Source organism: Rhopilema esculentum, chromosome 16 (genome assembly GCF_057945365.1).
Source record: "Rhopilema esculentum isolate cy_ngs chromosome 16, ASM5794536v1, whole genome shotgun sequence".
Classification (NCBI taxonomy): domain Eukaryota; kingdom Metazoa; phylum Cnidaria; class Scyphozoa; order Rhizostomeae; family Rhizostomatidae; genus Rhopilema; species Rhopilema esculentum.
Window position 1 is genome coordinate 10650442 of NC_142830.1, and position 137728 is coordinate 10788169.

Here is a 137728-nt window from a genome sequence, read left to right on the forward strand (position 1 = left end):
CTTTTCGCTAGATCCATGAGAAAAAAGCGGTGATCTGTTTTCTCCAGGTTGGCTAGGCCAGTCGAGAAAAATGAGCAAATAGTTGGCGAGGCGTGTTTGAAAAGCTTTCTTGAAAAATCATAGCACTCTTCCATACGATTATCAAATTTTATTGATCTTCAGGTGCTGGTCCCTTCCTGTTTGAGAGCTTAAAACAAGCTCTCGTCATCGTGCGGTCACTCGCAGCTTCACGTCGCCATTATGACAACAGGAAGCATGTATGGTCAGCGGTTTAAACAAGTTCCAATGAGTTCGTGAGATGGGTTCCAAAAGGGTTCTTTTGTTTGTAGCAAAAACAATACAAGACAATTGATTGCCATGGCTACGACAGGGTTCCTTTCTTAAAAAATACAATATGGTACAAAGAGTTGCCTTGGCTACGACAGGGTTCCTTTCTTTAGAGGAATATAATATGTTACAAAAGATAACCATGGCTACGACAGGGTTCCTTTCTTTCACAATACCATATTTAGAGAGCAGCAAAGGTTTTGGTACAAGAGGCCATTTGACGTTGGGACTGGTTGCGATTAATTCGAAAGTAAAGGGAAAACTGATGTTATGTGTCTTTGGAAAATTTGACAGGGTTCCAGAACCCTTGGAACCCGGTCTGAATCCGCCACTGGTGCCAGCACAAATTGACGGAGTTTCGTTTCTTCAATGTCCTTAACTTGGCAAACAAGGTTTGTTGTTAACGAAAACTTTCTCAGAAAATTACAAAAGAGAGAAATCAGCTGTTGAAGGAAAAGAAAGAGCTGCAAAAATATTTTTGAGGATATAGGAAACAAAGAACGGGCAGATCTGTTCTTAAAAAGTATCATTGAGAAAACTTCAAAGCTTGATCGCTTGGATAATCCATTCGTACTGAGAAAAAGAAAATATAGATGCAATTGTAAATTCTATCAAAACTCGTTTTGATCAGCCCGGGTTCAAAGTTTTTTCAAACCTAGAGTCTTTTTGTTAAAAACCTTTGTTTCCAAAAATTTCAAGATCAGATTTCACAAAATAATATCCCAACTGTACAAAATTGCTTACTTTATATTTTTAGCTGATAGTTCTTCTGTTGATATTTCATTGTTAATGTTTTTTATTAAACCGTGTTTTATTTATGTTCTCCCCCACCCTATTTGGGTACTTTCGAAATTTAAAAAAAGTTTCATTACGAGCTATATTATAAAGGTTATTCTAAAAACTTTGCAAGACCTTTCCTATTTCAAGTCAACATTACAACATGGGACATGTTGCTAAAACAAAGCTTAGATATATTGCTTTGGATTTTCCATCAGTCAAAACCCATTTTAGATAGAGCTTCTGACCATCTTTAAGACACCATAATTCTAAAACTTTTCTTTCCGCCAACCCTGGTGGCGGCCTTCCCTGATCCCTTTCAAGACTTTGATATTTTCGCCCCTCCATTGTCAAATACGTTTTGCCGGCCCTGCTCTAACAACTGAGCCATCCTAGCACCTAAATAATCCCTCGCAGACTCGATAGTTGATTCTACTTCTTTTTAGAGACCAGACCAAAATCTACTTTTGTTCGTTATTCTGAAACTTCATTTGAACTAGGCTACTTGCTGAATTTCTCATATAGTTGACACCTCTAGTCTTTGCACAGGATTATTAGTTTCAATTTCAACATTTTTAAATAAACCACCGAAACTCTTCATTTTCTTTAAACATCGAAGATTTCAGGGAGCCTATCAAGTCCCTTCGCCAAGACTTATCACGGGTGGCTAGGATACAGAGCTGGGCAATACCCTCATGATACAAGTACTTCCTCAGAAAAACAATGGGAACTAGGCGGGGTCGGGTGTGGGAATTAACCTGCTTTTGTCTCCAGAGGCCTTCCCAGGGGCGGACTGGCTAATTTTTTTGGCCCAGCAAATTTTGATCAAACCGGCCCACAAAAATAGCAAATAAAAAACTCTTCGGAAAATGCAAGTAAATGTTAGTCTGTAAGGAAAACAAGTTTTTAAATTCAGTAATTTTGTGCATGGATGAATGCTGGTTAACAGAACATGTCCAATAAGTCATTTGCTAACTCATTGGTTTGACTTTCTTTCTAAATACAGTAACCTATTTGTTGATAATGTGATCGTTCTAGATGTCATCTAACAGGTGTTTTTCTAAGAACATTAACATGAAGGACTCTAGGTTTGGCTGCGAAAAATTACCACGTAATCTGTTCTTTATATATTTAAAGTAGAAAAGCTTCACACTCAACTTGTGACAAATAATTTTCTATTCCTCCGGAAAACCACAATGATTTTCAGCAGCCCAAAAATATCGATTTGTCAATTTCTGACCCCAAAAAGAAAACATGGGCACCCCTGTTGAAATTGTATCGTGTAGCACCATACCCCTGTTTTGCTTGATAAAAAAAGCTTTGTATCGTAGCTGAATCCTTTTTTAAGTCTCGTAGCTTTTCCTCACGAAATTTCTGTGCACCACCTTTGATTGAAGTCTTCTTGCTCTTCCCTTGTTCTACGTATGTCCTCTTCATTGCTTCACATCACAGAGCAAATCGCTTAGTGAACTCTAATTTTTGGACTTTTAAATTTATTACATTTAGCAATAGCTTGTGCTTAGGGAAAAACATGACCAGCTTCAAGCAAAAGCTAAGTAAAAAGACATCGGAGCAGGTTAAAATCTTAAGCCCCGGCAAAACGACTGGACATTATCACTGAACATGGACTGGACAAATGTCCAGCGTAAATGTTGCGTCGTTTTGCCACCTTGTCCAGTCTTGTTCAGCGATGTTGAATGTTGTTCAGTCGATTTTGAAGGCAACCAAAAATGTTCAGTGGACAGGATTAAATTTCTTTTGTTCACTGATGTTATACAGAAATTGTTCAGTCGTTTTGCCACTCTACTGAACATTGTCCAGTTCGCGCACGCGCAATCGATTAATGGTTTGGATTTGGCGTCAATTTATTTCCCATATTCAAATCTTCAACAAACTTTCCTAGTCAACACCGCGAACGAAATGGAAACAACGTAAAAATTCAATTCGGCCAATAGTAGAAAAAGGCATTTCATTAAATAACGATGAGTCTTCTGATCAGATTAGCTTTAGTTACGATAAGGAAAGCGATGCCAGAGAGCACGAGGACGGTGATTTTGATGAACCTAGCAGTCCTAACCACTTTTCAATAATACACTTTAATTCATAACATAACACGGTTAGGGCTATGAAAAGTGTATTTTCAAAGGTAAAGAGATGCCTTGTCCATACCCTGAACAAGTGAGCAATGTCCAATGTGTGACCAGTGCAAATGTCCAGTCGTTTTGCCGGCGCTTTATGTATCGCATTGAAACAGGGATGTTACAGTATAATATGTCGCCAAAAAGGAAATACCGTCAAGAGAAAAATATAACAAAATGTCAATAACATGTTCCCTGAAGAAATGTGTTTGGGCTGCGGTGCAAAAATGAATTCATAATTTTGATGGTTTTGGAGTACTCGCGTGTATATTTACTCTTTCCCACAAAGTCTCTGAAAATTCAAGGCAAACAGATTAACGCGTGGGTATACTTTTTCACCCCGCATTCACTTTTTAAGCTAAAATATTTTTTTGCACTTTTATCAACCGGCCCTTTAACCGACCGGCCCTTCGGGCGATCGCCCGAATAGCCCGACCAGCCAGTCCGCCCCTGGGCCTTCCTCACGGTCGCTGACCGTGTGATCGCCATGTATAGATTTTTCCCACCTATCATGTGACTAGCTTATTGCCGCCATGGTGGATCACAACCTAGCCTTGGATACACATAGCAATGCGTTATTTATACCATACGGATTTGGAAACGGACATTTATCTTCGCCGATTTCGAAACAGCATATATCGAGAAACGTTTGCATATGTATCTAGCCAACTTGTTTGCTGTGCCTGTTTATTTTCGGATTTCTTTCTTAAAAAACTTTAGAAGTACAGCCTTCTAACTGAACGCAAACAGAATCACTTTTTGTGAATTATGTTTAGGCCACAGTGAAATGGCAAGCTTGAAAGATTTTGTGACTTCCCTAGAGCTTCAGGAGAAATTCAGATATGAGGAGAAAAAACGTTAGTTGATGGTATAGACCCATACTCAGTGCTTAAGAAGAACTAGAATGCCTATATAGGACTGACCATCCTTCAGTGACAGACATTGATATTGTCAACTACCTACTTTGTTTTAATAAGAACGCCTATATTTCCTTCAACCAAAAGTGCAAAAGGTTTGCAAGACTAAAGATGACTTAAACAAACGCAAACGTTTGTCTGCTTCTCTACAGGTAGATCGGCTCTACTGATACACGTAAGCCATACGTTCCTTTCTTTTGTCGGGACTGTAAGAAACAAAATATTAGTGAATCTTTCAAATTGTGATAGAAGTATGAAAGTTGCTATGAACCTATCGAAAATGCCCCTCAGTGCTATTTTTAGGCTTTGGTAAAAGATCCAAATATTCAATGGCTATTAGAACAACGGTACTGTGAGATGCATGTAATTTCGTACACTAAAGACAAGCACAGTTTATCAAAGATAGGCATCAGTTTAATTCCATTGGGCGTTTTCATACAATCTAATGTCGTAGAAGATCTTTGATGAGCATGTATACCTGGGTGCGCCCTGTTTTATACTATTTTGCTTCAAATTTGATTGATCTATGAATGTTGTTGCTCTATTATATAAATTTCTGTACGTTCTTAAGCGGATATGGCCAAATGCAAATATCTTCATCGTTAAATATGTTACCCACAATCGGGTCACTATTCCAATCGAAAAAGAAATTTAGTAGCATTTTTCGAGAAGATCTGCAACCTTTCTTTTTAGCGTATCAAGCTGTGCATCTCTACCAAATTTCGTGCTTCTATCACAATTTGCATAATTTTTTTACTAACAGCCCGGACTATTTGTTGCGAATCGACTTTGGATCTTTATCAAGATGCATGATAACCTGAAACAAATCTACAGGTACATTTAGTTATTGCACAGAACCTAACAATTGAGATTGATCTAACTGCGGCCTAGCTTCTCCTCCCTGACCAGAAAGGCTATTAGAAAGCGGTACTTCTAAAGTTTTTCAAAAAAATTTTCCGAAGATAAGAAGACACAGCAAACAAGTTGGCTAAATACATATGCTAACGTTTCTCGATATATACTGTTTCGAAATCAGCGAAGATAACTGTCCGTTTCCAAATCCGTATGACATAAATTACGCGTTGCTATGTGTATCTAAGACTAGGTTGTGATCCATCATGGCGGCAATCAGTTAGTCACGTGACAGGTGGAATAATCTTTTCTAGACTCTGCTAGGTTAGCCAATCGATTCATTGGATACTCTGCTAGGATAACCTATGTTGCATCAAAACAGTATATCGAATCACAGTAAACCATGCTCCTCTTTCGCTCATTTTGGCAGCTTATACAGAGGTTCACTTTTGCCTAATCAGTTTCAACCAGAGGCCTTCGCAACCCTAAAAGTAAAAAAACGAAGTACGTAATTTTAGGACTTGTTACCAGGTGGGCATCTAGCAATGAATAAATGAAATAGCAATCCAGCTGCTTGAGAAACTCAAAAATTAGATTTAATTTCATGTAACAAGTTCAAAAGTTAGATTGACACGCGAAGTCGAAGATTGGAAGCAGTGATAAAGCCAGGGCGGTCTTTTATCCTAATTGCAAGATAGCTATCAGCCCGAATGAGGGTGTGCCCACACCTACTCAAGTAACTGCCTTAAGTATACTTTCAGTTGATAGCGAGTTATCAGTTAATAATGAATATTTCTGGCAGAATTTCAGATGCACCTTTGGCATATTTTGTGCTTTTTGGGAATCAGCCTGTTGCATATTCACAGCAAATTAGAATGTATTGTTTTAATCATTATTTTTAACAGCATTTTTAGTTCGGTTTGATTACCCGAACTGTAAGGTAAACGAAATACTACAATTAAAATGCGATTGAACTACATAAAAACATCGTTTTTGCCAATTATCTGCAAAGTGCTCGAATGCATTATGAATGACCAACTGATATTATAAAGTGACAATATACATCTGCACTTTAGGAACACAATTCATGAGAACACCGAGGCAGGCCTTTCCGAAAAAACATTAACAGTGTAAGAACATATCCAGCCTCAGATGTAAAATCAGAAGAAAAATTTTAGTCTTTTTTAAAGCTTTGTCTTGTGTAAAGAAACACAACAGCTTCTATCAACTAATAAACCGTTCTACTAGAAATGTAATTCAAAGCTTCTATTTAATGGTCATAGAAACAATTTACAACAGGTAGCTGGAGATAAGTCAATTTAGCAAATAGAAAACCTTTAGAATATCCGAGCTTCAAATAATCCGAAAAATAGTAACAAGAGACGCAGCAAAACTGTCTGGCTCTTATAAACGCAGTGGCGGATTTAAGGGGGGGGGGCAACTAGGATCCATCCCACACCGAGTTGAAATAAGTCTGGCGCCCCTATTTTGTAAATTTTGCGCCCCTTTTTTTAAGACTTATAGGTAATTTGCTTCAAGGATTACTTCAAAGTGTACAATAATTACTGTGAAAATTTCCTTGCAATTTGAATAAAGAGCCTTCTGTCAGTAGTTAGGGTCTGAAATTGTTGTATACAGCGTACACTTGTCAACATTTCTCAGCGCCCGCACTACCAACTGCCCCTCTTTCAAACTTGCTCTGGACCCGCCCCTGTCTAAATGGAAACGTGATCAGGAACACTTGTAACTATAGCTGCTGAAACAATTGCAGACAAGCAATTCTCTTTTGTGAGCGTGTATTAATGCTTTAATGAGAGGGTTGAGTACGGTATACCATGTAAATTTTCAGAATTGTTGCTGTTAGTACTTAAGGGCTATTGGCCTTAAAGTCTTAAGGTCTATGTTTCACTGTAGGCCGCCTCAAGACATTTAGATGCAAAACAGTGGTAAGACAGGGATGTATGTTTGGCCCACTATTATTTGTATTGTCTAAACATGACTAATCTGCTTCAAAAATGGTGCACATCCGTACGACTGTAATGATAATCATAACATTTTTATTAATGCTATAATTTTTGCTGGGAAAATACGTATGATAGGTTAGGTTTGTTTCTTTCATCGCGAGATTTTTGGTGCAAAGCTTCCCAAAATCCATGCATCTGAAAGAGATGACGATAAAAACTAGAGTTCTACGAAAAAAACAAACGATTGCCGTCTTCTTACTCATGTTAAATGCCTGTAATTATTTTTGCTTTTTTAAGCAAAGGACCTTGTTGGTGATCGTCACTTCATGGTACTTGCAAAAATTCTATTCTGAATCACGTGCATTAAAACACAGGTATTATTAATAAAGTCTTGTACATGTCATATGTACAGGTATAAGAGAGCTATCGGGATATATTAAGACATACAATCTGTAGTTTGTTAGGAATTTTCTCTCTGCGCTCCAGACAATGTGACATTAAGAATATTAAAAAAATTTTTATAAATAAGATAGGTCCTGAAACGGAAACTTGCAGTATGCCCAAATAGACATGATTCTTTGAAGTAGTTCAATTTTTTTAACTGCTGATGTTGACGCGAGAAGCACATTCTATCTAAAATCAGCTTAAACTTTTATATTCTTAGATTGCAGAAACCTAGTTGCATATCACATGATACATGAAATGCAAGTATTTCAAGACAAAAACAAAATAGGCCTTTAAAAAACTCATGTTTACAAACTTTTCAGTATTCTATCCAAGTAACCAAGCAAATTGTACAAAAAATAACCCTAATTCTAAGGTATTGAAATATTCAGGGGCAACTAAGGAATAGAAATTCCAGAATCATTGGTTTTCTGTTTTGCTTTCTAGAAAGATCCCTCGTTGCTTTTTCTTTTTGCCAAAGAGAAAGTGGCTGAGTTAAAGGAAGGAGACACATAACAAACGGGAACATTTACTTGAATAGTACCATGAAATTAATCAGTTTCACAAACAATTTTCATTTATTGATGAACTTTAATCATAATTATATACATTTGTTCCATGTTAATACAGAAAGTTTTGCCCCCATCAGGTGATAAATTTTCCATATATATTAGCAAAAAGCCTTATTTATTTTCAAAATGCAATTTTCTCACATTCTCAATTTATACGCACTACTCATACTTGTGAAATTAATATAGAAATTTGCTGAAAGAAAATAAACATGCGGTATGTCATTTGTAAGCTTTTGTAATGGTGAATGCAGGGAAATGTCAAGCCCCTTTGTTCCTGCTACTATGTAGCCTCCGTAGTCAACATAAAACTCCAATATGCGTGGAAATTTAAATATTCTGAGAAAAACATCTATTTGAACGATGATAATTATACTCTTGCAGATTTTAACTGTTTCTCTGCACAGAAGAGGCTCTAAGCTTGGTCGTGGCACCCTAGATGCTTAAGTAACACCTCTCTCTTCAGAGATTAACTTTCCACAGAGAATCATAAATGTTTCTTTTGTTTCCTAGTTTCCATGACAACTAAGCTCTATTTTTAGATTTTCATTTTTGAAAGAGCATAAAAACATTACTTTGGATGCCAAATTTCATTTTTCTAGAATGAAAAGTGACGAAAATAGATTTTGGATTGGTCCCCTACCTTAAAAGCACATAAGGAAAACTAAAAATAACAGTTGATCCCTTGAAACCCAAAACATTGGTAGATGAAAAATGTGCAGCTACTTTGATAAAAAGTGGTTTATTTCATTAATTTCATTGATTGAATTTTTTCAAACAGATTAGAATAATAGCCTAATCAAAAGATGAGATGCAGAATATTTTGCAGAGCTATTTATAAATGCGAAGTTCTAGGATTTAGAGAAGGGGGTCTGGAAAACGGGTGCGTCTCATCTCTGCGTGGCTTTTCTAAAGAGTGCAAATAAAGGCAGTTTTTATCTAAGTAAAGCTTTAAATGCTTATTCATTGGATAAAATGAGGAGAACAGTTACTCACTGATCTCTTTTTGGCAGAAATTGGCATATTGGGATGTTTCACATTGTTCTTTCTTGTCCTATTGCAGATTTTGGACAAAAGTACATCTTTTTGACAGATGAAATAAACTGGCTTGGGTATTCTCCTTTGGACTATAAATGTCGTTTTGCGCTTCATGTTTGATACCGTAAGTTTTGCATACATTCTATTTTCTACATACATACATTGCATAAATAGATAAATTCTTGTCAAAATTTCAAAACCAATAAGGAACAATGTTTTAGTTTTCTTTTAAGTCTTTGAAATGATTCATGAAAAAAATTTTCCTTTTTGCAATTCCTTTTGAAATTTTCAGGTCTCGCTAAAAATAATTAGGACAGCAGTCTCTTTGCATAAGATGCATCCAGTGGTATCTCTTGCAGGCGTTGCCAAAATCATCGTTCTGTAAATGGAATGATTTATATGCTTTAATTGGGTTTATATAGAGTTTCCCTTAGAAATGCACAAACTACTTTTTAATATTTTTTCTGTCTAGCAAAGTGAATATCATTTTTTAAGCAAACTTTAAAGATATGATTTATTGATCAAAGGACTCTTCTTAATCAGAATTACTCTTTTATCAGGGCGCATAATTTGATTTTTTAACAGAACCAAAAGTATGTACTCTAAGGTCCTTAATAGAAGGGGGGACGCTTAATAATTTTTTATTTTTTTCTGACCCTACCGGAGCTTATTTGGACCCCCCCCCCCCCCCGCTTATTAGTTTTTATATGCAATCATTCATATCCCTTATTGCATTTGTCCTTTGTTCTTTCTGGTGTAAAATTTCTTTAAAGTTTCTCTTAAATGAAGAAATTGCATTGTACAAACGTTTTAATATAGAAAAGTAGTATAACATCTGTAAAAATTACATAGGCTGATGTACACAATGATAATTAGCCTGCTCATTTTAGTAATATAACCATGCATTATTACATGGTGATAATTGTGATTTTGCTATCGATTGTATTCAGAAGAAAATCTCATTTGACCCCAAAAAAGAATCATCACGTGATTTTTCAGATTTTTCAGATTTCACCCCCTCTACTTACTAGAAACCCCCCCGCTTATTCATCTTTCAAAAAATTTCTGACCCCCTCCCCCCCCCTCCCCGACTATCAAGACCCCCTCTTCTATTAAGGACCTTAGAGTGTGCACATCTTTCCTAGCCTATGTCCCAGACCCCTTACTTGAAAGTAGAGAGTCTGTGTTTTTCCCAGGATCTCTGGGAAAATTATTTATGCATAAAATATGCGGCTTCACATGGCAAAAGTGAGAGATGGAGTAAACAGAGCGTAGTTTGCTGCGACAGTTTACGTATTCAAATAGTAAAAAGAAATGTCAATGACGCCTAGCAAATTGTTTCTCAAAGCGAGGATGGGAACACTTCAAAACCGGAAGATGCGATGGTATCAAAACATACACTTTGATGTTGATAAGTTAATTGACCTCTATCTTCAAGTTAGGAGTCTAGAGCACATCTTTCCCTGTCCCAAAAGTGAGATTAAATTTGCCAGTGAACGTGCTACTTTAAATGTTAAGTGTTTTTCTCATGAGTTTCATGGATGAATTTTTCATAGTATCAGCTTCTTTTCTAGAAAGCTCCTACTCTTCCGCGATGGTTTAAGCGCTAGAACCAAAACTAGGCAAACATTTATTCTATTTTCCAAATTTACATTGAGAATCATGATCTTTATTTTCTTTTTGATTGGACAAAAGAAAATGCAAAAAAAACCACTAAAGATTTATTATATCTTAGAAGAACACGACAAGGAAAGGAGAAAAACCCAAGTTTTTCAAAGGAAACTTTTCGGCAAATAAAGGATTGAATACTCGATTTGCTGGCAAAAAGGGCCTGGACAACCCCGTAAAATGGCAAAAAACTTCTTATTTTTGCAACAAACACGTTTTACACCCTTCACGTCACCCATAGTGAAAGCCCTGATCTTCCTGTTTAAGTTTCATCAGGTTTTGTTACTGAAAAAGTAGCCACCCTTTTTGCTTTTTTTTCTTCCGAACACATTTTACTTACATATCTACAATCTCGAGATCTGGAGGAATTGAAAATTCTTTTGAGATTGCAAATGTTGGAAATAACGAACGTTTTATAAAGAACTGTCAAAATAATACTTAACGAGTGAAGAAAACAGAAAACTTCAAGCACAATAATTAAAACATAAATAGAACAAAGTTGTTTATGCCTTGTTTTTTATTACATAGAGGCAAAATATAAAACATTGGTGGCTTTAGATAGTGAGCCATCAAGTTTGCAGGCATTTGAGAAAGCAGGTATCCACTTTGTTTTTAGTGCCCCTAGAACAATTTCTCATATCGTCTTCTGAAATGTGCTCTACGTATCAATATTTGTTTGAGTTATGCTGCCACAACTATAACTTGTCTCGCGACGAATTGTAAGATCTTTTGTCGTTTCTAGCCTGAACGAAATTTTCCCTCCAATTTCTCACAAAATGGCAGCCTGCTTGACAGTCGCGCTTTATGTCGCAACCTTGAATCGGAAGATGAAATCAATGAATGATTTAATTGCAGAATACACAAATGGATGAACAATAATTGTAGATGGCCAGTATTTCGCACTGAACGCATAAACACCTGTTATCCAAGTGCCCGTTACCCAGGCTTCGTGTACAGCGGAATTAGAGTGGCCGTCCTGCTGCCTTTATCCCAGTGTTATTTCACTGAAATATCATCACAGAAATGCTCAATCTACGCTGTTGAAAGAAATTTTCAGGGAATTAATTATTTTGCTAGAGCCAATTCACGTAATTGGTTATCTGAATAAAGTCTGTAGCAAATTATGAATTTAGGCCTAATCGTCTCATATTGTAAGCATAGATGTATCACACAAACAACTAGTAGAATCCGTGATTATAAAATATCTGGATTATAAATTTTCTGTGAAATGAACAAAGGGTTTTGATCGTTATATTTTGATCGTTTAAAATATCATAGAATCTTTACAATAGAAATTTGTCAAGCCGTCTAACAGTTGAATGTAATACTGAACGAGGCTACAAGGCAAGGACCTTGTGAACACAGATTCGAACAGAGGGGTGGAAATGAAGGTAACATGAAAAACTTGAAAGTAAAATGTAAATTGTGAAGAATTTAAAGAATAGTCGGGAAAAAGTTGAAAAATTTTCGTTTTTGTTACAGTTTTAGTTAAAATGATTAATAAAGCACTTTTTCTTGTTTTATTCATCGCTTTCTAATTACAATGCGCCAAAGAAAAATTAAAGGCAAGAAAATTAACTCACGAGGCTGACAAAATTATTTCGAAGATCACCGTTGATAATATCTGTATATGTAAATATATATATAAATACTTTTAAAGCATAGCTTATGATACGGGGCTGCAACCAAAAAGAACCTAATTTGGCCTATTCAGCTTCAGGAGAATTCTCACCTGTTTTCATCTTGGCCTAATTCAGGAATGGGTCGAGAGGGGGGTTAGGAGGGGCAAAAGGTCCAGGGCCCGTACTCCGATGGGGCCCGTAATAATGTAGTAAGATCTATTTATAATGCAAAAAGCTAGTATTTCAGTTACTAATGCGGAATCAACGCCTGTAAGTTTATCGCAGAGAGAAACTATGCTCACATGTCCTTGATTCATGTAAAATATTTTTGCACATTCTTGTAAAAATCCTTAAAAAACTTGTTCAACAATTTTAACTAAAAAGGGTGTTTCCCTAGCTCTCCGGGAGGCTGAAGGGCATGGCCACAGGAAACTTTCTCAAGTGGGGCCAATTTTGTGAATCACCCCTGGGCCCGAATTGGCTCTCGACGGCCCTGACTACTAGCACAAACCTTAATCTGGCCTGATTTTATCACATTTACTCTAATGAAGTCCTGAATACCAGGGGGGGGGGCAATTTATTTAACATCTTTACTTTGTAAATTATTTTCCAATTATGTCATAAGTTTTCGTGATTTTGCGTTGTTACCGTTACCGCTCAGGATGCAGAAAAGGTGTTTAAATACAAGCCCCTTTATCATACTTAAAGTCCTTGCAAGAAAATTTTAGTGTTTTTTAACTTTAAATAAAAGCAAGTTTGTATACAAAGAATTGAGTCGAAATATAATTATTGTCAGTCATTATATATGATTCTATGGCAAAGGAAACTGTGATAAAAATGAATACGTTTGTCAAAATGAATCATCACTTCAAAACGAAGAGTTAACTGTTCTGTAACCAACAACTGCACTTTTGTAATTGCTAAGAACAGCTGTTTTAGATAAAACCGGCTTGCTTCATAATGTTTCATTATAAAAATGAACAAATCGCAAAGCTGTTTGTTCCAAGCACATGCTATTCACGAGTTCAGAAAACACAGACATTCGTGGATATTTCCATTTAGATACTTTTTCTACGAAGATCATTCATAAAATAACTCGATTTGCATCAATGTTTTTCTTACCGGATCAAGAAAAGTGACTACGAAGGAGAATGACCTCAAAAGGCAATGGACTGCTTTTCTCCACGATTTATCCAATATATTCTATCTGATCTAAGAATAATAAGGTTTCCAGATGGATCTCGCAAACAGATCACACACAGCTGTAGCTGTTACTGCCATGTCTCAAAATTCATCAATTTCCAATTACCAATACTGGCGAAAATTTTGCTTTTAAAAATTTTGATTGTCAGGCAAAACATGTTCATGCTACTCAATTCCTCGTAAAGTATTGTATGATAGAAGGAAAACAGTTATCTTAGCTTAACTACAGTTTTGCAAAAAGTTGTCTTTCCTCCAAACCTGAAATTTTTGACATCACCCTTCTTCATTTCTCATTTCACAATTTAAATTTACTCAAAATAACAGCTAGGCAGATTTTGAACCAGATAATAATATGCAATTATTTATCTTCTCGATAAATTTTTTTTGTCCTTGCACAGCTTTAAAGCTTGTATCAGGTTTTCAGTACAAATTTTCCTGACACATATCAATAATTCCTCATAGATTTTTTTCTTAAATATCGACCTTTCAATTCAAGACTAATTTTTCATATTTGATTAATTTTGAAACATAACCTCGCCAATATCAAGATTTTACCTTGCAACTATTATACCTTCGAACTGAAATGAACTTTAATGGCTCTTTGCATAATTTATGTTTGTGTTACAATTAAAAGTACAAGAGCAAAAACATTGTTTTGATAATAAAGCCCTCCTCAACTATTAGTCTCAACCTTCCTCCAAACCAGGCTTGTAGACCAGGCCAGAATCTCTGCTTCTATCTATGACCGTGTCTAGTGACAGCGTATACTGTATAGAAGCAAACAAAATATTGCTGGAGTTTCGGATAATTGCCTGGCATTTCTAGTGATCAATTTGCATGGAAAAATAGAGCATTGAAATGTGTCTATCATAGAAAGAAATAAGTCAGCAATCTGTCAGCAGTTTTCACTAGGCGTATTTGTTTTTCCATTTACATTAACTTTTACCCTAAGAAGGGTCTAGTCAATCTTCATTTTCTCGTTTATATCATCGTTGGGGAAAACAATCGTTTACGAGACTCACAGAATTCCACCCTCTGTCTTTCAGCTACTGTTATTTAAAAGGTTGACACAGCAAAAAGTCAGTAGCTTTTTTTCTTTCGATCTAATTCACATTTGTTATCAATTGATTGGGCCAGCCTCTTCGAAAACGCAAAAAGCATATCGTTAAAAATCATACTCGCTTTGTTATGCAAATACCGCGTGGGCTCCCGCGAACAAAAGAGGGCCCTGAATAGAATGCCGCAAGGGAGAAGAGAATTTATGTCAATGCAAGATCGAGGACAGTCCTGTTGATAAAAGGTCGCAAAGCGAGGCTTGTATTTGAATTGATTGAGGCGGAGTTAAACAGCTGCTTTGCAGTGGGCTGCGTCTCAGATGCGAATTTGCTGACATGATTTAAGGATGAAGCGCGGTACTATTCAACTTATATGCAACTTAAGGAGGTTAGCAGCAGAACCAAAGAACATTTTTATCAATTTGAACTAAACTACGATAATCAAGACGCATTCAAAGCTTGTCTTCAGTAACCTGGCATGGCTCTTTCCGAACACGCAGAACCTCGTCGCCATTCAGAGTGTGAACTGGAACAAGACACGATTTCACTAGCTTCACTATCAGATGCGACAGTGCAACAATCGCTAAGTGGAACTTTTCCTCCATTGCTTGCAATCAGAAATAGCACAGATACGTCAATAGCAACTAAAGGCAAAGTTGGTAAGTAGAAGATTAGCCCGCTAATTAAATTTGTAATTGATTTTATTATCAATTATAATGAGTTTAATTATTGTCAATTACGATCGACATGAAACAAGTGTTTGCGTTTAAATTCAAAGAAAGATGGTGTGATTGAAGCCTAAACAGCACAGTTTTAGGAAAGGAATAAAGATCTAGATTTGCGAGATTTTAAAAAGGGGTTAAAGTAATTACAAACAGTTACTCCACCATTTTCACGAGATGGAAAAAATTCTTTAAGATATAATATAACTCTGGATGTATCTTAATCGACAACCTAGCGATACACACTCAAAACATTTTTAACATTTGTTTACGAATCAAGAACAGAAAGTTGAGTTTTGATTGTGAAATTATTGTGAATATCGATTAAATGTTCCAATCCTTTCGAGACTCGATCAGCCCCCTGGTATGTTATTCGTTAATTGTGTACAATTCACTACCAAGGTTGTTATTCCCAAAGTACTGATTATCTGCACTCTTTTCAAATCGGAAAGTTTTGTAATAATTTTGCATTGTGATCGAAAAGTTATCAAGAGGACTCACTTCTCAATGATTCCTGGCAACATCATGAAAACTTTATACAAACAAAGCAATCTTTTGAAACGGTGTTTCTTTGTTCTGAATTTGCTAATTACTTGAGAGTCAAGAATCAAGTCTTTAAAATGGTATTGTACATTCAAAGATCGGTATTTCGCGCTATTTTCTTGATAAAAGAAGAAATTTAGGTCACGACAGTATCAAATTGAAACTTATGCTGTTCATATTATTGATTTTTCATAGCGAATGACGTTGTTTTTCGACTGTAGAAGTAACCATCAACTTGATATAGAAATCGTCTGAAATTTTCTAATAAATATGTCATTTTTCAATTTGTCTTACTATGGCGAGAATGTGTTGGATCCAGATCTCAGGCCCAGCACTGATTTAAGAAAAAAAGACTAAGCAGAATATTTTCCAATCTTCTTGGTCAGCGACCGTTCAGCACGCATAGTGTTATACAACACCATTTAACTCATTCCAACTCTGATGTGACAGAATCTAGTGTAGAATCCATCCTTATTTACGAGGGGTGTTTCACTTCATAAGTGACGTACAATTTTTTCGGGTTAAAAAATCCTTCAATTTTGGGCCCGGATTTGCGGATTTTTTCTAGATTTTTGATAACTTTTTCGAACTTTTGTATATTCCTGTCTGGACTTTTCTACCTCCTTGAAAATGTAAGCTTTTACACCTCCTTGCTTGACCATTTTGATTATATACTGTCTTGCCCTTTTATTGTCCTTTAAGTAAGACAATTAAACTATTTTTTCTAACAACGATTGAAGGGCTCGTCCAACTTTCTGAAGAGGCACTGGTCTCCAGACTTTCCAATGTTATGTTAAGCATTTGTGGTGCCGAGATAGGTTGTTGCAAAAATATGGATTTGTTGCCGTTTTATCGCTTGATGTCAGGCAAGGAATGATTGGTGCACCAAAAAGGACTGGAATGAGAACTCATGTTACCAAAGAAGGCTATCAGCTAGAGCAGTGTGACCAGATCTAGCATAATATCATGCAGATCGCCCATCGTATCTTTCGATCATGTTTTTTATAGTTCCCATAGATTCTCGTATAAAATTTCATTTCTTTAGGTAATTAAACGCTGATGTTGTCACAGATTGGCCTTATTTCTTTGATATGGCACCGGGTTTATTGGACATTTCTACATCCTTCTAAATCTACTGTTCAGGAAAGATAGCTTTTTGATGTATATTTAAATTCTTATGCCGAACGTAGATGGCCCAAACAACAGAAAACATGCATTTGCCTTAGTGTCTTGAACAAGGTGTTCCACATCTTGTCACTGTTTTTCACTTCAGACTGTTGTCACTCCTGCATCCATGATATAGAAAACCCATAATATTGATTGAATATTTTGCTTTTGCTGCTGTTCAAAAAAGATAACTCTGTTTTTGTTGTCTATGATATCTTACTAATTGCACAGTACCCATTTGTACAGTACCCATTTGCTAACTTTGCAGCAACATCAGTAACATCAGACCAGCTCTTGCCAATCTTTTTAGAACTGTGTTTTTTACTTGGAGAAGGTATGTGATCTGTGGGTGTTAGCTTTTGTAAGTGATGATGCATCGTCAAACAGAAAATTTTACAAGTTGCACCGAAAAATTGGAGACAAAACAGAGAATGGGGTGATACATTGTTTTGTGAACCTTTATGCGAAATTCCGTTATAACTACTTCTGAAAACTTACCCTGAATTATGTAAACAAGAAATTGTTTACATAATTCAGGGTTTGACTTGCAATCTAGACTTAAGTGGAACAATGGGAAAACGCTAATGTGGAGTCATATAATGCAGGTTTACACTGATGATCTCAGCCATGGACTCCATCTTGTTCCAAGATTGATCCATGAGCATCTGCACTTGAGTCCTTATTCTAAGATGAAGGTTTGTTTTGCTGCCCAAGTGTTAAGATCTACAGTTGCAAAAGTCCTACACAGGTATTATCCTTCAGATTATCATGCTACAGCAGAGATTTGTGAAATACTTGACCTTTTCTTTGACAGCTGTAATGTGAGAAATCAAGTCGAGCATTCAAGAAAAAGGAAAGAATTCCTCAAGCCATATTGTTCACAAGATGACAAGCGCTATTTTTGGTTAAAAGATAGGTTTATCTCCTACTTAGAAAAGTGGAAGTCCAGTTAAGAAAAAAACAAAAACATTTCTTTCAAAGCAAACTTCTGAAGGAAAAAAGATAACAGTCCTTTTTAGCGCAACATAGTTTCTTTTTGCCGAAGGCTATGACTTTGTTTTGTCTGAGCGCTTTTCTTAAGACTGCCTAGAAGAATACTTTGGTAGGCAAGAACAGCTAGACTGGCGCAAGAATAGTCAAGGTGTCCAGCAATTTGGATACAATGATAACATGATTTGTGTTGCCAGACCAACAGCACCAATGACTGGAAACACATCAGGGATTTACAAGGGAAGACACAAATCATGGTTTCATACAGATGACACCAAACTTGCAAAAAAAAGAAGTACCAAATGTCTAAAAGCTTTACTTTGCATGAATTACCTAAAAAAATTAAAATTATTTGCATAACAAGTTTATGCAGAATAGTAATTTTGTAATTCAGTACAGTTTGTTGGCGGTGCAGAGTTTGAAAATGTCTTTGAAAAAAGCAAACATTTTATATCATATTGGCTAAAAGCTTTTTCGTCTGACACTCCTCAGAGCATAAAATGTCAGAATAAGGGTCCAAAAGAGCACGATGAAAAATATATACCCATTTGTGGATCGAAATAGGCCAATCAGAAAAACGCAAGCACAAAACCGCTATTGTTGACCAATCACTGCCACGTGCCTAAAGAAAAATTACCACTGGAGTGCAAGAGAGAAAACGAACTCCTTTTGTCTACACAATGGCGGCATTTTCGTTTGTATGTAGATCAATTCCAAAACTGCACTAGAATTTGATTTGTACTAGAATAAATTGCAGGCGCGAGGCAGGTGGAAGAAGGCATCTGTGAACTGAACATTAGTGTGGACTTGCGAAGCCCACGAAAATTTTGCGATTTCAACAAAGAATATAAATAAATTTATTATTGTCTTACACAAGGAAGACATTGACTAACTATTTATATCAAGTAAAGTCGCAAATTCACAAATCAACGAAAAAAACTACGTAAAGATCAGCTAGGCCCTCAAACAATCAAGCCCGCAATTTTTCTGAGGCGAGTGTGGAGGCGTTCGGTCGAGCGCGATCATGGCCCGAATCCACACGTTGCTCTTTTTGTAAAGGTTTTATTCCTGTTATCAGTAGAGCTTAGTTCAATACATTTTATCTATGCTATAATTTGTCGTGAAAAGTTGATCATTTGACTTCGTCGTTTTGTATTGAAAACACGCCGCGTTGCATTTTAACGAGAAAAAACCGCGCTGCAATTTGCGCCTACTGATGACTCATTCAAATGTGTCATTCTTTGTCAAAGAATTTAATAGCAAACAAATTGTCAAGAAATTAGAAATTTTACAACTCAAATTGCTAAATTGTATACAATTTGACAATTTGCACCAAAAATAAACTGCTATGTTTTGTTCATTATTCAATTTCTTCATTTTATTTGCACTTCATTTTCACGCTTGGTTATTTAGATAGGTTTAACAACGTACATTGCCGGCTGGGTTCAGGGGACAGCTTAGTTGTTGCAGCATTTTTAGATCCGACAATATTTAATTGTAATTTTCCGATCCGACAATGTAATAATAACAAAATATGTTTACAATATACTATGTTCTCCTTTATTCTACAAAATACACTAAAATCCCTAATATAAGTATTTAGATTATCGTTTAATTGTAAATATCGACGACAACTCTCGTAGGACTCCTACATCAATAAAGTTAGAAGTGAAATAATAAGGTTCTTTTTCATATTGGCCAAAATAGCTCATTACCTAAGTAATGGTTGATAAAATCTCATTCTGCTTTGCTACCTCTAGAAAAGTTTATGAAATTTAAATCTGTAGCACTCCCAGGGGCAAATTTAATATCAAAGTTTCAATCATACAAAACAAACATGAATGGTAGTTAATCTCAAAGACTATCTATAGTTTATTAGACACAACACATACTGCTAGGCTGAAGAAACTAAATTGAAATGACTTCCTTTCTCCTTAAATGCTTTTCATTTTTAAGCATCATTAATTAAGATTTCATTAATTAAGATAATTTTGTGGTAAATGTGTACATATATTTAGAAAAATAAAAGATACTAGTTCTTTGAAGAATTCTTGAAAACCATCTACGCCTATTCTGAAAAGATAATGTTGAGGTTTTCTGTCCACCCTCCCTTAGTTCAGTGTTGCTATCTGTGCTATTAGAATACATACGTCGCAAATTTGTTTGAGGTGGGATAACTTTTCACTTGTTTAAAAACGTTTTTGGTCTCAAATAATTTGTGCGGTTTCATACCGCCAAGATTCAAGCGCTTGATAGATGCCAATCTTTGTTTTGTCATTACAATCTGCTCTCGATAAGTGGAACCCCGGATAAATGGAACTTTCGTTTAGTGGAACCAATTTCTCCGGTTCCTTGGATTTGCAAATGAAACGCTCGATAAGTGGAACATTCGATAAGTGGAACCATCTTTTCGGTCCCGTAGAGGTTCCACTTATCAAGAGTAGACTGCATATCCTATTATTTTTTATCATTTTGCATAATCACTTTATATATTTTTCGTTTTAAATATATAATTCGTTTTAAGTTAACGACCTAACCCATATAAGCAGTTATTCCTTTTAGTCACACAAGACGATTTTCTAGTCAAATTTCTTTTTACCCAACGGTTTTCTTGAACGTTTTATAATTTTATTTTGCAAAACAATATGAATGAAACGAAATTAAGTTTTTCTCCTTATTATAAATTGTTTATTCTTCTCCGAAACAGATATTGAATATGAAAACATCTATGATAGCAAGCTCAAGGATCACAAAGTCACTAAAATGAGGAGAAAATCCAGAACTATCTATAACAGTTTTCAGCTGCAGGAACTCAACACAAGATTTGCCAAAACTCAGTACTTGGCGCTTCCTGACAGAGCAGAACTTGCTGCTAAGCTGGGGCTGTCTCAAACGCAAATAAAAATTTGGTTTCAGAATAAAAGATCGAAGCTAAAGAAGACCTTAAAACTATATGGAGGTCAACGGTTTGACGTATCACAAGATTCTTGCCCCGAATCGCCATATAACGGAGGACATTCTAGTCTCTCTCACGTGTCAAGGCTTGGAGATCCTTACGAATCAAGGATGGCCTGCTCTTATGGTCCCGTAGGTCCGTACGTTGATTACTCTGAAGAAATTCCATTCTTTTGCTATCCTCAACGACCATCTTACTTCCAAACCGCAAAGCCAAGCATCAGTTCCAAGATGAGCCACAACCCAGCTTCAAAACTAGCATTTAATCACACTATAAAGCCAGAGCAAAAGATCACACAAAGTTGCTCACCTAAAAGCGAAGCAAAGTCCTATCCGCTTCGCCACCCAGATCCGTTACCAGCAAGCTATCTTAGTCCCAATTATAGCCACCTAGAGCATGGGTTTTATCGAGACTACAATGCCACTAGCCATGCATATGGAGCACCAGCATCCCATTTACAAGTTAACCTTGGACAATGGTCTATGTACCCTACTGCTGAAAGCTAGAAACAAATATGTCAATTAACCTTCAACTAGTGGGACATGGGTGTTTTATTCTAATCTATTTGTTAACATGTACAGGCAATATTAAACAGGATGATACTTATCTTGTAACAATTTCCACTTGGGAACGAGGTCCTCAAGATTTTTGAGCAGAAGATATCATGATGTATAGACATTTTAATAGGTTCATTGAAGAAAAACGATGTTTAAACTATGGTTATTCAAAGTAATTCTTTTAATTAAATAAAAAGCAAGATAACAAATTGTAGTAACATTTTAGCAGTAAATAGTAACAAATTTAACAATCAAACCATTCAAATTTTATGATCGAATGCTCTTTCAAAGAATCATATCATTCTCTCAGACGTTAGGATAATAGGCGCCTTGATTTTGCTGCGTACAGCAAATTTTGAGCAAAATACTTCCAACATGTTTTTCAAAGATACTATCTTTATTCATTTACTGTGCTCTTATTCTCTCTTGCTAGAACTTTGATCTAAAACTTAAACGTTAAAGATTTGGGCAAAGAAAAGTATTTTTAGTTTCAATGCAATAATTTCGGTTCAAGTCCTTGGCAGATTTTCTATATTCAAGCTGCCTTTATCCATAAAATGTTTAAATGTTTGCTTTTATCGTGCAGAGGCTTTCTGGAATTCTTTCTCTGATTCATTATACGTACTTGTAAATAACATAATGAATAGAACACAGAATACAAAATATGAAGGTTTTATGGAGAAAAAGTTAAGTATATCAATATAAAAAATTATCAAATGATATAATGCAGCACTTTTTTTGCGAAAATTTAATCAAAGTTTTAAAAGGTAAAGTCTCAAGGAATAAAATGTGAACCTTGCTCTTTTGTGTAACGACTTACCATTTTATTCGAAACTTTGGAATTTCCTTTCCACATTTTTGCAATGTTTTATTTTGCGATCGACGTATAAGTAGCAGTTATTTAACCAAATCATAAAAAATTAGGTTTCAGAATAATGCTGATTGTAATAGAATCGTCCTATTAAAATGCAAAAGAAAATTATAGTTTCTGGTTCTCATTATCAACTATAAAACTATTTTACACTTTATTACTGTGTTCAAGGATTTCCCGAGCCATTAGGCAGGCAAACACTGTCATCATCATTCTTGGTCGCACCTCAACGATGTCTTCTGGTAATGCATAAACCTTAGCGCCAATCTTTCGTGCAAGCGAGACTGCATAATTAGCATTCATTAATTTCTCTTCAGTATCATTGCCTGCCCTGACCAGTGAGTAATTGACGGACTTTGGCCTCAAGACGTCAATCAAATCCAACAAAACAATGCTTGTTGAAATAGACTGATCCTTAAAACCTGTAATGCGAGTTTGCTTACCTCCCCGTTCTAAGCTACTATTTGCCCATTGAATTATCTGCAACTCTGTGATTGGCTTGGAAGACTTACTGCACTGTTGAAGCAATAGGAGCGTATAGAGCTTCATCATTTGCCAAACTATTGCCAAGGTAAGTTTTATGTTTCCATTTGCAATATCAGATCCAGCAATGCCAATTGTTGACATTCTCATTCCAGTGCAAATCTTAACGACCTCGTTGCAGTTTTCAAGCCTTTTCATTTGGGCTCCATTTTTCTTGAATGGCGGTTTGTTGAACCGCTTCAGATTGAAAGCCCTTGAATTTCGTTCTGAAATCTTCAAGAAAAAAACAACACATAAGAATCATAAAATTATTACCCGAAATACTTCTTGGAATGAATTACCAACTAGTTTCAACATTTTGTGATTCATTCAGCTCGGTTTTCTAACGACTGAGAAAATTGAGCTATCAGGTAATGCGAATTTATTTCGCATCAATTGCAGAAGTGCAATTTTTTCCACAAACAACTTTTTCAGTGCCCATTCAATAAAATCAACTATTCGATTTATTAAAGTAAATAAAAAAACTGCATTAAATTAATGCAAAAAGGCATCGAAAACTTAAAACAAAGATTAAAGTAAAAACATCCACCTAACATATTGGAGGGATGTGAAACGTAAGTGAGTTTTTTGGGGGGTTAGGACATAATCAAATAAATGAAAATTTCATCAATCGCAAAATAAGTAATTAAGAGAATCTAAGCATTTTTAGCAAATTTTTAGCAAACATCCTGAAGGCAGAACTAATTTAAAAATGTACTGTGGCTTCTATTATGATGAATTCTTAACTAAGAAAGAATAGCTAAAAAATTGTTTCCAAATTTTCAGGCCTATTTGCGTTGTTGCAATATTGTTGAATAACATATCTTTCGTCAATGATTTTTTTTAAAATGAACTGTATCATGTTTTAAAATACCAACAGACGAATTTGAAAAATAATAACGATAGAGTATGTAAACGTTGCAATTAACAATTTTTACCTTGCATATTATCAAAGGAAAGTTGCAGGATCGATCAAGTTTGATAATTTTTTAGAAAAAATCACCTTTTTATAGATAAACGTTTATTTCCAAAGAGAGAAAAATAAATTTTCAAAAACCAGTGTCGCCATTTGAGCAATACAGAAAATGCTTATTTCTCTCGTTTGAACGAGCTTCTTTGCCTTTTGCAAGACAACGGTCATGTGATTCTGATACAAAAGTTGTTCAAGTGTCTCAATCCTCGAGAGAAATTCTTTCTTTAATTTACGGGTCATTTTAGAGGAAAACGCCACTTCACCTCGACTTTCATCAATTTTGAACATCAATTTTTTACACGTATAAATGATCATTTATTGATAGGATCTACTCAAGGATTGGCGTTAGATGGCGACTGAAATGTCCAACGAACATCTTGACTTTATACACATGGCACAACCTTTTAGGTATAGCACAGCATTAGACAGAAAAGCTATATTATTTCATAGGTGCTACTCACAATGCCTAAAACTTGCAAAAGTGCCCAACCATCTTGCAATTCATGGTGCAAATCAGAAACGAACGGCTCCGCTCCGAGACTGTTGATCCAATTCCTAAAGGTCTTTTCCTCCCGTGTCTCGTACAATGTCTCCTCTTCTTCTTCGCTTTTTTCTTGTATTTCAAGACCAGGGTAGAGTTTAAAACAGTTGCAAAGGAAGGCGAGGTTCAACTTGGAATTTTCATTTACTATGTCTCTTGCTCGTATGAACCTTCTACATTTCATTTGCACAGCAGCGTCAATAATTATTTGGGCCCTTATCAGCAAGTCTTCACTTGTTTTGATTTCTGGTAATTCCAGGATCAATTTGTCTTTCTCTGGAAAGATCTGTAGTTCAAAAATATCGGATTTCTTAACAAGTAGAAAATATAGAAACAACATATAGAAACAAGTGTCTATGCAGCGAAATTTTCCCAGTTATATTTTCCCATCTTTTCGATGCGTTTGACACCAAAATTGTCATAATTTGACCAGCAGAGGTGTGTTTAACCAGAGTTTGAAATTAGGCGTAGTTTAGATAGCGTTTTATGGGCGCAGCGAATTAAATTATTGACCATAAAATATTGTACGTGTCAATTTAATGCGCTCTTAATTCGCTAACTAAAACCGAGAGCGAAGCAAATAATTGAATTCGCTTATAATGCGCTCACTTGGGCGCATTATCAGCGCGTTATGAATCAAAATATGAATCAATTCAATCAAAGATACTGGAACAGTATCTTTGATTCAATTCGCTTCGCTGTCTAAAAGCAAACAATAAATTGAAGCGCTCTACGGGTGCATTTTGAGCGCATCTAATTGAATTTAATTCGCTGCGCCCATAACGCGCTGTCTAAACTACGTAGTACTTGCCAAAACCAAGGCCAGTTTGTGACGTCACAGTGATGTATCGGGTCGACAACAATCCGAAAACTGCGGTTGAACAGAATAGGTTTTAGTGAGGGAGATAAACAGAAAAATTGTGCACATTGTGATACAAGCACCAAAATTTCAGAAAACCCCAAGTTTGATACGCTGAAAAGGATGTGATATAGACCTAAATCGTATCTTGCCCATAAGATCTATTTTTAGACTGTGGTACTCCGGTCAAGACCTCTAATGTACCTTTGGTCATAAACGGAGAACTCCAGGACATGGAAAGTTGAAATTCAAAATAAAAAGACAGTTTGACAAGTCAAAAAAGATGTGAGATAGACCCGATTCATAATTTGCCCCTAAATTATATTTTTACTCTGGTCCAGACCCCTGGCCATAAACGGAGAACGCCAGGTAATAGAAACTTGGAACTCTCTATATAAAGGCAGTTTGACATGTAGAAAAAGATTGGATATAGAACCAAATCATTTCTTGCCCCTAAGTTCTATTTTTTAGACTGGGGTGCTCTGATACAGACTCCTAACTCTACCATTGGCCATAAACGGAGAATGGAAATTCTCAATATAAAGGCAGTTTGATACGCTGACAAAGATGTGATGTAGTTCATATTCATATCTTGCACTCTAAAAATAGAACAAGGGGGCAATACTCAGTTAGGGTCCATATCCTATCTTTTTGAGCGTATGAAACTGCCCCTTCTTGCAAAGTTGAATGCTATCCTTCCAAAATGAGACTGAGATACGATAATACCGTCAATAAAGGTCTAGGGCAAAGTACCCCAGTCTAAAAATATAACAAGGGGCAATTTTCAGTTGGGGTCAATATCCTATCTTTTTCAGCGTATCAAACTGTCTATTGTTGCAAAGTTTCATGCTAGTATCACAATTTGCACAATTCGACGTAATAAGTGATTTAACAGGTCTGAATAAGTTGTTTCGCCTCGACTCATCAATGTGACGTCACAGCTGGAAATAAAATTTCGAAATGCAACTGCAAAATATGCATACTTTAACACTCAATAAAAAAAGAACCATTTAACTTATCGGAATTCTGTTTTTTGTATAAGAACAAGGGCGAAGGACTCCATAGATTTTTTTCAAAATGTTGGAATGGTAAAATTCGCTGCATAGGCACTTTAAGAAGTTTCCGAGTAAGATAGCAGCCGGAAAATTTATTCAAAATTCTTGCACTAATGACCAAAGGAGATATACTATAGCCTTATACAGCTATTGAATAATATTTTTGTAGGACCTAAGAAGAGTCTAAGGAGTTTCCTCTTTAAAGACGTTTAACACTTAACAACGGGCTATGCTGGTAGTTTCCACGATCACAGTCATGAATTGATAATACCATGAACATAATACTTGACTTGATATTAGAAGACATATTGTGTAAGGAGAGACCTATATGTTGTTCAAAGCATCAAATGATTACACAAAACGAATTAGCATTATAAAAAAGGCATGAAGCTCCAAGCTTTAGTGTTTTGAAATTCTTGTTTGAATTCTAAACATGTCTTATAATTTTTTCAAACCATCCCTAACTATGATCGTTCACAACTCAACAATCCTATGCTCGAGAAATAAGTGTTTTGAAGTAAAATGACTTGAGCGTTAGGGTCTACATAAACATCCAACGATGCAACATCTTCCAAAAAACTATGATGATAATTTGGAAAGGCTTTTCATTCCTTTTTTATAATCTTTATTCATTCTGCTGTGATATGAGATGTCAATTTCTTCATTACAGGGTTCTATCACAACTTTTGTTTTCTATCTTTCTATTTGGCTTTCAAGTATCAAAATATCAATACAAGAAAAACCGAAATAATTGACAAAAGTGATGTTATCGTGAATAAATGTTGATTTACCTGACTGAAAAGAATTGAATAAACTTCAGAGTCCTTTAGGTCACTTGCAAAATTTTTTATCGTCCTAGTGGATCCAGCTTGTTTCAGATGATAGTTAACCCATCTTATCAAAATGTCCTCTGACGTCATTCTCAGCAGATCGTCTTCCGTTTCCCAAGCTTCGAGCAGAACTTGGAAGCCTCCAACATTTTTCACGCCAGAATTTGTGAGCAAACCAACCTTATTTACAAGAGATCTATATCTTATCAGATATTTCTTTAAAACTCGACATCCTATTTCAATAAGGTTAGACTGGCAGGGATCTATTTGCTTGGCAGTAGAATGGGGCAAGACTTGTGATTTTCTTTTGCTAACTTTGCCACAAGATATAAATAAATTGATCAAATTTTGATAGAGAGTTAGATTGCGTAGGTGCAAGTGAAAAAATTTTGGATCTAATCCGACCCACACTTTAATATGTTTAAAGTGACTCGGAAAATCCACTCTGCTCGATTTCCTTCATGCTGAATCAAATGCTCCAAATTGTTTCTTTTTTAATAGTGGGTGGTGCTGGTCTAGAATTTGTGGTGAAATAGCATACAATATACTAGTTATTGGGGTGTGTAGCTCATCAATTTACCTTTAGATTTCTTCAGATTTCTACCAATGAAATTTGACACATTTGTGAGCATGCTATAGATGTGTGCAGAGGAACCTAGTACTTGACTATCATGGATGATATGTAAGGATTTCCCAACACGTGGAGATAGGAATACAATGATGAATTAATTTTGTGGATACCGAATACTCAAGTTTATGGGACACTATTTTTAAGAAATAAGCGGTGTTTTCCCAACAGCTGAGGGGGCACATGCCTTTGGTGCCCCCGATCCCTACGTATCTTGTTATTATTTACGGTGCATTGCACATTTCCTTTGAATGGATTTTAGTTTTTTTATAAAGCAAAATTGGTTTCAGCTATGTCAAAGAACCAACAAGACTTGTAGTTTCAATGCAGCTTACCCGAAGAATTTGCCAAAGCAAACCAAGGACTAAGTGAGGTGCTCCACGTAAAACATCCTCTGGTCCAATGTTAACCAGATTGCAACCGATTGAGGTAGCCGAGTTTAGGGCCAAAGTCAAATTTTCATGAATAGTGTACACGTTCAGTTTACTTTTATTTATTGCTCTTTCGTCAATCGTACCAGGCGAGGCCCAGTTTATTAATTTGCATAAAATGATCCCATCTTTTATTGCCTCGAAAAGTGCCGTTGGTGAATTCATATCAATGGGAAGATATTCTACAAAGAAAAAACAAAGTTTATTAGCAAACTATACCTTTTGAATGTGCTGGTAGGCCGATGGGCCTTCAAATTAACCCACAAAATTATTAGAAATACTGCCAAATCTAGGCCATTTCCCCTTCGTTTCAAATTACAACGTTCCAAAAAAAAATTCATGCATGCCAGAACATAAAGATAACTTTATGAATCTGAAAGGCCAAACTAGCAAAAAGAGGCAAAGATGAATATCACTACTTTGTTGCAATCAGAAAAGGACTAAACTTGTTATTAAAAATAAATGGGGTGCTTTGCTCCCGGCCTAGCTTTCTCGCCATCTTTATCATGCTCAATAAGCCAACGTATTGTGATTTCCTCAGAAGTGGTTGGAAATTTTACATGGATATGTTTTTATGGAAAGGAGTTTTTAATTCCAAAATATTGATGATACAGCTCGATCTCAACAAATGACAAGAAAAACCACAAAAAGGTCCTTCTTATAAAAATCCCGACTACTAAAGGCAGCTTTTTGATTGACTGCATCTTAAATTTAGAAAATGTACTGCTTTTCCTTATCAAATGGCGAACAGGGGTGGCTGAGTCCTCTCAATGATACAGCCACGTAGCTGCAGAGGGCACGGGGGGCTGTGCCCCCCAAATGAAAATTTTGACAACAGCTTGTCCCCTCTGGCTACAGTTTTTCCAAATTATATTTTTGAAAATTTGGCATATTTATATTTCCATGACCTTGATTTTGTCCAAATATATCTGTCTGTTATATATCTGTTTTCCTGTTTTAAAGCCTGCCCCCCTGAGGTATGGTTCTTGCTCAAGTTTGCCCCCCTAGCCGACACCTACAGCTACGTAGTTGCAATGATATAGAACTATATCATTGAGCCCCCTATAAAAAATTTCAAGAGAGGCTCGAGCCTCCAAGTTCCCAGCCACTAAGCCACAACGTAGCTGGTGTCTATATGATCATACGTTGGGAACTCTCGTGTTTCATTTTTTTTTGAAGGAAAGATGTAACCAAAGATACTTACTTGCAACGTCAGAACATTTTTCCAATGCAAGATTAACCCATTCTGTGAATGCAACTTTGTCGTCATCATCATAAGAATGCTGGGTTCCTAGCGATGAAACACAAGATGCCCCACCTGTCAGCTGCATACTCGCCTTCTTTGTTAATGGAACAAGTTCTGTGCATAGCTTTTTCGATGCTAGCGCTTCAAATATCCCTTGAAAGTCGTGAAAGTATATTTTGTCGCTTGATGACAACTGAAGCTCAGGCAACTTCTGTCTTATTTTGAATGCCGGTATTTTTTCTCCACACGCTGCCAAAAGGTTTTGAATACTTTCCACTTTTATGAAATCTTGTTCATTTGCGCAAAATAAGTTGAACTGTTCTTTTATTTCCTGCAAGACATCTGGTCCGATTTTCGTGGCAGATTTATTTGATATCGATTCAGTAGCTGGTGAGAGCATCTTCCAACCCACTTCTTTCGTCTTCTTTGCTTAAAGAATGTTTAACGTTAAATTTTTTAATCAATTATTACCTTTTGTTGATTAAATCTGATGTCAAATTAACTAATTCAACGCTTGCTTTCCTTTACAAGAATGATTCAGGACTTCAGCTTTGGTTTCCCACTTTTTTCAACTTCCTTAATCATTTTTCTTTCCTCGATCCCAGGGCAAAATGATGATTTTCTTGCAATTTGATTCAGAAATAGTAAGAAGATACGAAACGGACAAACGGCGCCGGCTATATAAGATATAAGGTTTGACAGCCATGTGCATGACTGGCTAAAATTAGGAATTCGGTCAAATGAAACCCTCTTTTTTTGGCTTCGGACTTTGTAAATAAAATAAAAAATGTCCTAATCAGTAGCTCGTCGAGAAACATTTAAAGCATTTTTGATACTCAAACATTTAAAGCTCATTAGTCAATGGTGATGTGACATCTTTCATAAAGATTTAAATTTTGCAAAGAGAAAACATGAAAAAACATACAACTTTTAACATGTTTTTATTGAAAATAATTTGTTTTGAATTCTATGCCAATTCATTGCCAAGTCAGTGGAGAGAAGGACAAAGGGCGCAAAGGGGAAACAGAGAAGAATATAGGGGATACAGAAAGTAGACAGAAGAGCCCAATACTCTTTTTAAGGTGGGCCCCTAAAAAGGTAGAACTATCTTTTATTCATGTTTTTAGTGTGGCATTCACAAAAGGACATTAATTTTGGTTCGTCTCAATTTCGAAAAACTGTTATTTCTAGATTTCGTTCTAGTTTGAGGAGAGATAACCGAGTTTCTTAAGGGAGGCAAAGTAGACTTCATTAATGATATAGATAAAGATCATCAGAAGCGATGTATATCGGATAGCACAGAGAGAAAGTATTCAAAGTTTTTGTAAAATGATATGCACATTGAAAATAGTCAATCACTGTGAACATTCTGACATTTTCTTATCATAAAGCACTTAACTCTGCCATCTATCTTTGGGCTTATCTTAAAAAACGATCTAAACACAGATATTTTCAAAAAACGTCCAAATCTGCCCTCACCAGCAAAGTATTTTAACAAAAATACCTTGAAAAATGCAAACGTTTAAATCATATTGGCTATAAGCTTTTTCGTCTGACAGTCCTCAGCAGTAATGGCGCCACGGGAAGAACTGGGGGGACATATCACCCCCCCCCCCCCCCACAGTTCTCGGCAGGATGAATTTTGTATTTCGCCTAAATTCGATGAGAAAATTTTGGGGGAGGGGTAATATTTTGGCAACGTACTTTTGTGATGTAATCCTATCATTTTAAATGTGCGTTTGCGTAACCAATCATTAGTCATGGGCGTTCTTTTTAAGTGCCTAGGCAAGCGGCACTGATTGGTCAACCTTGACAGTCATGTGCTCGTGTTTCTGATTGGCCTATTTCGATCCACAACTGGGTATATATATTTCTTAGCGTAGAGTTTTCGATCTATGTTCTGACGTTTTAAACTCTGAAGAGTGTCAGACGAAAAGCTTTAGTTTACTAAATGTTTGCTTTTTCAAAGCCATTTACAAGTTTTGTACCACCAAAAGATTGTTTGAATATATACTCAGTTGATGATCGAAATAGGCCAATCAGAAAAACGCAAGTACAAGACCGGTATGGTTGTCCAATCGGTGCTGCGTACCTAAAGAAAAACTACCAACGGAGTCCAAAAAAGAAAACGAACTCTTTATGTCTACACAATGGTGGTTTTTTCGTTTGTATGTAGATCGATTCCAAAACTGCTAGATGGAAAGACAACCGGGCTCTGCCAATTTTCCGAAACATGTCGTCATACCTTAAAACCTCAAATACCTAAACCAAACAAAAATCAAATACCATACCCAATCGTGTATTGTCAAAATTGGAAGATTAGGATTGTAAAGACGGGGGGGGGGCCTTTTGCTTTTGTCTTCTTTTCAATATAAAATCACTCATAATACAACTATCTAGAAATTACTCCTAATACTTTTGTCTATCTAGAAATGACTCATAATACGATACTACATGTACATATAGTTGATTATAATGCTACATTATAATACTACCTATATAGTATAACAATTTTTTTGCGGTACAGAATTTGAAAATGGCTTTGAAAAAAGCAAACATTTTACAACATACTTAAAGCTTTTTCGTCTGACACTCCTCAGAGCATAAAACGGCGTTTTCTGTTGGTAAAAAGGGCGGGGCCTAAAAATGTTTGCTTACCCCCCCCCCCCCCACCACAAGATCCTAGTGGCTAGCGTCGCCATTGCTCCTCAGAGCATAAAACGTCAGAATAAGGGTCGGAGAGAACACGATAAAAAATATATACTCATATATATACTAAATATATACTAAAATATATATAGTATAATACTACATATACAGATGTAATATTAACTTAAGCCGGTTTCACATTTGACGCCATTGGAAGATACGTAATAATGTTCAAGATATATAAATATCCAATTTTTGCAGATCAAACCAGTCAAACATAATGAAAGCCGTATGCAGATTTAATCGATGGCCCTTTTTATTCCATAACTGGCTATTTTCATCACAGTTTCTCTTACCTTTCCGTTCTTTATCGTGTCAGGGAAGAAAACTCACTGTGTAAAAACTGATTCTTCAAAGTCGTAAGCAAATAGATACTTGATTCTACAGAAGTAATCAGAAGGCTTTGGAATTTATCTTGTCCCAAAGTTTATCTAATTCAATATGCTAGATCAAAACGACCTATAAGTTTGAGTTGAGCCCTCATTTTTTCTGTGCATAGAATAACTCTTAATTAATTATTAAGAAAACACAACATGTAAATTCATTAAAAACTGAGAAAGAAAGTTCAAACCGCACTTCCATGTTTCTTTATAATGATAATTTTCTCGGAAATGAAGATGCTAACAAGATACAAGCTTGTGGTGTGAACTTTTTGCCTGGAAATCAGATAAATTGTTCTTGCACAGATAATAAAAAGTCAAACTCAATGAAGTTCAAGCCTGGCAATTATTCTTAATTTTTCACAAATTGTTAAGAAGCTATGTATTTTATCAGTGATGTCTCAAGATAACGAACGGCTTGTTCGAGATAGCGAATGCTCGAAATAGCTGGTAGTCGAGATAGCGAATATAAACTGTTTGTTCAAGAATATATTTTGATTCTTTTTTCTCCTGTTGCTGGGTCCCATCTCGATTTTAATTTTCGTCTTAAACATCACAAAAAGACACCCTGAGTTACAAATTTCACTGCAACTCTGAGGCGACGATAAGAGGGCATTGAATATGGGTAGTTGCCACAGGGATACAAGCGTCGAGGACACGTGTCAATAAGACTGGGAGAGTTGTTTAGAGGATCGAAAAAGATGGATAAGTTCATTCTGCTATTTTTTATTTTGCAGGTAATAGCTCTTTGCAATGTTATATTTGTTAGGTATTATCAATTATTGCTATTATATTTAAAGGTGATTGCAATTTCGATTCTTGGAACTCTGAAATTGATCAAGATTTTGATTCCACAATTTGGATCTGAGGACAAAGATGAGTTTTAATGAAACCCTGTAGAGGAACTGTTTGCTGTATGGTGTTGTTTCGTATAAAATAGAGAGATTAAAGAAAAGGAGCAAAATTTACGGGGGGAGGGGGGAGGGGGGTTTAGGAGGGAAAATAAATAACCGATTACTCTTCGCCTGAAACATTCTGTATAATTTAACGCTAACGTCAGTTTTCGATGCCATTTGTAGCCACCCCCTTTTCTCCCCCCTTGGGAAAAATGCTGGTTATCTCCTAAAATGACTTAGGAGATTAGAAAAAAGTAGGTCATTTGCCTGGAATAGCACATCAAAATTGTTCTTGGAGATAGGAGCGAAACACGGAGGAGAAGGTGGGGGTTTGGCTGGTTGTTTGGTGTTTTTAATCTTTGATAAAAGTGATAGGGAGGTGCCTGTCTATTAAAACACCATACCTGAATACATGATATTTCCAACTAGCATACCTGTGCGAGAAAAATAGGGAGGAAAGGTATATCCTGTCCCAAAATTTTCAGCTGAAGATTGTATTGTATTGTATTGTATTGTAGATTATTTAATGTTAGTTTTTACAATTGTGAATATACACTAATTAAGACTAACATGAAGCAATTTCAAGGATTGCACAATACAGTTCATTTACTGCAAAACGAGCATGCACACTTGTTTTCAAGGAACCAAGTTTTGATCAAATTTGACACCCTGTTGGCAGTGCACCATCCCTGGATAGTCACTGTATTGAGTAAACCCCTTTCTGTATAACTTGGGAAGGGGGTGAATAATCTCAATACTGGCTATCCAAGAAGTTAGTTTGAATTTGGTTCTATTTGATTACTGGCTTCCTGGCAAACAATTAATCTACAACTATCAATGAAACTTTCTTATAAAATATTCTTAACCAATTTGTCTATCTAAAAATGCAACAAAGTCAAGGTAGACAAAAACAAAAGAAATAGGATTACGGTTGGAGATATTTTCATTTTTACAAAAAATGTATAACTCAAACTTATTGATGATCATCTTTGAAGAATTTCTTTAATCATTAGTTAACTGAAAGAAGGCTGGGAATTCATATGTCTTAAAAACTAAACATTTGTTCTTATTTTCAATCTTGAATCTTTGATTATTTTTTTGCTAAACACATCCTGCATGATTACTGTTTCATAAAATCCATGCACAGTTATTTTTTGCATAGCAATCAAACCATGTTTTTCACAATATACAACAAACTTTTCTGATTTTCAACCCTAAAGGCTTTTGATAATTAGCATTGATTTATTTGCACAGCTGCCACCTGCTTCTTTGAATATACCTAACACAATCACAATTCCATTTGTAAAGCTGTTCTTTGTTATCAGCCAATCACAAATTTTTATCATCCAGTCTTATTTTCTGAAATTTTGAAGAATAGTTTCCTAAAAAGTGCTGTGAAGACAACAGTCTATAGCTATTCAGTTGCAAAAAATGACCTCCTTGCTTGGAAGTGGAAGGGTTGTGAAAAGTACAATTAATTGACTAAGGCACATGTAAAGATGGTAAAATTCTTATTTTGCCTGCCTTTACAAAATTGTACTGATAAATGAACAGTTAGCTGTCAAATTTCCCGAACAAAGGGGGGGGGGAGGGATTTATCACACCTCACCCCAAACATCATTAGATATGCATCTGTATTCAATAGGGAAAATTAACATAAGATTATTTCATTCCTCTATAGGAAGCCTGGGTGATGTTAATTGGTTCCTATATTTTGATTATGTTGAGAGTGTCATCGTATTTATGTCTGTTTTAACATGTAGAAAACATGAGCAAGATACAATGTTACTTGACATTTGCATAGTGATGCATTTACTGACTAACAAATTAACAAATACAGGCTGTATGCATATAAAATAAGGGGACACTAATTATCTTATTGTTGTGATAATGTCATTGTGGATACAATGACAATGTAAGGTTTTAAAATCAGAAATGCAGTGGAGGACATGATTACGGCTCAACATGGTCATTACATCTCAATCTTTGAAATTTTGCTTTTTTAATTTATGCACACATGTTTTTATAATTTTGATGCAGTGAATTGGCTTAATGATTAGATACTCTAGTTCACCTATTTTAATCCTGTCAAATCATAGAATTTTCTTTTTGTTAGGTTTATAGTTCATTTGCGAAATTGAACCTGAAAAGTATAACAGGGATCTATGAAGTGAAGACTTTTAAAAAGTTCGTGAAGACCCATAAGAATGTTTTAGTTATTTTCTCAAAAGATGGTAAGTTCTAGTTTTAGTAAAGGTGCTTAACATTTAAATAAAATTGTATTCTATAGTTCTAAATCAAAGTCTTTTATAGTCAAGAGTATATGTCTCTAAATGCAGAAAAGTTTATTAGACTTTTCAAAGCTAACAATCACTGTATGATTTGGTCCTCTCTGGGATGATCTTTATCAGCATGCTAAAAGGATGACAAGATACCATTTTCATACTTCAGCATCTTTGTGAATTTTCCAAATCAAAAATAATATTAAGGTAGATTTAAAGTTTGTTCAACTTATGTTAAGTGAATGTTGAAAATTGAAGACATTATTATAGGCCAGAATGATTGCATTTTTGAATATTTATTTTCTATTTGTATTTTGTAAACCATTAAAAAATTTCTCTCATTTCAAATTCTTCTCTATCAACCCTGTCAATTGATTGTATTTTTATTGTAATTACTACAGGAAATTGAGATTAACCTTTTAATATTTAGCCTGTTTTATGTTTAGATAAATCTGCAATTGATGCAGTTAGATGGTGTGATGCTGTAGCGAAACAAATAAAGGGTCAAGGTGACATTGTTTATATAAATTGCGGGTTAGTAGCACTAGCTTTAACATTTTCTTCAATCTTCTTTACATTCTACACCACATGACTTCAGAACTAAAATAATGTTATTTATTATGCCCCTCTATTTCAGTATTTCTAAGTATAGAACCTGTATATTTACTGTTTTGACACCCTTGCTTTGAAAAGTTGAAGCGAGTTGAGGAAGGTATTTCAGATGAAGAAAGAATGAGTTTATTTCTCTGTTGGACACTTTAACTAGGTGAAAAGTTAGTGTTTGCTGATTGGTAATAAACAAAAGAACCAGCGAAGGGTGTTTTTCCTCCTCTCACAATACATTCAAGCAACACCTGGATATAAATTTTCTACTTTCTTTTGGTCACTGTCCAACATATAAGAGTGTTCGACAAAAGGTACTTCAGTATGCTGTGTTTGGGCTATTTCATGCCATCTTGAAATTTTAATTCAGATTGTTGGATATCCCTCTCTGTATTATGTGTAGCAATTTGTTTTATGTTGACTCTGTTTTTATGTTTTGTTGTTTATACTCAAGAATTTCATATACTCAAGGAAGGCCTCTAGCCTGTGGCATCATTTTATGAATTTTTGGAAAAAAGGATTTTTAAGAATGGTGAAGCAATTGCCAAGGATTAATCCTGTTACAGATAATACATGTCTTTGACAAAAGGGTGAAATGTTTTATTCATATGTGTAATGAAATCAAATGGATTGTTTATTTTCTTTTAAACATTGTATATCGTGCTTGCAATTGCTTCTTTTAGGGAGGACAAAGAAAGTAAAAAGTTATGTAAGAAATACAAGACCAGTCCAAGCCCTTTAGTGTTGAAGCATTTCAAGTGAGTATTCACTCCATATGACATAAATATTTATAATATGATTTTTGTATATACCAGCCAAAAAAAGATGTCAAATAACACATATACATCAGCAAAATTTGCTTATCCTAGGAAATTTTTAGGTCTACTATGCATGAGTCAACAGAATTAATTGGCTGTCTTAACATATATGACAACCCTTTTTATCTGGCATCAACTTGTTTATGCCAACTAAAGCTAGCTGTAGATTAAAAACATTTCACCTACATATGAAATTTTTTATGTGTCGTGGTAACAGAGTGGTTAAGGAGCTTGACTGCCATGCCAGAGCTCCGGGTTTGATCCCAGCTCATGGATGGCTGTCAGTTCACTCAGCTGAAAATGAGTACCTTGTTGAAACGTACCAGGGAGGTAAAAAGTGGCAAAGAAAGGGGACTGGCCACCCTACCACACAATGCCTTGGCGCAAGACAATGCGCCCCTAACAGCACATTCCCAAACGTTCAATATCAACAACAGGACTAACCTTTACCCGTGAAAGTGTTTAGGTTGGTGATGCCCATTTGAGCTATGCTTTGGGCTAGCAAAGTTATTTTTATTACCTATAGATCAAACTCTTCCCTCTGTGTAATTGGCTTGCCTATAAGACATGATATAGTGCAAAGCTTTCAAAAAGTATGCTACTTCTATAAAACCTACATCACATCATTTGAAATTACATCACATTACATATTGAGGGCATGAAATTAGGGCTCATGGTGTTTTGATATAAATTTCATAGATGCAAATTTGTTAGTCATGCATAAAGTTATGATTGACCAGGGCAAGATATGAAACTGAAAAATTATTGTTTTCTATTATGTAGCTTGAATGTATTATTTGTTCAATCTGTGCAACATATTTATTCTTTTAGGGATGGCAATTTTCATAAATTATATGATAGAAAGCATACTGCAAAGGTATCACTGCTATTTACAGGCTCAACAATGATTATTTAAGCATTTTAGATAAGCTATAATTTTTTCATTGTTTTGATACCATAAGATTCCAAATATAATCCCAAGGGGCTTACAACAGTCCAAATGCCGGGCCTATATTATGGGGGACTATATTCAGGGGGCTGTGATCAATATTCAGTTAATGTCAGAAAAAAATTAATTTTTCAAGCCTAAATGAAAAGATTCGTAATGTTCCTGAGACACTTGCTATTGAGCTGTAACTGTTGTGGAAAAATGAGAATATGTAAAGAATTACAGGAAAGATAGTTGATGAAGCTAGAAAGCCTCAAGGAAGCCTGTAGACTCAAGGGAAAAAGCATTGAGATAACATGTGTATATAACGGTTAGGTAACAAGCATTACAAACTATATGTAAGAAATGCATTTAAAAAATTTAAGAATTGAATATCTGTCTACGTTATTTAAGGAGAAAAGATTGGAAAGGGTCTTGTCAAATGTTTTCCATTTAATGTTATTAAAAGTGTCCTATTACTTTTTTATTATAAAGTGTAAATTTTTAATGTCTTTTTTTAAAGTTGATAATTGAATGATCCAATTTTATTTATTTTTCATTCTGGTTTCAGTCTTTGCTAAATTTTATGAGAAACCCAACTGGTGATGTTCCATGGGATGAAGATGCAACTGCAAAAGATGTAGTCCACATAAATACTATTCCGGTAATGTATACCTTGTTTCTGTTGCCTAGGTAACATGGCAGCTCTTTCAGAAAATGAAAATTTTGCTCAGTATTTATGTCAAAGTTTGAGCTGTTTTAGCATTTCTCTGAAAGGAAATTCTCATAAAACTCCTTATTGCTTGAAAAACTAATTCTTCTTTTTGTTTTTCATAGGAATTTATCAAGCTTAGAAGGAAAGAAAAAGGATCTTTGCTAGTTATGTTCTATGCCCCATGTAAGCCAATTTTTGAATTTCCTTTATCTTGTATAATATGGAACTTAAGGACTTGTTGTTGAGTAAAGAAGGCACCATGGATTGTCGACAGAGTATTAATTTCACTTCAGTGCAAGTAGTATGATATTCTACAGCCTTTTTAACATTCATTAACTTGGTAAAGTCACAAGTTTTCTAGACTGCTTTATCGATAAAAAGTTTTGTACTTATTTCTTGGGATATTTTGAGACGTCTGTTGCCAATAGAAGTATGTTCTAGTTAATTACATATGCGTTGTAATAGTGAATTTTTGGACTTCTCAGTCCTTTGATTTTTTAAGCAACAGACTTTCAATATTTTCCATGTTTGTTAGTTATTAGAACATTGCTGTTTCCTGTTATGCAGAACTTTTTCTTCTTTCAAGGGTGTGGACACTGTAAACGACTAAAACCAGAATTTTCTGCAGCTGCAACAGAAGTCAAAGGGAGAGCGGTAATACAATTTATCATGGATCTATCTGAATTATATTGTTAATGGCTGTCTATAATTTGGGAATTTGAAAATCTATAGTTCTCTATAACTATGAGAGAGATAAGCCGTTGCTGATTGGTCAAAAGCAATGGAAACAATTAAACGGGGCCATTCCTTCTCTCTTTTTTTATCCTTTCTGGATGGAAATTTTTACTCACCTTTCAGGAATTATCCAGCGCTTTATACTCAGGGTAGTGTTCATATCAAAACATGTTGTAATATGTTTTGATATGGTAAGTTTTTTGTGGTATTATCAAATCGTGTGAATATTTTATGTGTGTATAGACTGACTTTTAAAAAATATTAACTAAAGACTTTTTATGTTTGCTTGTTAATGCCCTTCTGTTTTTCACGAAATACTACAAATCAAATAGTTACCAGCTTGGTTGTTAGATACCGAGTCAATTTTTTGATGTATTATTTTGAAATTATTGATCAGTGCTCGTTACAACAAAAATAGTTCATTTCATAGAATAATAAGGATTATTTTGTTTTTTATCCGCAGACTCTAGCTAGTCTTGACTGTGACAAACCTGAACTATCTGATATTAAATATGAATTCAACATTACTGGCTACCCAACTTTAATATTTTTTGAGTAAGTGTTACTATCTTTTTTCTGATAGAATGAATTCATTTTCTTTTGTTTAGCTATAAAATTTTTTAGCTATTTTGCCGAAGTAGCAATCATACTTTAAGTACCATAACGTCTACCAAAAGAGTGGTTAGTTCAAGGACTAACCCTCTAATTCTCCAAGATATCTCTGTCCTGCTTGGTAAAAAGTTCTTGTATGATTGTTCGAGCTCATCGTTCATGTTTCCAATTTGAATTTTTTGCAATAGCAGTAAGGTGAGACAATATGTTGTAGTTTTTAGCATGCAGTATGTACACACTCATACAATATACCATACCCAAAAATCATTTTTGCATAACTTAGGCCCAATTAATTTGTCGAGAAGAACTTATTGTATCACTGTTACTTATCTTAGAAATGGCCAACAAAAGTTTGATTATGGTGGAAAATATTCTAAAGATGGAATTGTCGAATGGCTTGAAGAGTATGTTGTTCTAATTATTGTATATAGTTTTCTGCTGTTTTTTTACAAAACACTCAACTTTGCATCCAGGCACAGCTTGCTAATCCTTATTCCGTCTCCGTTCCGCTCTCACATACGTTTTACCCAAGTGTAGCCTTCGTGCATAAGGCCTGTTGACGTTATATCATGTTCAAATTTATTTCAGACCGGTTTAGATTTCTTTTTTAATAATTAAACAAGAGGGCTATTAAAGCAAAGAACGATTTTTGAATCGAACACAAGAGTCGTGCAGTGCTTTGTTTAAGAACGCACTTTGTCACTTGCTCTCTGGCAACTGTTTGTCGCCTGGTTTCTACGCTCGTGATCGTCAGAGGCAAATGGCCTTTAAGGATCTCGTGTGCCGGGGGTTCTATAAGTGTGTTCAATTTGCATCTTTTTTAGCAAGCACCAACCCCCATCTCCGTTTTATGAATCTCTTTTTGAATCGATTTCTTCCTTCATTTTGGTACTTCCTCGTTGCATGATTGCTTGGCTATTCTTTCTTTGTCCATTTTGTGTAAATTAAATTCTTTCACATCCTCGCCACTTGATGTCCCTTTACTGCGCTTTCGCCCAACTTCTTAAAATAGATCTGTCATTTTCCAAGTACTTTTCAGGTATATAGTCCTATTTTTGTATAGCTCCTGATTTGATGTATCCTCTCCTATGCTACTAGCCAACGCTTAGATTTCACTTGATACTTTTCTGTGCTATGTTTCTGTGCTAAGTTTTTTCTTATCACGTCATCAAGCTAAAATTTTACTTAGTTCCACTTATGTAAACTGTATGTTCAATAAATGACAACAGTGTTTAAATGTATTATATTCACGAAGCTTTAATTCCCGGTCAGTTCTATCCTTGTCAATCCAATGCTTTTAAACGTCCTAATGGTTTGTTTAAGAATCGATGTTGTTCGCAGTTTACTTCTGTCGAAGGCCTAATCAATCTTCCATCTTGATTTTAGTCCCCAACCTGCCAAAACTGAACCAGAAAGCGCCGAAGAAGAGTGGAAAGATGTCCCGAGTGACGTGGTTCACTTAAAAAGCGACACATTTGACACTGTTGTTTCAAATTCATCTTCTGTTTTGGTAATGTTTTACGCTCCATGTAAGTGAACCTGCTTTTGTCTTCATTTTCACTTCTGAATTTGACTTTTGTGAGTGTCTCAGCAAAACATGAAAGGCCATGATGTTTTGCGTTACTGTCGAGACCTATACGTTGAATTTATTATATTTGTCCATACAAATCAGCTTCTAGTATATTTTTGTCTTAGTGTTCTATTAGAATTACAATACGCGTAGCTCAATTGCGCAAAATATGTCTAGATCAAGGTGGACTGGGTGAATGTAGAATATTTTAGATATACCACTTGGTGAGAAGGTATTGTCAGGCAGTGTAAATGAGAGTAAAAATTCTACTGTCTCCTTTTAACCGTAAAAGACTCAGGCTCCTTTCACACTTTTCCGTATTCGTTTCGCTCAGTTTTCGTTGATTAAAACGCCGTCCGTTCACACTTATCCGTTTTCAACTGAATACTCTTGAACTATGGTAGGTGTTCACACTGCTCCAACAAAGATGCTGTTGGTGGCCTCACTTTTGAACAGAGGCTTTCACGAATCTTCATCAAATTGGCATCATTATAAATGTAATTAAATAAAAGCAAATCATGAAAATCTTTGCTGTAACAGCTGCCAGTCAATTGTGAATTCTCAATTTCAAACTTTTTAAGATTAGGCGTGCTAGAATGCACCTATTTTGTTGCCGTTGTTAGCGTATTAAAATGTCTCCGTTTTCGGTGTTCACATTGGAAACGGAGCATATTCAATACGCACTGTATTCAAAAGTATCCGTTTTCATAGCAGGGCAGTGTGAACGCAAGGCAAAAACGGATATGTTTGACTCCGTTTTCATTTGAATACGGAGTAGTGTGAACGGGCCCTCAGAAAGTTATAATTCTATAATTAAATACCAACAAAGTAATTTACATTCATTTACGGCATGCTCTTTAAGTCTTCTTTCTATAGATAATTATAATGTTTACTTTTAGGGTGTGGTCATTGCAAAAAGATGAAACCGGAGTACATTGAAGCAGCTAAACGAATGAAGGACGAAAATGTAAGTAAAGTTGTTCCTTCTTGCTATTAAGAATCGGCATGCCAAATAACCAATGTTTTTAATGCATTATCCCCTGATTTTTCTTTGAATTCCTACTTTTAATTTACATAATCGTGGATCAGTTTTAACAGAAATCTATATTTTGGTGTTGGACCCTGTTTATACTATAGGGGTAGATATCTGATTGAATTTAACTGCGCATGGCTATCTACACAAAATTATTGTAGTCTACAAGGCAAAGAAACATTTTTGCTGCCAACGTCAGTTTTATTCCTTTTTTTACGACCAATGACCGCGATAAAGATAATTTCATGAATGTCTCAATATGAACTTTTTGATGTTTTTTGTTTATCAAACATGGTGTCTGTTCATTGCATTTAGGTTGATGGAATCCTTGCAGCTGTTGACTGCACCAAAGAACAATCTCTAGGGAAAAAATACGATATTTCTGGCTTTCCGACAGGTAATTGTCAAATACCACTGTGCTTTCGAATCGATACCGGCTGATTACAACTTAGGTTTATGAGGACCTTAACATTTCCATTTTCACTTGTTTAGCCTCAAGAATGATTTACCTATGTATGCTTAAAATGCGTATTGAATTTGTTTGTTTTGAATAATTTGCACAAAATTTCTTACTCTTATCTTTTATCGCTCAAAGTTAACTTTCTTACATATTTTTTATTCTCCTTTTAGTGAAATATTTTAGGTGAGTGGATTTTGTTTTTACGGTTTTTCATAAGTGATAGGAACTTTGCACAAATTATGGATTACTGAAGAAGTAAAAACTGGTACATTTATTCCAGTTAAAAATTACCTAAAGTCATTTTGTGGAAACTCAGATGTGGAAACACTTTAGGATTTTGATTGATTTCCAATTTTGAAAATTCGTTTTTACGTGAGGTTGTTGTGATATTAAAGATTTTTAAACAAACAGGTGTGTATTCTGAGAATATACATTATACATTTGCCAATTAAGGCTTCTAACTTTAGAGATTGAAGTTACGTTTGTGTATCGGTTGAGCCTGGTGACTAACTTTACATGCCGCATCTTTCTCAACTTCAAGGGATATACCAAAGAATCACCGGCAGCTACAAGCCCTCCATTTATAAATTTCACCAAGCGAGAACCAAATGAATTTGTCTCGTAATTTCTTTGCTGCTGTACAGCTGCCTTCCCTTAGTGGACAGTGGCTCTGAAAATCCTTGGGGTAATGGCGGGAATTGCAGGGGTGAAATCAAGTTGTTGATAAATTCTCAGTTTAAACACAGCCTTAGAGCTTTTGTCGGTATATTTTATCATATTTCAGCAATTTTTCTTGTATTTGCCGGTTTTGCCCCCTTCTCATATCTGAAAAATGAATTCCTGCCTCTGAATTCAGGTGTCCGATGAATGGATGTTTCGCTGTAAATTCAAAATTTTGTATTGGCTATTACTTTTTCTACAGTTGTGTCACAATTACTGCGCAGATTGATTTTTTTCTTATTTCCTTTTCATTTTAAATTCCACATGTGACACTGCACTGATTTTTCCCAACTGTTCAATGTTTTTTTTACAGCGAAGGCGAATTCAAATATACAGTAAGGGAGAGAACAGCTGACAAAATCGTGGATTTCATGAAAGAGTAAGCCAAAAAGTTTTGCGTTTATATTGCTTTCTAGGTTTTTCTTCCTATTGGAAATTTCCATCTATTAAAACTTTTTCCTTTGTTTAAAGCGTTAAGTGTCTACCTTGTTTCTTTGTTTCTCTTCCCTTCAAAGCTAGACTCTTGTCAATATTTTCTTAGCACCTTTGTAAAGAAAATCCAGACTTATTCTGAATTCTTTTAATTCTAATTTAGTATTCAGTTTATTCTTTTATTTTATTCAGTTCAGTTTACCTAGCCAACAATTTTCTTTTAGCAAATTATTCCCGTCTACATTTTCATTTTTTTTTGTTATACAATTTTCTTCAGAATAAACCTTTGAAAACAATTACGTTTTTCTTTACAACAGCCCAAAGGAGCCTCCACCACCACCCCCACCAGACCAACCCTGGAGCGAAACATCTGGCAAAGAGATCCTTCACCTCGATGACCTCACCTTTAAAGATTCTCTAAAGAAACGAAAGCATGTTCTTGTCATGTTCTATGCACCATGTATGTCATATTACTGGCTTAGTAAAAATGTCACTGCTACCAAAACTTAAACAGATAAGATTTGTTTTAAAACTTCATAGTAGACATAACAAATTCGACCAACAAAATTAAAACCATTTACTGAACGCATCTCATTTTGGTTTCGTATTCTTCAGGGTGTGGGCACTGCAAAAAGGCAAAACCAGAATACGAGAAGGCAGCCTTAGAGTTTGTTGATGACAGAAAGGTATCCAGTCTTTCTCTTTGCAAAATGACGTCATATTAAATTCTTTTTAGGAGCGATTCCATTTAGGAGCAAACAAATTTCTCATTTTCAATTATTTTTCAGGTGACATTTGCTGCGGTAGATTGTACGATCAGTCAAGCAACATGCGAATCATTTGATGTCTCTGGGTATGATTTCAACTTAGTTTCATGCGATATTCATTTGCATTTAGCAAAAGTTATTTGCCAGGGTATAGAAATAGAGTTTCGGGGGAGGGCTGCTGGGCAGCTCTGATTGCCGTATGTATTCGATTTTGAGCTAACCTAGATTATAATCTGTACACACAAAACCATGCAAAAATACTCGGTGTGAAATTGTAGACGCAAAAAATGCCATATGTTTGAAAAATACTAAGTGTAAAAATAGACAGAAGAACTTCAACCAAAAACTATGTGGTCCAGCATGGGATTCAAGGTAGCAGGAAAGCTTGGCAGGATCTGGATAAAAAATGTAGGCTGTCCACGTTTTTAAGCCGCTCTTGCTTTTAAAACCTAGCAAAACTGGCCTAAAATAATGATAATAATAATGCAAAGCCGCACCTTGAGATCGAACAAATAAGGTAATACAGAAAAGTAGTAGTTTTCTATTTCTTCCTTATGGTAATTGAATACTTTTTTGGTCCCGAGAATCGCACTCCCTGTTATTTCCATTCTACATTTCTGTGATTCTACATTTAGCTTAAACGTTTCTTGTAATTTCCAGCATTAATGTCATTTGTGAAAAAATAATCAAGCTTCCTGGACTTTTATCTCATGCTCCTATATTCCTTATAGCTATCCAACATTTAAGTACATAAACTATGGAAAGAAAACATTGGATTACCAAAGTGGAAGGGAGGTTTGTATTATGTTATATTTGATAATGTTGGCTGTTTTCTGACTTACATCTTGTTTTCTTTCTCATTTACCACAGGTTATCCAAGTAGCTTTGTCACGTTTGTTTTGCCGAACTTTGTATTTTTAAACCCACCGTTTTGTTTTTAATCACCACTACGATTGTTAGTTGGTGACATCTAAGAATCGAGTATTTAAGTTAAAAGTTGTCACTTCTTCTCGCGTAACAGCCAAAATACCCTTCTTTGCAGACGAATGATTTCATCAATTTTATGAAAGATCCAAAAGAAGGTCCACCGCCGCCACCTCCAGAGAAAGAATGGTCTGAGCATCCAAGCAAGATTCATCACCTTTCTGATAACGATTTCGATTCATTCATGAAAGATCACAATTCAGTTTTGGTCATGTTTTATGCCCCATGTAAGTTGTCTCTTTTGGACCATCGCTTTCTAATGGCGAGATGTAATTGATTATAAAGTTGCATTATAAATTTCATATTCTTTGTTCCTATTGAAACTTGGAACATAATTTAATATATAGCCAAGCTAATACCATTCTATTCAAATATCCATTGAATGGGTAGTTATTGAATATCAGACAAATTTGTATTATTTATAACTCTACAGCGCAACAAAATGGGTTTTTGTAAAACTTTATCATTAGCTGCTATTCGCTTTTATTGCATCGAGGATCTATGGCATGAATGCAAAGAGAAAGCTTGATATTTTAATGAGGCACTATGTATTTTGCTATTGCTAATCGTTAAATTGCGAAATGAGCTATCGTACTGAAAACATTCTTTTAATTTATGGATTTTGTAATAAAAGTGGCATATTAGAATGTTTAGTGTGCTCTTGATGTAGATTTCTTTCCTCGAAGGGTGTGGTCATTGTAAAGCAATGAAGCCAGCATATGAAGAGGCCGCAGAAGAACTTCAAAGTCAAGGGGTGAGTGATTTGCTCTGTTCTCGTTCCAATTCTACGATATCTCCCTAAAACCATTTTGTAGATTTTTCACTTGCTGAGCCTTTTAGTCAATATTTTATACATTAGCAGTCATTTATTGGGTATTCGAAGATTTCATTTGAAAAAGGTTTGTTATCTATTCTTTATTTGTAGCCCTTAGATTGAAAACTTAGATGATGGTTTGTCTATCAGACCGTGAACTATTAAGTTGATCCACACAACTATGATGTGCAGTAAATTTGGGGTATGAAGCAGCAAAGAATCAAATGATGATCGGGATATTTAGTTATCTTTCTTTGCAATTTAGATTATTACTGTTAACTGTAAGCATATTTCAGGCCTCTGGAGTCCTGGCAGCAGTCGACTGCACCAAAAACTCAGCTTTGCGTGACAAGTATGAGATCAAAGGATTTCCAACTTGTAAGTAATTAGAACAGGCCCTATTTTCTGAGCATTGACTTCGTTAAAGTTATTTTACAAGTAAAGTTATTTGTTAAAGTTATTTATAGCCAATTTGAATTTATGCATGTTGTGAAACTTGTTCTCTAAATTGTTGCTATTAAATAACTTGGTTTGTCATCAAAACTAGAATAAAGAAGTAAAACTGACGTCTGCAATATTTGTATCTTTTATTGTATCAGTTAAGAGCGATTATGGCATACAAAAAGATTTGATTCACCATAAACGTAGAAAAATTTTTAGGAATGAGGTAAAAAATTGACTGCTAGCTGCCTACTCATGGCTCTTCACACTCACTGTGAACCCTGACTATAACACAGCGTTTGCAGAGTTCCGGCAGTAGGAGTCTAATTATAATCCAAATTTCTTTTAAAGCCTGAGGATTTCTTTGGAATAATCAAGTTGAAACGCGATGAGCACTTTTTCTTAGATCAATTGTTCATTGTGAAACTTTTGTCTCTGCAACAGAAATGATTCTGATTGCTAATTTTATGATCGAGAAACTCGAAAGGAAAACATTTACTGTGTCTGATCTTCTTTTTCTTTCAATTTTAGTGAAATACTTCAGGTTAGTATATTTGTCACATTCTTTACCACTAAAAGAAAATAAAAACAAGAAATAAAGACATGTTTTTACTGAATTTTTTTTAATGAAAAGAAAGAGTTAGAAATAAGTTTAATTCGTTGAAATTTCGTTGAAGTGTTAAACTAGTTATCGTTGAGCCTGTAGGACAAACATCTTGTTTATCGTGCAACCTTAATTAGCTTTGTAAGATTTTCTTACTTTCAGGCGCTTTGTTCAAACTTTTATCTTTTGCTAAAATCTCGTTTAAAGCATTTGAAGATATTTATGATTTACTCGCGTTTCTTTGTTTTGGAGTTTAACACGACCTAATGTAAGTATAGATTTTCTAGCATATTTTTAACTATTTAGAAACGGAGAATCGAAGGTCAAGTACGAAAGTGGACGCACGAAAGAGAATCTTGTGAAATTCATGCTCAAGTAAGTAAGCATCAATCAAGGTCTTGTTACACTATCATTTATCATTCCTTCATCAGTCGATTTGATATCTCTCGTCGGATACAGAATCTATTATCAGATATTGATAGTTTTCAATATTCTTTTGTGGACTAAAGCATACACTCTTTTTGTGGACTAAAGCATACACTCGTGCATAGCTGAAGCACAATACGCAATAATAACGCATACGATCTCTGCATCCTTCAGACAATTCAATATCGCGACTTTGTATTGATTGCCATATCATGCAGTGGCGACAACTCCCATGATCTTGAATTCAAAATATTCTCCACTGATTTTTCTTTGTAGTCCAGGCAAAGCAATCCCACCTCCTGCAACAGACTGGAGCGAAGAATCCAAGCATGTCGTTTTTCTCACTTCAAATACTTTCGATGATTTCGCAAAAGACAAATCTGATATGTTGGTGATGTTTTACGCTCCTTGTAAGTAATAACATTTTTATTAAAGTTGGATGTTGTTTTCTTTTTAATTATCTTTCTGAACTGTTCTGCCTATATTTCTTTATAAAATCTTCATCTCTTTTAAACTATGCTTGGCAATTTTTTGCCCATTTACTTCATTCTGAAAAGGTATAAGCAAGGATAATTTTCTTTTTAATGTTGTTTTAAAGTTATGCTAGAGAGATTATGACAAACCAAAATACAATGCCTGCCAAAAGTACTTGGAACACCCAGCAATTTACGCTGCATTTGATATATTTCATTCCTTTCATGAAAAAAAATTGCTACTACCGCCCCCTTCCCCCTAAAACAATGTTGATGATTTAGAGATATATCATAAAAGAAGCGCAAAAGAAAGTGCTTCCTAAAATCCTAACCCGTTTGATAGTAAACCAACATTGTTCTGTAGGGGAGAGGGGGATGATTGATTTTGACCTTTGAATTTGATGTCAGTGTTCCAAGATTTTTGGCAGGCATTGTAGTTAGATTCATTTTCACTTTTACCTCATAGATGTCATTCCTCTTTAATTAGATTTAAACATTTACCATTTTCTTGCATATCAACAGCAGGACAATTTACCATCTTCCCTACTTAGGGTTGCATCTTTGACATTTAAATGCGAATTTTATCATTTTTAGGGTGTGGCCATTGTAATAAAATGAAACCTGCTTATTTTGAGGCAGCTAAAGTACTGAAGGAAGACATGGTAAGTTTGCTTATAGATTTCTTTGCTCATATTCTTAAACTATTTCTACATTACTGGAAAGGCCAAAGACTTTTGTGAAAGATTTGCAAGCACCCAAATTCACTTGTTTTATTTTCATATAAATTTTATCTGTATTCTTTTGATTATTTGGTACTTTTTTCCAAAAGCCTGATTCGGTCCTGGCTGCCGTGGACTGCCAGGCAAATCCAGATGTTGCCGAGAAATACCACATCAAGGGATTTCCTACACGTAAGTTTATGTGTTCAATACGAAATTAAAGAACACTTCTTCAACTATCAAAACAGTTTGGCACGTTAAAAGTTCGGGTAATCCAAGGTACCGTTTTGCTGAACTTGGTTGTTGACAAGAGCGATCTAAATAAACTACAATGTTTGACGTAAATAACGTCCTTTGTGTAGAGGATGGCATATATGTAGAATAATTGATATTTTCGGATAACCAAGATTCGAATAATCGAGATTCCGATAACCAAGATTCGGATAATCGAGATTCTGATAACCATAATAGCGGAGCAATTATTGTTCATTTTAGTTTAGATTTCCGTGTCTATATTTTTCAGGGTTGAACGTTCTTTAATCTTAGGTATAAGGAATTCAGTTATCTCATTTTTATTTTTTGGCAAGATGTATGATAGTGTTTCTAGACCACGACCGTAAAATTTATTCCTGCTGCCTTTCTTTTACTTTTAAATACACTGTTATAAGTCTTTATGGACGATCTTAAAAATTTGCTCGAATATCTTGTTTCAAATCGAGAAAAGAATTCTAGTTATTTAAAAGAAATGAAATTTTATCATTTTAATCTGAGCCTTGTTTAAAAATTTCTTTTTAATATTGCTAAATTATTTTGTATTGTATCATCAAATCAGAACATTATATCATATTTCGTAGTGACATATATTGACAAACCTATCGTTTATTTGCAGTGAAATTTTTCAAGTAAGTTATGATTCTTTCTTTCAATCCTTCTTTTCAAACTGTGGAATCAAATGTAAAATACTAATTGCTTTTAATTTATTGATTAATTTTGAAAAGAAAATATTTTTGATTATGCTACTAGAGTAGAATTTACTTAGTGAATAATTACATACCAAGTGCTATTAATATGTCCAATATTATGAAGCAATAAAAAATTGAGCTGTATTGAACATTAGGGCTAGATATAGAGCTGCAGAACAAATGGGGAACACATCTTGTTCTTCCTTTACCCTCCGACCCTAGGAGCTCATTTCATCATCAAGAGTACAGTGTTTTTATGTCAGCTAATTTTGTTCCAAGCTGTCAAGCTTAGTCCAGTTGAATATTTGTCATTTAGAAATGGTCAGCATGCTGCTGATTATGAAGGAGGACGCGGCATCGATGAAATTTTGGATTTCATGAAAAGGTGAGTGATAGCAGAGTGGTAGATGTTAATATATAATGCTACATTATGGCGGTGTTTAGGCTTCTTTAGGTTGGATGCAGGCTTTTTGGCAATAACAAAGAAGTGCTTAAATATTATTTTAGGAGACAAACTCAATAATCTAAGGAAAAATTTAGGGGTAAGTTTTTAGGGAGAATTTTTTCCCTACCACGAAAAATTTAGGGACAATTTGTTTGACTGTCTAGATTGTGCTATGAAGTCAGTCTAAAGACATTCAACGACCCAATCAGTTCCTATCCACCACTAATATTTTGCTGGTTTGCACTACCTGAGCGATTTGAAATAGCTATTGAACAATAGTATCCATCATTGCCTCGCTTCATTTCTGTAATGAAATGAAGTACTAAAGCATGAGATTAACCCGTTCCCCAACATAAACGATAGTAGAATTTATGACGTTGGAATTGGTAAACTCTTTAGAAACAATAAGTACTGAAATTTTCCACAGCTCCATAAAATTTTCCACATACAAGATTGGTGCATGCTACTCTCAGTATACAAATCTTTTTGTATGAAATTTTTCGATAGCGTACAATCCGATGTGCCCTTTTGTACGTTAAACATGCCATGTGTTAAAATGAACAAATGATCCTTTTTCATCCCTTTTAACTAAACTGGACGATTTCCATTTTCTTAGAGAGAATAAGGGCAAAAAGAGTTCACCCGCAATAGACAAAGAAAAATGGAGTAACCTCCCTAGCTCTGTTGTTCATCTGACGGCCGAGAACCTTGACTCCGCACTTTCCAGCAGCGAGCATTCGCTTGTCATGTTCCATACATCAGGTCTGTAAATACGCTGTTTATTTCGTTTTTGTGTAGATTCGTTTTAGAATAGGTCTTTAAGTGTTACACAAATCTGGCAATAATGTATTTTTATTTGTACGAAGTTTGTATTTACAACCACTCAAGCCTCTTTCAAACAACAGTTATTGTAAAGGTTTAGTACACCCTGCCATCGAGTTTTAGGCTGTTCAATGATTGCTACCAATCCTGTTCTAGGCTGTTCAATGATTTCTATATTCTAAGCACTATATTGACCTAAATTCTTTCATCTGTTTGCATCAAGCTTTCTCTTGTATTTGTTCTGAAATAATGATGTTATTTCCTCTTCATAGTTTGCCAACAATGTTATAAAATGAGACGTGACTACATGAAAGCAGCCTCCAGAACGGTTAGTAAGAAGTTCAAGCTAGCCGCACTGGACTGTGATGATTACTCAGGTAATACCATTTGTGTTGTGTTATCTGTAGAAGACTATGTTACATCTCGACAGCTGTAAAAATTTGAACCTGACTACAGTTAGGCCACTTGAAGTCACATTGACCCGTTAATGGTGACATGCAGACGTTAGCTGTAAACAGACTTTTCATTTATACCTCGTTCTGACGCTAGTCAATGTAGCCTTCCCTCTCTTGGTTACGGTTCTCGCAATCATTTTGTTATCATAATGATTTTTCTGGTTTTACCAGTTTAAGTTTTAAATGAATAAGTTACCTAAAGATGTTATTGTTTGCCCTATTCTTGTGTGAATTTTCCGATAGAATTAACTTAACAGTACCACACAGTAGAAGAGTTTCTTGTAGCTTTGAGTAAAATATCCTTTGAGCATTGTCCAATCTGTTATGAAAATATGTCGATACCCCAGGAAATGCTACTATCCCTTGAATATGCTTTATTGTTTGTTCTAGAGTATTGCAAAGAAAACAAAATTGCGAACTTCCCCGTCGTCCGATATTACTTCAAAGGAATTCACATTGAAGATGTTACTATCGATAATAACCCATCACCAGAGCTATTCATACAGTTCTTGGAAAAGAAATCACACAAAGATGAACTCTAGACTGAACCCATTTAGTTTTTCAATTTGTTACATGATTCCAGATTTTAATATTTTTCAAGATTTTGATGAATGAAACTTCTTGTTAATCTCTTCGTGGCATTTTTTGTAATTAGCCTTAAACTGACATCTGAACAAAACAGAAAGGCTTAGAAAACCACCTCATAGGCCAATTGAAAAATTCATAAGTGCCAATGAACTTTTTAAAATTTTTCTTCCGTTTAAGGAAGATATGATTTATTATAACAAGAATTTTTACCGCAAATGAAAGTCCCCTTTTTGCTCTCCAGTTCTCATAAATTTGGTTTAAAGATGGAGAAGCTAAAAATCTTTCATGATTGCAAGAAATGTGATAACATAGTTATTGTTTGTTTTATTGGAATAATATTTGTTATAATCTAGAAGATGTTGTCACAATTTCATTTCTAGAAATTTGCGAATTTCTTGCAAATAGAGTGAAGCGAATTCTCTCTCAAACTCAGCACGATTGTAGACGCGATCAAGGACTACTAGCAAAAAGGATGCATCACAGATTGATTTCACTCTTAGTTGAAGAAAACATCTTATTGGAATAATACCACATGGCCTCCTCTGCTTGTAATTACACACCATCGGAGTTGTTTTGTTTAGGGTAGCGCCCGTCGTGGGCCCAGCTAGATACGGACCAAGAACGCTAAACAGCTGCATCGCGTTTGATTGGTTTGTTTGTTTTTCACCAATCAGCGAACGCTAACCTCTCAACTACTTAAAGAATCCAAGGGAGAAAACGAACTTTTCCTGTCTTTACAAGTCGGGTTCCTTTGTTTTGATATACACAAAAAAAAGACCTAAATAAAAAGATGACCTTACCTGTCCAGTGATTTTGAAACTGTTGTCAGTTTAAGTTTTTGCACACTCTGAATTTGTGCGCAAAGGCGCAGTTGCCAAATCATATTTCATTTGGGCATTCTGACTTGGTTGCTGCCACAGCCTCTGCGACGGAGAGTGTACTGGCAGGAACTTGCTGCTTCATTCTATCGACAATTGCTGACCAGCGCATACCGAGCTTCAAATCCTTTATGGGGCTCACTTGCTCTGATTGATGGCATGAATTTTCTCTAACTGATGGCACGAAGTTTTCAAATAGTCGTAAAAAGCCAAGAAAAGAAGATAGCTTAATGTTATGAACCTCGTCACAAATTCTTGTACTAAATATTATATAAACCCCAAACTTGGAAATAAAAGGTTTTCACTATAAGTGGAGTTGCAAGGAAATAATTCCATAAGCACTGCATCCCAATATCTTGAAAAAAAGATTTATTTGGAAGCAAAACGTTTGAAGCAAGTTCCAGCAAAGCCCAGCAAAGAAATACAAGATCCTAGAATCACTGAGAATGCCAGAAAACAAAGTCGCATTTCATTTAGAGATAAATTGTGCTATTCATTTTGATACGTTTCTTACATAAAGTAAATAATTTTACAACTATAAAACTAAACATACTTTGAAAAAATGTTACATAATTTTGATTACAATGAAGTCGCCTGCAGTATAATAACTAAATTTGAAATTTTAATAAAACTGTTACAATTGTAGCCGAAAACATTTTTTTTTAAATTATTCCATTTATCAGTTTACAACCTTCGCATAAAAATAAGTAGTGTTCTAATCTTCTTTGATAATGCTGCAAGCATAAGTTTTGCCAACGAATTCTTTACTGCAATGATATGTCCACAAAGGAACAGCTCCAAGACCAGAGTTTCTTTAAGTTTTAATAGGTGATGTAGTTTTTATAAAGTACTTTTGTTGAATTTATTCACGATTTTAGATTGTTGTTTTCGCTATAAGATGATTGAGAATAAGTGTGCACTAAATAACAGTTTTATAGAAAGTATTGCCAAATGTTTATCAAGCTGAAACAGGGCCGAGAAACGCCATTCAGTACCCCCACACTCCCCCCCCCCCCCCCATGTTCCGTAATAAACTACGTGGTCCCAGCGCTAAAATACTGAATACAACTTGAAAAAGCTACTCATATTGTATAATACGATGTTTGCTGTTTTGTATAATACTCATTGGTAAAGTGTGAGCGGCACAGCAGCATAACTTCCTAAGTAGGTCACACCCATAGCGATAGGATCCTATCTCTTTGGTCACAATACTATAGATAAGAAAATAGCTATATAAATTCTAAGTGGAGATTTGAACAAATAAAAATTGAGGGGAACCAAGGCTAAATGCTGGGTATGTTCTGTACTTAACGATACAAATACTAGGATGTGTCCCTAGTTGGAAAATATTTCTTGTACACAGAGTTGTCGACTAACTAGATGATTCAAATTTTCCACAAGTAAACAAAAATAAAAAGGAATGACTTCGGAACTGAAAGGAATCAGGGGACGAAACCTTTAGTCCTTTGTTTCGAAACAATACCGTCTTAACCAATCAGTGTCGCAGTGTCATGGCACATGCGCATTAGTATTCGCACAGCTGTTTTGTCTGTAAACACACAATTCTTGATCTTTTCGCCAGGGTTTCAAGTGACAATACGCATGCGCAATGAGCCCGAAAAGGAAGACCGGTCTGGTCGGTGCATATGCAGGTGCATGGTCTGGAAGACGGGCAGGATTCATCTCCCGAACAATGCTACATCAAGATTGGGCTATAATTCTAAGTTTATGTTGTACTTCATTAGCTAAAAAAGGAATTTTTGGATAAAGTACCAAATATAAAAAAACCTTTAAAATTGAGTATTTGACTTCAGTGATGTTTATTCAGTGAATGTGGCAGCAAATGACATTACTGATTTTACATGCTTGTGGTAGTTTGACTAGAAATCAAATAAGGTACTTCTGTATTACGATGCCTCTAAATAGCTAACATTCCTACATGTAGTTTGACAACAGCTTGGTTCATGGAAGACCAGGTACATTAGTTAGGCTATATTTATGATGGTTGGTCACGTATCAATGCGCTTTGTGAAGTTTTCTGGGAATACGCCCTTGAGGCCGGATGAATCGAGTATGCCCATGAGCCAGCCTTCGTCCTAGAAGCAAAATAATTCGTTCAAAATAATCATCATATAATACTCGGAATGCAATACTTCTAATAATATTCTACTTTTCAAACCCATCGGCTAAATATTTCAAAAGTTTTATCATATCAAAATAGTAAACATTAAATTAACAAAGATACCGAAGGTTTGACAAGCATAATGTTGACATAGCTACCAAGACAAACAAGTTCACAAGGAAGGTGGTCATATCTGTTTCGCAGATTTTTCACAGATTTTTCGCAGAATTTCCGTCCCTTGACTCAAAATAGTTCTAAAGGCGAATCACATCAAAATTCAACTCTATGAAGCAACTTTGTTGATTACGGCTATTATGTTGATTATTCTAAGACCCACCTGTTCTTCAGGGTCGTCATAATCTACCACGTGTACTAGCTCGCCTTTTTCGAAAGCCAATTCATCCTCGTCTTCAGGCGTGTAAGAGTGAGTGGCTATGACCTTCGAAAAATAAATTCATTACTCAACTGAAATTTTTCTCACAGAAGTATCGAATTCGGAAATTATATCACCTTTTGTCAACATCTGCTCGTCACATAACGTGACCTTCTTCGCATTTCCACTACTTATAATAACGAAAATTAAATAACGAAATTATCAGTAACGAAAACGCACAGCTGAGCAGAAAATGGGAAAGTAGAAAAGTAAAGCAACATGCAAGGTTATAGAAAAAACAATAAATTGAAAATATTTGTTGGAAAGGGTATTGACAAAACTTTCACAAATTTGGAAGCTTGTCAAGACAAGGAAATTCGGTGGGTAAGAGAAGATCCCGGTCGAGTTATGGCGGTAACGATGATTGTTGTAAAGTAACTTCGCAAATACAGCCTCTGCCAAGGTCTATTCTGCGCTCTCCCCAGGCTTTCTATATAGCACGTGCGATGAGGTGTGATTTTGTAGTTTTGTTTGTTGATCAGTTTTTCGGTGTTTGTCGGTTTTTGAGTTAAGCATGAGTGATGATGAGAATGTTCCTGATAATTATGTAGTGATTTCTCTTTGGTCAAATATTCTCAAGCCACACGGTTTATAGTTTACATTAATGATCAATACAATGCGCTCTGAATATTACATAAATACATAAATACATAAAGTTTAAATAAAGTTTAACTACGATAAGTTGGACCAATAAGTATTTACTCTACCTACCTTGTACCGGCTCTGCGGAACAATAAGATTACAATGTGTAGGGCTACTTGAAGAATTTGGGTTTCTATACACAACACATTCTTTTTCCAATGTTTTTTCTTTGGACTGAGCTTCTGAATTACTCTGGGTGACACTGCTTGGAGCTGGAACGGGCTCTTTCTTCGATTCCTGGAAAATATTGACAGTCTTCACTTTCATGCTGCACATCTTAACTTGTCAAATAAAATCATTTACCAAAAAACACAAATGAATCATTCTATTACGTATTAAACCTGGGTCAGCGAATAATGAAAAGATGGGAATTCTTAAAATAAAAAACAAATCTAAAATAATTACCAAAAACACATCACAACACCCTTAGAAGTGATGGCACGATGACGTCTTCAAACAAAAGAAGGTTTCATAAAGTGGCTTAAAATATATATCATTGTCTTTTTCCAGCCAAACCTGCCAATTTCCCCAAAGAAAAAACATCGAATCAGTGATCTATGGCGACATTTAATGGGTAGATGGGCTCCAAAACAAATTCCATAGTTCCAGCAAATTCAAGAAGAGAAATTAAGAATCAAACAGCCTTGGAAATCGTTTCTTACCTCAGATGGTTCGTCATCCTTTGCGTTTTCAGGCTGTGCTTTGGTTTTGGCGACAAGTGGAGGGCTTACTGCTGGTTTGGATGGCGCAGGCCTAACAGGGGCCGGTCGAGCTGGAGGCGGAGGAATTTCTTGATCTTGGGTTCCTTGGCTCTTTTCCAATCCGTTAATTGTATCTGTTTCTCCTACAAGGAAAAGGATTTCTTTAAAATTGCAGCCTTTAAAATGATACTCTAAAATTGATCAGAATCTGCACGTTCTTATGTTAGGCAAAAAATAAAAAAAACCAAAATTTAATGCGACGTAAATGAGCTAGAAACCAGCAACATTTGTCATTAATAAAATACGGCCTTGCCCAACCTGCACTCTCGCTGTCCTCATCTTCTCCTGGAACAGCAACATCATAAAACGTAGCTAAACTCCCTTCTGGTTTTGGATCAATCGGGGTAATGGTAGAGATTTCTTGCTCATCGTCCCTGAATAACAAAGTTGCGTTACGTTACAATATAAATCAAGGGTCATAGACTAAACTAATGCTTGTGACTGCTCATTGAAACTAGTCAGAGCTTTTGAAGCCCATTTCAACAGTCAACGCGAGTTGAGCTCCACCCTAGGCTGAGTTTCCACCAGATGTAATAATGTCTATGAGAGAATCTTAAATCGGGGTGAATTCAACTCGCTTTCTCAACCCGCACTGGAATTCGCACAAGGAGATTTGCAACTAAACGACAAGTTTCCTCAACCCGGACAAGTTAAGGAATTTGAATAAACAAACACTCTAGATAAGTGGTGAAAACTGGAAATTCAACGTTTTCAATTTCATGGTGTCAATGATTGACGATTATGGATATTGAATAAAAGTATACAACAACATAATGCCGGCATACCTTGTGAATGATTTTTTTGTACTGTATGTTCCAGCAGAGACATCTTTAATTAGCTGATCCATCATATCATTTAATTGATTTTGAATCTTTAAATATAAACAAGGAAATAATATATAATGAAAATAATTAAAACAAAGTTATTTAGAAACCACGTAACAAAGCAGTACATTAAATGCAATCGAACTATCTGGGACTTATCTTTGTTTCTAGAACTACAAAAGTTGTGACCATGATTTTGATGTAAAGACTTTCCAAAGATTAAAATCTAGCTTTTTACTGAAGCATGCTAAATTTCCTAGCGTTTATAAGCAACATTTTAATCTCCGTCTTACGATTGGTAATCACCGATATGCATATTAATATTATCATATTAAATATCATATCACAGATAAATCATATTAAATAAAAAGAGATTTATAGTATTAAAACTTACCCTAACACAATCTCGATGAAAAACTCCTTCTAAGGTGAATACGCTTTGGAAGCATGACACATAGTAACCAATACGACTGTTAAATCAAACAAACAAAATATAATTCCAATCTGATACAAAACATATTCAACAATAACAAAAACATAAAACAACAACAACAACAAACATGCAAACAAATAGCAATGAAGTTGTGCGTGTTGTACGTCGAAAATGAACAAAATTTGATACAATAAAATAACGGCTTTGTACAAGAAATGAATAATTGATATGACGTTTCGAGTGTAACCTGATGAAGAGCTTTTATAAAGCTTTTATGTATAATTTAGCGAGGCAATAGCGAAACAGAGGCTCATAGAGTAAGTCTATAGGAAATTATTCCTTAGTTGCTACATGCAGGCTTTAGATTAAACAATAATTTAAAATTTAATTTTGCATCCCTATATGATTACTTTTATAAACTGTTATTAACTAATGTTATATCTGCAAATAACAGCACATCCTCTTACAACTTCAAATGTTTGGATACAAACAAATTAAATATTAGATGTGTGAAAATATAAAATCGAATTCTTGTCAAAGAAACATAGTTTACCTGTCATAAAGTGCTGGAAGCTCATCATAAAGTTCAGATGTCAGTTCTACAAAAATTGATTTCGCTTTTTGGTAATCATCCTCTGCCTATAGAAAAGTGTGTGGTTATATAAGAGCCTTTTTTTGTTTAAAACAGAGCAAAAAAATTTGTGACAGTGATGCTTTCTTTTGATCACAAAATCGCCAAAAAAACGCTTCTTTAAGACTTAAGGACCTTAAATGGAAAAATACATGCCAGTTGTTGTAGAAGTACTACCATACTCTGATAAGCAACAGATATCCATCTTTGGGAAGCGGTACTCTGCTCTTTGTAAGCTCTGCTCTTCATCTTTGGCCATTTCAATTTTAGGAAGGGTTTACTATCTCACTGACTCATCATATACTACATTAAATTCAGAGTTAATACCTTGTTTTCAGAATTATGGCTAAAACCTAACAAAAAGTTAGAAATGGTGACAGCTTTGAAACAACATTTCTATATTGCTGAAAATATTAGATTCATAGCAAAGTGGAATCACAGTTACCTGAGAAAGCTTTTTTGCATCTGCTGTCTTTGCAGTTCCTTTTGCTCTAAGTGTCTGAAAATCACAAAAAACAATTACAACTGATTTTTTACAGTTTATTGCAACTTTGATATTGTTTTGTTAAAAAACAATGAGCTGGTGACTAGCAAAGCAGATATTAGTTTGAAAAAGGGTAATATCTTAAAGACCTGTAAAAAATGTAGAAAAAATGGAACACCACAACGCTTAGAGAACAAGCAACAATGAACACAAGCAAATTAAAGGTAGCTAATACTTCTTTGCCCCGGCACAATTGGCATCATCAGAGCAAAAGTAAACGCACTTGCTGTTTGTTCTTGATGCCTTGTCGTGTTTCTTATTTTCTACATTTTACATCAACTTATTACCACAAGCATTAATGGAAGTCCAACGAGCAGCCTGCCACTGTGGTCATTCCTTCATCTTCATTAAACTAATTATTGCCATATTTTTTTAAGATGGCAGATTCTCTGATTTCTTTCAAGCTTATTTATACTGATCACTAAACCCCTTGAAATATCCCATTTAGCATTAGCAGAAAAGACTAATTAGTGAGTTTTAAAACCCCATTTTTATGCTTTTAAATTGCAATGCTCTGAAAGTTGGAAAGATGCCTCTAAATACTGCATTAAAGTAAGCAATACAAAGAAATCTGGATAAATAATTGCAATGCTTATGTAAACGAATATTATGCCAAAATGCAGGAAGAATATGCTATTAACTCATTTTGAGAAATAGTTGGTTACTCACATCTACAACATGACGACAATGATCATAGTCAACCCTCTTCCTACCTCTTTTGGAAATTTTTGTCTATAAAGAAATTTCAAGATTTCATTTACATCCAAAGCTTTTATCTAAAACATGATTCTACTTTCTATTTTGCTATCTAACCATAGCAAGTCCCTGCATATAAGAAACAAACATAAATGAAACTGGAGCCTGCCAGCATAGAGAACATTGTCTCCTTTTTGAGCAACCAGGCAACCAGACTTAAGTGATTTCTTATCAGTTATGCCAAATTGAAACCAACTGAACCAACCAACTGAATGGGTTCAACACAAAAAACATCAATACAGTACAAAAAACACTATCTCTATAAACAAATGTATTGCTGATATTGATTGCGTAATTTATAGTTGCCACAGAACTCCTTCACACAAAAAACAAACCTTCACATCAGCAAATGGCCTATGATAAGCTTCTAATGGCTCAAGAACTTCATCCTTTAGCCTTTGATTCAGAGTATGGAAATTGCTATCAAGCTCCTTCAAGTGAAATACATGTGAGAAGTAAATATAATATTCATATATTGGAATAATCTACACATATTCAAAGAAATTATCAATTCCTGTCATGAGATTTCTGAGGTCTCAACTGGAGACAAACCAAACCACAACATAGTATGACCTAAAATAAACTTACTGACATAGGCTTTTAAGGGACTATTTAAAATAAATTTTAAAATTGACTACTCATGGTAAAAGCACTCCTGGTTTCCAAGATCTGCCAACATTTGACTATTAATAGATGTTTTTACATTACGTTGTTACTTTGAGGGTCTTATGGTTTTGCAGAACCAATGTTAGCCATGGCGTCTAGTTTTGAATGATGTAATGGAATGAATTTTTTTATAAACAAATCCACAAATAATTTACTGGTGTATGTAATAGCAGAATCATTATTAACTGTCTTTCTTTCACGAAAATGCATCCTGATATACAGCTTATCAAAAATAGCATTATGTTAAAATAAAGGGCAAGTACTACTACCTAATTTCCTGACTTGAAATGTTACAGGTAACATGCATAACAGTTAATCACTTATGGTTGAGAAAAAGTCATAAAATATTACAAAATACAAACATCAAATAAATTGACAAGCTTCTCTCTGTCAGTCCAGGACGGTTCATAAATTTCTTTAACTGCCTCAGAAAAAGCATTGCTTGCAACTTGCATTGCTAAAACGGATGGATAAAGATAGAAATTAAAAAAACTGGCCAACAAACTTCTTACTGCACATATTGATCTTTAAATTTTTATATCTTCACAAGTGTTAGTTCACAGTAAATAAGTTGAAAAAATTCTAAAATAAAGCTGAAAAAAATTAAGAGGTTTCCTTGATCAAATTTAAAATTTTGCTATTACTATGCTCTAAAATGGTGCAAAGCTAATTATCTTACATGCAAGGCAATGCAGATATTGTTTCAATTCCTTTTGAAGTCTTGAAACTGCAGTCTGTATAAGTGAGAAGAGAAAATTGCATCAGCAAGAACCTAAAGTATATGATGACACAAAAATTCAAAAAACATGATCTTGCTACTAGAGGTTGAAACAAATGAGGATATGTTTATATTAAAAAGATTTAGTACATAACAAGAGAATTTCGCGATTTTTTCCACTTTAATTTTTTTATTACAATAGAAAGTATTAAGCCTTTCTTTACATTGTTACTTACAGTGCAGAGTTCATAAATCACACTGATTTATATGACAAATTAATGGGTGAATTCAATAATGTTAATAATTTTCATGGAGTGACCAAGCCCCTGACGAAGGCCATGTAGAGCTATCAATCATAATCAATTAGTCATGTCTTAATCCGAAGGAAATTACACAAGTTGAATAAACAGGAAACTAATTAATCAGTTCTAACTCAAGCAAGGATGAATATTTTAAGAAAGCAAATACCTAGGGATAGTGACCAGCAAATGTGGCAAATAATTGAAATAACATACAGCTTTATCATTTCAAGACTTAGTATAAAGCATTTTTGTAAAAAACTGAATTTTTTCCAATTAAAATTTCTCTAGGACCGCAGAGCATAAAACGTTTTGGGGGAGTGAAACATGCTAAAAATCAACAGCAAAATGACTTTTTGTATGGTTTTATGTACATTCTAGAAACAGTTTGGGAGGCATAACCCCTTTAACCTCCCTCCCCCCACTTTTGTGTTCTCTGATACTGCCTAATCTTTACTTATGTCCACACAATTGTCTAGAAACATAAAAAATTAGGAAATTGAGGTGTAACTACCCTTCTTAGGGGAATTTAAATCATAAATTTTGCCATACCTTGGACAATTGACAGTGAGAGTTCTAGGTAATTTTGGGAACTCTTGATTTTAATATTTCTTATGAATGTAGCCTACTGATTCTTTTCTAACTAACTCAAGTATTGTTTCATTTGAAAGCCTTAAATTTGAAATTCCCAAATCTACAATTTTCTTTGTTAGAAATGTCTGGGTGTGCCAAATAAAACTTAATCACACCTGCTGTTTATTGAAGTTGCTAACAAATTCATCAAAAACTTCATCTTTAGTTTCATCCAATTTTCCAACCTTCTGCATAAACTGAAACACAATCAATAATTTATGGACAGAGATAAGAATATCTAACAAAAGTTAATCATACAATACCTCTATTAAACTTAAGATATTCAAGAAACCAACTTAGGCAACACTATCAACATTAACCTGGTGTTGGAATGCATCCAAAAGAAAAATTGTAAGATGTTATTGGGACTGTAAAAAGGGAGGGTATAAATATAAACCAAAATGGATAGAAAAACATTGAAACAGGACTAATTTTATATCAATGGATTCTTTATAGGGGTATAATAATAAAGGTTAAGGCCTGAACTGTAAAAAATTTGTAATAAGAAGCTTCATGACTTTGGCATGGCGTGGCAAGTCTGCTGATTTCTCTAACTTAATCAGCACTTATGTGATGACATTAGTGCAGCTGCATAAACTTGACTTAACTTTCAGACAGAAAGTCAGAAAATTTTAGACTATCCCTTTTATTGATGTTGTTTTTACTGTTTTGATACTCTATATAAACATTACAACAATCCGTTCTAAAATCGTTTTAGAAAGCCTTAAAGTGTATTAAACTGGGGAAAGTCAAATAGAAAATTCACTGCGTTCTGACAAATATAGATTAGGTTAACACTTTCCCTTATATTTATTGGAGCCGCGGTTTTATGGGCCTAACTCAAGTCAAATAATCTTATCAAACATTCCTTAACTTACAAGCTTTACATACAGATTATTGAAACATAAGTACCTTTTCTTGGGCTCTTCGTGCTCTCTTTGTTGTGTAAGTTGCAGTTCTGGCCAAAAAGCCTTTCTCGCTGTTTTTTTCTGGCTTATCTGCCATTGTGCTTTGTACATTAAAGAGCAAAACTTCACAATGGATCACCTCACAGTGGTCATAAGTGCAAATGGAATGTTGCGCATGGTTCTCTGGTTTCACTTGGCTACCAATCTCAATAAACCCATGATCAAAATCGATAGAAAAACACTTACAGGCTTTCTCGTGCAGCAGGTCTAAATTGGTATTAATTCTTTTAAAAGTTATATTGAAATTCTGCGTGCACTGGAGACTTAAAAGGGGAAGGAGAGTACCATCGTTACAGAAACAAATATGGGTATTCAGTTTTACTCCCTTACATATCCATAACTCGCAATTACTCCCTTACATATCCATAATATGTTAAATTTCTAAACTTTTAATGTTAATTCTAAAAAAATGGTGTTTAAAGCAGGGATTCTATTCAATGCAGCACTGTATTGCAGGGGCGGACACTTGCTCAAATATTGAGGGGCAATCCAGTACAGGCTAACTGTAACTGTCTGGTAAAGTCGTTTTAATAAGAAGACGTCAAACTTCCCCATTGTTTGGAACAAAAGTCCATTGTCTTCCAAAATATTCGGAGGGGGCAGGATTTAGGATTCGAATTCGAAAACTGTTTTAACTTGAGCATATGTACATAATTTCTTGTTTAGTACAACGAGCATTTTAAGCTTGTTCATTATTTCACTCGCAAAATGACTTCTAGCCTTAGATTTTATCGCAGCAGTGTTATCGTTGTGACTGATTTCATATCTGGTTTTCAATTTGTGGGCTTTCGATACCCAATTGTGCCGTTCGAGGGCGCTTCAAATGATTTGCACACATACCTATCTGATTCCAAATCAAAAAGGGGCTCAAGCCTGAACAAGAATTTTAAGATATTTAAAAGTCGGTAATGCTTTTTTCTCTCTGTTTGCCTGGATCATTGCCTGGACACTGTTCTCTTTTATGCCGAGTTTATCTCACAGGTCACTGACCAAACTATGGCTGTTCACACGATTTCTTATCGGAGTCGACTTCTGTTCACACGGTTTCATTACGTTCAGTACTCAGTGGTTAACAAGGCTTTACTTGCAGAGACAACAGAATATAAATTCATTGACCTGAATTCACTGCAGTAGTTGGAGTTTGGCATTACAAGAATTTATTCGCTCCCCCCCCCCCATAGGATTGCGATTCCCGCATTAACGCAAAATTTTTGACTTTTCACGCATTCAAGAACTGCAAAATTGGAATTTCACGCTCACGCAAACAATAAATGTAATATCAGCTATTGCTCACCAGAGCCCTGTTTGAAGGACTACAAAACAACTTTCAAATGTTGAATAGTAATTTTTGGTTTGGCTATTATTGGTTTATTACGCACCAAATCGAGACAATTTTTTAAATAATCATTCAAAACTTCATTCATGAATTCACGGTTAGTTAAAGCCTTTTCACGACATAACGCAAGGAAAACTCATGTTTCACGCTTCACGTAGAAATCTTAATTTACGAAATCACACATAAAAATCGAGAATTCACGTTTTCATGCATAAAAATATTGCCCATAACGCACCATGTAAAAATATGGGGCCACCCCTCTCTCTCTCTCTCTCTCTCTCTCTCTCTCTCTCTCTCTCTCTCTCTCTCTCTCTTTCTCTCTTTTTCTCTCTCTCTCTCTCTCTCTCTCTCTCTCTCTCTCTCTCTCTCTCTCTTCCGTCTGAATAGCTCGTCTAGTTGCTAAACTATGATCAAAAAGAAGCTCGATTTTCCAAAAAACTAAAAACAGTGTAAGAACATGTCCAGTCTCAGAAGAAAAAATAATGTATTGTTAAAAAATTTTCCCCATGCTAAAAAAATGGAGTGGTTTTTATCAATCGCGCTACTTAAACTGTCAAGGAAAACTGTTATTTAGTTATTTAGCAGTTTCAGAAACAATTCATAGTGACTGAATGTAGAAAAATCAATGTGTAGAATAGAAATAGTCTGGTTCACAAACTGTGTGAGTGGATTAGGCCTTATTTCTCTTGACTCTTAAATCCTATCTAAAAAGGTTTCTGTTTTCAATGGACTGTAGATGACATCCCTTCTTAAAATGTCTGTTGGTCATTCTTCGAAATGAATTTATTGGGTGAAATGGGTTTTACCTGGTTATTATCAACCTCCAGTCCTCAATAAAACCCACGAAGTGTTCTACAGCTTTTTAGTCGTACTAGATCGATTCTCCGCAGGTAGTAATGTATTTTAAGAAAGTCATATTTGTCAGCATAGTTAAGCAGAACAACAAACAGAAAAAAGGTATTTATGAAAAGAAGAAATAGACTCTCAACCTAATTGACACTCCTGCTCCTTACAAGGAAGGTACAAGGCAGGTCCCACAGTTTTGGGGAAATGATTTTCAAAAAAGACGCTTTGTTATTCTGCTATATATATTATATGACACTCGAATATACATACTTACACTTTCTAATTGCCCCCCCCCCCCCGAGCCCTGGGACTGGATTACATGTGGCAACATAATGATGAAGTAAATAACAATATCCATGGCTTTTTAACTAGCCACTTTGCGAAGTCTTCGCCATCTCGCCATTTGATATTCGAGCTATTAACTTTCAACCATAGTAGAATTGTTTTTGTATCCTGTGATTCTCGATGTTTTTAACTGATCTAAAAAAGGTAAAAATCGATCATACACTTACCAAACTTAAATAAACATGAAATATACTGAAAATGCTTGAGTTGACATTCCCAGTTCAAAGCTTCGCTGCGTAAAATATGCAGTTTATTTAGCATAAAAATCATCTAAGAGATGACTCAACTCTTCTTGGTTATTATAATTTAATTTTGTGGTTGATCATTAGTCTTACACGATCTTTTGAATGGCTTATCCCAGAGGCAGCACCAAGGGGAGTTTTGGCGAGGGTAATCACCCCCAACGTTTGCTAAACATGCTCCACATAATGCTTCCAAAACTTGATGAAATACACTAGGTAGGGTGTGAATAATATACCCCTTGGGTGGCGACGCCTATCAAGTTTCCTAGCCATAGCAGCTGGTGAAGAACTTCAAAATCCAGCCCCAAACTATAAGTTAGACGTATCATAAAGACTTGATATAGATATTTTTAAAATTAAAAGAAATTAATTAGTTTATAGCATATTCTTACCACTGAAAAACTCTTTAGTTAATGATTTTAAAAACAGCAGAGCCAGCATCTTTTCCAACACAACGTGCGTCAACATCAATACAGTTATTATAATTCTCCTTCACGCACATCGAATCAACTCTAGAGTTGCCAGAATATTTGGCCAATGCATTAGTGACTCCTCTTTCTGACCAGCATTCACCTTGAAAATCAATATGAAACCTTGGCATTCAATATTGGCATAAAATGTTAAATCATTATAATTAAAGGTTCATTTGACGGAAATTCGTGTAAAAGCCAAAAAGGGTCATAAGCATAGAGTTTTAAGTTTTTTTACAGAATGGGGTAGAAGTAAAAAATAAGTGTTAGGAAAAGTCAGCAGAACATGAATTAGGCCTGGTTCAAACGTCGCGCTTCTCATGTGCCGAACCTAACTCGAGAATTAAGTACATGAGGGGCGCGACGTTTGAATCAATTTGGTACGGCAGATTTAATTAGGAGCGGCAGACTAGTTTGGATCGGCAGAGCTTGCCGAGCTGCACGGCTCCAGCACGGCACGGTTTCAAGCGTCGAACTTGTCATGTACCGAACCTAATGCATAATTATATTTAATTCATTTTCTTTCACAGAAATAATTTCTTTCTTTGAGGGCGCATGCGTTTCAAATAAATATTTGAGATTGTGCGCCTTAACCAAGATACTTCATGTAACAATCCTAAAACCCATTTGGCGCGACTTGATTAAGTTCGACGTTTGAAACGGGAGTCGCGCTAAAGGTGCTCAAGTGTCGCTCCAAACAGAGTTAGGTTCGGCACATGAGAAGTGCGACGTTTGAACCAGGCCTTAGAAGTTACAAAGAGAGTGATATGGTTTCTTTGTTAGTGGTGTAAATAAAAAGTCTTCGAAGGATTTGTGCTTTCATTGTCTTTCGACAGAATGAGTAATGGTGAAATTCTCCTATCGATATCAATTTGGGTGCTTTGTGCACCTGTCCCATATCCATGAAACCATAAACATTAAGACAGCCATGGACATGAAGCCTCCTTTTGGTGCAAGATTCTAAGAATGGGCGGGAAAGCTGCACATATGGCGATCGCAATCAGCACCTCGTGAAGAACTTCGAAAGGTATGTTTCTTTTTTGCATTTTCATTCGGATTTAATTGAGATTTATGACCAGCAAGAGCGCCGTCAAGCTAGACATTGTAAATGGGTGCTGCGGATACACGCATTTTTAAGAAACATCTTATGAGTAACGGTAGGCCTAGGCTCAATTTTTGGGAAGTTAAAAAACAACCCTACATGATTTTAAGAAATTAAGAAACTATTGCAATTTGTAGTTTTGCATCACTGTTTGCTGCAACACTACACAGGACTTTCGAAGAAAAGACGGTAAAGCTTGCTGTATGTCAAATAAATTGTTTTATTAAACTTGGTTCCGCCGCACGAAACGCTCTAGTTCTGATTCTGTAACATACATACTTATTTTTGAATTAGCAAATTGCAGTAGATCCTCTCTGAATGAGTTCTGTTAATACTTGATTTAAAATCTAGCTATTAAATGTACCTTGACGCATGTTTAAAAAAGTAATTATCGAAAAAATTGAAGAAACACAAACATTTTAGGCAGCAAAATGGCCCGAAAACTCAAGAAGCTGCCTTCCAGCCGCGGGCCTTTTTTTTCTTTTTAGAAAAATACTGGTACTACAGAAAGCAAATTGTTATTTGGCAAGCAATGTAACCGGGTTCCTTAGAACATCTTCGCCATTTCATTTGGCATTCTAGCAAAATGGTAGTAAAGCATGTGATAAATTAACTTTGATACTAACCATAACTCGAAGCAGCGAAAACCTTATATCCTTTCGACTTTACTTTTGCAGCGCATCTGTTTAAAAAGCCAACCATATAGCTATTCCAGTTGCTCCAATCAATCCAGTTGCCGTTCCAAGCACTACTTCCTGGGTCTTTTTCAGTTATCACAAGTTCTCTCAACACACGTACGGTTTCCAGATAACAGCCAACACGCTGGTATTTTATGCCACCTAAAAATTGTATTTTTCAAATGTAGGTAGAGTTTTCAAACCCTACTTAGTGGAGTTGTCAGTACAGAACTCAAGCACTTAAGAATATTTATTTTGGAGCTAAACTGTATTCTGTTTTAAAGCAAACAATAAGTTTCTATTACACGACAACCGATAATTTATTCAAAATTCTGTTTTGGTAACTTATCTTTCGACATCACAATTAGCTGAAAAAGATGGCTAAGAGGCAAATCTAAAATGGCTGCTCTTAGTATTGTGACCTTAGTTAGGTATCAGAAAAATACCTTCCCATTAAGGATTTACTTAATTGAAACGGGGCAGGTTTACGCAAATATGTACGTATGCAAGGAGTTACAGTGTCGCCAATCGTGAATTCGAGCACTGTCCCGCTCATGTCACTCATCTACATTATTACTCAGTCTAAGTCCATCTTTATGTTTGATCAAGATTCTTTAAAATCTGAAAATTAGTACTTTGTAGAACTTTTGTAAAATGTGAATTGAATCTACAGAGATTTAAAACAGTTTTCAAGACAAAGCCTATCTGAGTATGTTTGAAATATGACCTGAATTTGACGCAAATACATACCTCCTGTGTAGAGAGGTGGTGGCTCTAAAAATCAAATAAAGCATAATTATTTTTCAGTAGAAAAACCCACGAACAAATTCGACAAGAAATTCAAAGAGCCAATCTTTAATATTATCTTTACCTTTGTTTCTTAAACTAATAGAAATGGGTAGATAATTTTAACTATGAAGTGAATTTTAGCACTGGGGCAAATTTAATGTTTTGGTGAACTTTAATGAACCAATGAGACAAAACCCTTTTACCTCATTTCAGTGATTTGAACCAGGTGAATTTTCCTTAGGCGAAAACATGATTTACCCCTACCTAACGCTTTTAATCAATTTCAAGAAAAAATATGTGAACAATGCGTTCACAACAGCGTGGGGGAGAGGAGGGAGACTACCCACATACCCCCTTTGACGCTGCCACTGATGGAAATGTGTCCCAGTGAATTCTGAATTTTCAAAGGCTTTTCTGCAAGCCACTATCTATTATTTAAGTTTGAATCATATAAAGACGCTAAGCAATTTTAGCAACTTTAACAAATTTTTGTACGAGTTAAAGTAACATACGAGGACAGCTGTGAATGTTACACTGGACAGAAAAAGACGCTGGCCCAGCGCACTGCCTTCCACCATTCTGAGGTCTTGGGTTGGTGCAGGTTCTCCTCTTGTATTGAATTCCTACACCGCAAGTCTTGCTGCATTTTCCTGACAAAACCAACGCGCTCCAACCACCATGGATAACTAAAGGGCAAAAAACCAGTGTCATTTAACCTAAAAAATCATGCAACATTTTTTGCATTTATTTCGCATAAAGTGTCAAAACTTGAATAAATGAATTGAATTCGATAAACAGCAATTTTCGTAAATAAGCAATATTCTTTATTTTTGATTGTTCTATTCTTCTTATTGGCGCTTTGCCTCCTTGCTCTGCAGCCCTTTGTACGTTGACCCCTGCCTGGAGGCAATACAAGCATACGGCCATGGGGATGTTATCGATGTGGAATAAAACTTAGTAAATCTACATTACTGCTTTACAGGACCCAGTCATATCCAAGCAGTTTTCAAGTAGACCAAGTAATAAAGATAAACAGCTTTAGGCCTTAAGACTATTTAACATTAATCAAAATTTTAGACTATCCAGCAAATTACTTTAATCACAGGGGGTTCAAGTCACGTGCAGTCCAAGGGGCCGACTTGCACATAACAGCGATCTTTCCATTGGTTTCACAGTAAACATAGATCCAAGTCAAAAAGTATCTTAGTTTCATTGAAACCCAAGCAAGCAATAGCAATTCAACCCTGTGCATTTTCTGCCTCAGGTCTCGAGCCAAAAAGGTGTATCTGAAATTTTGAGGCAAGTTATGAGCTGTAAATTCCTTCATAAAATAAATTAAGCATCGAAGCAAGAATCGAACTCAGTTACCCACAGTTACGAACCTGGTGGTGCTCTTCGTCTTCGTCGTCGTCTGCGCCAACAATCGCTGTTATCGAGCAAGAGAATGATGAGAATGCAACACAAAATCAAACCTCGCATGGTTTCGTTTGATGCAGTAATTTATCTGTATGTGATGAATATTTCCTCTAAGTAAGTGTTTGCAATGATGACGAACAAGGTTTTATAAGCATAGGAGGAACAGGAACCATGTTAATGTGGAAGTAGATGCTTAAGAAGTTCCTGCTGTGATGTGACGCGATTGCCTACCAAAGATCACGACTTTTTGCTCGAAAACTTGAGCTTGCGCAATGTCATGACTATGTGGTAAGCTTATGGGGATAGGTTTTCCTAATATTTGCGTCAAAAGTTGGATTTTTCTCCCTAGTGTTTCCTGTCTGTGTGATATAGGAAGAGAATGATTAACCGGGTACAAAACTGCAGGAAAACACTCGGAAGATTTTGTTGCGACATTCTTGTTGGGAATTTCTCGTTGGGAAAATATTGAGCCAAAAAAGGCGTCGCAAGGAATTCACAGAGTGTGGCAGCAAAATTCAAAATTTCCCAATGCTCTAAACCCAGCTCAGGGGCGGCTGGGAGCAAAATTCGATTGGTATTCATAGCTGTATCAAATCGGGTTTTATTCATCAATTAGACTCCAGGAAAGCACCTTATATACAATTAGAGTTAGAATGTTTTGTTAATGAGCTTCTGATCAACGCCAGTTAGAATGCAATATAGTTTTCACGTATCTTTAAATATGAGTGTAGGCAAAAAGTTTCTGGTTTTTGAAGGCAAGTTGCTACTTGAAAGTTTCTTATTAAGTATTTATAATTGAAAAAGTGCAGATCAATGCGTTAATTCTCATATTGCTTTATTGTTTATCTTAATAGTAACAACGTACAAAAAACAAGGAATATTTCAATGAATTACATAATTTTTTTTATAAGAATGCCTTAACTTTGTGATCCTGAGCCTAGGGTCTTACCTGCAGGGCCGTCGCTAAGCACTTTCACATAGGGGGGTGCCAGTCACCAATTTGCCGACAAAATAGGGCGTGGCCTAACATATTTCAATTTGGGGGTGTGGCATTTTGACGCAATTGATTTTGTTTATCAAAGAGGATGTTCTCGTTAGTCAATCATCGCTTCAATTTTCGAGTGATTATGGGTACCTAGGTTTTGAAGGCCTTGAAACAAAATCGAAAAACGAGGTCCCCCTGCGAGCGGAGCAAGCAGAAAATTGTTTGCGACCACGCCCTTTAGATTGTCTCAAAATGAATTTCAGAATATTTCTTGAAGTCATTTCTTGCAATCGTTTAGAACTTTTAACTATTTTTGGGCATACCTACGTTTCATTGATTTCATTGTTAAGGCCCCCTCGACCTCAAGGCCCTGATGCACTTTGCCCCCTTTCCCTGCTTCCAGTACCTCCAGGATCAACGTTCAGAGTTTTTCAATAAACTTTGATCATTCCCTAAACTCCAAACTTAAGGTAGAAATTAGGTCGCCCTGGATATTGGACATTAGATTTTAGACTCCGGCTGCCGAAAGGGAGTCATTCGAAGTTTTTGGGGGACATTTGGCCCTCCGTGACACCCATAGCGCTATCTTTTCCTGTTTTGAATTGCTGAGGGCTTTTGGGCAATACTTTTAAGTTCACATCCTCATCTTATTTCAACTGTTCGCTAAAGCTATTGCTTTGGGAACTTTGAAAGCAAAACCCGACAAAACTCTACTTTTAGAAAATTTGCCGACAAAAACTTTCTAGGGGGGGGTGCCGCACCCCCCGCACCCCCCCAAAACTTGAGCTAGGCATTCATTCTTAGATATTTCTTAAATTTCACCAATTGCGTGCCTCGAAATTCTAATGAAATTCATTCTCATAGAAAGTATGTAAGGCTAAGACCCCAACAATTTCCCAAAATGTGATTAAACAATACAAAATATCCTTATCTTTGGTTATATGTCTTTGGTCTTTGGTAATAACATATTTATCAGCCCCCAGAATTTTTTTAGCCCCCCGAAATAAGTTCCGCAGTCCTTGTCTATAGGTCATGTTTGTCGAATCAGCTCTATGTGTAATTTTCAAAGTATCACAGTAACACAACAATTTCAGTGCACAGTCAGATTTGTTTATTAAAATTCATCAGATATAAATATTTTCAAAAAGAAAACGATATTTTCACCGACTTATGTGTCACCTATGCACGAGAATAATAACATATAATACTTAACAATATAATATTCAACAATATTCATATCTTATATGCCTGAAAGAAATTGAACAGATTCGATTTTTAAAAGATTCGATAATCTGGCCATGATATCAGTGATTTGAAAATTACATTTACAGAATCATTTTTTATCGAATTGCTCCGAGAATACATTTTTCCTCATTTGTTGGCCAAGACCAAACTCAGGGTATCAAAAACCATACCTCTAATAATGTTTTGCGATGGATTTGAGCCTTTCGAGCTTTTGAAAACAAAGGTATCACAAGCCAAAACACAGCTGTAAGGAGCATCTTTAGGGACAATTCCTTGAAAAGACTATCCAATATGGAGAAGACAAGAAGATAAACTTAACTTGGACCTCCCTTTTCTGTTTTGGATTAATACTTGCTGTGCCATGAAGAAGCAAATTTCGTTATTTGTATGCAAGGACATCATAAACATGTCAAAGTTCGAGGGGAGCAGGATCGAAGGGACACCGTGTAACAAAAATGGGGGGACTATTTCAAAGACGTTGCTTCTATTAACAGGGTGGTTTTTCTAAAAAATTTTGGGCATGTGCCACTGGTGCATCCCCGGCTCTAAGCCCCTGTTTGGAAGTCTCTTTTTTTGTAACATTGATATACTCCATTCATATAAAACTCCAGAAAGGGATCTGCGATCATTGTGAGCATCAAATGTTTAATACTAGTGGTATAAGCGTCTCGAAACACTGTCACAAAGCTCGGCTGTGGCTGCAAAATTGATTGCTGCAGAGTGTTTCTAGCAGCATAGCACGACATGAACGCTAATCAAAGTTTCTCTGAAGACTTTCTCTGAAGAGTTCAATGTGACGTCACAATGTAGTTATTTCCGTTGTTGTTATCCCAAAATTCACAGCCACGCACTTTGTAGCAGATAGCAAAGCTTATTTGCCATTTTGGATCTACCGTATGAGCTTTTTTCGAAATAGCAAAGAAAAAGAAGTCAATATTGTTTGCTTCATCGTGTCTATGGAAAGAGGCCTTAGTTGGAAAAGCAGTGCTCCAGTCATCAAAAGAATACGCAACAGAAACGTCTTTAGCATATGCAATGTTTGTGACTGCAATCATTCCAATTATTCCGTTATTTGTTGTAGCAAAGCTCTCTAAGGTGACAAAGTGTTCCCTCAGTCTCTCCTGAATGTAACAATTATTCCAGTGAACTAATGGCAGTGTTTCTTTTTGCTTCGTCTTCTCTTTCCTGCACTTTCTTTCAATATATTTACTTTTCGATAGGCGAGCAATGAAAAATGTCTCGTACAATTCTTTCCCTTCCATGTCCGCAAATCGCACTATCTTTCTTTTCTTCTCTACTTGCTCAAAGAGACATTCTGCATCGGACGATGACATCCTTCTTCAATTTTATCGGGACTTGTTTTTTGCGTTCTACGATGAAAAAAGACTATTCAATCACTGCTTATGTTTGGGATACTGTCCTGCTTTGAACAAAATGCACGCCATGAAATCAACATATGGGTGACATTATCTTAGGTTCAAGTTTATGCTTAGGACTCCAGTCAGGGTTTAGAGGTCTGAACTCTAAATTTTTTGGTATGGACCACTGAACTATAAAAGAGATTGGGACGAGATTCCTATTGTCTTGAAACACTGAAGTTTGAAGCCCGATCAATTTCAAAAGTAAGAGGGCTACAAACAAAAGGGGAAAGAAATCCATCAATTGAATAATATGGATATGCGAGGTCCGCAATGCGGTGTGTATGATCGCTTAAAAAGGAAAAGGGCCAGAGCATCTAGGAATGATAGTGAAGGCCCTCTCCTCGCATGGGCTGTTTTTCGAATGACAATCGCAGTTATTCGAATACGTGTTTTTCTTATTCTGTGTCACAATAGAAGCTCGATCCAGTCTTTTTCATAGATCAGTGTTATGGACTCCATCTAGAGGTCTGGGCTTTAGTTATAAGTCTGCAACTTGAACTAGACTATACAATGATACAAATGCTGGCAGAAAACTGCCAATACAGTAAGAATGTTAAAAACATCACAAGTTCATTTTCAAATGCTTAAATCACATACTGTACATCCCAGAATGTTAAAGGGCCTCTCCAGCCAAATTTTGCACTTGCATTTTATTGGCTAATCTAAAGGAGTTGAACCTGCTGATCACGAATTCATTATTTGTTTTTCGATAGTTTTTACAGTTTGTGAGATATAAGCTCTTGCATTTCGATAATTGAATTGAATTAACCGACAGAAAGTTTTCGGTTTGGTGACACTGTGACGCAAATTTGACGTCGCAGTGTATTTCGTTAGTCTCGCCTCAAACCGAATCGAACGACGGCGATTCGCAAATTGAACACTGCACTGCAAGTGATGGTACTCTCAGTTCTGTTCTACCGGCTTTCAGTTTGAGCATTTCAGACACCAATTCTGAAGCCTTAAGTTGTTCATCGTTTCTGGAGAACAACATGAGTATCAATTTCGATTAATTATACCTATACGCCAGGGAAGAGATGGAACAGGAAGCCATAGCTTTGTGGGCCTACACAGGTGATTAAAACAGTCGTGACACAGCATGGACACATTTAGCCTGCGTGCAGACTTTACTTTCCGTTGCGAAGGAGAACCAATACGGCTCTCATTCGCAACGGAAAGTAAAGTTTGCACGCAGGCTAGGACACATTCCGACCCGCAGACTTAGAATGATTGTAAACATTTGATATTTTTCGATCCTAAAAAGCTCCTGCTGTAGATTTAGATGCAGTTATCAACGCATGACCATGACTTCTTCACGATTTGGTGGAAGATATACGAAATTCATGGCGAACGAGAGCCGCACATTGTGACGTCAGAATGTCACCAAACTGATTCGGCTTTTGTCGGTTTTTCTCTCGGAAAGGTGCAACTTTAAAGGCTTATAACTTCTAAACTAATTGGAATTTCGCAAAAACAACGACTTTGCCATAATACACGCATCAAATGCTAACTTTTTGGTCAATAAAAAATTTTTTTTTTGGCTGGAGAGGCCCTTAAATTAACTAAAAAAACGATCGTTCCTAGAAACAAATATTTTTCTCAGCCCACCGTTTCGTAAAGAACTCAGAGTTAAAGTTTATAAAAACAAACTATTGTACGGCTAGAGCTGTCAGAAACTTTCGAAAGATTTTCTTGAAAAACGTTGACGAAAATAAGAGTGATCACAAATTTTTGAGCCTTGGTTTTTTGTTTTCGAGATGAAGGGCTTAACTTATGGCAAGAAAGGGATTTTCGGTGCTTTTTTGTTGCATGTTCATAGTCACTGATTTGAGTGCAAATGCATAAGATTGCGGTTTGTATCACTTTCATACTCCCACACAGAACGTTGGTTGTTTCTATTATCATGGCCCAAGGTAACCATTTTATAAACAAACATAATTCGGACATGAAAGTTTCTCAACGTCGCCACATGCAGGGATTTTAAAGGTTTTGTAGATAGTAGGGGAAAACCTACAGGTAAAATCCTCGTGTATTACATAGTTCTCAGAAAAATGTAAGTCACGGAAACTGTCGATTAAAAAGACGAAAAACCAATGTACAAGTAAAAGTTTCATTGTTTTTTCTTGATTTCACAAAATGCCTCCTGCATTTAAGATAGAGTTATCAACTCTATAGTAACTGTTTGTAAAAGTTGATGGTGTTGCGTAGGCGGAAATTATATATTGAATGGGGCAGCAGTGAAACAACTTGCAAACCATGCAAGTCCCATTATGTGAATGAATGTTCTGCATTGCATAAGCGAACAAAGGTGTTCCTATTGGCTTCTTAAGTTAATTCAGCAATCTTTCACCATACCTCTTGTTATGTTGTTAAAAAGGGCCTAATCATGTGCTCACATGTAAGACGGTTTACTCCCTCGCCTCGTGCTCTACAACTAACTCTAAGTACCGTTACGTCATAATATGTTAATTTATTCAAAACATTACACCTCTTAATTAACAAATGTTTCAGTTTGTCAAATACTGCTCTAGTGCAGCAAACAAATTTCACGGCAATGTGTTTCTATTATGATGGTCCCGTCCTACGTTAAGATGGTCCCGTCAGGGGGTCGTGTACTTTATAAATTGCATTTGCAACGTCATCATGCATTAGCAGTTGCATTTTTAATGTGCATTCACCAGAAATTCTGTAATACACACAGTAGATATGTTCAACAAAAAAACTTTGGATTTATAGGGCCAATATTTAGACTAAGTAGAAAAGTGTAAAAAACAGCTTGAAAAATATCACAATGTAGCTTGCCTACTAAGCAAATGATTTCAAAAAGTCAGTCTTTCTAAATTGCTCTTCTTCATACTTAACCAGAACATTCCTAGGTTGGGACATGAGGCATTAAAAAAATAATGGCATAATATCAAACATAAGATCATTTAATAAATGAGGTTGTCAAGGATGTTCAAAAATTTTTATTCGGCCTAAATGTTTACGTAGACGCAAATATGACTTACCTGCTTCCTTGAGTAATTTGCTGGACAAACTTGAAGTATGAAGTTTGAAACTGGAGTGAAACAACATATTCAGAAGATCATTTGAATCCAGTTTTTACGGCAACGAACATATCCCGAAGCAAAGATCGAAAAGACCAATCTACGACTTCGCCGTGTTTCCATCGTTACCGTTGAAACTGTCCAGGAATTCTACGTTTTCAGCAGGTTGTGTGACGTTGTTGTGAATATGCAAAATAAGCCTTTGGAAACGCCTACCTTGTAAACATTCTTTTTCTGTGGTTTTGAAAATATTTTCAGTTCGTTGTCATGCAAAACCTGAGGGGATTTAAGCGGTTCAGTTGTAATCCAACATTTTAACGAAAATGGTCCGAATTGATGCACGCAGAACGGTTCTTCGTGGGCTATGCCACACTCATCCCAGGGCCGCCGGAGGGAGGTTGGAACAGGGTGGGACAAAATTAAGAGCATAAACATCTATTTTTGCGTAACATTTGATATTGCCAAAAATGGTACAGCTTTCATGGTGGCTTAGAAATTTAGAAATAATAATACGAATTGCCTATAACTAGAACTATTTTGTCTACTAGCACAAAGCCCAGACTGCAAAGTTTGGGTATGCGCGGGGAATACTTTATTCCTCAAAACACGTCCATGCATTTTTGTAATTATAGATTAACCCGCGCAATTGCAGCACAGACTACGCGCAAATCCCGCGCATAGTTTGACCGCTTACATATGCTAACTAAAAATAAAATCCCGCAGCTTGCTATTTTGCAACATGATTTGTTACCGCGCGTGCATAAGCGGCAGAAAAAAACGCACAAAAAATACTTTACAAACTGGCACAATGCTAGAGGGCAGAAGTGGCCTTGTGCTCCATTCAGGGGCCACGCACTCTTGAGCATACTTAATTTTATAACTCCTCGTGTCAGGTTAAGTTTTTTGTTTGTGTATTTTTTAAAATACGTTTTCTTTAATACGTTAAAATACGTACTCGGTTTTCTTTTTAATTTTCATTGTAAGTGGGGAATGACCCTGGTTAAGCGACAGGCACATATCCTCCCCCAATTTTTTTAAAGTTGCATTGTATCCGACAAATATTCAAATCAATTACAACATACCAAAGAAAAATGAATCCACATTAATGCAATCATACAAGCAAAAAAATAAAAACTTACAAGTTAAACCGAAAATCAAATTTACAGAACTGAAAGTAATTCTCGAATTTTCAACTTATCTCTTTCAAAGCGAACTTGTAATCTCTGTCTCTTTCAAAGCAAGTTTTAGGTCTGTATCCCTGTCAAGGTGATGTTTCAGTCCCTATTCTTTTCAAAGCAAATTATCTGTCTCTGTCTCTGTCAAAGCAAATTTTCAGTCTCTATCCGTTTCAAAGCAAAATTTCAGTTTCTATCTCTTTTCAGTCTCTATCTCTTCTATCTCTTATATGTTAGCAAGACAAAAATAAACAGCTACTGCGTAGTGGTATGCAGGTGGAAAATCTCCTTCGCAGTGGATCTTGTTAGAAATTTGCTCCAGTGGCCCTGCATCCCATGTACCGTTAATCTGTGCATTGGCCTCTATTTGTACAAGCCCCCCGAATTACCCCCTACCCTAGCAAGTTTGTTTGTAATATGGAATTGAGGAAAATGAGCACTTCTTCCTGCTCTGCCTTCTGTTTGCTTCTATGTGCAGTGATCTCCTTGGCCAGCTTTCATACCTTCCAAAACTGGATTTAAACAGCATCGATTCAATAGCCTTACTTAACTTGCTTCTTTACGGTAACCCAATACCTAATGAAAGTGACAATCGAATGGTTCTAGAGGCATCCATAGCATATATTAAAGCAACTAAAAGACTTTACAGAAGTAGAAACTTGACGATTAGCGACCTTTTATTTTTGTTGGGTTTTCGTTTAAGTAAGCGCTTTGTGAATCATGGCATTAGCATCATTAACCAAGTGTATAGCTTCCCTTATCAACTCGCCTACTGAAACCTATCTTGTCGTCTGATGCTGTCATTAATATACCTGTAATCTACCAAAAACCACGATTCGCCTGGCCTAAACTGACGTATGCAAGCGCCTGCCAAACGAAATGGTACCATGGTTCTCAAAGTGTTTCTGTTATAAGGCTACTGTTAAAGAAATTGTTAAGTCCTGTTCATAGTCAGAATAAGACCAGAATCATAATGTCTATTTCTGCTGTGGACGGCACAGATTATCTTTCTTGTGTTTTTAACAGTGATTAGCTTCCATCCAATACCCCCACCACTAATTAGCTCCCATCCATAAACCCCCATGAGATAAATCCAGAATTTACTGTAATGATGTTAAAGTGACGCTAAAAGAATTATTTATAGGCATATAATGAGGAAGTAAAAAAGGGTGGCCCTTTTTGTGTCCACCTGAAGCAGTTTGGAGGACTGTTCAAAATATAGGACCTATATATTTATATTAATCAGAAAAATCCAAGGGGAAAGCGCCGAAATGAGAACTCGCTTTGTCATCCCTTGAAAGGAAAGGAGCAGAAAGTAGCCTGTGTTCCAGACCCCTAAAGGGAAGCAAACAATATTGACTTCTTGATGAAGCAACACGATGAAGCAAACAATATTGACTTCTTTTCTTTTCCCATTTGGAAAGGCTCGGTCCAAAATGGCAAATAAGCTTTGCTATCAACAACAATGGAAATAATTACATTGTGACGTCACATTGAACTCTTTCAAGTCTTCAGAGAAACTTTGATTAGCGTTCATGTCGTGCTATGCTGCTAGAAACACTCTGAAGCAATCAATTTTGCAGCCACAGCCGAGCTTTGTGACAGTGTTTCGAGACGCTCTTACCACTAGTATTAAACATTTGATGCTCATAATGATCGCCGATCCCTTTCTGGAGTTTTATATGAATGGAGTATATTAATGTTAAAAAAAGAGACTTCCAAACAGGGGCTTAGAGCCGGAGATGCACCAGTGGCACATGCCCAATTTATTTTAGAAAAACCACCCTGTTAATAGATGCAACTTAATTGAAAAAGTCCCCCCATTTTTGTTACACGGTGTCCCTTCGATCCTGCTCCCCTCGAACTTTGACATGCTTATGATGTCCTTGCATACAAAGAACGAAAATTGCTTCTTCATGGCACAGCAAGTATTAATCCAAAACAGAAAAGGGAGGTCCAAGTTAAGTTTCTCTTCTTGCCTTCTCCATATTGGATAGTCTTTTCAAGGAATTGTCCCTAAAGATGCTCTATACAGCTGTGTTTTGGCTTGTGATACCTTTGTTTTCAAAAGCTCGAAAGGCTCAAATCCATCGCAAAACATTATTAGAGGTATGGTTTTTGATACCCCGAGTTTGGTCATGGCCAACAAATGAGGAAAAATGTGCTGGTCGAAGAAATAGACGTAACAAATTCTTTTCAACCATTACATTGTGACGTCGCATTTAAACACATCAGGGACATTGAAATATGCCTACACATGTCGTGTCATGCTGCTAGAAATACGTAGCAGGTTAATGGCAAAACACGACCCTGACACAATCAGTTTTGCCTAGCAATCAATTTTGCAGCAACAGCTGATCTTTGTGATAAATTTTCGAGACCCTATTACCTCTGCCGATGCAGTGGCTGTGATGGAAAGAACGTCCCTTTCATATAAAGCGCGATAAATTACATGACAACTAGAGCTAGCCAAACTGCCTACCAAGAACTTTTCGCATTTTTAAGAAATAATGTCCGCCTCCGCTCACCGGGTACAACTTCTCTGATCAAATGTTTTTTTATATTTGAACTTAAACAAGAAAGATACTAAATAGATGTCTGTCTAATCGAAAAGTAGAAATACCACTTCAGATTGATAAGCTTGCCGCTTTTCCAAGAACAACCTTCTGCATCTGACCCGCTTTAGGGTAACAATTTCAATAACAATAACAATTTCCCTTTGAGAGAACCCATCTCTCTTGAAAAGGGTAGAAGGCATAGCATTTGCCCGGAACTTTTTGCCCCAACAGATTTCAATTTTAAGTTCGATGATCAAGTTAATCGAAGCATTTAGCATGTTTACAAAACCGTAAAACAGCACTTCAAATATGAAACGAAAAGAAGTTGAAGTTAGAGAACAACTACAGGAGAATTCGCGGTAAAATGTGCAGTGTTTTCAACAAAAGGGCAAAAATCTCCCAATAAAGCTCTCTATTTTGTCCAGAGTTTTTAGTTATCCGCCCCCCCCCCCCCCCCACGATTTTTTCCTGGAATAGAAACAAGTGTTTAGTAAGAGCGGTACAAAATACAATTTCAAAAATACTCAAAAGTCGATAACGAAGGTATTAAATGCTACAATATAATAAATGCTACTGGTATATCCTCCACTTTTGAATAAGATACCATACAACGATGTGCTTTTGACGTCATGATTAAATACAACTTGAATACAAAACAATACATCATCAACAAATTCTTAACTTTATAACAGTATGTGCATATTTTTCGATGCAAGGGTTCCGTGTTACTCAAATTTTGCAGAAAAATGCAATTATATATGAAATGTCTTCCAACTATTCTGAAAAGGAAAATTGTTTAACCTACAATAAATCACGTCGTTAACCCTTGCCCTATAAGCAAACCAGAACCACAGTATGTGCACTTAACTATTTTCCTCGAAATTCTAATGAAGCTTATCATTAGCTGGTGAGAGATATCTAAAATTCACTGTATAAAACTGCCTTAAAATCTAGCCTACAAGCAATTTCAGAAACAATCAAAAACCAGTCATGTCCTCCTTAAATACCCTAGAGCTAAAAGAAACGAAAAAATACACAAAAAAACTTTCTAGTACAACTAAGTCCATGTGTTGAGTCTAATGCTTGGTATCCACAGTCATACCAGCAAAAGTTGACGTTGGTAAATACATGGCTGCATGTGTTGAAAAAGGTGGAATACAGAAAACTTCTGATTCTGATCTATAAGAAGAACCCATCATCGTCGTCTTTCTCTGGTGGTGATGCGGCCGCAGCACCAGGCTTAGGGCTCGGGGCATATGAAATCGTTTCAGGGCCGTATGAACTCTGCGATGGGTAAACTGGTTCGGCTGGCTGGGATCTGAGTTCCTGAAGAGGAATCTCTGGCTCTTGCTCTCTTTCGTAGTAAAAATCATTTCTGCGTGTGGGTGGCTCCTCTTTTGCGGGGGCTTTTTCATGAAGCGTCAAAGCAAGTTTTTCTTCAATCGCTCTATACTTCTTTTTGTAGTTCTCAACACATTTCAATGTTATGAACAGTAGCACGACAGCAAGGACAATTAGGACGCACACAATACCGATTACTACAGCTTTACCGAATGTGTAATTTGAACCAATCGGGGCAACTGTGACGACAGGGTTTCTGAATTTGAACTGCTGCGGAGGAATAATTGGTGGCAAAGCTGGCGGGACAGGCAGGGTATCTCCACAGGATCCATTCACTGGTGCTTGCGATCGATCCAGACTGGGGTTTTTCGTTTGGAAAAGATGACCCATATCAATGTTGACACCAATTTTAGCACCCTGTGGAAGATACTGATAACGGAGCCCAGTGATGCAACCGACGAACGTTGTAGGGAATCCGACAAGCAGAGAAGAGCGCCTACCAAGAGCCAAAGTGGCCGGTTCAGGAAATAACATTGTTGTGAACGGTGCCGAGATATTACGAACGCCTTTTATCGGGCTGTCGCTGTTATCAAGAACGTACGTGAAAATCTGATTTTCTTTGTGATGAATCCTAATTATATGTCTTTTATTGTCGTTGAATTTTCCCAACGTTGTTTGCTGTGGGTGCTGTATATCCAACGACTGCAGATCCGTCTCAAGAGGCCTGAAGTTAAATAACAGCTTCAGCACTCCATTAATTAATAACAGAGTGATATGGGCGTTCCCATCTCCACGTAACTGAGAAATCACTGCATTCGCCTCATTTGTTTTGAAGGCAACGTTAATGTATCCTTCCTGCACTTGAACTTTTTTCTGGAAAGTGTACCTGAGGAATTTACCACTGGTAAAGACGAATGCATTTTGGTCTGAAAAAAATTTATTTGGTGAATTCAATTGATTGAGTAAAGACATGCAGAGCCGTGAAGTTAATAAAATTTCAATGCTTATAATAAAATGCACCAGAGTCAGGAAAATATCACGGTCCCACGGCCACTGGCCGGAGGAAGGTAATAGAACCAGAAGAAATTGAGGAAGGTGGCCAAAAAATTGAAAACTTGAGGAAGTTGAAAAATCTTTATAGCCTTTTTATTTAAAAAAAAAACCATACAAAAATGAAAAAAATCAGAACAAAATTCAAAAGCCTTCCGTTTTTTTAATACGAATATTTTTGCAGAACTAGTTTGCACTGTAAAATTTAGGCATTAACTTTTTATAATTTAAATACTTGCATTACATGGTTTTTTTATCAATCAATAAAAGGGTTTTACTTAACATCGGTTTATAAAAATATTTATAATTGAAAACAATTTACAAATTTCTAGTAAGGTTTTGAAAAAACAAATGCCAGAAGAGGAGACAAAGACTGGCTGGCTGTGTACCCCGTTTTCTGACCATACCCATTTTAAACCCATACACCAATTCGACTTACGGCCTCATCTTGAAAAATTCTTAAAAATCGTCTGTACAAAAGTTTTGACATCAGATTCGGATTTTAGTCTTTTTGGAAATTATAGTTTTGCTCACGGATATTGAATTGATGACGACATAAAGATATAAAATGTATAAGGGATTTGACCGTGATTGGCGACTAGGGGGGTAAAGTTTCACCCGGAATGATTTTTGGGGTCAAATCCCTTAAAAGTTTTCAAACTTCATTTCTCCGTAAAATCTAAAATACAAGCACAAACAATATAAAAAATTGCATCCTGCCTAAAATTAGGGCAAAGCAAATCTGAGCTTAAAAAAGTCGTATAATTAAGTTTGGAGAAATTTCCAAAACGAGGTTACAAGTCGAATTGGTGTATTAAAATGAGAAAGGTTTTATGGTAAGATTTCCTTGGTCAGTGAAAGGTGGACAACTTTTCTGGACTCCAAAGGCCACTTAAACTACTCCTCTGAATTACAATTATATTAAGCTATCAAATTAAAACAACACACATTTAAACTATTAAGATAATATAAAGGATTAGGAATTTTTTTTCCTCATTTTTCTAGCCGTCTTTATGCTCGATGTATTTTGCATAGCATGATTATAAATACAACTCATTGTGAAATCTTCACTCGGTAAAAACTAAACACTTATCCGTCATTTGAACCAAAATAACGAATAAAAGCATTATCTTTCTTGAATGCGAATATAGTTTGAAATAAAAAAGTAAACACAGTTTTAGATATATATTTCTATCTACAAAATCTATTTTCTACAAATGGAAAAAATGCAGCAGATCCACGAAACAAACAAAAACAGACAAACCTAGAGAAAAATAGAAATATATGCATTTGCAATTCTTGCCGAATTGTTTGCATTTCTTTTGTGATAAAAAAAATTAAAATGAAGCAACAAAGTATATCTTACCATATTGGCAATGGTTACCACTGAATGCCGAAACCGAGCAGTTGCAGAAGTATTTGTTGTATTCTTCGATACAGAATCCTTGATTACAAGGGGATTTGACGAGTTTACAAGCGCTTCCTTGTCCCGGGTATACACCGATTCGCGATAAACCCTCTGCCTCGGTTGGAAGATCAACAAGCTTTCCCCCATAGTACTACAAAAAAGAATTATCGCTAAATCAGGCATTAAGCAGATTACAAGTAAATAAGGGTGCATAAAACTCACAGTGTGCCTCGATTTCAACGCTTTTCTCACCAAATAACATCAGCAGAGATTAAAAATTTTTCCGAAATTATTTCAGCGTTTAATTCCCGAAATTATTTCCGAACAAAAAAATTATTTCTTTCCTGGAAATTAGTTGTCGAGAAACTTAATATAATGGCTTTGAAAACATTATCTTTAAAGAAGAATTTAAAAGAGCAAAAATTCTTGCGTAAGGAATTTTTTCAATTAAGTGCCTCAGGAATGTTATGATTTTGAGGGAAAAAATGGCGGGTTGGATCTTCCCTTAAGTTTTTCAGAAAGTAATTTAAGCGATGGACTGCTTTCATCTAAATATGATGGGTTTATATGTTTTGATAAAAAGATTCATATCCGCTCTTGCGAAATTTAGAAAAGGGTAAAGAGTGGAAAACCGAATTCTTCAAAAATTTCTTGAGAACATAATTTTCTTCCCATAAGGACTAAGGCATCCAGCCATGGATGGAAAATGGGCCAACCAGAAACGGAGGCTTACCTTGGATTATCGACTTGAATGGGACTTGGCTTATTTAATCAGAAAAATGCTTCCTTTCATCAAAATATTTTCTGGGAGACACAGGATCCGATTCCAGTTCTAGCCGTGTATGTACTTTCAGAAGAACCTTTCAGACGTGGTCCTCGAATAACGTTGCAATAAAAGATATGAACATTAACTTACAAATGATCTTATAATTCCAATGAATCCTTCGCCTAACCCATCATTTCGACCGCCGACGTAGAAAGGGCTTCCATCAACATCAAGATGAGTAATGCCATACTGATAATGAAACTCCACAATGCGAGTTATGTTATCAACTGTAAAGTTCATTTCCCTCCTGTTCCAATCTAGACGTAGCTTGTGCGGCAAATTATCATCGAATGTTCTATTCAAAACGGCAATGTCCACATCCAAATGCATGTTCTTGTAGTATCCTATACAGAATAAATAGTTTGGATAATACTGCAAATACTTTTCAATTGTAAATACTACGATAGTACTACAATTGTAAATTGGCAATTGAAACAGAATCCTAACCAGTGGCGGAAACTTAGTCAAATATGGGGGAGGGGGCAGGGCAAGCATATCATTTTGATAAGATGATGTCACATTTGTCCATGGATTTAGATAAATAACCAATAGCCACTGCAACCGCTCCTTTCGCCCTTCCAAGTGTCCACCACTGTAATAAAGGTGCATGTAATAAAGTAGGTTGACGCTTCAACATTTAATAAGGGAGGGGCAACAATCTCAATATGTCTTTCCTAGATGGTAACTTATAAAGAAAATACTCTAGTTGGTGAACGCGATAATTAAAATGAATTTTACCTAACCTGAAAAGCAGGACACTTTTTATTTCAGGCCGTACAAAATGAAAAATTAAACTTGACACAAATTGAAACAAAGGTTGAATACAGTGCTTCTTATATCACACATTACCTTTAGTACTGACTGTAACTACAAAAATATCAGCCTAGACTCTGGTCTTGATAATCCCAGCTTTTTGGTCGTGCAAAATGCAATTGCCTTATATTAATTAACTTTAGCAGTTTGTATCATGCAAATAAAGACAAAAATAAAGACAAAATATTTCTGGTTTTAAATTAATTACCACATCAGTGATCAATGGGCAAAGATCTGGGTTTCCAAAACAACTGGGATAACTTTACTTTTGTAAGGCATGAAAACTCAAACTTCACCAACCGTCTTCCAAGTTTGTTGTTTGAAAGCAGTTAATCAATTAAGCAGAACGTAGAAGACTTGGACATAAATCTCACCTAGATTCATGGTTGCCCGAGCACGCTGCCTGTTGATAAGCTTTATTTCAAGAAAATCTCCAGAGATAGGTCCCCTAGCAAAGACGAGCGTCCCGGCTGCCGTGGTTGTCAGAAACTCCAGCGCAACATCTCCAGCATCGATGTGATTGTTCCATTCATTTTCGTCTGTCAGTTCTATCTGCATGTAGGACCATTGCTCTCTAAAAGTAGCTGCCAGGTTGGAAGTATCTGTAAAAAAACAAAAGAATAAATGCAAGTTACACGAGAAGACTCAAGTGCCTGTTCAAAGAAGAATCACACGCTGAAAAACTACAACATAAAATTGAGGTAAAAAGGAAACTTTGCCTACCTACTCCCCAACACTCAAGTGCACCAATGGAACTTATACCATTTTTACCAGTGTCCGACATTACGTCAAAGTAGTCAATACGGCGTACTGGAAGATGCTCTTTAGTCGTTAAGTAACCTTTATCCTCTATGTCTCTGACGAACTTAAAGGCGTCACAGTTGCAATGCATTTCTTTGTCTATACAAGTCCTTGTCAAACCACAAGCGCAGTAACCTCGCCGGCCTCCTGAACCTCCCCAATAATAATGCAGTTTATCGTCAAAGCCCATCCATTGTACCTGAAAGTGAGCGTGTATGTCGAATTAACAGTGGGATATCGAGAATGGAACATAATCTTCAAATGTTAAACTTCATATGAGTTTTACCATGTCCTTTTAATTACAATTACCCCCAATGGCTGACAATTTAATAGATAAACAAAAAGGGATTTCAGAGGCAAAAGGCATTCGGCCTAGGCAAGAACAAAGAATAACTACAATCTTAATAAACTTTGCCTTCATTTAACACTAAACATGCCTTCTATAATTATCATTGCTTTTAAATGTGTACAGTTTGGCCATGTTTCAACATGCTCTTATATCTAAAATGATGAGGTCTGAATTGGAGCTCTTATGATAGATACATATGTGCATACTTTGCTAGATATAACAGGATAGTTTCAAGCTGCACCTCTTAGTTTCATGCTTAAGGGGATATTCATATTCAGGCTGGATTGTAGAGTAAGAAATGATGAGTTCTATCAGAGCACTAGATGGCAAAAGAAAGGATCTCCCACACCAATGTTCAGAGGCATACAAAGCTAAAAATATTTATTTGTTTGCTTACACACCTGCTTTGGTCCTGTTGGTGATTTGAACAGAGCACTCCTTGCACAACGGTATCTGATGAATTGCCTACAGGACTTGAAATGCAGTAGAAGCTCCCTTAAACTTTCTTCATCAGCAAGATACGTCACAGGAATAATCTTTTTGCCCGTCGGATTTATTACATTAATATCAAAGGGTATAGTTGTGTTAATTTGTGTTATAGTATCTTGAGGTGTTCTCCCTTTTCTACAAAATGCTCTAACTGGATCCAATCCTCCAATGCCATCCATATCTAGCCAGTATTTGTCACTAATGAATCTGTCCCCTGCCTTCTCGTGGATTTCAGTGCATGTATAATTGAAACGTGCTGTTAGAAGAAAATTTCAGTTTACTGGTGTTTTTTTTCAAATTTTACAGCACTGAAATTTTACATTTTACAAATTTATTGAAAGGCAATTTGCACTGTCACTCTAAAAGTACCTTACAATAAACAACTTCCTGTCTTTGAGTTGCACAGCACAGTCATTCTACATAATTCAAAAGCCAATATATAAAGGGCTTTTATGCAAAATTAGAGAATTCTATGAAATTAAGAGCAAGAAAAAGCAGAAATGAATACAAAACTAGAAACAGAAATAAAGCACTAGATTAACTACCTTAGCCAGTGAAAATATTTGCTATTTCATTCCCTCATCCATTCTTGTTTACAACCACTCTTTTTTATGTTTGTTCATGATCATATCTTAATAAACATGACTTGGCTATGCATCAACTTATGTAAATTCAGAATGCAATTGAAAACTAAAACTGGAAACTGATAATTACTCACATTGAGTACAACATGATCCTGTATAGGGAGTATGTCTACAATCACATCTGAAAATGGTATCAGTTTGATTGCATTTACCACCATTGATGCATGGATTTGGTGTGCAGAAATCTTTAAGGTTGCACTTGCCCATGATTACTGAAACTTTCTGCATCTGAGTATAATCAACAGCTCTACCATTTAGCAACAGATTCTTCATGCATCCAGTAAAACCAAAACCAAAGTGAAGAGGTCCACCATCAAATATAAAAGGATTTAAAAATTTTGATCTCCGTTTCACACCATCAACAATAAACTCTGCATCATAATTTGGTTCTCTGTTTGATAAAAATAACTCAACTGTATGCCATGTGCCATCATGTAAATTGGGTTTTCCAGTTTTCATTACAAGATGACTGCCAGTTTTCTCGACAGTTGCCCCAAGAACGAGCCTGCCCTGTCTGTCTAATGTCAGATCAAGAACTTTGGTTAGTTTGTTTGTGTAGTTGGCTACAACTTGGTCTGGAATTACTGTTCTAAAATCAAACTTCAGTCTCAATGACTTTATGTCATAATTCTTATATGACAAATGGGAGACTTTGTTTGGGAAGAAGATTGGATAGTAATTGATAGAATCGCAGAAAGATTGAACATTTTTTCTGGTGCCTTGGTTGAGAAGATCAATGCCATTCATGTATGCAGATCGGACACACATAGAATCTCCTTCCTGGGCAACAGATCTTTCTTCAGAAACCCCAACATATGAGTACAGTCCTCCTATAAACACCTCTTCTACACTGAACTGAGTTGGCGCTGGTGGTGCTCTCCAGAATCCGAAGTATCTTGGTTCCCTCCTACCATCAATGATAATTGTGATGTCTTGTGTGTTTTGAGTTACCTTGACGGTATGCCATTGGTTGTCTGCCAAATCTTGCCCCACATACATATTATGATAACCTGTTACTTGTTTGTCTATATTAATATGGCCATTTCCAAATTCTCCAGCATATCTAACAAACAATAGAAAATTACAATAATTTTTTGATTATTATTATTATCATTATTCTCATATTTAAGCAAAATTTTACCAGTCAGTAAATATGCTTGAATTCTTCTTGTCCAAAATAATGCACCATCAACCTCATCAAAATTTTAGCATACAGGGCACTTAAAATCTGTTCTAAAATTAAACTCCACACAGAGCTGGACAAACTTAAAACAAACTTTCTAGAAAACAGCTATCTGGAAGATGCCATTTCCTCTTACACAAGGGAACGATTGTGAGTCTTTTGGCTTGTTTAGAACTTGACCTCTAATTTACTGAGTTTGGAGAGCATTTTTGTGCACCCTAAAAGAGCAAGTATCATATTCTGTGCTACAACAATTTTATTGTTAGCATAATTAGAATGGCATGTACATTTTGCTTACCTTATTTTTCCTCTCACCAACTCAAGGGTTAAAAAATCTCCTTTCTCGACACTTTGAGCATGCAGAAGCATACCAGTTGCATCTATTGTTTTGAAAGTTATCTCAAAAACATTGTACTGGCTTGTTTTTTGGGGCTGCTTGTAATAAATATAACCAGGTTGGTTTACATACAAATCTAAAAGCAAAATTTATTAATTAGCAAGACCCAAGGCACAACTATCAACAAAGTCAACCAATGTCAAGCTGTCAAACAGAGGCATTAACATCAATAGGTTTGAAAATTTATTTTAAAATATGAATTGAAAAGGTACACAAGAAAATGTTCAAATGGAGAAAAACTTGTTCTTTGTATCTGGCACAAAAAATCACAAATTCATACAAAGGTAGATAAATGAAATATCATTTGGGTACTCAGTAATAGAAAATCAGGGGACAACTACATTTCCCATCAACTTTGTCTGATTTCCACAAATGACTTTTCCAAATTATTGTTTTAACACTGCAGATAATGGTAAGCTGTTTGTGACAAGCTTTTTTTGCTTTGAGAGACCTTTAGACCATTCCAGAACAGAATTCAAATGTGATTTTTTAGGGCTTTTCCTGTCGCATTCTGTTGGTCAGGTCATGACTCTCATGTCATAGCGTTAATGTGTTATAAAAACTCATAAACGTTTCACTGTAAATTGTTGTGAATTTCCGAAGCAAAGAAAATGTTGTCACTGAAAAATGATTGTGGATCTACGTTAAATTGCTTCGCCTATAGGCCCAGAAACTTGCTTGTTTATAATGGTGACATACTTTTCCAACTCAGGAGCTTAGTAGTTCGCAGAATCCGTCAAACTACCCTAAATAATAGGGTGAATCTTAGAAAATGACAGTACTGATCAGAATCATTTGCAGGATGTACACGCTTTGTAAAGCGACAAGCCTAACTAAAAAGCGACTTGCAAATCATTATAATTGGAGATGCTTGACAGCCTTTAAACTGATGCGATCATTTCCGTGAACACATACTATTAGTCAGGTTTCTAGCTTTTTTAAACATCAGTAGCCCTTGTTATTTTAATTGATTTCTCGATCATCGATATTTTCACCTTTAGAGAAGAAACGACTCTAAATATTTGAGCCGGCGCACTTGCCGCATTAACAAGATGTCTAGGACTGGACTAGTAGCGGGAAATCATTTAATATGTAATAACAAAATCATTAACTTTCCTCTCACTCTGGTGACCATCAGATTATAAACATAGCTCACAGAAAAGAGGGTATGTCATTTATATAACTTACCGGAAGATACTGTGACAAATAAGCAGACAAGGGCTATGAAAGCCACCAGAGCGACTCCTCTTTCCGTCGCCATTTTCTGCAAATTGCTATCTTTGTTTTTTCGAAAGCGCCCTCCAGATTTCCCATCATTCCATGCAAATATTCGCATCACGTGACCATTAGTAATATGATAGTCTTTGTCTGAAACTGAATGAGTCATGGTTTGTTTGGGCTTTGTTTTTGTGTAGTGAAATGTGAAATCCAGTGACATTTCTTTAACGTACAGTACAAGTGAAATATTTCCTCTTGGATGTTGGTTGTGAGGCCAAGGACCAGCTTTAATAAAACAATTCCAATATCAGGCACATGGCATCCTTACATTCTACAAATCTACATTAACTACCTATGTGAAAACTTTAAAAATTCTCAATATACGCATCTTTTTGTAACAACTATACTTTTATATCAGGGCCTCCGACGAAGGGGGGAGCCGGGGGGCCTTGGCCCCCCCCACTTTTTTGCAAAATAATAGAGTTTTTTTCAAAATCTTTTGTTATGGGTGTTAAATTTTCCCTTGCCCCCCCCCCCCCCCCACTTTTCAACCTTTGTCGGAGCCCATGTATATTGCAACACTACACTTGTTCCGACTTCAAATTGACATACTTTGTTAGTTTATCTCTGAATGTGGGTGAACTATTTACTTTACCTTGGAAGCACGTTTAACAAATTCATTACTTAAGCAATTTAAGAAACATATTAGAAACTTTTGATAGCAAAATGGCCAGAAAATTTAAGAAACTGCCTACCAGCACCGGACCTTAGCTTTTTAGAAGAAATTCGTGTACTGAAAACCTTTCAAAATAATCGAGTGCTCAGGGCCTCTTTTTTAAAAATTTCAATTCATTCGCTCTAATGCTGTTTAGTGCATAATGACAACCTATAAGCATAAACCGTAATAAAGAAAGGAAATATCTAGCTACATGTCGTGCAGGCTAAAAACAATGAAAACTAAAGGGTTATTAAACCTTTAAGAACTTTGAAGCAATGCATTTTTTCAAAGTTGTGAATTACGAAACTTTGCAATTTATTCATCATATATTTTGCGCCATTAATCATTTTTAATCCTGCTTGGAAAGAGTTTCATAACTTGATACTGTCATTTGTTAGATATTTTCAAGGTTGTGTATATCGTTGGAAGAGAGAAAACATCGTATGAAAATTTTTTGCATAATAGGTTTAGGTGTGTTAAGATTTTGTTTTGCTAAAAAGGTGTGTTAAGCTAAAAGGCAGATTGATTGGTGTGGTGTTTAGCTTCAAACATCAAATCAGCCATTTTATGCATTTTATGCATATATGCATAAAGTTTGTCAAAGTATAACGTTTACTAGCTGCGTTTACGTTTACTTTAAGCCTAAATAGATTCACTGTGAGCAGTATAGGTAGACGGTGACATTATTGACCAGTCTTTTACAATATTAGGAGGGAAAGCCACCCTCTGTACACCCCTGGTGCCTTTAGTCACCTGTTGTAGTCCTTTGTGGGCCTGTTGTAGTTCCCTCCTTCTCTTGTCAAAGTATGGTTCATAAATCTGGTTTCCCTCTTTCTCTTGTAACAGTATGGTCCACAAACTGGTACAAATGTCAAAAATTCTCTGGCAGGGTAGGGATAGATCATTTTCTCTAACATTTGTCTAGGGAAAGAAGCCAAGTGCATTATAACACTTAAAATGGTGCGAAAAATGTGTGATCTCAAAAGCTGTTACATAAACTATGACCAGATTCTTACAACTGCACAGTAACTGGCACTTCCACTACAAAGAGCCCTAGGGACCTTAGGCATATGGGCCACCTTTTCTTGTTCCCTTACTGTGGGCAGGACAGTAGGCTATTTGGTTATAATGGTTATCAATTTCTAGCTGTTATGAAATTGAGTCATTTACTAGAATCCGGAAAACATTGTGGTTCCATAACTGTGACCTGGTGCAGTAGTTTTATGGAAGGCCGATGCAAAACTTTTCAACTGTATATATGAAGCGAGACGAATTAACACAATTGTTCTTAGGCTTTTCGTCTTCCCTGACAATACATAGATAAGACCAAACCATAAATAATATGACTTAATTCCCATCTTTAAGAAGCTTTTATCAAAAGAATACAAGGAAATTTTTGAGGTAGTAAAGATGACAAAGTTTTATCCAGAGGAAGCCCCCCCCTCCCCCAAATTTTTGTTAAACGATAGACTTTTTTAAATCTTTCGTTATGGGTCATTAAGTTGTCCATGGCCCCCTTTACTTTAAATTTGGTTCGGACTTCGGAGCCCCTGTAGTTGATACCTTTAGCTTTAATGTTCGAGTCAGTGGTTCCTTTAACTTTACTAGAGCATGTACACTCATTTTCTTTAAAGAAACTGGCTATAAGAAACGAGTACTGGACAGTCAGAAAAAATTAAGAAACTTCAGAACTCGAAGCAAAAAAATTAAATTAAGAAACTATTAAATCGTGATAAAACTGAGAACAACGGAATTCTGTAAAATCGAAGAACATGATTGCCCTGATGGCCTAGAAAGACACAAAGGATAAAAATATACTTCCCACGTCTAAATACAGCGTCAGAACGGAAGCGAATCTCTTGACGTGAATAAAAAGGGTCATGAACATTTCATAACATCATTCATGACATCATAATTAAGAAACAATGAGTAGTGAAATTTACTGAAATGTCAAGCATTTGAAATAAGCATTTGAAAACAATAGAAACATTGAAAATTTGCAGAAACGAAAACTCTTCAAACAAGTTTCTGTTGGGAAATCTCTTAGCGTTAAAGAATCGAAAATAGAAAGCAAATGTTAAATTTAACGACGTCATATTTAAGAAACTCTTAAAAACAGCGAATATTGAAATTTCCAGAACATTAAGAAACTGGAGTACTCAACATCGACCTTTGTTTTACATTAGAAAATGAGTGTATTGGATATATGGATACTTAAGCTAGTTTATACTAAAGCTTTAATTTATAGTTTCCCCCAAAAAAAGATTTTCCTTGCAAATATAACATAGTTATCGTCTACAAAATTTGATATTGAAAAACCTGTAAGCTATTTATATTAACTAAGAACAATACCGGTCAAAGCACACTGCATTGGGAGACATGTCCAATGCATATTAATTTTCAGTTTCTGGTTCCCCTTCATTTTCAGTTTATGGGCTGAACTGATGCTTCTACTAGATCTTTATTACTTCTCTCAATTACTTCTTTCAATTTTTAACTCACAAGCGACCAGAATTTCTAATTAACTCGTTGCGATTAGCAATAAAAAGCATGGCAAACTGTAAAAGCTTTCAGTTAATTTTCCTCCTTGGGGTAGAAAAATGTAATAAAACGTCCTCTAAATAAGAGTTTATAACATTCTTGATCACACTTTAGTTTCATTTATTGGGTTGACATCAAAATATGCGATTTTCGTAACTTTCATAGTTATGTTTTTGATATTTTCGCTTGAAGATAGAAATAATTCGCAGAAAATTTTTCATTTCTTTACTCACCGAAACGTTTTCTTTCCACTGAAATTTTTCAAGTTTCCATCGAAATTCACACCGAAATTTCATTGTCATGTCCAAAACTTTTTCCACGGATAATTAATCTACCGAATTTTCGGTACCAAATTTTTTGCTATTCATTGTATACTCAGGGGCGTAACTTGGCCAATAGGTTTGGGGGGTGAAAAGGGTTTCTGCCCTGCAAAACTGACTGGTGCCCTGCAGACCTCGTAGCAACGGTTTGTCTATAGGTTACTAGTGAAAGCTTTACCAGTGTACACTGGTCTTTACCAAGGACAAACTTCTAAGCAATAAAAACAAACTTGAAACTTCATTGCCTATGAAATATCTATTTCTCTACGTGAGCGTAATTTTTTTTATATTCATTTCATTTAATGTTGGTTTGCAAAATACTAGCTAATAAACAGCTAATGGGGGGGGGGGGGATACTTGATGCAGACAGCGCAACGAAATTTAGCTCAGGGGGACTAAGAATCAAGTTTAGTGAGGTAGGAGGACCCACCATGGTTGGGTCCGACGTGAAGAAAATTTTTGAAATTATACCTTCTAAAAGGGCTAAAAAGCATCTTTCAGACAAAAAATTTAGCAAAATACTATTGTGCTAAAAGAACTGATTGTTTATTGAAAATATTATTGTTTATTGGAAAAAAAGGGAGGGGGAATATCATGCTAAAACTCTAGTGTTAAACGTTGGGGAAGGAAAGAAACGGCAACCTTTCGTTTCAGATTGCACGTAGTTGTGAATGACAGAGGAAGATGTTGTTTTGATTTGAGGAATTTTTTTTCCTGAACAGAAATGTGCAGTTTCTTGTATCGAGAAGGACATGTTTACACATAAAAAATTAAAGCATTGCAATGATACAGAAAATGATTTACTGAATTAATGCAAATGAAAGAAAAATGATAAAAATATACGTGAAAAAGTTAGCAATTAGATGAAACAAATTCGGTTCCTAACAAGAATCTTAACAATTTATTATGTTTTTTAGTTCATGCACTGTTAAAAAGTAATAGAAAAAATGATAAAAAATTCTTATCTTGATCAAAGTGAGGGCCTTCGGCCCCCTATTCCCCCCAGTGACGCCGTGCCTGTCATGAAAATAATTTACAACTTAAATTAATTTGCATGGACTCAATTTTGCCCTCATAAACATATGCATCCATCATTGCATCCATTGGCTATGACTTTCGGTAAGAAATGCTTTCGCCTTGCAAATAACGGAGCTTTTATTTAGATACCTGTTCCGTTCTCTAAAATGCAATGTCAGGAAGGGAGGTTCATAAAAAATACGATATTTCCATTTAAAAATTCCTAAACGGCCCTTTACGAACTTCAGAGGTGGCATTTCTGCGTGGCAATAAAGCTCTTCTTGGCGCCCTGCGAAATCTTCGATTGCCCTGCGAAATCGACTATTTTTTGGATTGGGGGGGTGTCACACCCCCCCACACCCCCCCGGTATTTTCGCCCCTGTGTATACTAGCTATATTTATAAATATAACTTTTAATTCAAGATTCTAACTTATTACCCCTTAACAATGTTTTCTTATCGGAGAAAAGTGCTCCGAGCCTCCTTATAAAAAGGGAGTTAAAAATGCCCACTGGTCTCATCAAACTTTTCCAAACATTATCTTCTCAATTCATGAATTTCATGTGAACTTCATATTAAGCAAATATTGTGTATGATAATGTTTCTGAATCGCTTTCCATTACTTTCTCTGCCTTGCCCTCTCCACACTCAGTAAACATCAGTGTTGGGTTACGCGCCTTTTCGGAAGTGCTGTAAACGAGGTAGTTTCAAAATGCAGCATCTTATCTTTGGCGGTGGGCTTGCTTTGTTTGAATAATGTTCTCTGCTAGTTTAGCTTGATAAATAATAAGCAAATGATAGAAAAAAGTCGATAAAAGAAACAAAAATGCCTCGAGAAATCATCACGCTACAAATTGGACAGTGTGGAAATCAAAGTAAGTCTTACGCCCTTGCATTTTAGCGGGTTCATTTCCTTGAAGTTAACTTTGCAAAATACATAAAGCAAGATGTAGGTACATTGTATTTGGAAACATTGTGGCCAATCACCCTATTTCTCATGCGTTTGGGTTGTTAATAATTCTCTCAAGTGTTTTTATAAAGCTTTTTCAATCAAATTAATTTTCTGATTTTCAGTTGGTTTTGAATTTTGGAAACAGCTCTGTGCAGAACATGGAATTAGTCCAGGTGCGTTTACTTTTTCTTGCCAGGCAACTTTTTTCTTGTTAATTTTAAACATTCTACAAAATATAAGGTCTAGTGCAACTTATATTTAAACATCGGGGATTTTGATTCGTTATAGTATATACTATCAAGGCGAGTAAACTAAAATTTAAGGTTTCCTCTTATTTATTAATTGTAAATGCAAAAATGTTGATTTCATTTAATGTTACATGCTGTTGAAGATAGTCCTGTCGGCATAATTATTAATTTCTTTTGATTTCTCTCAGCAAAAGCCGTGTAGGCGATTTATTCTTGGAAAAAGAAGCTTTTAAAACGATCAAACTTTTGTATTTTTTTCCTGCATAACACGAAGTCAGAGAAAAGGAAGTCACTTTTTTGCTGCTTTCTATTATGTCATTGGTCAAGCCAATTTTTGAACTTGATTTGTTTTATTATGACCATAGTTTTAATGGAGGTTCAGAATGGATGTTACATATGAAAAAAAATTCCCTGGTAGTGGTATGCTTGTTTAAGACACTGGACTCAATATCTGCTTTAAAACATTATGTTAATGTTTTGTTTATTGTGCCAAAACCTTCAATGAAAACAACAAATTTTTATTTGCCTTTTATGCCTGTATCTATTATTTCTCCCTTTAAATGTATATATTGTTTTTTCAGAGGGAATGCTACAAGACTTTGCAACAGATGGAACAGATAGAAAAGATGTTTTTTTCTACCAGGTACATGCACATTTAGCATGACAATATGCCATCCTTTAGAAATTGAGCTGTAAAATTACTAGGAAATTAAGGAAACATTATACTGATCCCCCACTGTCTTTTAAAGGTGGGATGGAAATGATTATTTTTACTTAAAAAGGCACCAAGTTCCTGTTCAGTTGACATTTATTAACGAAAAACCTCTTGCAACAGTTCTATATCCTGCTAATCATATGCTACCTTTTTGTGTTTCTAAAAAAGAACTCTTCAGTATTTTGTATTTGAAAAACTTAAATCATTAAAATGTTAGAAACTGAGTTCTAATTCAGAGCTTTGTTTCTTTTTAAAATGCTTATATTTACTATGCAAACTCAAATGACATATTCAGATTCAAAGCATTGCATGTTTTACTCTGCCAATATGTCACATTAAATATGTTTGTGACCCTTTTTAACATGCATAATTTTATTAGCCCAATTCCTATGTAATTACTTTTAAAGAACCAAAAAAGTATAAACTTTATAAGTATAATAGCAGCCTTATCAATGACCAACCTCTTTTGCAATAAAATGATTACTTAGCTACAATGCATTACCTTAGTGTACTACCTCATTCACAAAAGAAAATCAGATATTTGCATAGCATTGTTTGATGATGTACAACATCGTTTTCTAGCTATTGAACATTATCCAACATGTATGTGATGATATTTGACCATGTTTTGTACAGCAGTGTTTGATTATGTAGACTGTCCCTAAAGCCAAGCTCTGCAGCCACAGAGAGTTTGTTCCTCAAGCTTTTAAGCAAATGGGCTCTGCCTCAAAGGCCCCAAAAATCTGGCCTATTTGAAGCACTACATGGAGCTAATCGTCTTCATAGCTTTGATTTCAATATTTCATATCTAGGCAGATGATGAACACTACATCCCAAGGGCAGTCCTTCTTGACTTGGAGCCAAGGGTATGACTCTTATTATTACATGTTCAAGTTTTAACAAATTTATTCTCTTAGTCTCTTGTGTAACTATCCTTTGTGACCACCCCTTGAACAAGTGCACTTTTCTCAACATTTATTGTTTTATAGGTCATTGACAACATAATGACATCAGAATATGCAAATCTATATAATCCAGAGAACATTTACATGTCAAAGCATGGAGGTGGGGCTGGAAACAATTGGGCTGCTGGATTTGGTCAGGTAAATGTACTTCCTATTTTGATGAAATAAGATTTATTGAGTATCACAATTTAAGTGGCAATGCAGAAGTTATCACATTCCTCTTTTGAAAACTTCTAAACTAGGAAAACAACACTTTTGCTGAATGCAAATTTCTCATCGTCATAACATTTGTGTAACCATCTTATTTATTTTGCCATTTATTGCTTTGTTCCACACATTCTTTTCCCCTAGTGGCCTTTTCAGCTCATTTCAAGTAAGAGTGGCTGCCTTTTGTCATAACATGGTACCATAAAGACAGGACGATGCTAGCTACAGTTGTTGAGCAGCTAACTAGATTTATAGTGGGTGAAACTGTATTTCTAATGTTTAAGCATCAAATTTTTAGTGGAGCAGGAGATGAGAATCCCAGATTGTGATTGTTCAACTTGCTTTGTAGGCAGAGAAATTACACGAAGAGTTGTTTGACATAATTGACAGAGAGGCTGATGGTAGTGACAGCTTAGAGGTGTGTAGCTTTAGCCAATGTTAACAACAACTTCTTGTAGTACCCAGAAGTAAAAGTTGTCATCATAATCAAGCTGTCACAATGTTTTTAAGTTATAAGGGAACAGCTTTTCATCAAAACAGAAGGGTATTTATTCATGGATACATCAAGTTATAAGCTAACTGTGGTATTCAAGCTCTATACTAATTTCATGTAATTATGATAACACCAGTAAACATCTTGGTCAAGAGTCTCATGAGACTTGTGCTTGGATCTCCTGCCTCTATGCGAAATCTGTACATAGTTAGATACATTAGCAAGTAGAAGATGTTCAAGTTGACCAACAAAGGTTGTCTGAGGCAACAGCCCAGCCAATTTTTACAAGAATTGATGGTGATATGATCGCAGCTTTTAAATATACTCCTCATTTTGCTGACTACTCTTTTCAGGGTTTTGTCATTGCACATTCGATCGCCGGTGGAACCGGTTCTGGCATGGGCTCATATATGCTCGAGAAAATCAATGACAGGTAATGATTCAGTATTATTTTATGTTACTTTATATTGGTGCTCAATTGTTCTGTTTTAACCAATATATGCGATTTGATGTGTTCACGCCCCTCACTATTAAGTTGACCTTAGTGATAAAGTATGCAACTTTATTCATAGTATGCAAGAATAAAGAACCTCAGAATGCTTGTGTAGATAATTATTTAACATAATGGTTTTTCGATATTGTCACATCAAAGTTTGCTTGGGGGTTTATGACTGTTAGAAAGTGAGATTTTAAGTGGCTTATTTATCAGCAATATGAGTTTGGTAGAATTTCTACTATCAATTAGCTATCTATTCACATACGCACCAGATCTTTTTATTTTAGTTGCAATATTGTAATTTGTATGGTTTCATTCTAATATCTGTTATTTTTCATTTCAAGGTATCCAAAGAAATTGATCCAGACTTATTCTGTGTTTCCACAACAGGTAGGGTAAAATTTTTGTTAACGAAAATATCCAGTCATGTGCTTGATGTTTTGCTTAATCTCATGATATGCAAATCCTCTGCAGCATCATATTTAGACCCTGCCAGTGCCTTCAAAACTGAAGTGCCTGCATGCTAAAAAGATTCAGTCATTGACCATTTATATCTTATTTTGGATTGTGTTTAGTTTGTATCTAGCTTACTGAGCTATCTTGTTATTTTGGCAAAATATTTGGTGGATCAGTCTTCAGAGTTCTTTGGTGTTCAAGTTAACAAATTTTTGAGCTTTGCAGAATTCCAACGTATTGGGAAAAGTTCAAAAGGAAAGCAAAACCGTTCAAGTTCCGGGGCACGAGTTATCTGTGTTTCAGGTTCTCTGGGGCTCCAGTTATCAAGGGTGCGAGTTATGGGGTGCTCAAATTATCGGGGCTCTAGTCAGGGGCGGACTGACCAGTCAGTTATACAGAACGGAGACTGAGAGCCCTGGTGCTACAATGGCTTTGTTTGTTTCCAGTCCTTTGTTCGGCAAAGGACCCACCACTCTGTTCCTTACCGTGGTGATGACACCGCTCTTTTTGAATTATCTGAACTTCTTCCTCCAAATTTTGCCGTCTCTTCAATTTCTTCAATCAAAATCGAATCTTCCATTTTAAGCTTTTTTTTTCTGGCCAATCAGGAAGACATCAGTGATGTCGTTGTGCAACCATACAATTCGATTCTAACATTGAAAAGACTCACACAGAATGTGGATTGCACGGTATGTTTTAGTCATCTCTACCAGAACATTATTTGTTTAATTTATAGAGTTCCTGCAGCTAATATGCTTTTGAAAGGTACAAGTTGTGGTGACATCTCCACACTGTTGTGCCTTTATAAAGAGGATGCAAAGGTACTCTGATATATGATATAAAGAGTCCGGGTTTTATGCGATTGTGACAATACTACACACGCTAAGGGTATTTCCCATTTTTGCATATGGTTTTAATTCTGTAATCTGATTATTAAGTTTTATCTTCAAAATGTCTTAAAGATGCTTAAAGCATTAAGAATTTCGTTTCTTTCAGTTCCCATCATCCTGTAAATTAAAAAAATTTCTCAAGCAGCCAATTGGAAATGGTTTCTGTTGATTATAATAATTATGATTGATTACATGTTAATGGTTTTCTATCACTTTTTTGCCCAAAGCATGCTCAAAGAACTTAAGCTTGTTAAAAGTTCTTAAAATAATGTTATTATATGTTGAAAGTGTGGTTGTATCTAGTTTTTCAGACTGTTTATTGCATTCATCAAGTTTGAAAACAATTGCGTTTACTTGGACTTATCATTCAGATTTTAAAACATACCCGAACATTTCAAATCTGTTTATAGCAGTTTTCTTTGTAGGTTGTTCTTGACAATACAGCTTTAAATCGAATTGCAGCAGACAGGTTGCATATACCCAACCCAACTTTCTCACAAGTCAACCAGTTGGTAAGCAAATTATAGATGAAAGAATCAATAAGGAATTCAATTTCAAAATTGATAAACCTGAATGAATTTTCGCTTGTTCACTCCCCTGATTATTATCAGCTTTGCTCTCTCGATATCTTTTTTCCTACTCATTTTTCTTGCTACATCTCAAAGAGTGATTTCTTACAACAGTTATCGATGAATCCCCCCTCCCTTCCCCCGTTAGTCTAGGCCACAATCTTTTAACAATTTAGTTGTGAATTTAACCAATTTAACAAGTTATGTTCCAGATCACGCAGAACAGTGATATCATAACTAATTTTCCAGAATACAAAACTTCAAAGTGATGGTCGAATTGAAACGCCTAAGTATTTATAGCTGGGTGTGGATCAAATTAACATTTAGAATAGAGCAATCAGCGGGATTTTGTAAGGATAACGCTGATTTGAGCAAATCATTTAGTTTCTTTTGTGTCTTATCGTGTATATTATTTTCAATTTTAGGTCTCGACCATCATGGCGACAAGTACAACCACCCTGAGATACCCAGGGTATATGAACAATGATTTGATTGGCCTAATAGCATCCCTCATACCGACTCCTAAACTCCATTTTCTTATGACTGGCTATACGCCATTAACAACTGATCAAAAAGTAGGTTGTTTTACTGTGTTTTAAGATTTAACCTTCATTTCCATTTTTTAAGGAAGGTTACCCTTCAGCAAAGGCTGTTTTTCATTGGGTCTTTCGATTGAAAACACAATCATCATATGTATATTTTAATTGATTAAAACTATTTAGAATTGCTAGAATGAATACATTCAGATCTAAAAAACAACAATTTCTTCATTAAAAAAGGATAAAAAGGTTCCACCCTTTATAGGTTTGTTGAAGCCATTTAGAGAGAATGTTTTCCTAATCTCTGTTTTGCTCCTCTGATAGAAAGCATTCCTTTGGCAGCCTTCAATTAGTTCAGTATATCATAGGCATGGGAGAGACTTTCAAGGATTAAGGCAAAAAGTTAATTCACTGAGCAACTTCATTTTTGTCTCATTTTAAATGAGTTCCTCAATTGTCTTCAAACCAAATTCTTTGATAAGTTGTCTGTATTAGACGTCCAGGGTGCTATTTATTGTGATTATAGCAGCAAGATTTTAAAGTTTTTGCAGGTACTTATCTTCTGTAGTACCAGCTCAAACCCAATTTGGAAAAAGCATCAAAGGAAAATTTATTGCGCTTATGAGCCATTTTACTGATGAGAATATTTGTTGCTTGTGGCTTTTGCTGTGTTTTATAAGTTCTCTCTGTCAGTGGTGCTTTTATATAATCTGTAAGATCAGGGGCGGACACTTGGTCAAATATTGGGGGGGCAAGCCTATTGTTTTAATAAGATGACGTCACATTTCCCATTGTTTTATAACAAAAGACCATTGTTCTCTAAAGTATTGGGGGGCTATCGCCCCCCTCGCCCCCCCCCCCAAGTGTCCGCCACTGTGTAAGATGTTGACCCTGAAAATGACAGGTTTAACTTCAACTCAATTGGTGAAGTGTCTGTCCAGTATGCACACGAATAGCATAGTTTGATAACAGAAGGGTCTTAAACAGATTGGTAGCAAATTACATAAAGATATTATGACATTGTGTTCATTTCATCCAGTGTATCATTTTTATCTCTTGGTTTTGACAGTCAACAAGCGTAAGAAAGACAACTGTCCTAGATGTTATGCGGAGACTGCTTCAGGTTCGTATCGTATGCATATTTTCTCTTCAAGGCTGCGATTATGACAGTGATGAGAAATTTCAAAATAATTGTTTAATGTATTTCTTGCCCATCTTATAGTTTGTGGTGCAGTTGTTCCGCGAAGTTTAACATCAAATTCAAGGATCAAGCTTTTTAAATCATGCCTTGTTCAACTGCCAAAAAACCCTCTTTCCAATAGACAGCGCTAATGTTGCCACTAGGAAATACCAAATAAGTATTTTTTATCAATTTGTGGCAGTTTCAAGTTTATAGGATAACAGAAAATCGAAGTACTACAAAAATATCTCCCCATTCCCAAAAATTTTTCACGGATATCAACAAATTAAAAAATTGATCTTGCCAAGAACGTTCCCAAATGTTACTACCAAAGATACAAATGCTCGTTAAACGATCCATAAAAATTATAAGCCTTTTCAAAATGCAATGTTTGAAAATACTGAAAAATTTGTAATTTAAAATGTGTCATTGCCTATAAAGGTCGTAAAATTTTGTAACTGAGGAACATGCATTACAACTAGTTTTTTAAAAGTTTCAATTTGGTTTATCTATTAATTTATAGCCAAAAAATATGATGGTTGCCACACCAAGAGATAGGAAAAAAAATCATTGTTACATATCAATTCTCAACATCATCCAGGGTGAAGTGGATCCCACACAGGTAAGACTGTTTTGAATTTTGATATTTATTCAAGCCCTTTATAAATGTTTTTGCTAGAAGAACTATTTAAGTTATTTATTTGGCACTAGGATGGCTCAGTGATTAGCATGGCGGACTACAGATCCGAGGGTCGGTGACCATCGACATGACCAGCCTTTTACTTCGATTAATGGGAGCTGCTAGCTATCTGTAATTCCAGAAAGGACTAGGCCACTGCTCGATTAGCATGGCCTATTATTATCCTAAACCTGTCTTCAAATTCTAGGTAGTAGCAAATACGAATAAAAGCACAAAGTTTAAAATGTGGAGAAAAATGAGAGGGATACACATTGCCAATGCATTTTGTACAACACGGACTTCTTGTGTTTCTAATTTTCCTTCCCTTGTGCTTTTCTGAAACCAAGCACAAAATTTAAGTGTTCTGATATAACTAAACCAAATCAAACATTTTAGATTACATTTTTCCTTTCTTTACTGTAGCACTATCTCCAAGTTTTATATCTCCATATTTTTACCTTTGTACGAGATTTCAAGCACATGTTTGCCTTTGTTAAAGATTTTGTGTACTGAGCTTGCATGAATTTAAAATGATTTTTTACAATTAAAGATTTGTTCTCTTGAAATCCAAGGTTCACAAAAGTCTTCAGCGAATTAGAGAAAGGAAGCTGGCAGAGTTCATACCTTGGGGACCTGCAAGCATCCAGGTAACTAAATTTGAAAATCTTCCCTTTTTTGTGTATAATATATCAATATTTTTCCGTTATGGGGCAGTTTGATCATTGAATTATTAAAATGCTTCTGTAGAATTGGAATGCGAATTCTTCTGAATATATTTTTCTTTTGGCTTTAATATTGAACTTAATTTTTGAAGGACGTGTGAAAGCCTACAATTATTTGTATTGCAGGTTGCGTTGTCAAGAAAATCACCATACGTTCAAACCACACATCGCGTTAGTGGCTTGATGTTGGCAAATCACACAAGTATATCAATGGTGAGTACTTTTTCACTTAGTTTTATTGACAAAATAATGATTTCCAAACATATTTCTACTTCAAATCCCCTGCAAGAAGAAAGGGGTTACATCTTACATGTATTTCATTGATTGAGTGATTTAGGGGGTGTGTTCATGAAATCAAGGGTAAATGAACTTACCCCCAAGGGAAATTACTCTTCTCTTTTCCGCTGCATGAAATGGTTTCCAACTCAGCGGCCTCTTCCTCGTTACTGGGCACATGTTAATAGCTATATTTGTTCACAAAATGTACCATGACCCTTTTCTATATTTACCATTCGCCATTTTGTCCCAAAATTTTCCTGTTTCGATGTACCTTAAAGAAACAGTATGAAGTAGATTCTGGCAACGATTTTACCATTTGCCAAGACAGTTGAATGGTCTGGGACTCCTTCGATGGCTGCTGTATTTAGCTTGCCCACCCTACTGGTTGGTTGCCCCACCATCCGTAGCATAGGCTTTATTCACCACCTGTACTTCCAAGAACTTAATAAAGAAAGCAATACAACCCTGTCCGATTTTCTAGTGATATCAGATTCGTGATTCTTGCAACCCAGTGTTAATTTGAACTTTTGAACTTTCAAATTGTTGTACCAATATGAATAAATAAATTTGAAAATTGATATTTGAATTGTTTTGGTAGTTTGATAACGCATAGTATAGCAAGAGCTCACAGAACTCTTTGGGTCTATTGAAGTCTATATTTGTATTCAGGTATTTGAAAGATGTTGTCGATTGTATGACAAGCTACGGAAAAGAGAGGCGTTCTTAGATCAGTACAAAAAAGAAGATATTTTTAAAGACAGTCTAGATGAGCTCGACGATTCAAGGCAGGTTTTAGATCTTTTGCTTATTAAGCTGTTGAAATGGTTTGAAATTTCAGTGAACAAGATTTTTACAAAGTTTCTAACTTTTTACTTGTTTTTTTTTGTATTCAACAAGTCATCCTTCATCAAGCGTTCTGCGCATGTTATTTAGTTTCGAAATGTCTCTTATTAAAAGCTCTTAAGGTTACGGTAAACGTTTCTGTCATTAGATTAAACTATACATCATTTGATGCACAAGAACGTGGTGATTCCAACCATGTTGTAAAATGATACTTTCCAGGCAAATTTGTTACTTAAGTGAGTGTACCACCTTCAAAAGCTATTTTGTACCCTTGCATTTGTGGCAACAAAATCTGTCTTTTATCAGCAGAAAGCGCAGATCCTTAGCTACCAAAGTCAGTCTCAGATTTTTCAAATTCCTCCTCCCCTTGTAAAAAATTGGCAAACAATTTTTCTTCCCTCTCATAGCTGTATTTAGCTATAAAAGACGGACCAGAACAAATAAAATAAATTTGAGACACACCTTGCTTACCCAACATGTCCTGGCCGTGTGCACATTTTTGAGCCATTTGATTGGTTCCTTGGGTACACAATAGCTTTTTCGTACTTGTATGTAGAACAATTGTAAGTCTGTAGAAAACGGGATTTTACTTGCAAGGTACACTCGTAAACCACAGTGTAATCCGGGTCAAGTCACTTAAAGCTTTAAGATCAATAGGACTGTTTAGGATACATGGATGTGCCATTCGATATTGTCAATGAGACATACAACGACAACCGCAAAGTAATGATAATCGGCTTAACAGGTCAAGAGATTTTCAGACCTCAACTAAAAGTTTTGATGAAGAAATTATGGAAACCTTCATTTGCATGGGATTTTTTACATTTTTAAATTTCTGTTAGTTTCAAAGTTGGTATCATTGTGTGCCTTGAAAGTTCGGCTACTTGAATGCGGAAAAATCGAAAAATGGAATGGTCTGAGTCCTACCTGATGATTATTCCTTCAATGTTCAAAGAAAGTATTTGAAATCAAGATAGATATGAATACTATATATAATATATATTCATTTGGAGGGATTTCCTTTTGATGTTAAGGAAGGTTAATATTTTTTATGTTGTATTTGGCAGGTGAGACATTTTTTGCCAGAGCCATTAGCCCTCTCAATTTATTAATAGGAATGGGGAGTATGTGGTAAATTAATCTAAATGAATTTTCGTCTCCACAGGATTGTAGTTGAGCAGTTAATTGAAGAGTATCATGCTGCAACAAGATCCGATTACATCACATGGGGTACTCCAAGCCAAGTAAGCTTTTAAATAATTCTATCATTTAGCAGGCACCCAACAACCTTATAGTTTACTATTTTTTTGTTATTTCCTGTTATTTATTACCTTCCAGTCATTTAAAGTTTTTTTAAATTAAATGTTTGTGGTGTTTTGATAAATGGGAGGCTTTTGGAGGAAAATCTAAATAAAACTGTTACTAGGCCCTCTACTCAAGAATGATCAGTGTAGCGAATCTTTGAACTTTCAAAAATCTGATAATGGTTTATTGTTATCCTTTTTCATTTACTGCTAACATCATCTAAATAAATAGGCCTTCTGTACTGAACAGTTTTGAAAAACAAAAGGGTAAAAAGTATTTTCTTGTCTGAAACTCCTTGAATTGTAAAACATTTGATATGTCCAAATAGCTGTATACAGAAGATAAAGAATTGGTTCTGCTTAGCAATTACAATATAAAATGAATGATTTAACCCCCTATCACTGCTCTTTTCATTTATATCGCAGGTACCTCAAGATTCTGCAGCTGTTTCAAGAAAGGAGTGATGCATTTATAAGAGAAAATTGAAGATGAATCTTACCTGCCAAGAATCAGGTTTCAAGTCAAGCTAATAGTTTGGAAAGTATTTTTGTAATATTTCCTAATTTGTTTGAAAAGACTATTATTTATTTGACAGACCTAGACAAGTTGGAACAGTCCAGTGAAATCCACAAATAAGTTGAAACTACATATCCCCAAAATTATAATTGAAACAACACATTGCAAATTATGTTTTGCTTATTAACTAGACACTGTTTCAGATCCCACTGTTTAAGTTATACAGAAATTGTGTGATGGTATGTTTTATGAATTTTGATGTTCAAGAAACAAACAAATGATTTGTAAAATTTTATGGACAAACTTCAGACTCTTGTTGCTCCAGTGTAAACCATTCAGGTATCTGTCAACACCGAGAAAATAATTGAAATATGTAAACTGTCAAAAACAATTGTTTGCTAAGGTGTTTTTGAGTGGTCACACAACACTAAAGTAAAGCCTGTTGTGAATTACTTGCTGAAGGATTCTAATAGATTTCACTTGGTGGTACAGGAATAACAATTGATTTTATATTTTGTAATGGCCTCCTACCCTTCCTCCTCTCTAGCTTAAGGTCAGTTTTCTAAATAATGCAAACCAGTCTGTTATTGAATAAGGAAGCCTTACACAAAGTCCATATTCTTTGAAAATTACTCAGTAATTTCTCATCACCACTTTCTTTTATTCAATATCATGCATTTACTACAAAGTCTCCTTTGCAAAATTGCTTTTTTTCATGTCTCGGAAAGGAATTTTACTCAGTCTCATCATACCCAATTCAAAATAAACCAAAGTGAATAGGTTTTATTTTCTGGCAAAACTTGTTTTTGTCAGTTCAAAGGGGTATTCGTATTAAAAGGAACTTTGTACTATCATTAGTAGTACAATTTATATTTTAGGTGTTAATTTGCATTGTATTAAGGATGAGTTTTCTTTTAGAAGAAATAAAGTTGGGAGTCACACCTTGCTCAAATTCCTTTTGCTTATCGTCTTTTAAATAATAGAAGAGCTTTATGGGTTAACAACAGTTTATTTTAATGGAGAAGTTTAGTTTTTTCCAGTGAATCGGAGAAGAGAAATTTTTGTATTTCCATAAAAACAAGGAGAAGTGCTCAGCGAAAGCCAAGCTTGGAGGTTGGATCTGGTTTTGGAATATTATTATTTATCATTGCTAAAAAAGGTTTTCAGAGTGGCACCCTTCATAAAACTAAAATGAGCTGGATTAACATTGGATGAAGCAATTTTGTGTTTGGTATTTGATTAGAATTTCAAACAAAACAGTTAAAGCAGTGTGTGTCTATGAGAAATAGCAAAACTATTATTTGGAGTTGTTGCGGAATTGATTTTCGATTAAGTTTATTTTTAATGATATGGCTATTTTGATGATAATAGTTGAGTGTTAATATATTTTGAAATCAATATCAAAATCATAGGAAGTCAAAGTCAAAAAATATTTTCATTGATCTATGGGATGTGGCCTTTGTTGCCATCTGTGTCTTTTTATAGTGTCAAATGTAGCAATCATTTGAATGATTCAAGGCAAATTTGAAGGATGTTATCCCGTAGTACATTCATTGAAAACTCCATTTTTCTATTAATATTTTTACAACATTTGAAAGATGAAATGCCATAGCATCAATTTGTTACTTCACCAAGATAGATTTTGTAAATGCCCATAATCGGATATAAAAGTGCATTTTTTGAATGTTACTAGATATCAATTGACAGGAAGATTTTGAAAAATGTCTACTGTAAGTGACAAATCTTTTAAAATAGATAAACATTTGCATTTTGGCCAATTTCTAGACACATAGATAAGCTGTACTGATAGGGAAGGCAATTTGAACCACTTCCATGATAAAGAAGTTATGAGAGTTGACAAACATGAAATAATCCCAAACTTAGTTCAATTCTATTTATTTGAGAATAGCTAATATATAAAACTAATAAAACCATGCTTTCAAAATTTGTTAATCAAGACCATACATGATGGTTTAAAATCATCAGAAAATCTATTTCTCATACAAGTTAGTGTAAATTGTCCTCATAAGACTTTTAAATTAACCAAAGTATCACTTATGTATATGTTCGATATTAATAAGATTTCAAAGACCCTCTAAATGTTATGATTCCAAGAAAAAAGGTTAAAATTTAAATTTAAAAGAATAAATAAAATAAGAGTAAAAATCTTAACAAGATTAATGATATTTATTGATAGAAATCAAAACTGATTTGCTTCAAGAATATGAAGAGCTGTAATTGAGCTCAGGATGCTTTCACCTATGACGCATTTTCCACTTCTAAGCTAATAACAAAACATGCTTCCATAATTAGAACCAAATTTGAACCTCCTGGAATAACTACTACCTAGGTAGATGATTCATATTTAAATAGAAATGACTATATTGGCAGTGTTAACAACATTTTGTATTTTTATGAAAAAATGAACTTCATTAGACCAAAGCTGATTTGTAGAACAATTTCCAATGGTTTATTCAGACAATATCAGGGACTAGCTGGGATGAAAACTAAAGATGAGAGAGAATTTTAGTCACAGTGTTTTGTGTTTCTTTTGGAAAACATGTGGGGTTTTAGGTTTTGAATATTGGATTTTCCAAATTTTAGTATGAGTCACTAGTTTAATCCAATTCGTTGTCTGGGTTTGCAGGTTCTGGTACCCCCTTAAAGATTCCTTCAAGTTACACTCTTACTGTCAAGTAGGTAAAGAGTCCATTTTTATGTGGTTTTAAAGGCAAATCCTTGATAAGTCGCTGTCTACCTTCAAACAGGTAGTAGAGTTTTAATTAGTTGAGGTTATGAGCCGAATTCAAAGGTTTCAACCAATGCTTTTGCCGAGAAGAACAGACCAAATCCTCCAGCTATTACTCCAAATACCATAACACATATGTCTAATGCTATTATAGCTTTGCTAAGCTTATGCCATCTCAACTTCAAATGGAAAAGGCAGGGAAAGATGAAGCATAAGCATGTACCAGTAAAACTGCCAACAAATCCCATTAAGAGACCAAAATGTGGAACAATTAAGGCAACAAAGAGAGCAGCACAAAGAAGCATTGGTCTGGTGATCACAAGCCAAATCCAGTGGTACTTGGAATCAGTGTTCAAATAAGGAAAGTACATCAAAAATCCATCATCAAATGACAAACTGACCACAAACATTGCCAGGGGTATAGCAAGCATGACATTGGTAATCACAAGTGCATTGGCAGTGATACTGAAACCAGCATTTTCAAGCAGGTTCACTGTTGCAACTTCCTTGGTCTCGTTGCCAAATGCCAATACCATGAACACGCCAAGAACTGCTTTTACCACAGCTGCAAACACAAATGCCCAGTTCATCATGTTGTTAAATTTCTCTGGTTTTTTCATACTTGATTCGATGCTTGGGAACACAGCGTGTGCACAGTAACTGAAGACGACGATGCCAAACCCAATTGGAAATGTTGTGGGGTTGAACTGGGGGATGTTTGACAACTTCCACGAGTCATACTTCATAATTGTAAATGCAACCATAACTAAAATTGAGCACATCAAAGCAAACACGGCAAGTAAACTCAGCCAGGATATAATCGACATTCGTTTGATAAAAAGTGAAGGTAAGGCTACCAAACAACTGATAGCTGCCCATTCATATGTTCCTAAACCCGTCTTGGCTTGAAGTAGCTCGCCTAGAACAGTGCCAAGCAAAACGATGTACATTGTCACGCCTCCAAACATCTCGACCACTTGCACAATCGATACCAAACGGAAACCTAGTTTTTTGTAAACAGTCTCCCCAACTTCGGGGTAATTCACTCGCAAACGCCTTTTTATACCTGTTTTCTTTGACTCTTCGTACAAACAACTTACCAACAGTTTCCCAGTGTAGCAACATAACGCCGCCACGAGGAAAATCGATGCGACTGCAGCCCAACCGCCTTGATGCACTGCGAATGGTATACCGAGTATGCCAGTGCCTTGAATCAAATTGCTAACATTCCAGCCTGCAAGCCACGCTGAAGCATTTCGATCATCTGATGGCTTTGCAAGCATGGAAATACTAAGTGAGGCAGAGCGAAATTTAGCAAAACCCGACTGGTTGTTCAGTTCGTTGATTCTGTTGGAAATCTTTCTTCTAGCGGCCAACTTGTCTCTCTCCTCGTCGCTTCTCTCCAATCCAATCGTTGTAGGACCAACTGTTTTGTACCGTCCTCCGGTATAATTGATGCTATCTTGGTCTGCCTCTAAGAGGCGTTTAGTTTCTTCATCTGAATCCATTCTTTCCTCAATGTCTGTTAAATACTTCAGGTTTCTTGGCGAGCTCCCTTCCATTCTGAGTTGAATGCAAACTCGTTGTTTATTGTTAGGTGTTATTCAATTGACAGCCTCGGACCTTTCACGTTTTGTTCCCTACTGAGTTTGTTTCTTGAGCAACACACACGTGTAGCAGCACAGAAGTGTTAACATGTCCCTTCAAGTATTTTAACCGGCCCCTGAGTGACGGGGGTTGCATTGTCTTCAACAAAATTAATTACCACTTAACAGTTTCAGGTAACGGCTCTTTAATTCCATACAGCATGACTTATTCAAGATGATCATTTGTATCTGATTTTTTTATATCTTTTGTTTCAATTATTTTCTTGGCAATTAACATTCAATTTATTTGACACATATTTGTCAAGATTATGATCTCCTGCCCGTAATGTATTTTAGGGTTTACGTGATATCTTTCAGTAGATTTCAGAAAAAGTTAGAAAGCAATTCAACTAAGGTGTTTTGAAAATTAAACAATTCAATTGGAGAAGCATTGGAAAGATTCATCTCAAGGCTACATCAGCTGAACGATAATTAGCCTCTCGGTGGTAGCTGGGAGGAATATTCAATTGGGAATGTTGCATGGAAGGGACTAAGGTCCCCCTTAACTTTTTTGCAATAATAGATTAGAAAATGTTTTGAAAATTTACGCTAACGAACGCATTAGTAGCAGTTCTGCTGGGAACACGTTTTTGTTCTTTTTGATGGTGCTTTATCTTGTGTGATCAAAGATAAATTTGTATTTTATCTAACTCGGTTTTGTGTTTGTATTGGTTGGCAGCCAAATGCAGCCAGCCAAACGCAGTATGCAAAAAAGCTAAATTTTTGCTAATTATTGGGAGAGATATCGTAATCAAAATTTGCTTTGTGGGTTACAAAAGTTTTCACTTGCTTTTATCAAAAACTGTACTCTTTAACTTTGTTTCATCATTCATCATTTACAATTTTGAAATTATTTTAAAAGTTTTGAATATTATCTGTGCAAAAAAAATTTTGTTTCCTTTGCATTTTCGTTGCTTTTTTAAACATGCGACCAGAATTCAGCCAAATTTTGCTTCTTCGGCCAAGTCAATTTGTGGCGGATCTTCGGCTAAGGGGTTTTGAGAAACTGCCAAAATGGAGAAATTTGGCCATCAAGCCATGAATCTAAATTGCCTTTTTGTGTATGAAGAATGAGTACATTGGGTTGTCAAAAAGGCCAAATTGCAACTCTGGCCACTTTTGATATTCTGAGCACAGAATAGGAAATAGCCTATTCTGTGTTCTGAGCATGCACTAACCTCTTTCTCGAGCAGGGTTGCCTTGCTTTGAAATCTAGCATAATTTTTGTAAATCTAGCACAATCTTATGACAAATTTGGCGTAATTCCAAAATTGAGATCTGGTGCGTGGTTTCTGCATTACAAACAAGATGGGGGTAAAGGTCATGCTTTCAAGCTGGGCGAAAAGAGAAAAGAAGAAACAAGCACAATTATACATCAGTGAGAGAAGAATTTATTTGCCATCTGTAACGAGGTTTACGTTTATAGTATCAAAACTTTTTGAAGAACAGATTTGATGGCAAAGAATTTGATGTGCATAGTGCAGTTAAGAACTTTTCATAAGTAAAAGAGACTTGAGAAAGCTTCACCCAGCTTTTGTCCCGGACAAAATATTTCATTCAATCATGCATTAAATTTTGAGAAATAAACGAACAAGATCGCAGAGATTTGAGACTTGTTCTCAGAGGAATTCTACAAGACGAGACAATGGCTCGGATTCTCGCAGCAAACCCTAATCCTGTCGATGTAGAGAGGCTGATTCCCACCTACAACAAGATGGAGGCAGGTGGCGAAAGCAGCAAAGCTCCAGAAAAACCTAACAAATAGATAAATATTGCATTAAATATGCTTGATCTCGCAAGTTTCGAGTTCCGAGAAAAGCTGCAAAGATGGCTCCTTTTACCAAAAAACACCAAAGTCTGGCAAGTAAGGCTGATTTAAGGGAGTTTTTGAAGGTGAAAGGAAATAAAAAATATCTTTTTACAGAGATCCGAACAAACCATCTAAAAGAGTTTCCTTTCGATAACTTTTTGCTCACATATTAAGACATCGCTATATGTAGTTAATTTTCTTATTAACCCAATCCATATATTGTAAAGAATCAGCTTTTGCTACTTGTACTTCATTAATTAAAAGAATTTGCCCAATTTGAGCATGCTATTTGCACTGTATTGGCAGTTTCTATATTTGCCACCCCCATGATGCCAATCCCAGCAAAGTACCACGCCCAATTTTTATAAAAAGTGTGGATCTGTAGAAATTTCTTAGGCCCTGATTGTTTATATTTTTTAAATTTACCTTTGCTGCTCTAGCATTGATTCATATAAGCATGGCCTACCTATATCATTTAAATTCAAATTAATATCCTTAGATGCTGTTTGCTATAGAAACAATGGTTGCCCTTTCACCCCTAAATTTCAAATCAATACTCTGAATGCCCCTGAGTGTCCAAGGCAATGATTTCTTTGATAATTTTATGTCATAATATGACTCTAAAGTAAATTGCACTGGTATGTTAGTATTTATCCCTGTCAACCTTATTATTCTAGGCATAAAAAGGTAACAAACTCTTTTATAGATCAGCAGAAAGGATCTTGCAAAAAATGCTGGATGAAGGTTGGAGATTGCATGTGTCCTGTTATCTAGCTACTGGCTTTGGGGGAGTGATAACTTGCCCCTTTTTTCCCTGCAAGAGTTACCACAAAGACATCAACACATTATTCTGTTTTTGTATTAAAAATTTTACAAAGGAGACTATTTTAAAAATTATCAAAATTTTATAGATAATTTGGTCATATCTATATAAAGTTTGCAAATCCACAGAGCTGTATTATTTCAAACTAGTAGCAACATATAGGTATTTTCTAGAAATTTTGCAATAGATTATTGTTTCATGATACTTTTATAAGAACATTTCTCACATGCAATAGAAATTATAAATTTGCTAGCTAGTTCACTGGCCTGATTTTATAGAATTTAAATATATAATTCAATGTAGCTAAGTATTCAAATACAAACATACATTTATTATTCATAAATATAGCAGGTTTAAATTCTGAAAGCTTAAAGAAGCTGACAAGACCCCTGTATTAGCTTAAAGGTTAAATACGAAAAAATTATATTTACACAAGTATATTGAAAAAGTTGAATTATTAATATAATCTCAAATCCCTTTTTTTTGCTTGTATAAAAACAAATTTATAATTTTTGATACGATACTTCTCATCAGCCCTGTGCACATATCTGGGCGGGTAGCAGTCTCATATTTAGAATTTTTTGAATGGCCTAAATATCTTAATGCAGCAAATTATACAGGCAGCGGAAGGAATTATTATTGTATTAAGCACACTCAGTGGATTATGACCTTCATTAACGCGTCCAAGCCCGAAAGAAAATTTACAAAAAGAACTCATTGCTTCCATTGTTTTGACGTAATCATTTAACAATTTCTAACTCTCAAGTGAACACTTCTTGGACTGGACTCCATTGACCATTTTAGCAAGGTAGCTGCACTACAAATAACAAAGCATTCTACGGACAAGCAAACGGGTCATGTAAATAGCGCACGAGACTTGAGCGAAAATGAAAATACCTCCAGGGATTTTCTGATAAAGCAACTTGATATCTACAAGAAGTGTACGAGATTTTCATGACTTGCCATTCAATAGAGTGAATTTCACATTTCACTCATTTGGTTCGCATTTGGAATAGAGAGAGAAAAGAAAGAGGGAATAAAGAGAAAGGGTCGGATTTCAGAGTGCTGGGACACTATTTTCATAAGGGCCATTGAATAGGGACTTTCTAGTTTGCCATGACCTTTTCTTTTGCCTTGAGGTCTTTGAATTTGCTGTGATCTTTATTAATTTGCTGTGGAGTTTCTAAATACTGAGTTTTTTCTTTAGCTGTGCACTTGGTCTTTGTTTTGGTTTTTCTGTTCACGCCTTTTCTTTTCAAATAGAGCGCTTCCTTTTTCAAATCTATATGTGGTTCTTAAAGGGCCTCTCCAGCCAAAAAAAATTTTTTTTTATTGACTAAAAAGTTAGCATCTGGTGCGTGTATTATGGCAAAGCCGTTGTTTTAGCGAAATTCCAATTAGTTTAGAAGTTATAAGGCTTTAAAGTTGCACCTTTCTGAGAAAAAACGACAAAAGCCGAATCAGTTTTGTGACATTCTGACGTCACAATGTGCGGCTCTCGTTCGCCATGAATTTTGTATTTCTTCCACCGAATCGTGAAGAAGTCATGGTGACACGTTGATAACTGCATCTAAATCTACAGCAGGAGCTTTTTAGGATCGAAAAATATTAAATGTTTACAATCATTCTAAGTTTGTGGGTCGGAATGTGTCCATGCTGTGTCACGACTTTGTTTTGACCACAAAGCTATGGCTTCCTGTTCCATCTCTTCCCTGGCGTATAGGTATAATTAATCGAAATTGATACTCATGTTGTTCTCCAGAAACGATGAACATCTAAAGGCTTCAAAATTGGTTTCTGAAATCAGTGGCGTACCCAAGGGGGGAATAGGGGGGTCTGGACCCCCGCCACTTTTTTAAAATATGGTCCTCGAGATTTGTCCAAAAACGATGTAAAACTCATTGGGAGGGGGGGGGGGTAGTATACTGTATGCTTGTGTCAATAACAATTGTAAAATACTTTGCTATTTACCATAGCTGAAATGAATCAAATAACGGGGGAAAATTTTGCAAAAAGGGCATTTCCCTGCATTTGCGAATGTTTGAAGGGGGTGGTCAAAAAAATTTGGGGCTAGGCCTCAGACCCCCCCCCCCTGCTGCAGCCCTGGGTACGCCACTGTCTGAAATGCTCAAACTAAAAGCCGGTGGAACAGAACTGAGAGTACCATCACTTGCAGTGTTCAGTTTGCGAATCGCCGTCGTTCGATTCGGTTTGAGGCGAGACTAACGAAATACACTGTGACATTAAAATTGCGTCACAATGTCACCAAACTGAAAACATTTTGTCGGTTAATACAATTCAATTATCGAAATGCAAGAGCTTATATCTAACAAACTGTAAAAAATATCGAAAAACAAAAAACGAATTCGTGATCAGCAAGTTCAACTCCTTTAGATTAGCCAATAAAATGCAAGTGCAAAATTTGGCTGGAGAGGCCCTTAAAGCAGGGGCGGATCCAGACATTCGCAACATTCGCACTGGCGAATGTCAGATTTCCACATGTCTTTTTGTAATTGTCTGTTAATACATTTTAGCATTGTGAAAATTGTACTAGAAATGGCCAGATAATAAAAAAAAGGTCCACAGAATACAAGAAATAAAAGTTTTGTTTCCTGCCCTAGTTGCTATGATGTCACCTTGTTGTTTACTTTTTAGGTTTTATTCCCTCGTTTTCGTGATTTAGAGATGATATATTCGAAAGAGGGCTCCCCCTTTTACGCATAAATTCACAGAGCACCAATAAGGTTTGATGCGAATGTCGAATGGAATTATAATATATTAGGCATGCGTGCGCAAATGAAGTAGTACTGAAAAATGTATGCCAAAAATTTGTGCGAATGTCAGTCAAGCTATGTTATTTAGCCATCTGAAAACCAATAGGAAATGTATATGGGAAATTTTTTTGCGAATGTGGCGAAGGTAGATGCGAACTATGTTCGGTAGCCAGTCGAGGGAGAGAACCTTGGAAAGTGAGCAGATTGAAACCTCGTTTCCACATCAACGGCCATGAGTGTTGTTGGAAAGCTGTGAAGATATTTGCTTGCAGAAGAGCAGCAATTGTACTTCAGAGTGAGTGAAAGGAGTCAAATATAAGATGATTTTTAATTTGAATCAGCGGATTTCTTATGAAGATGTTCAAAGTTTGTCGAAGATTTTGGTTGATGGATGGAATTTGATAGATGGCAATATGCGAGGACAGTTCAGTTGGACCTAAAATTGTTGAACCAAAATTTTGCCTATGTTTTCATTTTCATGATGGAGGACGTTATTTAGACAGAGATTCAGACTCAAATAATATTTTGAAGAATACGTGATGCTTTTTAAGGTAAATAGCCATTTTTATGCAGGCTGTCAATCAGAACTTTTAGGGTTCAAGTCAGGTATATCTTGATAATGATGATGTAGCATTCTGACGAATGATGCTGTTCTATAAATATCTTGATGAATTTGAATATGCTGAATTTTAGAGTTCTAGATATTTTTTTTGATAGATGTTGTTATTATCACAAACCTGTAAATAGTTTGACTGTGCTGGGGATTTGTTTTTGAATAAGATATTGCATTTTCTACGGCGTATTCTTTTCTTGTTAATTTTATGCTGTCAGTTTTGGAAAAATCTAGACTGCCATATTTGTAAATGAGAAATTGTAATAGTATTTTGATTTTATTTTTCTGGTCATGCCATAAATATGGTAACCCTTTTCATGAGTTTAACCTCTAAAACTAGTAAAATTATTTGTGGTTTCCACACTATAAGAGTATACCATTTGAAACTTTTGGTTCTGAAATACCCTTAAGATTCATTAATTTTTGTTTATGAATTTGCAAGTGACTGACAGTTTTCTTTTCTATGTTATTGTGTGTGTAAATAAATGTAAATATGGGTAGTAAATAAGTGCAATCAATGGAATGATCCTAATGGGGGAATTACTACATTATTAATAAGAAATTCACAGCAAGTTGGTTCTGCCAAGTAAATATCTTTATATAAATCCATATAGTAAAAGTTACCATGTTTGCCTTATTTCTTATGCCATTACTGACTTTGTTTGATGTACATTTAAAATTTGTATATAATATATATTTATGATGTTCTTGTTATGGAAAGACAATGAATTGTTTTAAATTCTGTTACATTTGCTGTTTTACCAACACCTGAAAATACTAAAATTGTATGATGTGTATTGACCTAACTGGTATTTTTGGCCATGTTTAAGGCACATCACACAGCAGTTTAGATAGAAAGGTGAATGCACAAAATAAATAACAGAAAAGCTCTGAGCCCGTAAGGTATTTGGTGTTGAAGTCAAACATTTGGGTGGATATTGCATTGAAAATTTCTACACTAAACACAGTATTTGATTGTTAAATAATATCATTGTATAAATAGAACTAAGATTCCTTTCTGTAAATGGCTGTTTTTTAAGTGAGTGACATAAAATGTTTTTCATGAGTTTTTCTCCCTGAGAAGGGGTGATACACACATATAATATACCCTTATTCTAGCTCATCCTCTTTGTTCTTGACAATTTGTGGTTCTGTGCCTAGACTTGCCATTAAATCATTATTAAGAGGACATTTCAAATCTTTGCTGCTGTTTTTCCATCACAAAAGCCATGTAGGAAACAAAACATGCCAACACAACAAAAACTTGATGAGTGTTTCTCAAAATTTTTCCAGAGATCTCTTTTCTTGTTCACTCAATAAGTAAAATACCAAATTGTCAATGAAATCCAGACCTGGCTGTTATTCTTAATATTTATCCTTTAATTTCTCAACCTTTGAGCCTCAACATTTTCTGTTTCCTAATCCTAAAACTTAATATAAGGAAAAATACATCTTTAAGTGGAAAACTTCGATTCTGAGACTATAGTAAAATTTGACTGATTTTTTTTGGGCGTGGTCATATAGGCGTGGTCGAAACTTTGCGAATGTCAGATTTTTTTCTGCATCCGCCCCTGCCTTAAAGTCTTTTATATATTCGTGTAGCTTGTTTCTTGATTGGGCAAGTACTTCTTCAATTGTGCTAGACAGTTGTGAGCCAATTGGGCAGTTCTTAAATTATTAAGATGCTAGTTAAAATTTGAGACAAGGGACAATGCCTCACCGCAGAACATTAAATATATGAAATCTAAAAAGCATTGTTTAAGATGATAAAATAAGAACATAAATGGATAGAATTAATCATTATCCGGCACGTTTCACTTTTCTTGACAAATAACAGTTAACAAGCAACTAGGGCTGGGGCTGGATAAATTCTCTAAGGGCTAAAACCTTATAAATATATTTTAAAGCAACTTTGAGGGCAGTTCCCGAGTCAAGTTACCTAAAGAAAGTTACTGGCATTTATTTAGAATATCCTGATATAAACCCAATCATATTGTTTTGCTTCATTTTCTGAAGTGTAGCTATTAGACTAAATATTCTTTAGCATATTTAAAATTATATTTGAAGCGTATGTTTGCCTACCAGCCTCGTTTGGATTGATGATATTGGCGGGAAAAAAGAAATGTCGTAGTTTTTGAGGGTTTTAGAGTTAATAACTATTATCCATTTTGTCAGTAAATGAAATGGAGAGCAACCCAAAAGATACACGTAGACCGATGGTCGTAATTTTGAATGCCTCTCTAGCAAATGGAGAAATCCACCGGTTACTGCAGACGAGAAGATGTTTCAGAATCAAGGGTGAGTATTTCAAGATGGCCTAAGCATGCAATCATTGAATTTTCCGAATGTACAATTGCTATGAATTTCCCCTTTTTCTCGAGTAGATATTAAACTGAAAACGCACATGAGCATAATTTTTAAACGGTGTTTTGTTCTATTATACGGACGTATATACATACATTTTACCGACATAAATAAAAGAGGTTTCCAGTTGTAAAAAATTTATTTTTCCGATTCAAGATGCTAAGTTGATTTTACTTCATTCAGTTTTTTAGATGGTTTCATTTTAGCATGTGTGCTGTTTTTAAAGTTTTCTTCAAACAACTAAGGCAACTATTAGATGCAATTTCACATTATGAAAAAATTTAATAAAAATGATCTAAATGAATTTTAGTTTGAATATATGACTGTTGGTAATGTTCAAATTCTGTGCATCAATTTCAAATATTGCTTAGTGACGCAAAGCACAGAAAGAGACTCCGTGATACTTCCCGTCAAGTCAATCGCGTATTTGGTTGTGTCTATTTCTGAGCTAGCAAGAAAGTGGCCGTCGAAAGGAGACAAAACTTTGAACGAAGATACCATACAAAGGTAACTGACATTTGCATCCGATTCCCTTAATTGCATAACTGTGGATGCACGAAACCTCCATCAAATGCAACTAAACCAGTTCTAGATTGAAAATAACCATCCCTTTTGTGTGACGCAGCATAATATGATCGAGCCTTGATCAACATTATTGGCTTTTGCTGATTTGCTACCAGAATAGTATTACAGTTTAGTCACGCCTAAACAAATGGATCTACAAGCTACACCCTCACGAAGTACAGACACACCCTTTGCATCTAGTAATTATAGAAGACCAGTATCTAATTAAAGAAGACCAGTAATTACAGAAGACCAGTAATTATTCGACCCTTGTACAATAGCATTTGGCCCGTATCTCCTGGTACTGACTGGTATTGCTACTTCATCACTATTCATTACGTCATTCTATAGCCTTTCTACTGTTAAAAAACTGAACATCTATCTTCTCACAGAATCGAGAAATTCAGCAGCATACACCGCAATTGCCATTTGCTGCTGTTGACCAAAATGACGACAGAAGATGAATTCAATATTTTCAAAGAATTGCAGCATAGGTTGGTAAACAAACTACCATTTTTACAGCGATTTCTGTTTACTGGTTTGCTTCACTGTGTTCAGGCTCGTATTGACAAAGCTGTAACCTGTGACAACTTGACATGAAGAAATACGATTCTATCTTGCTAGGGGGTATTGCCTTTAACCGTTCAACTATCATTCCGTAAATGCCGTTACAACCAATTAATCCTTTTTGAAACGGCCAGAAACTTGCAAACTGTGTTAAAGAATATCGACAAGACTGCAAGCGTTTTTATCAGAAACTAAGCTCATATTTAGTAATAAGTTTCTGAATTTTCATGGAGGTTTCTTAACTAACAATCGTTAAATCGCTACTTTTTAGATTAACAAAAATGTTATAAAATATAGTATGAAATAGAACGCCTAATAAGTCACAAAAGGAGCTCTTCTTTCTGTTTATCAATTTCCACTGAACAGGAAATAGGGGCTTTATCGTGGAAAATAATCAACTTTATTAATTATCTTTAAAAATTGAAGTTTCGAGCAGTTTCTCGAGGTTAAGGGTGATTAGTAAAATGGATTCTTAATTTTTTAGGTCACTTTAGGGCCTAGTTCTTTATGGGCGGTACCTTAGAAAAAATGCGTGTTTAAACATATGCTGACTTGTTTGTTGACATCTTTGAATGATTCTGGCCACAGGCTTCATTTACATCAAGGATGAATAACATATTCAGTTCCATATTTCATAACAACATCTAGGCAGATTCCAAAATTGGCTGCTTTACCAAACCCCAGTTAACAAAATAACTGTTAATGAAAGACTCTTTCGTTTCTTGTTCCTGTCTTGCAAAATGCATTAACGTTGAAAGGGCGAAACATAAACATGCAAGGTTGAACTAAAGACCAAAGGTGTAGCTAAAGTTGCCAACTTGCGGCGTTTCGGCAGATTTCTAGATTCTAAGATTATTATTTACAGGGCCGCCGACGAAGGGAGGCCGGGGGAGCCTTGCCCCCCCCCCACTTTTTTGCAAAACAATAGAGTTTTTTTCAAAATCTTTTGTCGTGGGTGTTAAATTTTCCCTTGGCCCACCCACTTTTCAACCTTTGTCGGAGCCCATGATTTATTTCTCCAAAGTATAAAAGATAAAATAAAGATAAAATAAATGCAATAAACAAATTTATGCATATTATGTATTCCATTTTGCACATGCATTCTCAACTGGCTGAAAATTTATCGGAAGCAGTTTAGCAATTTTGTATTAATGCCAACAGTCACACCTTTGGCCATAAGGTGGTATAAACGAAATTTTTGTCAGCAAATCTGGGGATCTTCACGTCCCTTGCAGTATTTCTTTAGCTTCACTTCTGCTCAAAATAACTATGTTACGAAATTAACTTTAGATGTTTTTAAAAAACATGGATATTCGGAGAGAGCTGCGGATCCAATTGATGAAGAAAAGAAATTATCAAAATTAGAATTAAAATGAAGTTTTTTTAAATATGTATGTCATGAAGAGTTTTGAGAAATTTTCCACACATTGCAGATTTTGGAAGTCGCCGCTGGTAATATACCCCGTTGCAAGTGCAAAACAGTGCATTAGAATGTTGGAGAAAGCGTCAACATTGGTATGTCTGATGGGTCATATTTTAAACATTTGTCATTCAAAGTTGAGCATATGAAAGAGCCTCTGTGCCGTTATATTCATTTTGGTGGAGAATGATAGCAGCGCAGATGATCTCTAAAAAGATTTCTGTGAAGATCAGTCAGTTGGTGCAGATTGTTTCCGCTAACAAACGCCATTCTTTCAAAACATCTAGGGGAAGGTAAATGGGAGTTTTCCTGTGGGCTCCTGGCAAAAACAAATTTTGTATTCTCCCACCTGTATTAATATCATGGGTGTCTGACTTTTATGTTTTACAGTGAACCATGTCAGTGAATCTGGTTAATAAGGAACACTTCCAAATGGCGGGCGAAACATTTACCCCATGCATAGTCGAGGCTCGTAGAACCAGCATTCAGTCAAACATATACAGCCTATAACGAACTTTAGTTACCCAAGTTTACTTGATATGAAAGTTCCAAATGTCCCTCTCGTACCAGATGTTACATTTCACGGTTAGAGCGCTCTTAATTAAGAACTAAAAAGTTTTGCACGTTGTCCAACCTGGTCTGAAATATCATCTTTACCCTCTTTATACTACCTGATAGTAAAAAAAAAATTACCCATGATCCTCTGCTCATTGACAGAACAATGATGCGAATGATGCCTACACCAGTCTACTCAATGGAAATTTAGGAGAAGAAATGACCCAGTCAATTTTAGAAGAAAACCTTGGCATAACAAGTCATCGTATCCTTTCTTTTTAAAGTTTTCATTAATCTGAGGTTTTCAATTCTATAAATCGTAGTATGAACTCTAAAATATCAAATAAGATTTCAATCTAAAATCTCTAAAAGTACGAAACTTCAACGTCGTCTCAGTTATCGAGAAATGAGACCAAGACTATGTCTCGTGTCTGTTACCATACAAGACCGAGAAGATACAGCTTAACCTCTCCATTTCAGGTATCGTTTATGAAGATGCGCTTCTGCGCTTTTTAACTTAATAAATGGCGCTATCTTCACGTCAATCTTTTGTAAATGTTTAAAAATGGTCAGCAGTTTGTTGAATCGAATAGAGAAAACATCAAGCTTTTAAACCGAATAGAACGAGCAGGTTTACAAATATCCTGGCTTCTTGTAATGATTCGTGAATATCAAAGAATATCCTGATGTACGCTGGAACTGTATAAAGCATTCAAACAGCCTACAAATCTCGGCAAATCTAAATTTCCAGGGGTTTTCATCTAGGCCCAAATGATTTCGAGCCTGCTTCTTGGTACCTGTAGGATCCGCCATTATTTCTAAATTGTGAGTTTTTTCTTTAGTTGTGCTGTTGGTCTTTAATTTAGGATACGTATGTAGTGCAAGCGAAAGCAAATGCAACATCTTAGCAGCAATACTGATCGAACTATTCCTGGGTATTGCTGCAGCAGCTCTGTGTTTTCCATTAACGGTTTCAACTTAGAATCGCTGGTGCTTCTTGACGGATGCCAGAACATCGCGAATATCGCTTGTTTCTCTGAGGAGGAGCTAATAGAAAGATGCCCGCTCTCCAGGGACTGTGTGAAACGAATAAGGCAGTTTTTCCAGCAAGACTGCGTCAGTATGTGACAAAGAGAAAGAGACATTTAAAATCATATTTGTGTCATGTTAATTCTACACAAAGATTGAGAACTAAATTTGCTTTTCAAAGTATAAGAGGGTTAGTAAGAACTGTTCTTTTCTTTCTCTCAGGACCGTTCCGTATGACCTATAGTTAAATTCTACATTCAACATTATCTCAAATAGTTTCTTCCAGTCTAAAAAACAATCCAAATGAAAAAATGCGTCCAATTATGCCTTTTATATGCTCCAAATAATAACAATTTCCACCAAAGAAAACAAAATAATGATTTCAACGAAACACAAAACAGCGAAATGCATAGGTAATAACAGGTAAATAAAATCTTCTAAAATATCTTAGTACTGCCTGGTAGATGTAAAATGTTTGCAATTTAACAATCAATTTGGACAAATGTCGGTCAATGTGTCTCATTCTGTATCTGAAAACCATGTAAATCTATAAGGTATCAGCAAGTGGTCTCTAGGCTCAAAGCAATATGCTTTCATATCACGTCACATCTCGTACGTTTATACATAATCTGTAGTTCGTTTCTGACAATCTATTCAACAATTATCTATGGCTTTTTACATTGTAAATATTGATAACATTACATCAAGTTGCCGTTGGATTTCTAAGCTTCAACAAGAACCATTAACTTAAACAGAAATTTAAATTCGTCAATGATACGTCATTTCACACAATTGGGACTCTGCTTCTGACCACAGGTTAAAAGCGTACCTTATGTTCCTGTCTCATCGGCCTCATCAATTCACCTACTTTGCAAACCATGAAAGCTTTCGATGGGATGATCTTCCAAAAGGCACAAGGCCTAAATGTATGTGACTTTTTTTACTCTGTTCACTTTTTCCGTCTCCTACAACAACAAAACATGCTTTCATAAGTTAACCGCAGAGTAACTCTGTAAATCACTTTTACGAAAATGACTGACAATATATGCCAAAGAAAATAAGACAATTACAACAAGAATGTTTTCAGTCACGGTGATAATTTATTTAAAGATATACTCGGAGAGGGAGCAGAATGTAATTTTGAACTAGCCTTGTGCCCAGATATTTATTGGGTCAACATAGTCCTGGTCGCCAAGTTAGCAAGTTAGCGTCGAGGGTGCCTGGGCTAGGCGTTTTCTCTCTTAAAATTATCAAGGTGTGTAAGAAAATAATTCGTTTTTATGCATTGACGCGTTATTAAGCTAGGACGTGGGAAAGCACAAACTTGTGTTGCATCCACAACGATGTCCGTACATTAAAAAAATGATATGACTTTAAATGATTCACTTTTTTGGTGTGGGGGTTTCAAGATCTATTCTTGGCACTTAACTGTTCTTTAACCGTGGTTTATTTGGCCGAAAAAAAGCCAATGTCAACGCTCTCAAGTGAAATAGATTCTAATCCATGGACTAAAAAATTGCACCTATGGGCGACATCGATTTGATAAAATGGCACAGGTTCTAGTGCCCTGAACAGGATGCACTCCAAAAACGGGCCAAGCCTAAACGCGTGATCTACATTCCAGTGGAAGGCGCACTTTGTTTAAGTTTATTCGTGTCATCGAATCGGATTTATAGAATTATCCGTAAGTGAACTTAGGCCCAACTGTGTAAACGTAACATTGGCATTGCTGATAAACAAAGTTTGATAGATGGGCTTAGCTTCAGATAAGGAACGAGATTCTGCAGATATTTTGCACATCGATTTGAATAAAAACCGACTGTGGCTAATGCAGATAGGTAATATGAAAAAATTCACCTTCTTAAATATAAGAACACGATATTGACGATGAAAGGCCATAGGAATAAGAACATGAAACGGCGAGACGGAAGATAAGAAGCCCACCAAGGCCTACGATTTACCTGCAACCGATACAAATAATTTTAAAAATGAAGTTTATGACAAGGTACTTATTTCTAGTTTTTGTGCAACAGTTTAGGCACGATCAAATAAAATAATCCATGCATGAAAAACAGGGAAGCTAAATACTGTCTCCTGCTTTGTTTTGCGATTGACATGAGTACAAGACCATTTATTGGATATAAAAAACTCAGTAAAACTGAAGTCTGCGTATCGTTCAGTGTATAAGACGCATCCGCCTTTCTAGACTTTGACAGACACACAATTATTTCTGCATCACTGGTTTCTGTATCACAAGCCTGTTTGCTAATTTCAGTATCGATCTTACAGTGTATAAAAAGCGCCCTTAGCCTACATATGTTTGGTAAATATAATAAGAACAGATTTCTGTGTGTCTACATTGCACGCTATGTTATGAGCTTCCATTCACGCATAGCAAAACAAATAACAAACCATATTATTTTCATAAGTATTTTTTGGCACAACAGCATTATCCAAATTTTTTCTCGATCCCCTTTTTTCTCGAAGCTTCTTTCTCGATTCCCTGATTCTACCTGACTCATATTATAATACTGCAAAATTAGATTTGATTAGTTGAATTAGCTAAATAGTAAACAAACATATTAACTCACTGCTTCCGTAACCGAGGTAACTCTGTTTTCGATTGAATCAAGCCTCATCAGGACAAGTCTCATATCATGCTCTAGCCGGCCTAAAGCCTTGACAATTTGTTCACCAATCGTTTCTCCTGACGTGCTCGAGCTCCGTGCACTTTCACTAGAGTCCGAGCTGCTATCTGCGTTGGCTCTTCTTAGTCTGCGAGGAATATGATCCCCTGCTGGCATGGCTGGTTCCGCTAGAACAAGAAAAATTCTTTTTGATAACTGAAAACGACCCAAAATGAGGAATGAGCGCCGGAAATATTTCATAATTTAAAGATGACATCGGTGTTTCCGTAATTCACGAAGTTCTTTATCACCAAAGGGCTGTTTACTGAGAATCATTACACACATGGTTGGTAAACATTCATTTAAAAAATACAAAATATTCACTTCTTTACCATCATAAGATTTTTCTTTCTTAAGAACTTCAGGTTGAAAAACATCGAGGCTTAAGTTGTCATTAGATAGAAGACACAGAACTAGTAATACACGCTTTTATGGCACTGAAAAATCATTAGGTTTTCTGTTTCAACCTTTAAAATAACACATTTTTCAAGCGACATTGTAAGGCTTTACCAATAGACTGTTGGTGGCCAGTTTCCTCTCTTGATTGCCTACTCCCTCTTTCACTTTTGGTGAGGTCGGTTTGGCTACTTCCCCTTGCATCTATCACCAATTCTCTTTGTCTATGGCTTCCTTGCTCTTGCTTTTCCGATTCCACAACAGCACCTTTGAAATCTCGATGGCCACTCCTTGACAACTTGCTTCTTCGATTATGGCTAGGAAATTTCGACTCGAATTCATGTTTGAGTTCTGCTTCAAGTCTTCCAGACATCGGTTTTCTTATTTCATTGGTGTGAATGGCGTCCTGCTCTGCTGATAGTGAACTAAGCGTTGACGTATCAGTATGGCTGCCAGCTGAAAGATTTTCACCGATATGGTTCCCATTTGTACCAAATACAGCTAGAGGTCTCATTTTCACAATAGGTGTACTTTGGACATTTTTCCCAACAAAGCTCACATCGTCAATTTCGCATGAAGATTCTGTTTTCAGTAAGGAACTATCTCTAGTAACTTGAGTAAAATCATCCAAAACTGATTCTTCAACGGCATTTACTGTGCTTACTGTTGAGGTGGTAACCTAACAGGAAAAACCCATAAAAATATATTTTTCCTTTTTAACTACCGGTAAAATCATTTGAAGCTTAGAGCATTCAAATAATGAATTTTATGGTCAAGAAAGAATTTCAACAAAATTCTTGACTTTACTTCACATACGGTCCTTAAAATAATGTCATAAATATTTCAGATATATTATTGTTCTGAAAAAAGTATAAATAAAGTTATTCTAAAATACGAAAATACCCAAATACGGAATTACTTCATAACAGACTCTCAAATGTAACTCAAGTCTCTGGGAGGGGTGGCACTCCCAAACTTCACCTGACATGTGCTATGGAGCAGGGCATCTTTTTCCCATAAAATTTTTGAATAGGATATCAAAATAAAGAAAATTTTTATAGGACAGGGTCTTTAGGAGCAGAAATTTGAAAATTTTCACATAGTTTTCTTAGAAAAATCATGTTCTGGTTATGTTTATATTTTAATAGGACAGGGAATACTTTAGAAATATTTTCTATGGGACAGGGTTCTCAGATAGCCCAGTAACATAAATAGAAAATAAGGTAATTCATGAAGTTTCTGATTAATAGTAAGAAGAGTACTGAACAAAAATAGAAAACATAATAAAAGAGTAGAGGGATATAATTTATCAACATACCTCATCTGGATTGACTGAATCGCAATAAACATCATCATCACTGCTTTCTGCATCAACATATGATGAAATTTGCATTTGCACTGCTGGTAATAAAGAAAAATGTTTGATGGCATTTACAACATGAAAATTTATTTTATTTGCAACATGCTTTACCTTTTTTTGTCAACTTCTGTCATGAATGTAAGTTCACTATTGCAATTGGTAATTGGGCTAATAAAAACGTTACTGCCAAGAACTTAAAATTAAGATATTACGATATGTCTAGATATTAAGTGATTCTCCACTTTGTTAGATGTAAAGTAACAGTTATTACTTTCATTCCCTTAAAGACAATTGAATAAAATATATGTGAGCCAATCACATTGTATAATTTCAAGTCTTCTAACTATCTTCTAAAATGTTTATATCTGCCAGGACAATCAGGACAATCTGCCAGGACAATTTTGACAAATACCTTTTAAAACAAAGACCTTTAAAACCTAACTAGGAAATTGAACTGTTACCTAAAGAAGCTAATTATTACCAAACAAAATATTAGCAATTTATTCTATGCTTGCCTTGAGGCGAATCACCCATTTCATTGCTGTCTATGGTTCTATTGGCAAATGAAACTTGATTGCTGTCAAAAGTAGAGTCCATATCTTGAGAATCCTTGTGTTCTTCATTTCCATTCTGTGAACAATTTTCATCCATCTGGACCAACTTTACATTAGAACCGTTTATCTCAACTAATGCACTACCATTTCTGCCTGCTTTATCTAAAACCTGACCATTGATCTTGCCATTAAAATGTGTCTTATCTTTTAACTTCTTTTTTTCTTCCATTTTCTTTTCATATATTTTTATCTCAGCAATGGCAGCAGGCATTTCAAGACCAGTAAATTCACAAAATGGAATAATTGCATCTGAAAACTTTTTCTGAGTCTCTTGAAACTCCTCCATTTCTGTAAGTTTCTCAAAATGCTACAATATAAAGCAAGCATGCATGCTTACAAAATTTGTTCAAAAGAAAACTAAAAACACAATATTCTAAAAATATTCTGAAACACCACTCTTCACTGAATTGCTCAGGAAAAAGCATTAATTTTTTACAGTTGAGCCTAAAAACAGAAAAAACATATTTTCTTCAGAGTCAAAGAAAAGAAGAGAAACTACAACATTCAATTCAATACCAAGTCTATCAATGTGGTTGTGAGCATACAAGGTACCAATTGTATGCAGCCTTCTTTTCAAATTCTAATCTGGCCTGCATTTGCATGTAAAATTTTGCTTCTTTTCTGGCCACTGACTTACAGTTAATATTCAGTTTAAGTAACACACAATGTACTTTAATATGCAATGTTTTGGATTATTTGTGCTATTTGAAGTTTTGTAGCACTAAAGGCATTTTTCAACATGACTGCAGCTGACATAAAATGAAATATGTATCATAATCCTCCTGAATTAAAAACGAAGTAAATGTATTCACTTGAAATATGAAAGGTTCTGCCTTTTAACCTTAAACTTATTTACCTTTTTTATTTCAATTACATAATTTTCCATTGCCTCTTCCTTAGGCATGTCACCAAGAACACTCCAAGCATCCCTAGACATATAAAGAATGAAATATTTGTTAACCTAGCATCTGTTGAATAAGAAATGAATCAATACCATTATATTTGCTTTACAGGATGTAAATACTTCATAAACATGATATTTTCACTTCTTTAACAAAGTGTCCCTCAGCTACAAACATATCGCAGGTACCATCATGCTATCAATTATACCCCAGTGCAAAATATCACAAGCCTTATTTTGTTTTGAAAGCAACAATTCTTAATGATTTGTTTTTGAGATGAGTTTAATATTTTTTTCTTTGTTACTATTACTTCATGCTATTTCAAAAGGCTTAGCAACTTGACAGGATTGCGGTTTAAATTAAAAACTTCTGAAATAATCATAAAAGTAATCTACAGTGGAATCCTGATATTACAAAATCCAGATGCAACTTATTTTCTGGGTAACAAAAAAATTTACAAAAACAATGAAAATTGCTCTCACCATTTGGCTCTCCCGACCACATCCCAAAAAGCTGGTCTAGATCCCTTGCATGGTCCAAATTTTGCTTGCTTGTAATAACCATAAACCTTCCAAAAAAGTAACAATTTCTTTAGAACATATAACTAAAGGTCAACCTTAGTTCAGGCCTGGACGTTTGAGACTGACAATCACCCATGTGCGCCTCAGTGCCCTCCTAGATCGTTTGAGATGGGCAATTAATCACTTTAAGGCACTTCTATACAAATCAGAAAATTCTGCACATAGAGCCACAATTTTCAGAACTAGAATATTTCTAGACAGTTCTACCAATTCTAAAAATTTATTGCACCTGCCACTTTTAAGGGCTAAAATTGTATCAAATAGCAGTTAATGCCTTTATGGTCTGCACTGTATGGTCGGTCTAAGCAAGATCTCACATGTGCACAGTTATTTAGTCATGTTTTTCTCATGTAAACCTCTTTTTACCAGGCATATAGATTGCAAAAAAGAAGTTACCCATAAAAGTGTTATAGCAAAGTCAGTTTGCAATTTTAAATTTTGGCTTGAAGCACTACAAGGACTTTACATGTCCATGTGCTCACTCTACAGACTGGGGTAAGGAAATGTAAACATTGATACAGGATGGAGTATCAGACATTCTGGGAGGAAAAGTCAATGAGATCCCAAGTAAACAACAAATATGTTTATTATTAATGAAAATTACTGTTTTCATAGTCTTTTATATGTCATATAGTGCTTGATGCGGAATACACAGCTCTGTCATGCTTGGATCTACAGAACATGATAGCTTTAAGTAATTCTAAGTGTATTTATTTGTGATCCTAATCTACAAGTTTATCACAATAGACAAATTGAAGAAAAGACTTAGACTTTACCTTAGATGCCTCACTATATGATGGTTGAAAAGGCCCTGAAAAAGTATAAAAGATGATTAATTGACAACTGTTAATAACTGGCAAAACAAATTTTCTATCCCTGACTCTAGCAAATTAATTTCATTCAAATACTAACACCTTTTAAAAAACTTTAGTGATAACATGATTACAAACTTAGTCAAATGACAAGCATATCAATAATGTTGAAAAATGCAATAAGCACGATTAAGGCTCCTCAAATATCAAAGTTATGAATTGTCTAAAACAACCATACACAACATAGCATGCACCATGGATGGAAAGGAAGGGGAAAATCTTTGAGTTAGCCTTCTTTTCTGAACTATACAATGCAGAAAAGATATCACTGAACCTTCCTCTGGGGAAACAAAAGAACGACTTGAGTAAATATTCATACTAACCTTTCTGTGGCAGCGATCGCACTAGCCCGACAGCACTTTCAAATTTTAGCACAACAAGGTCTGCTGCAGACGTCTCGGTTGGCATAGGCATGTCTTTTCGAATATTTTTTGGCTAAAATCAAATTTTCTTCAAGCGTAATTTATCAAAAAGCAAAGGATGCAAATAGTTGGGTTCTTTATATTAATCATGACAGTTAAAGGTCTGCTTGATCAAACAAAGACGTTAAATATCCAGCAGCTTCTTCTTTACTTGCAACACAACTTCGCCATTTCAATGACCTTCGAACTGCAGAGGTCCGGGTACTAGTATACACTCCTCCAGGTCTTCACCTTTGGGGCAATGTCCTTGAGAAGTTTCAGTCTTGTCTTGGGAAATGGAAACTATGGATCGCACACCAGCCACATAAAATGCTGGGGGCTCCGGGGCTTGCACCAAAAAATTTTAGGCCCACACTCTTCAGAAAGTCAGAAAAAGCCCTTTTCAAAAAAATGCCTAGTTCTTTCCTTCTTTATTTATAATCTTCTGATTCAGAGAAGATTTGGGATAGCATCGGGGATAAAACACCCAGAAAACGAACAACAAATGAAATGAAAGATCAATATTGCAATGTTATTGAATCTTGCTTGTTTCATTTTCAAACTAAGCCAGGTTTTTATCCATTGAAATGATCTTTCTTCTGCAGATACACTCATTGCTGGGTTCAACGTGATCATTGCTGGGTCTGCTACAATTATTGATAATATATAGTCACAAACTTAGTTAGTATTAACATTACCTGTGGGAATATTTTGCCTGGAATATTTACCCGCTTCCATCAATTTCTTCTTTTAAAAACGTTAAGCTATTGTGTACTAAACCAAATATACTGAAATACGATTATTCAAGATTTGATGAAAGAAAATTTGTTGAAGACTTTGGAAAAACTGATCTGATTTATTTACATTGCTCGTCTGGTGCTGAAGCTATCCAAATTTCTTCAAGATGTTACTTCTTTGGTTGAAAAACATTTGCCAATTAAAAAGAAACAAAACCTAGAACCAAACCATGGATTAACAGCAGAATCCAAAAAATGGCGAGAATTCGAGATCGCATTTTAAGGAAAACTAAAAAAGATAGATCAAAGACTAATCATGATCTGTACAAACAATTCAGATACCGTGTGGCTTATGCTTTAAGAGATTTATTTTCAAAAACTACTTTTCTTTAAACAGTCAAAATATGAAAAAGTCAAGAATTAAATCACTTATTTCCATAAAGCCTCTACTGCTTCTACAATATTTGCCAAAAATAACTGGAACGCCTTCCCATTGCAGCATGCGAATAAACAAAGCAAGTCTAAAACTACCTTACCAAAATATCACTGCCGCTTCAAAAATTTCGACCCCCTCCCCCCGTACAATGTTGATTTATTTTCTCAATACTTTCATACAGCTTTCAGTAAATAAATGTTTACCTTCAGGATCAAAACAGTCCAATTGAACAACATTGTAATGGGGGGTAGGGGGGATTTTTCAAAAAAGCTTCAGCTTTGTGCAAGTGTTAAAACAATTTTGTCAAGGATTGTAGTATAAAGAAAATCGAAAACAAAAGCGGAAATACAACCTCTGATCCATTTAAATTGTTTAATATTCTAAATAGCATTTTTGCAAAAGTTGCAGAGAACATTACCAGAAGCATGCCAAGAACATCAAAGTCGCCTATATTACTAATAAAGATCCAAACTCAATATTTCTTTCTCCTGTCACCTACATAGAGGTCGAGGAAATAATTCTCAACCTGTCAAAATCTGTAGGACCACACAGTGTCCATAATGACTTATTTAAAACTCTAGGCCCTCACATCTCTTAAGCCCTAGCCAAACTCGTCAATCAATCTTTTCTTGAAGGCATCTTTCCCTCTAAACCCAAGCTTGCTAAAGTGATCTCCCTTTACAAAAAAGATGATCCTGATATAGCCTCTAATTACATACCTATCTCTCTATTACCTTTATTCAGTAAATTGTATGAGCGATTAATGTACAGAAGACTTTCTTCCTTTCTCATCTACCACAAAATGATATATTATTTATTCTTAAGAATATATTGAACAGTATATTCTTTAAATTGAATCTATTTTGAAAATTTTATCTTGTGACATATGATTCTCGTCGTCGTATTGCTTTGTTCCTGTATATCTTCCATAACAACACTCATTGCAAGATTCACAGAATCCGGCGGACAGCCTATCCTGCGGTTCTTCCTTCTTACACAAAATAATATATCCCTTGCAATTTGGATTCCAGGAAAATCATTCAGTTGATCATACGCTTGTTAGTATGACTGAAGTCATGAGGTCAACTCTTGACAATAAAAAATATGACTGTGGTATATTTCTTGTTTTACAAAAAGCCTTTGATACTGTCAATCACAGTATGCTATGCTATGGTATCAGGGGAAATGCCCTTAGATGGTTTGATTCATATCTTTCAAATAGAACCCAGTATGTTTCAAATAATGGAACTAACTCTGATTGTTTGAATGCTGCATGTGGTGTACCTCAGGGATCAGTACTTGGACCTCTTCTTTTTCTAATTTTCATCAATAACTTGCCTAATGTCTCAAAGAAATTGAAATTCTATCTCTTTGCCGATGATACCAACATTTACTATGATACTGAAACTCTCGAAAAACTTGTTAAAACAGTTAATATCGAGCTTAAATGAATACAGATAAATACACGATAAGTAGGGGGGAAGGGCATACATCTAATCAAAATCAGAAAAGTTTTGCATGAGCGTCATAAATTTGGATAGAGTCTACAGGATCCCAGAATGTTACCCTGGGTACCAGACACGCTAGGTAACAAGCAGCAATGGTTGCCATCTAGATCTCTCTTTCCATCTTATCATACCTTTTGAATGTTAAAAAAATCTGCAGCGTATAGTGAATTGCAGTTGACGCTTCTACCGAGAAACTTTAGAGGAAACGAACACAACATACAATTTTACCTAAAGAGGGCCTGGAATTTTAGATTTAGTACCAACAAAAAATCTTCAAATCTTCGAATCATTAGTTTGTTTACTTTTATTCATATCAAGGAATATCATTTTTAACCAACAGAGCAACTATCTTTGCTCGATCCTTTATTGATTCTATGACATGAAAGTCTCTGAAATACCTAAAGCGTTCCTGCCACCGAGTGGATTTTACCTGAAGTTTCCTTTTGAGATGCTATTTGGGGAGGAGGGGGTTGCGACACCCCCAAAACCCCCCGGTCGCGACGTCCCTGCACCTATCAGACTAGGTGATGCAAAAGCGAGAAAAGGGAAGGAAAGATGGCAGGAAAACTCCAATTATTTTCGCTTCTTCCAATTTCTTGTACCCAGGGTAAGCGAATTTTTAAACCTAAGTGCAAAAAAATGCTTCTCGGAAAATTAGGTAAAAATAACACAGTTCTATAGTGTAATTTTCAAATTATTTTCAAATTAAATCGAATAAGCATTTAAATTATTTTGCTTATATTCAACGTATAAATTTAAGAACTTTCCCCATGTTTGATCGATAATTCTTGTGTCTGTTTTTTTAATAAATACATCGATAATCCCCCCTGGAAAGAATGGAATGTAGAAAATTGGGATGGTGGAAATCACCTGAACTCGATCATCAAGTCTTTGTGTCATACTTTACAAGTATGTCCTTCTCTTGCTTATTTACAACAAAACACAATTAGACTCTTCTTTTTTTAAGAACAATTTTATAAGAACACGAGCCTAAAAATTGGTCAAAAGTTAAGAGCAAATTAAGATAAAGCTGAGGCTGAGCTTCTGCAAAATGCAATTTTAAACAACGTTTTTTTTCTCAAAATCGAGGATTTTAGCGATGTGTGGGTGCTTTTTCGGTGAATATTCAAATTTGTCAGCAAATTAAGGCTGTCTCACTCACTTTGTTGGCAAATGAGGCCTGTACACCACCCTAGAGCGAAAAAAGCACTCGCACTGCTTACACCCTATTAGATTAAGAACAAATTAAGAACAATCCAGCCTCAGATTTTCGAAAAAATTAAGAACATTCAGCCTGAACTTAAATTTACTGGTTCTTTTGAAAAAAGAGTGTGC

The 137728-nt window shown here is 35.6% G+C and overlaps 12 protein-coding genes across 12 annotated transcripts; 5 read left to right on the plus strand and 7 right to left on the minus strand.

Moving 5' to 3' along the window:
- The first annotated feature begins 14675 nt into the window (after positions 1 to 14675).
- Positions 14676 to 22205, plus strand: LOC135682577 (uncharacterized). Its single transcript, XM_065197537.2, has 2 exons — positions 14676 to 15233; positions 20704 to 22205. The coding sequence occupies exons 1-2, from the start codon at positions 15053 to 15055 to the stop codon at positions 21456 to 21458; spliced, it is 936 nt and encodes a 311-aa protein (XP_065053609.2). The 5' UTR covers positions 14676 to 15052; the 3' UTR covers positions 21459 to 22205.
- A 182-nt stretch (positions 22206 to 22387) lies between these two features.
- On the minus strand, positions 22388 to 30128 carry LOC135682576 (plastin-3). Its single transcript, XM_065197536.2, has 5 exons — positions 29424 to 30128; positions 28124 to 28401; positions 27122 to 27340; positions 24337 to 24702; positions 22388 to 23136 (listed from the first exon to the last, which is right to left on the minus strand). Exons 1-5 carry the CDS (start codon positions 29863 to 29865, stop codon positions 22528 to 22530), a joined length of 1914 nt encoding a protein of 637 aa, XP_065053608.2. The 5' UTR covers positions 29866 to 30128; the 3' UTR covers positions 22388 to 22527.
- A 3007-nt stretch (positions 30129 to 33135) lies between these two features.
- LOC135681996 (protein disulfide-isomerase A5) lies at positions 33136 to 52898 on the plus strand. Its single transcript, XM_089112958.1, has 26 exons — positions 33136 to 33291; positions 35567 to 35684; positions 36179 to 36266; positions 37019 to 37093; positions 37985 to 38030; positions 38653 to 38745; positions 38919 to 38979; positions 39383 to 39450; positions 39995 to 40086; positions 40479 to 40547; positions 41530 to 41672; positions 42613 to 42680; positions 43062 to 43143; positions 43377 to 43389; positions 44240 to 44305; positions 44676 to 44818; positions 44974 to 45044; positions 45147 to 45211; positions 45857 to 45920; positions 46168 to 46336; positions 46796 to 46863; positions 47220 to 47305; positions 50865 to 50933; positions 51610 to 51755; positions 52088 to 52192; positions 52661 to 52898. The coding sequence occupies exons 1-26, from the start codon at positions 33256 to 33258 to the stop codon at positions 52810 to 52812; spliced, it is 2256 nt and encodes a 751-aa protein (XP_088969084.1). The 5' UTR covers positions 33136 to 33255; the 3' UTR covers positions 52813 to 52898.
- On the plus strand, positions 48065 to 50457 carry LOC148958267 (protein disulfide-isomerase A5-like). Its single transcript, XM_089113131.1, has 4 exons — positions 48065 to 48343; positions 48671 to 48804; positions 49462 to 49529; positions 49697 to 50457. The coding sequence occupies exons 1-4, from the start codon at positions 48336 to 48338 to the stop codon at positions 49805 to 49807; spliced, it is 321 nt and encodes a 106-aa protein (XP_088969257.1). The 5' UTR covers positions 48065 to 48335; the 3' UTR covers positions 49808 to 50457.
- Positions 52899 to 53402: 504 nt separating the features above from the next.
- On the minus strand, positions 53403 to 64352 carry LOC135682166 (myc box-dependent-interacting protein 1). The gene is made up of 15 exons (XM_065196928.2): positions 64111 to 64352; positions 63315 to 63395; positions 62228 to 62282; positions 61911 to 62005; positions 61218 to 61313; positions 60796 to 60858; positions 60028 to 60081; positions 59505 to 59590; positions 58913 to 58988; positions 58480 to 58565; positions 57953 to 58068; positions 57596 to 57777; positions 57003 to 57170; positions 56196 to 56297; positions 53403 to 55832 (listed from the first exon to the last, which is right to left on the minus strand). Exons 1-15 carry the CDS (start codon positions 64201 to 64203, stop codon positions 55746 to 55748), a joined length of 1440 nt encoding a protein of 479 aa, XP_065053000.2. The 5' UTR covers positions 64204 to 64352; the 3' UTR covers positions 53403 to 55745.
- A 2222-nt stretch (positions 64353 to 66574) lies between these two features.
- LOC135682168 (uncharacterized) lies at positions 66575 to 71575 on the minus strand. Its single transcript, XM_065196930.2, has 6 exons — positions 71356 to 71575; positions 70486 to 70659; positions 69935 to 69958; positions 69134 to 69346; positions 67328 to 67508; positions 66575 to 66828 (listed from the first exon to the last, which is right to left on the minus strand). The coding sequence occupies exons 1-5, from the start codon at positions 71450 to 71452 to the stop codon at positions 67342 to 67344; spliced, it is 675 nt and encodes a 224-aa protein (XP_065053002.2). The 5' UTR covers positions 71453 to 71575; the 3' UTR covers positions 66575 to 66828; positions 67328 to 67341.
- Positions 71576 to 74407: 2832 nt separating this feature from the next.
- On the minus strand, positions 74408 to 74953 carry LOC135681995 (protein phosphatase 1 regulatory subunit 3D). The gene has a single exon (XM_065196691.1). It carries the CDS (start codon positions 74951 to 74953, stop codon positions 74408 to 74410), a length of 546 nt encoding a protein of 181 aa, XP_065052763.1.
- A 7371-nt stretch (positions 74954 to 82324) lies between these two features.
- Positions 82325 to 92520, minus strand: LOC135682162 (contactin-associated protein-like 2). The gene is made up of 9 exons (XM_065196922.2): positions 92307 to 92520; positions 91020 to 91194; positions 89613 to 90601; positions 88807 to 89150; positions 87979 to 88255; positions 87630 to 87857; positions 86533 to 86786; positions 85575 to 85767; positions 82325 to 84084 (listed from the first exon to the last, which is right to left on the minus strand). The coding sequence occupies exons 1-9, from the start codon at positions 92503 to 92505 to the stop codon at positions 82997 to 82999; spliced, it is 3747 nt and encodes a 1248-aa protein (XP_065052994.1). The 5' UTR covers positions 92506 to 92520; the 3' UTR covers positions 82325 to 82996.
- Positions 92521 to 97621: 5101 nt separating this feature from the next.
- LOC135682165 (tubulin gamma-1 chain) lies at positions 97622 to 109924 on the plus strand. The gene is made up of 18 exons (XM_065196927.2): positions 97622 to 97806; positions 98006 to 98056; positions 98713 to 98774; positions 99659 to 99712; positions 99836 to 99949; positions 100368 to 100436; positions 100865 to 100944; positions 101352 to 101397; positions 102072 to 102152; positions 102779 to 102865; positions 103348 to 103497; positions 104531 to 104584; positions 105165 to 105263; positions 105893 to 105967; positions 106169 to 106255; positions 106991 to 107106; positions 108330 to 108408; positions 108895 to 109924. The coding sequence occupies exons 1-18, from the start codon at positions 97758 to 97760 to the stop codon at positions 108931 to 108933; spliced, it is 1392 nt and encodes a 463-aa protein (XP_065052999.1). The 5' UTR covers positions 97622 to 97757; the 3' UTR covers positions 108934 to 109924.
- A 150-nt stretch (positions 109925 to 110074) lies between these two features.
- Positions 110075 to 113438, minus strand: LOC135682164 (vesicular inhibitory amino acid transporter). Its single transcript, XM_065196925.2, has one exon. It carries the CDS (start codon positions 113294 to 113296, stop codon positions 111779 to 111781), a length of 1518 nt encoding a protein of 505 aa, XP_065052997.1. The 5' UTR covers positions 113297 to 113438; the 3' UTR covers positions 110075 to 111778.
- A 387-nt stretch (positions 113439 to 113825) lies between these two features.
- Positions 113826 to 125998, plus strand: LOC135682167 (protein SPO16 homolog). The gene is made up of 6 exons (XM_065196929.2): positions 113826 to 121698; positions 122136 to 122271; positions 122721 to 122822; positions 124329 to 124410; positions 125033 to 125135; positions 125853 to 125998. Exons 1-6 carry the CDS (start codon positions 121584 to 121586, stop codon positions 125996 to 125998), a joined length of 684 nt encoding a protein of 227 aa, XP_065053001.1. The 5' UTR covers positions 113826 to 121583.
- Positions 125999 to 126028: 30 nt separating this feature from the next.
- Positions 126029 to 133931, minus strand: LOC135682163 (uncharacterized). Its single transcript, XM_065196923.2, has 10 exons — positions 133635 to 133931; positions 133216 to 133250; positions 132341 to 132426; positions 131813 to 131885; positions 130858 to 131263; positions 130301 to 130383; positions 129097 to 129661; positions 128491 to 128714; positions 127757 to 127860; positions 126029 to 126864 (listed from the first exon to the last, which is right to left on the minus strand). The coding sequence occupies exons 1-10, from the start codon at positions 133723 to 133725 to the stop codon at positions 126849 to 126851; spliced, it is 1683 nt and encodes a 560-aa protein (XP_065052995.2). The 5' UTR covers positions 133726 to 133931; the 3' UTR covers positions 126029 to 126848.
- Between the last annotated feature and the right edge of the window lie 3797 nt (positions 133932 to 137728).

Coding starts and splice junctions, on each gene's coding strand:
- LOC135682577 (XM_065197537.2), top strand. CDS start 15,053: ATGGCTCTTTCCGAACACGCAGAACCTCGTCGCCATTCAGAGTGTGAA. Junction 15,234..20,703: donor AGCAACTAAAGGCAAAGTTG/GTAAGTAGAAGA, acceptor TCTCCGAAACAG/ATATTGAATATGAAAACATC.
- LOC135682162 (XM_065196922.2), bottom strand. CDS start 92,505: ATGACTCATTCAGTTTCAGACAAAGACTATCATATTACTAATGGTCAC. Junction 90,602..91,019: donor TTGGTGAGAGGAAAAATAAG/GTAAGCAAAATG, acceptor ATTGTTTGTTAG/ATATGCTGGAGAATTTGGAA. Junction 86,787..87,629: donor TCGGGCAACCATGAATCTAG/GTGAGATTTATG, acceptor TATTCTGTATAG/GATACTACAAGAACATGCAT.
- LOC135682165 (XM_065196927.2), top strand. CDS start 97,758: ATGCCTCGAGAAATCATCACGCTACAAATTGGACAGTGTGGAAATCAA. Junction 98,775..99,658: donor AAGATGTTTTTTTCTACCAG/GTACATGCACAT, acceptor TTTCATATCTAG/GCAGATGATGAACACTACAT. Junction 102,866..103,347: donor TCTCACAAGTCAACCAGTTG/GTAAGCAAATTA, acceptor TTTCAATTTTAG/GTCTCGACCATCATGGCGAC.
- LOC135682168 (XM_065196930.2), bottom strand. CDS start 71,452: ATGCGAGGTTTGATTTTGTGTTGCATTCTCATCATTCTCTTGCTCGAT. Junction 69,959..70,485: donor TAACATTCACAGCTGTCCTC/GTATGTTACTTT, acceptor TTTGATTTTTAG/AGCCACCACCTCTCTACACA. Junction 67,509..69,133: donor TTTCGCTGCTTCGAGTTATG/GTTAGTATCAAA, acceptor TTGATTTTCAAG/GTGAATGCTGGTCAGAAAGA.
- LOC135681996 (XM_089112958.1), top strand. CDS start 33,256: ATGGATAAGTTCATTCTGCTATTTTTTATTTTGCAG. Junction 35,685..36,178: donor AGTTATTTTCTCAAAAGATG/GTAAGTTCTAGT, acceptor TTTTATGTTTAG/ATAAATCTGCAATTGATGCA. Junction 46,337..46,795: donor GGTCATGTTTTATGCCCCAT/GTAAGTTGTCTC, acceptor CTTTCCTCGAAG/GGTGTGGTCATTGTAAAGCA.
- LOC135682167 (XM_065196929.2), top strand. CDS start 121,584: ATGGAGAGCAACCCAAAAGATACACGTAGACCGATGGTCGTAATTTTG. Junction 121,699..122,135: donor AAGATGTTTCAGAATCAAGG/GTGAGTATTTCA, acceptor AATATTGCTTAG/TGACGCAAAGCACAGAAAGA. Junction 122,272..122,720: donor AACGAAGATACCATACAAAG/GTAACTGACATT, acceptor ATCTTCTCACAG/AATCGAGAAATTCAGCAGCA.
- LOC135682164 (XM_065196925.2), bottom strand. CDS start 113,296: ATGGAAGGGAGCTCGCCAAGAAACCTGAAGTATTTAACAGACATTGAG.
- LOC135682576 (XM_065197536.2), bottom strand. CDS start 29,865: ATGCTCTCACCAGCTACTGAATCGATATCAAATAAATCTGCCACGAAA. Junction 27,341..28,123: donor TGCTTTGGCAAATTCTTCGG/GTAAGCTGCATT, acceptor CTTGTAAATAAG/GTTGGTTTGCTCACAAATTC. Junction 24,703..27,121: donor ATTCAATTCTTTTCAGTCAG/GTAAATCAACAT, acceptor TTTGAACTACAG/ATCTTTCCAGAGAAAGACAA.
- LOC135682163 (XM_065196923.2), bottom strand. CDS start 133,725: ATGCCTATGCCAACCGAGACGTCTGCAGCAGACCTTGTTGTGCTAAAA. Junction 131,264..131,812: donor ATGTAATTGAAATAAAAAAG/GTAAATAAGTTT, acceptor TTTATATTGTAG/CATTTTGAGAAACTTACAGA. Junction 127,861..128,490: donor TTACCTCGGTTACGGAAGCA/GTGAGTTAATAT, acceptor TATCGGTTGCAG/GTAAATCGTAGGCCTTGGTG.
- LOC135681995 (XM_065196691.1), bottom strand. CDS start 74,953: ATGTCATCGTCCGATGCAGAATGTCTCTTTGAGCAAGTAGAGAAGAAA.
- LOC135682166 (XM_065196928.2), bottom strand. CDS start 64,203: ATGGCAGATAAGCCAGAAAAAAACAGCGAGAAAGGCTTTTTGGCCAGA. Junction 62,006..62,227: donor ATATCTGCATTGCCTTGCAT/GTAAGATAATTA, acceptor CATCCGTTTTAG/CAATGCAAGTTGCAAGCAAT. Junction 57,171..57,595: donor AGGATGACGAACCATCTGAG/GTAAGAAACGAT, acceptor AATATTTTCCAG/GAATCGAAGAAAGAGCCCGT.
- LOC148958267 (XM_089113131.1), top strand. Junction 48,805..49,461: donor GGTGATGTTTTACGCTCCTT/GTAAGTAATAAC, acceptor TATCATTTTTAG/GGTGTGGCCATTGTAATAAA. Junction 49,530..49,696: donor AAGTACTGAAGGAAGACATG/GTAAGTTTGCTT, acceptor TTTTTCCAAAAG/CCTGATTCGGTCCTGGCTGC.